This window comes from Leuciscus leuciscus (genome assembly GCF_965113295.1).
Source record: "Leuciscus leuciscus genome assembly, chromosome: 1".
Lineage (NCBI taxonomy): Eukaryota > Metazoa > Chordata > Actinopteri > Cypriniformes > Leuciscidae > Leuciscus > Leuciscus leuciscus.
This window is the reverse complement of record NC_138725.1, coordinates 49,741,566-49,885,744: the sequence shown is the minus strand read 5'-3', so window position 1 is coordinate 49,885,744 and position 144,179 is coordinate 49,741,566. Positions and strand designations below refer to the sequence as shown.

Below are 144,179 nucleotides of genomic sequence, written 5' to 3'. Positions count from 1 at the left end.
ATTCTTTTGCACGCATAATCTTGCTGCAATACGTTTTTATCAAGTAGAATAATACAGCATAATCATGCACATAGTCTCAGCTATGACTTTTTGCTATTTATTTCAGAGGGGAAAAAAATCAACTGTGCAGCCACGAGTGGTTTTACATCAAGTCAGCTCGAGAATTTTCATCGAGAATCCGCCTACTTCATTAACATGTATCTTAATGGTCCAGTGGTAGAACTTTCGCCAAACGTGACAGAGGTCCTGGGTTCGAATCCGCTCTCGCATTGTTTTATTTTTCTCGTATAACGTTAGTTTTTTTTCTTCTCATCAAAACCGATTATGTTAATCAGTGGTTGTATATCAAGCAGGGACACATTTATGTGCATTTTGTTAGAGTATCCACAACGGATTGAAGCGCGCGTCCAAATGAAGACAGTGCGGTGTGTGCTCGAGCCACACGAGAAAACACTCCGCGCCACTGATCGCAGCTGCAACGAGCACTTTGATCACTTGATTTAAACGAAATGAATGCTCTGCTGGTTAACTGGATATGTTTTATTTATTTGTAGAATTGTTACATTCGTGCCGCGAGATGTTTTAAAAAAGTGGTAAAAAAAATAAACTAAAAAAAAACAGCAGGATTGCGAGGCCCCCTATTGGCGCGAGGCCCTGTGCGGTTGCACAGTTCGCACAGTCTATGCGACGGCTCTGCACACACACACACACACACACACACACACACACACACACACACACACACACACACACACACACACACACACACACACACACACACACACACACACACACACACACAAGCACGCACGCACGCACGCACGCACACACACACACACACTCTGGTCCACTATCTTTGTGGGGACTCTCAATAGATGTAATGGTTTATATTGTACAAACTGTATATTCTGTCTCCACACTTACCCGACCCCTAAACTGACCCACACACAGCTTTCTGCATTTTTACATTTAAAAAAAAACACTCATTCTGTATGATTTATAAGCTTGTGTACCTCAATTTAGGTCCCCACAGTGACATGAGTCTCCATGAGTCTGTGTGCATTCTTTAAGTCCCCACCAGGATAGAAAAACATGCACACACACTCACTGCATAGATACTTCATTATTTAATCACACTGGCATCACAGAAGGTTATGTTGGCTGTAGTCAACATGTTTTTTATTTATTTTTTATGTACCAGTGGTCACTCTGCTACATTGTACAGCTGAAAAAAGTGAACATGTTTAACAAGATTTCATCTTTAATATGAATAAGTTTGTCTGAATGTTTCATAGTTTTTTCTTGTATACTTTTTTAATTTGGTGCTTTGTTCAATCTCAAACCATTATTTTATTTTATTATTAAGATGTCTGCGCAAGAGTTAAATGTAATCTGGACACACATTAAACTTTGCTGAAATTAAGCGTCTCGCTTTGGTCTACACTGGAAGTGTTCTGTTTGCTCTAAGCTATAATTACAAAAACTAAAACTGAAACTAAATAAAATAAATACTAAATAGAAACGTGTTTGCAAAATAAAAACTAAACTAAAGCTAATAAAACCATTAATGAAACTAACTAAAACTAAACTGAAATTTAATGCAAAATTGAAAACGATATTAAAATAAAAACTAATTTAAAAAAGCAAAACTATAATAACCTTGTCAAGCACTGGCTTTGTTGTTTTTTCTTTTCTTCCACGTCTAAGTTTCTCTCTCTGTAATTGACATGCATAAATCCTAGGCCTCAAACCGCTGTTGTGCACGCTCATCAGCGCTGACACACGGGCTCTCTGCAGGCAGGGCACTGCTTCATCAGTCACACACCATCTGATCCACTCTTCCACAGGGCACAAGAAAGTCACCGCAGACTCTGCTGAGCAGCTGACCACTGCAGCACTGTGCTTGGTCACTTAATGAAGTGAACTATATTGGATGTGTGTAATGTGTGTTGTGTGTGTGGTGCATGTAGGTAAGTGTCACAGTCCTGTAGCTCCTGGTTTTTGGCAGAGCGCCCAGCTGAAAAATGGAGCGTCTTAATCAGACTCTGCCCGGCATGATCCTCAGCATTGACCTGGTCAATCTGGCATCTCCAACACCAGATGATGTTTACTGAGTGTAATGTTGTAGAGACTGGAAAAATACAAGGTTTGGCTGGTTAACATGGCTATATAATGTTTAATATGTAATTTATTTTAGCCTACTTAGTTTACACTCAAATGACTTAATGACTTAAACCCTGACTTCAAATAATATAAAATAAATAAATGAAAATTATTTATTTAGAAAAAAAAAAGTATTTTATTTTATTAAATGATAATCACTTGCAGAACCAGATGAAATCAATACGGATGTAACAAAACAGAGCAGTTTGGTAGGAGCTATTATTCCTGCAGCAGTCAAGCAACTTCCACTGAGATGAATGGAAATGCTAATAGATGGCTTTTTTTATGGACCTCCTTGGAGATATATTTTTAAAAAGGAAGAAAAAAGAGATGTTTTTCCTCCAGATCGTCCATTTCCCTGTGATGTCAAAGCAGCTGCTAAGACAGACTTGTCATCTGTATATCTCACTTGTGCTCAGTCCCAGCGCTACAATTCATGTTTATTCAGCTTAATTAGCTCCCTATCTCTCCCTCTCACTTGCTTTCTCTCTTTATAATAAGTGGGTCATTGGCAAGGGCTCAGATATTTTTTTTTAGAACAAAACAACAGTTGGCCAAGAGGCACAATTTAGCGTTATGATTTGCAGAGGAATAAAAACATAAAATGAACCAAAAATCTTTAGGAGACATGTTTAAAATCTAAAAATAAAATAATTGGTTAAAGCTAATTCAAACTGAGGGAGCATGTGAACGTGTAAAAATGACTGTATTATATATATATATATATATATATATATATATATATATGTGTGTGTGTGTGTGTTAACAATTACAGAAATCATTCTTAGTAAATAATTATTAGTAAAAGTTGATCATAATATACAGATAATATAACAATATAGAGGTATACTATTATAATATAGTGGACAGATGCAAGTCGGCTACACTGGTGTGTGTGTGTGGTGGTTGGGTGAAGAAAGAGTGTGTGAGAGAGAGAGAGAGAGAGAGTGTGTGTGGACAAAACTGCACCAAGTAGCTTCATTACAGAAGCAGCAGGGTGTTTCTGTGGGATTAACTGTGCAAATAGTATTCATTTAAGAGAGAATTATGCTCTCCTAACCTTATTCTCTATCCTCTATGGCCTAATGGCCCAATTCTGCTGGGAAGAGATCTCCATCATACAGGCTCCAGGGCAGAGTCATTTCTAATTGACCAGCCCTGCACTTCTGTTCAGACAAAATAAACACAATCTTCAGCTGGAGGTTAAGATGTTAGCTTCATCACACTAATAAACCCTGGGTGAAAAAAGGGCCACTCTTTAAGAGTTGCTGCAAATTGAAACACTATTGGTATTTTATTTATTTTTTTTAGCTTAATTTAACCTCTCTTTCATTTTCCTCTGCTCATCTTGTAATCAACTCGCTCAGGGACAGTTAAGTAAGTTTACGCATGCAAAACTCACCGCCCTAAACAAAACACGGTAAAGTGTAGGGGAGGCTGTGCTTTTTAAAGACGAATTATTTATGCCAATGAGGTTTTGCTAATTTAGACTCTGAGTTCTGTGCTGATGGGAGTGTGTAAAGAGCGCTACCACACTGTAATCTTGCAAATATATTTGGCTACAGGTCAAAATCACATCTAACAGTACTAAAATGTGCTAGTTTTTTTTTCATTTAAGTAATTTCCTAAATGAAGATTATAAATAAGAAATGTAATGATTATAGCATCAACATCAAACCATGTGAAAATGTATTCAACAGTTAAATTTGCCTAATTAATTCTGATTAATTACTCTGATATTTCTTATATTATGTTTTTACTGTCCCTTCATGACATAAATTAAAATACATTTCTTTCGTAAATGCATATAATCACTTCAGCATGCTTCAAATTAATCATGAAATTTTGAGAGAAATAATTTTTTTGAAGTTGTTGTTGTTAAAACCCAAATAAAACATATATTGTCGCATATGATGAATTATTTTCACAGACTGTGATGACATATTTTACTGGTCATCAGCATCGTAAATCTTTTTATTTTAATTTTATTTTATGTATGTACATTTATAACACTATACTTATAGATTACATATATTACCTTTGCATCAAATTACAAAAATAGTTAATGCGGCTGTGGTAGTGAAGGTAAAACTGACATCTTTCTCTCTTCTGACCGCTGTTATCAATCTCTCTCTGTTTTTTTTTCCTCTTTTGAAAGTTAAAACTCTATTTTGGAGTTTTTCTTTTGCTATTTGAGCAAATGAGAACACTAAAAATATATTTAATGTAGTCACTCATCCACCACTCTAGAAGTTTACCCAACTATGACCCAAGTTAACTATGAGAAACCCAGGTGTGAAAAGGGTCAATTAACAGAAAAAAGAAAATTCATGTTTCCTTAAAAAATGCTTTTAGCTGTAAAGGTATGAATTGTCTTGTGGTATAACATAATGATACCAAAACATTACAAATTAAAAATAAATACTGAAACTACTTCAAATATCATTATACAGATTGTACTATAATTATTGAATATTTTAACTTAAAAAAAATATTTTTCATTCTGTGAAATGAACTATAGTGAAATCAAACCGTTGATTAATAGTAGTTATAACCGGCTTTTAAAAATTTTGTTTTGTGATTCCCTGTTCCCATCATGTGATCCTGTCATGTGATCTTGTCATGTGGTTCCTTTGGTTCGTTAGGTAGGTGTGTTCCATAGATATCATATATAAAGGCTAGATGTCTCGTGCGCGCTGCTGGCCAATGGAGTTCGACGTCCGCACGTGGCGGCCATCTTGCCACAGCGTGCTCGCTCACTCATTTAATGGTGCATGTACTTTTAAATAACCATAACTTGCTCAATTTTCTACCGATTTTCAAACGGTTTGGTTTGTTATAAACGTCAGAGATGTAGTTATGACACTGCATACATACACTGCATACATATGAATAATTATAACATACATGTCCAAGCATTCGGAATTATAGCCACGTTAATAACGTTTGTAAGAAACCAAACCGTTTGTAAATCCGTCAAGATTTCATTGAGATAAGAGGATTTGTGTGCATGCTGATCACTCACCTTAATTCACAGCTTCACTGTGACAAGATGGCCGAACGGTGATGCCGGAAGTGACGGCGCCATAAGACATCTAGCGTTTATATATGATATCAGAGCCCGTCTACGGAGAGCCTTGGCACTTCCTATTAGCCCCATTGTATCGATCTTGGTTGCAGTTCCATTAGAATTCCACTGGAGGTGATCGCGGGCGAGTGCAGACTGAATGGGAGTCTATGGGGCTAGACGGCTAAATGTGTCTCTTTCACCCGATTGCCGTTGAGAAATCTCAGATTTTATTGTAGGTTTTGCAAGTTCAACATGGGTTATAGGTCGAAAGTTGAATGAACGAGTACTTATTTCTTTTCGATTTCTTACAGTTTGAGTTGTTGTTGCCCATAACACGCTAGCATTCTGCTAATGACGTCAGCATTCTGACGTCATTGACATTTTAAAAGACTTTTTAAACCAAATAAGTGACTCTAAAAAATCTAACACCCAGCAATGTGTAATTTCTTTGCATCTCCTTTCGAATTCAACATTCAAATTACTAGACAAAAAATTATATCCTGAGAAAAGTGGATTTTGAGGGGTTTTCGCCATAGACCTCCATTCATTCTGCACTCGCCTGCGAGCGCCCCCGCATGGACAGAGACGTGTTACTGCAGCCAGTCCAGAAACCGGAAGTAAGCAGAGAGTGCCAATTCTCTTCCTATTAGACATTCTCTGATGATATCTATGGGTGTGTTCGACATCGGCTGCGGCTGGATGTAACCGATCGGCGAGAGTAGCCGCGTGCAGGCAGGGAGGAGCTGCAAACGGACACGTGAAGTCGGACACTTTCTGGTTCCCGTAGTGACTGCTCACGTGGTGTTTGCATACTTTACCACAGCTGAAGTGAAATAAATGCAATATTTGCCAAATAATTCACAGATGTTTCTGAGACATTTTCATTCAATACTTTATGTACTGCTTCATACAGCGTCTGTTTGAACAAGAATAAAGTTCAACATAAGCTCTATGTCTATGTCTATGTCCATAAGTCTGTTTTTTAATCAGTTTTAATTTGACAAACATGACACAATATAACATTGCAACTACATGAAAAGAGTGTTTACTGTTATAAAAAACTGATTTGTAAGCTTTAGAGGAACTAAAGGTGTTCGAATAAACACGAAGCACACGTGATCGTTGTCATGCGGTGAATCCGGCCAATCGTGGAACAGCTGTGTCTTCATCAGAGCTCATGCAGCCGCTCTTGAGAAGCTGCACTGGCTGAGTTCTCCGGCTACTCTCGAATCGCTCTCGCGGTACTTTGATGGCATACGTCACAGTAACGTGGCGTCGGCGCTGTATCAAGTTGGACAAAATTTCTAACCGGAATGCACTGCTTCAAGTCAGCCGCCGTTCGGTCTGCGCAGAGCTGCATGAAGTCGAACAAGCCTATTGTGTCATTAGTTCTGTCTGTTCATTGGATGTTTGTGTCATGGGATCCCCATAGTCTTGTATTTAAAGGTTTTAAATTCCAACTTGTAAAAAGCGTTCAAGTCCTTGTAGAGTTTGTCATTACAACACGTAAACTAGGAATTTTCTGAGAGCTCCTACTTGTACCACGTGACCACTGTACCACCTGACTGCTGCAGATTCATTAAGGTGTTGATAGTGTTGCCATACAATCGCTCTGAGTAGAACGCCACGTGTTATCATCTGGAAATTACGGTAATTATGGCATGAGCGCAGCATAAGCCCTCACGTTACTTTGTCATGTATTGAAGAACTATGCTGTTATTATGCTGTTTCCATGTTCCATGTGCCAGCCCATTGTTTATTGTCGTCTTCATAGTTTACGTTGTTTCACATGATGGATCTTCATTATTGTAAATAAACAAAGACTTGACTTGACAAACAAGTGACTCACTGACAGCAGGTTGACAAAAAGCTAGGCCAGGGGTGTATTCCAGAAAGCAAGATTATTTTATTGTCAATCTCTCTGCTGATTAAACCAAACTTTGCTTTCTTGAGGTATGCTGGCTCCAAAAATGCGTCCAGGAGTAAATTCAACCAACCCAGATTATGTTCACGATTAACATATACACGACATTCTCAACAGAGCGAAGAAATCGACGAGCCACCATAGAAACGGACACGAAGAAAAATCGCACCATACTTCTTTCGTTTAATGGCAATTTACATTCTTAGTACATATCGATGACCCACATGATGGGAACAGGGAATCACAAAACATCCAATATATATATTTTTTTTTTTTCTGCTTTATAACATTGTGAGAAATCTGCCACGCCCACTGGGGTCTCGTCAATAGGTTACACATGCGCTGCTGATAGCTCTGAAGTAAACTAACACTGGAACAGAAGCTGATCTGGAGCTGATCTGGAGCTATAATTATGTTCAGAAAATGTGTTGCTCTGGCTATACTTACCCTGAAACTTATCTCCATTTTTGGAAGTGAACGCTGAGGTTATACACTTACCCGGAACTGCTTTCTGAAATACCCCCCAGAGCCAATGGAAACAAGAGAGCTATAAATAAACACATGGACTATGACTAAACAAAACACACCTGAAAGCATCAAACAATGAACCACATGACAGGATCACATGATGAGGGGAACAGGGAATCATAAAACATGAACATTAAACAAAACATAGAACAGACGTGACATAGCATCTAAAACATTCACTTTCCCATATACCAATATATAAATTTCAACCTAAAATCTTGATATTGAAAAAAGTTCATGTCTTTTTGCCAACACTCCAGCAGACAAAATATGATCATTCAAACACGAGAGAAAAATATGTAAATAATCTCCCACACAATTGAATCTATATTCTCTCTCACCCTGTCCATTTATCATTTTAGCCTGGGATGTGCATCTACTCTGTGTTCTTCTGTCCAGAATGAGAGTTCAGTGTCTGCTGACAGAGGACTGATCTCATTCGAAGCGAGGTTATATTGGCCTGTCACTCCAGTGCCGTTGGAGCTGGAATAGTGTGAGATTGGGGTGGGGGGTGTGGGAGCTGCAGGGCTTCAGGTGTAACAGCAGATACCGCTCCCCAGAGCTCCATTCTGCCTAACAACAGACCCACTTTAACATCTTCTGCTTTTACTGCACATAGACTAACACAACCTGATTATTTATGACACAAAATCACAGGCAGTGAGATTATTCCATCTCTCACAATGAAAATAATGTTGCTGAATTGCAAGATATTGGGCCAAAAGCCGACTAGTTTTGGATGATTTTGAAGTTTGACGTTTATGACACAAAAAAATAAGAAGTGTCTGTGGTTGTAATCTCACTGAAGTTGGAGTCATAATGGCTGTTGAAGTGGTTATTAACATAAAGACCCAAATTCAGTCTCATGTTAGCAGGAATGCGATGATGAGTGGCGAAATACAGGTGAAAACTCACATAGACATCACTGATTGGTGAGTGTGTCTAAGCTATAATGCTCGCCTTTTTTCGTTTTCACAACTACTCTGCAAGTCAAACTGGGGAAAATGCAAGACTTAACTTGATGCAAGTTGGTTTTAATAAATAGCATGTTAATATAACTTGAATTTTATAAAGATTACATTAAAAATTTTATATTAATTTAGTTTAATATATATGAATTAATTCATTCATTTTCCTCCATCACATAAACTTTACCTAGTAAGGAAAATATTAAAAACTACAGTTAAGTTTTACTCCAAATGTGGCCTATATTTGGAGTTATACAATGATTATACAATGCTTTCTGCCTCTGATGCCCTTCATACAGTGAATATTCCCCCGTAGATGAGTGTCTGAGGATGCTCTTGGATTCCCCCTCCACACCAGACAGACTCATGGCCTGGCTCTGCGTTCACCAGAATTAAATCAGCCACTTTTACAGATGGCCCAAGTGAATTATTTATGGTCGCAATAAAGTTATAGCTGCCGCTTATTTGGAGTTTGATGAGGTTATCCTTTAACTGGGGATCCTGGGCAAACATGAAGTATTTATTGTTTTCACAGATCTGATTAGTCCTTCATGGACTCATCTCAGACACAGCCTAGTGACGTGTATCTCTGACGCACAGCACTGAGGCTGCGTATCAGTGGATGTGAGATGAAATAAACTGCAGCCTGAACAAAATCAAATGTTACATGCAGTTATTATAGGCCACATTTTGCTGTTTTCTTCTTTAAACAAAATTTTAATTGACTGTAGATTGACAAGAACTATCAATGCCTAGAAACAGCAGCACTAATGGCTTCCACCATATAAAAGCAGCATGTATTTATGTCTGTTAAAGGTGCTCTAAGCGATGTTGGGTGACATCACTTCTTGTTGAATGCTAGCTCGACCCTCCCTCCTCCTCATCCCGTCCCCTCCCCCTCCATTCCATGCTTCCTGAAACAGTCATGAACGCCAGACTAGATTTACCCACCTGTCCAGCAAAAACAGAGCCACCTGAATGTCGGATTGGAAGCCCTTCCGCCGGCGGAGTTCTAGCCAAATTTCGAAGGCTTTTCCGATATAAATTCGGGACTTTGCGCGTTCTTTCTCCTTTTTCCTCTTCTTTGCTATTTGTTCTTCGGAACGTTGTCTCTTTGGTAGTGTATCGGCCATATCAAAATTCAAGAGAATATAATTCTAACGTTAGTCATTGTCGTTGTCTAGGACATCGGTCCTCTAGCTCAGGGGTTTTCAAACTGGGGGCCGCGGCCCCCTGGGGGGCCGCCAGGGGGCGCCAGGGGGGCCGCAGCAAGTTGAAAAAAAAAGCGGAAAAAAAAAGTTAAAAAACGTCACAAAAAAAAAGGTCTTAATATGAGTATTGTTATGAAATAACATTATAATAATTTGTTGCATAGCCTATCTGAACATTATACTTTTAATGCTAATCTTTTAGAGATGAACTGATTGATCGGCTGGTGACCAGAATTGGCCGATTTTCGGGCGATTTTCAGTCTGACATATGCCGATTCAAATGCACTCGGGCGCCGCATGATTAACATCGCTTAACATCAGCATCACACGTGCACACAGAACGCACATGTAGGAAACCTTGTGAATTACGGCCGTTTCAGACCGCGAGCGGCGCGTGAGCAGCGCAAATTTTTTTTCGCCGTGCATGTTCATTGAGTGCGTTCACACCGCGAGCAGGAGCAGCGCGTGAGCGTCAAGCAGGAGCGTCGCGTGCCGTGAGCAGTATGAAGCGGAGGGTTTCGGCGCTGTCTATTTTTGCTGCGCTGCTCACGCTCAATTAAAGCAAAAGCACACTTTTGATGGACAAAATAAATATGATTTCACACAAAAAGTACCAAAAATGCACATAATTTGCATGTAGGCTATAGTGTGTTTTAACAAGAACTGGAGTAGGCTATGTCAGAAAAGAAAATGAAGACTCAAAAATATTTATAGAAAATGTACCCATTTAAACTTGTTTTTATTAATCAGTTTGGGTAAAAGTGGTGTTTTATAAAAAAATATATTTATAGAAAATAAATATTTGTGTGTGCTGTAAAGTGGTTAGAAAAAATGAAATCAAAATCGGCTAAAATCTGTATCTGCAGGTCAAACTCAATGAAAAATCGGAATCTGTCTTGAAAATTGTAATCGGTTCATCTCTATAATCTTTCTGATTGGCTGGTATCAAACACCATCACATAATCTGATGTTCACCTAGATGTTTTATTTTTTTATTTCTACATTTGCCGCAGTATTGTCGATGGGTTCAATAACACATCCTGCAAAGGGGGGCCTTGGCCAGAACCTAGCAGTATTTGGGGGGCCTTGTCATGGAAAAGTTTGGGAACCCCTGCTCTAGCTAACTTCCCTCCTCATTCTTCTCTCTCCTCCACTCCCCACACCCCCCTTAGTGCACACGCACTAACCCCTCAACCTCCACCCCCAAATCATTCTTGTCGGTTATTGGCTGGAACACTGTTTGTTATGTTTCGTGGTCCAGGCTGGGCCAGTTTGTTTTTGTTGCCGTTTGTGGAGCCTGGGCTGTCTACAGAGACCGCAGGTTTTTTTTTTACAGTGTGTTCAGGGGACAGGCAGCTAGCGGATAGTGAGGAGATGTTTGCTGTATGTGACATCGTTTAGAGCACCTTTAATACCAAAACACACTGTGTGCATTTAAGTGTGCAATTATTAGGGGCATTTCACTTTGTTTCTTTTACTGGGAAATAACAACAGAAATGTTGAATAGCATTTTTGTACCCAAGACCGTGCCTATACAGAAATGTTCTTTAAATATACACCTAATGTAAAAATAAATAAAAAACACATTAATTGGATTCCACCCTACAACAGTAATTATGACAGGGAGAGCATGCATTTAGATGCATTTGAGAAACAAAATATTTTGTTCTCTACTTCTCTGTAAATAATCAAGTTGCTTATATTAATAAATGCAAAATAATTAGCTGAGTGTTATGGGAGCACGAGAAAACTTCTGTTCCTCTAAGACCATCATCGCTTGCCCCCCTGCCCTGAAACCACAACATGCAGAATTTTTATTAGCATTAGCAGGGTACATATTTCCTGTCTTGTCAACAACCCTGCTTGGCCCAAAAAAACACATGGCCCATTTGTGAGTAAACAGAGTGTTAGGGAAGCATTAATATTCATCATTTTCCATCCAGCTTGCTCTGTCTGAGCTCCCTGAGGTATTCACGTCTGATCAGGACAAGCAGTCACCCATGTGAGGAACCTGATGAGTGTAACAGGTTTAATTAATCAAAGCCATCTCTCTTGCTCTGTTATTCATCTCTTTTTCTTCAACTTTCTCTTTCCTTTCCATGTTTAACATCAAAGTGCTGGTGTTGAGGGGAAATGGAGGACGATCTCCCATATCTTTCCTGCGATTAGCATCCTGTTGTTTCTCTGTGAACTCAAGCCGTTTAATCAAACACACAGCAGGCCTGGAACGTAATGACCCCAAAGCATAACCAGCGATGCTGCTCTTAAACAACACTTTGAGCTCCATTAGCTTTGCTTATACAAAGTGAAAAAAGGAGCATATGTCTTGCTATTTATAAGTCTGTAAGTCATTTATGCATTTAGCAGTCAAAACATAGCGAAAACATTCAATATCATGTGATCTGATTTGACTGATATTGCTATTATTTCTGAATTAATTAAAAAAAGTAGGGATGGTGTATTAAATATTTTGCTATTTAATGTTGATACATATTGTTTATTTATGTAGACTACATTTTAAAATGTTGGGGTCAGTAAGATCTTTTTAAAGAAATTTATATTTTTATTCAGCAAGGATGAATTCAATTGATCAAAAGTGAAAGTAAACATTCACAATGTTGCAAAAGATTTCCATTTCTATCGTCAAAGAATTCTGAAAGAAAAATGTATTGTGGTTTTCATAGAAATATGAAGCAGCACAATTAATGATAATAATAAGAAATGTTTCTTAAACAGCAAATCAGCATATTAAATTATTTCAATGTGACACTGAAGACTGGAGTAATGATGCTGAAAATTCAGCTTTGACATCATGGGAATAAATTGCATTTTGAAATATATTTAAAAAAAAGTTTTTACTGTATTTTGATTAAATAAATGCAGCCTTGAGTTCTTTCAAAAATATAAAAAATATTACTGAACCAAACCTTTTAAATGTAGTGCATATAGTTCTGTATTACTTAATCTTTTTATCTTGAAGTTAATGTAAACTTCTAATATGATGTTCTGGTCTCCATTATCTGCACCTGCCAGTGTTAACAAACCAGCATATTCAGGTCTAGACAGAATTTTGAAATTCCAAAAGTAAGAGCGCACTACCAACATCAGTAATGCACATAAGCATGCAAACAACAGAGTGAGTATTTCCCTCTGCTGTTGTAAGTATAGCTGTGGACTGTGCTGAAAATCCTATTACACAGAGAGAAAAATGTCATTACAATAAGAGAGCCGTTTCTGATTCTATTTTCTGTTGCGATGAGGGAAACCCTTGTCAGGGCCGAGTGAAGGGTGTCATCCATCAGATGCTATTGCCTGTCTAGATGATAACTCTTAATCCACTTGTTTCAGCAGTAGATAGATTAGCGGCAGACTAATGCACCGTGAATGAAGCGCTGCCACTTGTAGTCAAACACACAGGTGTCAGGAGCCATCTCATGAGGCAGGCGAGGAAACGGTCACTCTCTGAGCCCAGAGCCAAAGTTAATAACACATAAGGCTATAAAAGCTGATACAGCATTGGGAAAAAAAGTATGTTCAGAGAGAGAGAGAGAGAGAGACAGAGAGACAGAGAGAGAGAGAGAGAGAGAGAGAGAGAGAGAGAGAGAGAGAGAGAGAGAGAGAGAGACAGAGAGACAGAGAGACAGAGAGACAGAGAGACAGAGAGACAGAGAGACAGAGAGACAGAGAGACAGAGAGACAGAGAGAGAGAGAGAGAGAGAGACAGAGAGACAGAGAGAGAGAGAGAGAGAGAGAGAGAGAGAGAGAGAGAGAGAGACAGAGAGACAGAGAGAGAGAGAGAGAGAGAGAGACAGAGAGACAGAGAGACAGAGAGACAGAGAGAGAGAGAGAGAGAGAGAGAGAGAGAGAGAGAGAGAGAGAGAGAGAGAGAGACAGAGAGACAGAGAGACAGAGAGAGAGAGAGAGAGAGAGAGAGAGAGAGAGACAGAGAGACAGAGAGACAGAGAGACAGAGAGACAGAGAGAGAGAGAGAGAGAGAGAGAGAGAGAGACAGAGAGACAGAGAGACAAGAGAGAGAGAGAGAGACAGAGAGAGAGAGAGAGAGGTTTAACAACTATAAATACATTTGTATTCTTATTATAAAACCTCCTTTAAAAACTTTAAAAACATTTAAAACAAACTGATCCTCATATAACATACATAACACTTCATTAACACAATACATCACAAAAAACCCAATAAAGTATGTCAACCTATCATATGCAAATTCAATCTTAAGCCTCCCTGCTATATAAGCCGCTTACACATTTCTTCAGGATCTGTAGTTGCCAATTGTAAACCTTTATTTTTCTGTGTTTTCCACACTACCAGTTTAGCCGTTCGAATCGGGTAATTTAATAAACACATTTTTTTCCTTTTTGAAAATGTATATTTGATTCCTCCAATAAACACCGTATCCGAGAAATTCTCATCAAATTTCCTAAACCAGCTCCCAAGCAATTTAAAAATACCTTTTAATCTCTCACACTTTTTCTCAAAGAGTCTTGTTTTTACTAGAGAGAGAGAGATATTAACCAAAGCATTTGTGATGGAAGTACAAATAGTGTCAGTATGTGCAAAAAGTATTTGGACATGCCACATTTAAAATTTATAAATTTGCATTATATAACAGAATATCCAGTTGCATGTACAGTAATATAGCACAAGTAATAAAATAAAATAAAATAAAATAAAATAAAATAAAATAAAATAAAATAAAATAAAATAAAATAAAATAAAATAAAATAAAATAAAATAAAATAAAATAAAATAAAATAAAATAAAATAAAATAAAATAAAATAAAATAAAATAAAATAAATAAAAAAGCATTCGTGTAGCTCAAACAGCAGAGCATGGAATAATGAAATGGATACCTTCAATGCATTGTATGTTGCTTTGGATGAAAGCTTCTGCCAAATGCATACGTGTAAACGTAAAACAATTTCAAAAATTATTGTTCAGGTTTAAATGATAAAAAAATTGATATATTGTTCAAAATTAAGAAAAAAAAAATACAACATATTTGGACACTTTCAAATGTAAGTGAAACATGTTCATAGTTAATATTATAAAGTTTGCTAAAGATCTGTGTGAACTTAAGGAGAACTAACTTTATTTATTGAGTTAAGTGTCAAGATTGGCTCAGAAGAGTGAAGTTAGTTTACAGATGCCATATTGTTTGACATTTTGCATCTAATGCCATGAAATTCACACATGTGATTTTTACTGTAAGTATCCAAAAGTATCCAATCACATTTTGGGACACTGTATGTAAAGTAGAAAATATCAGAAAATGCTTCATTTTTATTATAGCTTTCAAGCTCCAAAAATTTTTGGTTATAGCGCAAGATAAGGGTATACTATTTTATAGAATTATCCAATGGTTGATCTATTCATCTATTGTTACGCCATCTTCTACAATACCACTCGGATATGGGAAAAAAAACACCCTGAAATATCCAAGAGGGCATTATTAAAAGGTAGAATGGGGGTTGGGCGGAGTTCTGGGCTGCCACGCGTCTTAAATGAAAAATTGCTCTCTGTGTCCCAGGAGCCTGTGAGCGCTGATGCCTTTAGATGCCCAAGCAGGCGAGCGTATAAAACCAGGGACATGCAAAACAAGGGGAGAAAAATGAATATGCGAACAAAGGCGGAGCTCCTATCCCCTGGGGTGTGAGGACGAGGACGGGTGCGGGGAGAACTGAAATCACCTCATCCAGTGAGCTACATCATTTGCATGGTGCATAATCTCCAAGGCTCTGCCATGCAAATGCCTCGTAATGTTGATACGGTAGGCTTTCGAGTGGCTGTCAGGGGTGAATTTATATATGCACTGCCAGCCAATGCAGGGCCCTAAATCACTTTCAATTAGGTGACACTTTCAATATACAGACTCTGATTTAGAGATATAGTTCTCCCTGCTTTGAGGCCTGAATCGAGCCAGCACATTGCCTAATATCAGATTTAATTCAGCATTTTTGGTCCCACCCTTCTCTGCCAAGTCTGTTTCCATTTACTCTGAAGTACATTCATATACAATTTCTGTTTTAGTTAAGGAAAAGCACATTTAGTATGTTTATAACACCCCATAATTTCATAAAAATAAGAAAAAGCAAAAAGATCACTTTTTCTGACTGCTATACCATCTGATAAGCACCAAAAAAATAAAAATAAATGTTTTGTTTGAATTTCCTGATAAAATTGTATTAAAAACATACAAACAAAAAGCCAGAATTCAAGCTTTTGCTTAATCACGTTTCTCCACAAACAGCTTATCCGACTGCTCGTCTGGATGGATGGAAAGGATGTACGCTAACGTATATTCGAGGCAGAGAAAGCACTCTCTACAGCACACGCACACACAGCGGGAAGCTTATTAATAGCTCTAATTTGATAATCAGGCATAGGGATCTGGGGCGATTTGTAGAGGAAGTAATTGTGCCTGTAATTGTGGCTCAGTCCAGCTACGGGCTTTCATTTCCTCTAATGGAGTGGCTGTGGCACAGGACAGAGCAGCTCTGGCTGTCAGAGTACAGTCAAAGGACAGAGCGAAGATTTTATACTTATCCATTCATCATCCCTCCTTCATTTACATTTCCGCACCTGACACTGATGAGGCCTATCAGATAAAGACAGAGATCATATCATACCTCAAGATAATAATCTTATCTGACACTATGATTCACGGTGTACCAGTCTCAGCATAGCCGAGTCAAAATCTGATTAAAATGTCTGCCCCTATCTGAGTCCACTTCACAGCTCATTTAGGGAAAATAATGGCTTAAATAATGGAGTTAAAGTTTTAATTTTAAGGAGAATACGATTATTTCATATCCTGAATGATTTTACCTCCTTCACTGGGGTGCTTTTAGAGATTTTTTTTTTTTTTTTACAGATGTTACCAAGAGACACAGTGTCAGGAAGTTTGCATTGAGCTTAACAGAGACATCAACTGCAGTTAAAAGATCCATATCCTGATTTAAAGGTTCAGTACTTTCCACCACAATTAAACATTTTACACAATGAATAGTACTCTCTATAAATAGGTTTTTAAATAATACACACTCACATGAAGACCTCAGTCTTATCATTAAGCCAAATAAAAGCTGTTTTATTCTATATGGAGAAGGTCGCCTCATGGCAGCCAACATCACATGAGCAGCAAAACACTATTTACTTTAACATGGATGCACCCTTTTTGCTCACAGAATAAATAAGCATTTCTACAAAGGAATCAGAACATTTGAACTGAACATTTTAATTGCGTGTGGTGCTTCATCCACATCATATCAGCTAGTGCAACATTGTACCCAAAAAATCTAACTCTAACCCATAATATAACTGTTTTAATGTGTTTTTGATCAAATAAATTACATGCAGCCTTGGTGAGCATAAGATACCCGTTTCAAAATGAAGACCCCAAACGTTATATATGGGCTCTACTGTAATTAACATTAACATGAGCATGAACATTATGTGTGAAAAAAGCTTATGTCAGAAGGGAAAGATTAGGCTACTCAAGAAAAATAAACACAATTACAGCCCTGTGTTAGATTGATGTGCTCGGTCAAGCATCATCACTGCTATCATGTTCACAATAGAGTCATCATGAGGCAAACAGGAAAGAGACTGACAAAAGGGAACAACAAGATCAAAAAGAGGACAATGAAGATAAAGGAGAGTGGTTAGATAATCAATAATAAAAGAAATCATACTCTGAAAAAATTTATTCTCTTTGTATCTGTCAATATGTGTATACAGACAACCATTTGGCACAATTCAAATTTATTTAGTACATTGCCAGCATCTAAAAATAGTACTGTGGGAATGACAAACCGAGAGGGGAAAAAAGGAATACGAAATACATTAGAAATGTCAAAGGAGTGGAAGTTGCAAAGGAGAGTCCTCCTCTCCTCTCACAATACATATTTTCTGCCTTATTCTTTGTTTACAACGTCTCCCAGTCTATATATTTCCTGTGGCCAACAGAGATTTTGATGAATAGATTTCAGTCAGCACACATCAGTCGCTAATTAAGCATGACTGCGTCTCCATGTTGTTTCATTAAGAGAAAATGTCACTACTGCCTTAACATGTTAGAAGGGAAATCCAACATAAAAACAGTACACTATAAGCATGATGATAAAACAGTAAGGAGAGAAATAAAGCAACCTATTCGCAGTTCAGAGGTCCATAAGCCCTCGTTCACCTTTAATAAACACTGCACTTCTACAGGCAATGGTGTTTCCCTTTATTGTTTAATATCAAGAGGCAAGCAGATTGAAGCTAGCAATTCAGCAATTTCCCCTTTTCCTGCAGGAAAACTCCAGCTGAGAAAAAGAGCTGGGCTGTTCAGAGCCAATCAGAAATTGTATTTAAGGATTTGATTAAGCTGTAAGAAAAAAGAAAGTCAAATATTGGGAGTTAAAAATAATATAAAAAAAGATATAATGAGCAGGGTTACATTGGTTAAAGTGCTGTTCTCACCGATATTACTCTCTAATACCATGAGAGCATATTAATATGGACAAAGAATATGTACAAAATTAAATACATCAAATTGTATGAAAATGTAAATATAACCAAATATGAGGTAATGAAAGTTAACGGCTCACATCATTTTTTTTTATTTTTTTTTATTAAAACTCTTTGCGATTGAGGGAAAAAAAATATTCTAAATATAATCTTTCACTTGGTGTTTTGCCTTGAACTGCTTTTCAGTGGTTGTCTTCAGTGTAATTGCTCCGAAAAGGTGCAACTAATAAGATACACTGATATTATTGTGGAGATATTTTTTACACTAGATCTGACATTTAATAGCTCAAGGTTATAGTATTTATTTTCTATTATTCTATTCCAGGAAAATGTAGCTTTCAGATCTGACGTTGCTAAAAATACACATGAATTTCAAGCATATCTATTTTAATTGATCTCTCCTTATTCACTACCTTCCATGACAATATTTTTCAATGACTCGTGGTCCACTGTGTCTCTGCAGATGCCTGACGGAAACAAGATTAAATATGGAGACTATGCTGTTTATCATCACATTCAAAGCCGAGCAGGTTAAACCCACAAAAATCACCTCATACTGTTAGAGCAGAGGTCCAAAAATGAATATTAAAACTGCCAAAATTAAGTAGCTAGGCTACATGTAAATATTACAATACGCAATATAACACAATGACTTCATGGCTCAGAGTTATATTTGTTGCTGTGAGACTCTGATTTCTTCCTGTAATTCCACACAAATACATAAAGGATTGAAAGCCGGCATGTCTGCCAAGGCCGCTGATGAAAACTAAACATGGCTTGAAGTCGAACTGGCCCCTGGGACCCTTCCAACTCACGCTTGCACGTCTCTGTCTTTGTATTCTTTCCTCCATCTAATTTTCGGCAGGATGCGAGAGCTAGGCGCACTACACTGATTTCCATCAGCGCCCAGGAAGATAACCTCTTTGTTGCCTGGGCAACCTGCATTTGCCTTAGCGGCTTTTTTGCATATTGCTGCAAATTTTTTCCATTAGTGAGCCAGTGGTAAACAGGAGAGGAAGATAAGGCTGGAGGGGGAGGGAGAAGGTTGGCAGCAGAGATGCAAGTGGAGGGGCACTGTGCTGCAAAACCAGCTGGTTTAGGATCAGACTTTCGGGTCGCACCATGGCACAACACCTACAGCACCCAAAAACAATAAGCTATTCATTAACCAATGAGTAGATCTCAGGAAACATGTCCAGGGCTGCGTTTCTCAAAAGCATCGTGAGCTAAGTTGATCGTAGAGATCAACGATCCTCTTAGGCCTATATACTTTTGGGAAAGCAGCCCTGGTCATTTTTCACTATAAAAGAAAGAAAGAAAGAAATTTTTTGCCATTATTTATTATATTTGGCAAATGTATTTTCTCAATTTATTTATTTACGCTTTTAGGGGGTGAATATGACTTGCAGGAATAAATATGTACATTGTGGCCACGACTTAACAATTCGTACACACGACTTTCTAAATCGTTCCCTCGTTTAAATCACGCGCACAATATAATAATTCCTACCCTCGTTTTAGTAAATCGTGTCCACGTCTGTACCAATTTGTTCCCTCGTTTTGATTGGACTAAAAACAAGGGAATTAATTACTACAATGTGGCCACGATTTAGTAAAACGAGGGAACAAATTATTATATCGTGCTCTCGATCTACTTAATACGAGGGAACAAATTAGCAAAACGTGCTGACGTACAGTATTAGTATAAGTTGTGGGAACGAATTTGTTAAAGTGGCCACAATACACATTTTTTCCAGCATATCATGTGCGGGGCTCCTTTGAAAGCCAAAGTTTGACAAGTTTTTGTGACACTCACCCAGATATTGCGGAATAAACACCAGACATAAAATATCACATTATGCATGACAAACTCAGCATCTGTGTGGGTCATTCACACAAAGAACAAACGGTGTTGTGAGTGTATAAACAGGAACAGGAAGGCATTCCAGGATCTTTTGTCACATCAAATATTATACATCTTATGGTGCTATATACAGTAAAGAAAGCTTCATCATCTCTTTAAGTGGTATGAGCATTAAATGAATGCTTCGCTGTTGACCCATGACCTTTTGCAGAGTCAGAGGGAGTTATAGAGGTTGTAGATTAACGCTGGGATTGGGAGTTACTGTGGGCTAACGGGACACAGGTTAACCCGCAGATCTCTCGACTCCCCTTTGCATCCCTGCACGCAGAGTGCAGCCAAGGAGAAAATGAATTCCTTAGTACCTGATTATACTATTAGCCTTAGCTCCGACTTGTCCATCCAATGTCCCACATCAGCACTTTAATGGCCGCAGACGTGACTCCCCGGTCGAATGAAATAGAGACTGGCTCCTGCAATATGCTAGTAAAGGGCAATTTACCTGATGGAAGCCCCTTCAGCCCCTTCTTTACAGCCATAAGACCACTCATCATCTCCTCAGTCACCCCCTCTTCTTTTTATTCATCCGAAACTCATTCTCCAGCCATCCTGCGGTCATGCATCATCTGTCCCACATCGAGTGCACCTGATTGAATACATCAAACAATCTCTCCAAACCCTCCATATTTTACATGGACGGCGCAAAATGAAGAAAAGCAGGAGGGATAGAAAGAGACACAGAAAAGGTGTGGAGGTTAAAGAGGTGCCCTGATTGTGTTATAACGTTCCAAATGTCCACTTGATGTCCAGATGGAATACACTCACGTTCTCCAGCGAGAAAACGAATAACTGGTTTTATGGATCCTTATGTTGGGTAGCTCTTGCAAAGCCAGGATTGGCCAGTTGCTTCTTAAATGTAAAGTTATAAAGCCACCAACAGGCCAGACAGAAGATGATATATGAGAAAAGTGATTCAAAGAGGCCTTCATCTCACCTTGGATGAGATGAAAATAACACTCAAAGTAAATAAAACCTGTGGTGCATGTGACTCAATGCATTAAAGTGTGCATGAACAAATGTTTATTTTACATGTAAATTTATTCTGAATACGAATGCTGAATGTAAAATCACATGGAAATCAAAACAGTTCAGGGGACTGCAAATAGCATGGTGTCACACATACACACACAAATCTACTGATAGGGGGCAGTGCAGCTATAGTCAGGCGCTTGCAGAGTGAATGAGACGATGATAAATGAGTGAGCTGCTCTCATTAATGCAGATAATTAACTCCAATGGAGCAACATCAGGCACATACACAGCACAGCACAACAACATCCTGCCCGAGAAGGAAACAGGCCACTGACTCTACTGATGCAAGATGGAAATATTCTCCTGTGATACCAAATTGATTTTCAGACAAAACACTGACATTTAATTACATCATCTCGAAGTTTGTTTGGGGTCTGTGAGAGCCCTGTTAAAAACTCAAAAATATGTTTGGTTGACACACACACGTATCAGGATTCAGGACATAATAAAAATCATCTGGTCCTTGGCAGGTCTTAAAATTAGGTAAATACAACCTAAGATGAACAACAACTCGACACATTTTGACAACGGACAAAGACAGGATAAGACGAAAGCAGTATAGTGAAAGTGAAAGTGAAAGTGAAAGTGAAAGTGACACGTGACGGCCAAGTATGGTAACCCATACTTGGAATTTGACCTCTGCATTTAACCCATCCAAGTTAATGCACACACATTAGGAGCAGAGTAGTGAGTAGTTAACACACAACACTGCAAACGTGGATACACACCCAGAGCAGCGGGCAGCCTTTGTGTGGCGCCCGGGGAGCGATTAGGGGTTAGGTGCCTTGCTCAAGGGCACCTCAGTCATTTCCCACCGGTTCTGGAATCGAACCAGCAACCTTGGGTTACCAGTCCAACTCCCTAACCACTAGGCTACATGACAAATAGGTTACACTAGCCTTAGCCTAACCACCATTAATCGCAATAAGCTCTGCGTTTTGTTACTTTCAATAAGAAACGTGTCATCTTTCAAATTATGTCCATTTCAAAACGAAATTCAAAAAGAAAATGGGGTTTTGACGCTCTTTAATGTGGCGTGAAAGATCTCATAGGCGCCTCAGTTCAAGCGGCCGCGATCATCTCTTCCTCCTATTTACAGAATAAACATGAATGAACATCTGAAGGTATGTTGAAGGATACAGTAACTTACTGAAACGTATCATCTTGTGTAATCTCTCAATAAATAGTAATTGAATTTAGGCTAATAGTTTGGGCTCTGTTGTTAACCTAGCCTATATTACTATAGTTAAGTGCAAGTAGGGCTCCCTAGTTTACAGTATTAGCAGAGATACATTTTTTATCCTTAAGAAACGTAGTCATAATTGAATTTATTTAAAGACAGAGACACAATTTGTTCAGTAAACCACTGTTACATAATACAAAAAGCAATTTTATGTTTAGTTTTCTCCCCCCTACTTTACTGAACGTGTATCGAATTTTGACTTCAAAACCAAGGTAGCCTACGTACTGAACCGTCTGTTTTGTGTACGTTACACCCCTAAAGGTATATATATTTATTTATTTATTTATATACAAAAATTCATATATATAAATACTATAGGCTACATATATGTATGCAGAGAGACAGACAGACAGCTGCACAAAATATCAAAGCACATGCACTACTATCTGACATCAAACTTGCATTTTGGTGTAGTTTTTTTTTTAAATACACGAGACTACTTGAGTGCAAATAGATCTGCTGTGTTTCCAGTGCTTTTTACACCAGGGTGGCAAAAAAATAAATGAAAAATTAATTTATAAAAGGAACTGCTCGCACTACATCACACTGATCTACAGAAGGTCTTGCCCATAGATGGAGATCAGAGAGCCATCTAGAGGACAAAGCTGAAAATGAAATTGTGGAATGCAGTCAGTTGCAAAAGTAACAGAATGCCTTATAAGACAGGGATGTTCAAAATAATTTGACCATCGCCTATTCTTATGTGGCCTGTGATTGTGACAACTTAGAATTCAGTCTGCGCTATAGTGAAAATGGGTGTTGCTTTAACGTACAGACAAATTTCATAATGCAACATGACTTTCATCTTTAGACCAACGCAAAAGTCTAATTAGAAGATCCCTTGTGAATTTCCTAAGTGTTTTTAGACTGCAGCTTTTCGAATTAAAGCAAATTTAAGTGTGTGGTTAACATTAACTCAAAAAGACTTTCATGTGTTGTAGAACAAATTAGTCATAGGCTCAAACTTGTTTTTGAAGCTGCTGCTGTAAAATATCAAGCACTGGGAGTTTTGATTTAATTGTGAATACATAGATTAGGAAACTTAAATTTGAACACTCATAGGCAGAACCCAAAGTAAGCTAACACTTACTTTACACAAACATTGGGTAAACTATTAATTTTTAATTACACTGAACAATAATAATAATAAAAAAATCAATACTAAGTATTAAATGGAATTTAAGTAGGTCTTTATTTACATGCCATCTTAGACTTTTTACTCTGCTCGACACAGTTCAATCTGGAATTGTCTTTGTGAAGACAGATTGTGTAAAAACTAGCTATGTTAAGGCTGCATAATTTACATTTCACATTTACTCATTTAGTAGATGCTTTTAGCCAAAGTGATGTACAAATGAAGAGATTCATCTTAAAGAGGCAATAAAACAAGCAGCACTAGCAATCCAATGTTTTTCAAACATCATTCCGAATAGTACAAGCTAGAACAGGGAGGGATATAAGAAATGGTGAAAGCATAAAAGTTTTTTATTATTATTATTATTTAGTAGTCTACCTTTATGAACAGCCTTCACGTTGAGAGCAACTATGTTGCCTCCTTAGACAGCTCACTAGTTTTTGGTGCAGAGCCCATGTGCGTTTTATTAAAGAGCGATACCTATCGTTAGGGACCGCACACACATCCACAAATCATCATCAGACAGCCTGAGACTGAGACTCTTAATATGACCGAGGTGTGTAGTAACCCCAGAGACCCTGCCATGAAGAGAGTGAATCAGACACCAACAGCCTAACAAAACCTTCAATGTGTCGCATGCACTCAGCCACCTATTTTGTCTTTTTTCCTTTCTATTGACGTTTCAGTCTTAGACCCAACAAAGCCCCAGACCCCTGAGCAGTCCTACAAGAATGAAATGTCAAAGTTGAAACAACAGCTAAGGAGGATGAAGAAAGATGCTGTCAGGTTGGTACCTTGTACATGTACAGTATTGAACTGGGCTGTAACTGCATAAATGAATGCCACCCCTTTGTGCCTATTTTTCCGACAACACATACACACTAATGAAAGCACACAAACTCATTCAGATTAGTATACTAGCACAACACAAAACCACACCATTGTCTCACTCAATGTTATGGAAGCAAGAACACTGGAAACTGATTTGCGTAATTACTCTCAGCCAGTAGCTTCAGGAAAAACCTTCACATCAAAAGGAAATGAGGGAGGATCCTCTCTTGCTCTCCCTTTATCTCTCTCTCTCTCTCTGCATTTCTCAAAAGTGTGATCTTACGTATATAATAAACCGTTGCACATGCAAAGGGAATGCACCACACTTCATTGATTTCAAATCCAGACACCTGATGTTACAAAAAATGTCTTGTTAAAAATAATAAATAAAATGAAAAAAATAACAGTTTTAAGAAAAAACACATTTCTAATGTAAAATAATAACATGCATGCAATAGAAATACACAGCACGATATCAAAATCTAACACCCGATATCACAAAGTTTTGCTTATTTTCATAAAAAAAGAGAAATAATATGTTACAATAAATAACTTAAATGAAAAGGAAAAAAGATTTAAATAAATAAATTGTTAAAGTTATAAATAATAATAATACATGTAAGAAAGAATGTGTCAAAACCAAAAGCATTACTGGAACAACAACAACTGTAATCTGTTTCTGTAAAAATTTAAATGTCAAAAAGATCACACTTGACTTGACAGAACTCCCCCACCCCCCCACCCAGCACCACCCACACACACACACACACACACACACACACACACACACACACACACACACACACACACACACCAAGTTGAATTGAATTTGCTGCTGCTTCCTAATCAAGGCCAGTATGATCTGCATATGGCTGCATCCACCCCTCTCTTGCATGTCTGAGAGCCTGGCATTGAGCCAGCAGACAGAAAGGAACAGACACATGAAACACAGGGAGAGAGATACGAAGAGAGGCGGTAAGGTAGAGCCAAAACAACAACAGGAAAATGAAGCCATGTAGAAAGGACGAGAAAAACAAATTCGAAACAAATCGCACAGATGCCTGCAGAGACAATCAAGGGGCAAGGTGGAGCATGACGGCAGGTGGCCACAACCATGCCCGCCGCTCTGAGCAGTGATAGAAAACAAAACGGCAGGTAATGTGTCTAATTAAAGTGGGGTCCTTAAAAAAGGAAATAGGCAGTTTTAATTAACACAGTCTTATAGCAGCTAACATATGCAGATTAGAGAGGTGGAGTCAGAACTAGAGCTGTTGACTTTCTGCTAATTACTACGGAGGAGACCTCAAGGACGGCTCGAGCATATGCTGATTATTGTGGGAAAAAATGCAAGAGAGTTGAACAAAGGTTATGCAGACGAGTAGCTACTCTAGATGACGACAACATTACCCACTCCTCTTCTACATATTCTGTACATTTAGTATTTACATGAATACTCACACCATGCTAACATATCAAAGCATTTTGTTTTACAATGCAAATTGAGTGCTGATATTTATTAATGTGGTCCAAACAAATGTTGCCTCCCATTGCTTTCCTCAATGTGAGGAAAAGCTACGTACAGGACTAATGCTTCTTTACGCAGTAGCTATAGTTAATTAAACAAACACATAGACAAAGAATGGAGAAAGTTTATACAACCAGTTGTTCTCAACTGGTTTGGCTTTATGATCTACAGTGGCAAGCCATAATAGCACAGCATTTAAAATTATTTTAGAGTCATCAGACAAATTAATATAGCATTTTATTTGGCCATAACATAAAAATAATTCAGTGTATGTGTATTGTACAGAATTTGAAGTCTTCGACTGCTGGAGCTGGTCAGATGACAACTGTTAGTTGCTAAGCAGATTTATTTTTCCCAAAATAATAAGCGCAGATGAGACAAGACAGCATATAATTAGAGTGACCGCAAATACAAACACGTGCATCAAGCAGAGATCAGGAATTAGTCTTCAGGGGCAAAATAAATATGCCACCTTTAGAGTTTAGTGCCCTGTAACAGTGGGGGCTTTGCCCAGTAATAAGTGCCCTCAAGGGGCTCTCTCATCTTCATGAAGATGGCGTCCACACACAAACTATGCCCATTCAAATGGCAAATTAATTTAATTACAGCAACATGCAAAAGCGCAAATAAAGGGAGGATCAGGAGGGAGGGAGAGCAAACAGACCGTAGTGGGAACAGACGCCCCGCTGTCTCATTCCGTGAGATACGGGAAAGAAGGAATCTGGGAAACAGAGTTCTGTGAGCGGAGAGGCAGAGGTGTAGACATAAGGTGCAAGCAAAGCAGGGCACCATCTGTTTCTGTAAAAGTGAGAAAACGGGGTGCCATTTTAACAGCGATAAGAATGCATCTCCATTTTGAGATGGATGGGGAAGGACATAAATACAGATATGCAACACATCACAATGATAAAGATGATGCAAAAAGAGGACATTATTTTAAATGCATCTTTGGTATTTACAAGTGTATGAGATATTTGCTGGAAATGCCTGGGTGCTTGTTTAAGATCAACTCCAAGCACCTAAATTATCCTAAAAAAGGCCAAAACATAATACATATTTCGATAATTACATTTCAAGGCAATAAAATAAAACTTCAAGAAGTGTGATACGGGACAGGTGCTTCAGGTGTGATTGTGCTCTACTGTAAGATATCTCATTCAAGTAAGCTGTTAAGTCCAAGCATTGACCTAAAACGCTGTACATGGTCCCTGCTGAAAAAGATGAATTACTTGCATCTGGAGTATCAATTCTGTAAAGGCTTCCAGTACATGTAAAGTTAAAAAAGCATCAGATTTTTTGGTCATCTCTATGAGATGTGAGAGCATGTTACACTAAATAAATAAAAAAACCTGTTAAAACACCATATAATCAGTACTGATCCAGATATAAATAAAATTCTCTAAAAGCCAAATAATGTATCTGACATAACGAATATACAATGACCTTGTTAATAAAAGCAAGTAATAGAGAGAGAGGCATTAGAAATAAGCAATTTTCATATACTTGTTGAAGAGCAAATGTCAAATGAATGTCAAAATTATATGGCTTTAATAAAAGCAGGCAATTTAATCTGACGGACAACTTAATTTAGTACCTAGATGGAAAATAATATCATGGAGTGGAAAACAGAACTCATTATTAATCAACAAATCTGTCCCAGGACCACATCATTTGAGCAATGACATTTATAAAAAGAGTCAAACTAATTATTTACCATTTAAATCTTTATTTCCTTAAAATAACAGGATATCAAAGTTATTTGTGTTACTCTGAATACCAATACAAAAATTGTATCACTATGAATAAACAGCACAGTACAAAACAAAGATATTTTCCCAATGACGAGCATTAATAAAGGGGGTTTGCAGACAAGAACAAAGCCTGAGGAACTTTTAAAAGTGGCTCCTCATCAGACGTGGCAGGCAGCTTTAAGGCACACAGACATCTTAGCACTTAAAGTTTCCTCTCCTGTAGGCCCTTTCCTCTAGGCTAAGACAAAAACAAGACACCTAAACTGACAAGATTTCCACATATTCAGCATGACTGGAAGAGAACGAGGCGTTCTGGAAGGTTTAAGATAAATGGCACTGAATATGGCCTGATAAAAACAGTGTACCAGGTGGACAGTATACACACAATTAAATGATTCATTAAAATACATTGAACACACTGTTATTCTCTGTCCAGTTCAGGTCACATTCTGTAATAAATAAGATCGTCTGTATAAATTATGTGACGATCTCATTTAATCCACATAAATACTATTCAATTTGGATAATCTTCCTAACACAACTCCCAAACCTCATCACTATGTTTTTAAATGGTGCTGGGGGTCCAATGAGTCAATATTCCTGTAATTATTTGCACAGATTTGATGAAAAAATTAGCAGAAACAATGGCACAACAGGTTCTCCACAATGCTGTAGGCAACTAGTATTTGCTTTGTATGTATAGACATCAGATATCCTGTAGTTTTATAAAGTGGAATGGAAATTAAAAGGTGCTGCCACTTTAGCTCTGGGTTCAAAAGATGACTTAGCCTTGTCTCTTATCGGTCTCGCTCAAAATTAAGCATAAATATTAAGAGAGCATTCGACGAATCACATAAAATGAGCATTTTCCTGTAAAATAATCATGGCGATATCGAAAAGGAAGAGTGATGCTGCATGTGAAGAGCTTTTTGCACAGCTTGACCAATCAGAAACTGACTCGTAATCAACTTCAGCACGCACAGACCTGAAGCATCAACAGAGTGAGTCAAACGCATGCAGTATATAGAGATGCTCTTTAACGGCTGTGTTTTTGACCTCTTTGCCCCTGCAGTGCCCGTGCAGATGGCTTGAGGGTTTAAGAGCACTGTGCTGGAGTTGCTTGGAGGTAAAGTCATTATGTGCTTCTCTTGATGGACCTCTTCACCTCAGGTCCATGGCTGATTGAAGGGGGCGGAAAGGGGTGTAAGGTGAATGGAGGGTTGGGGATTGGAGAGGAGTGAGGAACAGGAGCGTAGGGGTTGTTTATTTCGGGGCGCTAGATTTCGTGGGAGGCCGGATGGTGGTCGCCGAGGCCGTTTGCCTGAGTGTTATTCTCGTTGAGCCGGCGGACGCGGTACATCTCGTAGTGGATGCTGCTGGTGATGTCTTTAATGTTCTGCATGTGGGTTCTGCAGAACATGAGCCAATCACAGAGTTATGATGATGAAAACAAGCCCAGCACGTCACTAACACTATCAGAATTAAAGTCCACATCAAAATTACAATTATTTAATGACCCTTAAAAAGGTCCAAACCCATTATGGCCTACTTTCATTTGTGGAACACAAAATAAGATATTCTGAAAAATGTCTATTTTTGGACCATCCAACGGAAGTCAAAGGGTGCAAAACAACATTTGGACTTTAATTGTATGGATATGGATATTTTGTTTTCCACAGAAGAATGTCATACAGGTTTGGAACGAGATGAGAGAGTAAATAATAGAAAATGATGATAGAATTTCATTTTTGGATAAACAATCGCAGCTGTACAATTGTGAAAAAGCAGTACACTTTAGCATACTTTTAAAAAGAGTACTTGTTAGAGAAATAATCTGCTTTAAAATATAATATTTTAGAACAAACTATATGTATTGTTTGTGGACACTTAATTGCATGTTAATTGCAATTGAATGAAAATGTATTATGGTTTAAATTTGCAATTAGCTGAACTTTAGAGTGCCTTTTTTGCAATACTTAAGTTCATCTTTATAAGTAATTTCATAATTACATCTATTGTCTTTGAAATATGTTTTAAAGAGCACTTCTGAATGTCCTGATAAGGATTGTATGATAAACTAAAACATACTTAAATGTCATTTTTATTGCAACTTGTATTTCAATACATGTGTAATGATCAAGTTGCAATTTATTACATTTAAAGTTAATATATTTTAAACGAAATATTAGGTAACACACTACAGTTAAAATTATAATCAAGTAATATGTGCTTTAGTATGTTAGTCAACAACTTCTTTGAAGCATGACAAAATATTACAACATGATTTAAAATGTACTTTTAAAAGGTGCACTTTTTTAGTGTACTTAAGTATGTTAAGAAAAAGTAATGAACGTGTACTCTCTTTAATAACACTTAAATGTAATTTTATTTAATTCATATTTTATTTTCTGGAAGTAGTTTAAAAAAATAACTTTTAAGATTTGAAGTGCACTACAAGGGCACATATAACAATTAAGCACAGTTCTACAATACTGTAATACTATTTGTTAAAAAAAACAGGCATAGACTTAATCCACTGACCTTATAAGGAGGTCCCGCAGGTAGGCAAACTCACAGTGGGCAATATTCTCAACTATAGACAACAAAACGCAACAGACAGAGTTAAAAACAGAAGGTAAAGAACACTTATTAGATCTATTAGAAAGTTCTTCCTCTCTAGCCAATTGGAGCAACATAAAAAGCAAAGACACTTGTTCACTAGGTAAAGCGGTGGACAGAGATAGGACAACCCCCCCCCAGTCTATAGTAATTCCATTTAAACCGAAGTCTTCCTGAAAGATTACCATGAGAGCTTGACAAATGCCTGGATGTGAAAAAAATGTTTATGAATTATAGATTATGTCAAACTCCATCAATGAGACAGAAGAAGCCACCATGGAGCAGACATCCAGTACAGGAAATGAAAGGTTTTCAAAGACACTTTAATAAGAGGAGTCAAGCTCTTCAAAAAGATTACAGGATAATTACAGAGTCATTTCACTCTCAAAACAGCTCACCAAAAATGTAAGAGTTTTACTTTGTGAGCAGCTAAGCACATCAACAATAGACCCTTTTCACATTTTTCAGAAGTGGAAGTCATCAAACTTCTCTAGCGATGAATGCGAGATGATAATTTTTATATATTTGTATTTGCTCTAAAAGCAAAAGAGAAAAACTGTGATAGCGTTTCCACAAGTTTCCAAAAGAGGGATTGATTACAGCAGTTAGAAGAGATCAAGATGTCAAATTTGCCATCAGTCCCTCAGCCATTGTATTAGGAAAACTCTCGCAGCAGCATTCATTTTATTATTATTATTTTTTTATAATTTACTGCCAAGATAATACAACAAAGCATAGCGTTATAAATGTGCATAATAATAAAAAAATTACAAAATTGTTAATAGATTTGCAATGTTGATAACTGTAAGTGCTTCATCACAGTCCGTGAAAAAGACAATAATATAATATAATTCATATATTCTACATAAATGCTATTCTTCTGATCTTTCTATTCATCAAAGAATACAGAAGTAATAATGAATGATTATAAGCTGCAGGAACTCGTGATAAAGGCACTTTAACAGTCCAGCAGCTTGCTGACTCACAGTCAAAATGAAGCACTCATAATGGTCTTCTGAGTGGGTCTTCATTAGATAAGGCTTTCTGATGTTTGACTCATAGCCGTGTGTCTGTGGTTAATGAGCTCCCTTGATGTGATTTTGGAACGTTGCTGTCTGCATAGTCCGCTAATCACTTTCTCTCTCTCTCTTCTCTAAAGAGGTTTAGAGACCAAAGAGTCACAATACCTTCAATAGTTCCCCATTTTGTTTTCCTTCCTAAGAGTCTTCTCCCATTGACCTGGTATTCCTGGTCACTTCCTACTACTGCAAAAGGAATCATCTCCTAAGGGAAAAAGGAAGGATACAGATAATATCGCAATGTTTTTAATGAATTACAGTATGGATGCTTTTCTAAGTGTAGTGCAAACTCACTCTTATTTTCTCATTGATTGTTCTGTCCTCCGCATCCTCGTCGAACTCTTTCTGTGGATAGACGTCAATCCCGTTGGCTCGAAGCTCTTCCCTGATCTACACAAAATGAAAACAGTTAAGTGCTTCAGGAGAAAAGTATATACAAAATGGATAAAGAAAATCCATGTAGTCTTTAGAAACATTGCTAATATCAAAAAATCTTTAATACGTCAATATTGTGACATTCGAATTTTTTCCATGAAAGTTGAACTAAGAGACGTTTTTGGAATCTTTCAGGAGATTTCTCCAAAACAGAGAAAGATCCATGTCTGTGTTCCAAACAGCATGTGTTCTTCCTGTAAGAGGCACGCCAGCAAAAGCACAAGGAGCCGTTGAGGTTGGCGAGCGCTTCCTTACTGCTATGTGAAACGCTACTAACAACCCCAGAACAGATGTTTCTTACCTACACTTCATCATACCATGTGTCATCTCAGCTTCAATCCACTGCTCTAAAACTGCATAAACTAGTCCACTGTGGCTTTGTTTCAGAATAATCAAAAAGTTTAGGACTTCCAAGACAGTCCTTGTTTGTTTGTTTTGCCATGCATATTAAGTAATCCACCATCCCGTCATAAATAAAACTGCATTAGTAATTTCACAGGGAAGCAGTGTTTCTGTAGAAGCTTTAGAGACGCCAACTGCAATTTGGGAAATCTCCTAGGGAAGAAAAAGACTCAGTTTGCCAACTACAGCTAGAGTAACAACATGACAGCCTTTACCAGTTCTTTCACACATCAATGCATCGACTTGTGGCATTCATATTATCCTACCAGGGCTCACTGCACAAAGATGCACATTGTATTTTGTCTGTTATTGTCCCTTCATAACCATGAGCTCTACTCAGATGTAAATATTAAGGATGGCATCAATTTCAAACCAATTCAAGCCAGATTCAGACTTAAGAATGTTAACAATCAAGACAGAGGACTGTGCAGAACGGATTTCATTCACGGACTTTGCAATCACAGATTTCACAGGACGTTTCAGTGTGGTATGTTTTTATTTATTTATTTATTTTTATTAGGACTGCATTGTACTCTCTTTAGTTCTAGAAGCTGCTCTCCGTAAAATGTGCAGCTCACAGATAAACGTTGGGGTTATAATGTTCAGGAACAATGTTTAAAATACATTTGAACCACTCTTAAGTTCGTCAGCCTTAGGAAGGTCAAACAAATGAGTTTTGGAAACAGGGTGGACAAAACAGCATCTCACTGACATCGCGACAACACTGTCTTCTATAATGCAGCTCAGCCAGGCCTCGTCCCCCTTTTTTGCGTATTCCGTGGGCGGGGGTTATTTAAATGAGGAACAGTTTGACTTCATAAGATCCGGAAAAAACGTGTTGTAGTCCAAACGAGCCTTTTGTTGTAGTTTTTGGAAAGTGAGTTCTGTTAAATAAAATATCTCCATTTGGAGTGGACTTGAGCTTTGTAACCTTGCAGATCTTTTTCATGCTCAAACAGCAACATTACAGAATAACTAAAGTCAAAAAAGTATTATAGGACCACTTTAAGGTTTTCTTTTCAATAATTTAATTTGTTTTCTTTATAATGATATTAGGACAGGGCCATCCTGACATTTTAATTCTAAAAAGACTTAGCAAACACTGGTTTGCCACTTTATGTATGAACGGAATTTTTGAATAAATTAATAAATCTGACAAAAAGTAAATCTTAAAAAAGTCATGTCGTTTTAACAATGACCAGCAGTACAACATGGCAGTCAGTCGAAATAACGGCTTGTTCTACAGTTAATAGTTTGTCACATTAGAAAAATAAGTAAAGTGGCACGATTTTTCACTTTATAAACAAGAGAGCAACAACATTAAGCATTCATCTGTCTGTCAAATTTGAGCTCACCTTCTTTTTGAAGAAATCCCTCTCTTCCAGAGTCAGGGTGTCAGCCTTAGCAATGACAGGAACAATATTCACCACCTTGCTGAGACGTCTCATAAACTCCACATCCAAAGGCCTAAGACTGAGAAAATGACAGGAAAAATAGATGTACAGGACCGTAACTTAACCACCAGAGGGCGAAAAACACCCAAAATGCACATGCTCTAAGATATGACATGCTCTAAAGATGCTTGTGGATGGAAAGATTATTCAAACAGAAGGTGAACGGAGACCTTTGAATGTGAAATGAAAAAAGTTCAAAATAAAAGGCACACAGATCTCCTGCCAGAGTGACTGTTCGACTCTAATTAGCCAAGTTGTTCAAAGCCAGAATGCAGCTTCTGGGAGGTGACATCTGCAGTGTTTGACGGACATGAAACAGTCAGACATTCACAGAGGGCCACAGAAAGGCCTCTAGCACACACTCTGGGGGAATCAGGACACAACAAATAAATCCATGAGTGTGTGGTTGGCATGTGCGTTCAGAGTCCTTAGATCTTTTTCAAAATAAGTTGAATGGATGAATGAATACATGGTCTTTTGTCTCAGAGGTTTTGGTGACATGGACTCTTAAGAGGAACTCAAACAGCTTTGTTCATGTGCATAAATATATGTGCCAAGAAAATGCATGGAATATATATACATATACACACTACCGTTCAAAAGCTTCGGGTCACTAAGATTTTTGTTTAAAATAAATAAATTATTTTATTCAGCAAGGATGCATTAAATTGATCAAAAGTGACAGTAATGACATTTATAATGTTACAAAAGATTTCTCTCTCAAATAAATGATGTTGAACTTCCTGTTCATCATATAATTCTGAAAGATGTATCAAGCTTAAATACTAAGCAAAGCTGTTTAAACATTGAAAACAGCATATTCAGCATATTTCTGAAGGATCATGTGACACTGAAGACTGGAGTAATGATGCTGAAAATTCAGCTTTGCCATCACAGGAATAAATCACATTTTAAAATATATTCAAATAGATATTTTTAATAATTGTAATAATATTTCACAATATCACTCTTTTACTGTATTTTAATCAAAGAAATGCAGCCTTGAGCATAAAGTGACTGCTTTTAAAAAGTGTGTATATATTTACTATATTTTATTTGATAAATTTCAAGGGAATTTCAGAAATGGTTGGCAACATTATTATTATTATTTATTCCCAGCGCAGATCGATATTTTGGTCTAAACTGTATTTAGGTGGTCTGATTCAGGCTCTTAATATTTATTCTGCATTATCAGATGTCGGTCAGACAGAAAGCATCCCAGCATTTGTCAGGATAACTGTGCAGACTGTATACACATTTAACACATACATTCAATATACACATTTTATTTTGAAGGTTGCTACAAATTCTCCTGTAGTAAATGAGAAATAATTAAAAATATCTGGAGAGACTCATGCTGTCCAACAACAGCTATAAAAACACAAGCCTACACAATGATTCTCCATCAGAGACAAACAACAGAACAGACCACCCACTTAATTTGGCACAAAGATGTTATTAGATGTAAAAAGGAAATCTGCTAATGGTAAATAGTGACTACAAATCCCTGATGTAAACAGTAGCTGCTCAGGAGGGCAAACAATATTTAATTCTATAAAATGTTTTAATATCCCAAAGAACCATGTACTGAAATTAAGTTTAAAAATGCTGTTTGGATTGCTAAATGTTTCTGTAAGAGTCACATTGTTTAAAACCTGCCCTTCCAGCCAGAGGCCAGGCAGTAATGTGTTATACAAGGTCTTGTAAAAATAAGAAGTGTGGTGACTCCACTCAACATCAATTTTACAAGCATAACTTGACGATACTTTAACGTTTTGTTCTACAATGTAACTGCACACACACGAAGCGAAAACGTGAATTTGAAGCTGTAATTTATTCTTTTTGTCACTAAGTAACTAGATAAGACAGTATTGGTGTGAGTGTGTGCAGTTTAAGTTGTACAACAAAATGTCAAAGTATCGACAAGATGTGTACCACAGGCTTTATTTTACTCAAAAATGTAAAAACCCCATTATAAAAATGGGTCCTGACGTCATACTTGCACCACTCTATATGCTGATTTGGTGCTCAAGAAACATCTACTGTTAATATCAATGATGAAAACAATTGTAACTATTGAACATCACTTGGAACAGTACTGCCCTCTGGAGGCCCTGACTTTCTTAACCATCCTTTTCCACCAGTTTTCCCCCTTACTGAACATAAACATTAGCCTAGAAATCTAGACGCACCCTAGCGGCAGCACAATTTATTTTGCAGCCAGTGTGGTCTAGCAACTCTCCGTTGACTTTCGAGCTGGAAAAAACAAACTCAGGTCAGGCCAATCACATGGTGTATAGAGTAGGCGGGGCGGGCTTAACATAATGACGACAGAGTTGCGACGGTTCCCTGCTTCTTGAAAACAAAGAATGGCTGCTGCTGGTGAACAGCGGTCTTTCGAATCGGCTTTGGCCGACTCTTGGCCGACTCTTCGACTCTGGAAGACTTGGAGTTAAGCTTTTATTTGAGAAAAGAGCAAAGAACGACACTTAAGTCATTTTTAAAAAAGGAAGATGTGTTCGGAGTTTTGCCGACTGTATACGGCAAAAGTTTAATATACCAACTAGCCTTCTTCGTTGCTCTGATTGGTTGTAGCGCTATCCTATTGCGTGCAGAGGGATTTTGAGAGACAACCGTTTATCCCGCCCCTCGGATTGAGCCGTGCCAATGGTTTGCCAGGCTACATAAACATCATTAGGCAGGCAACATTTAAATAAATGCACACATGTACAAACACAACATGCACAACTGATATTAGTTACTAGACACTTTTTTTGAGTAGTTACTAGACTAGTTACTTTTTTTGAGTATTCAAACACACAACATGACATGCAAATGCATATCCAGTGTTTAGGTAAATCTGTTTCAAGTTCATAATGCCACTTCTAAAAAGTACATAGATGTATGTTTACTAACCAGTGTCCTGTGGGTGGTATGAAGTATATGCAGCAGTGCACTCGTGAGTCTGGGATCCTCTTCTTCCTGTCAATATTGATCTCTTCCTGCAAGTACTGCTCATACTGGTCATTGATAAATTTCATTATGGGCTGCCAACTGTTGAAAAGAGAGAGAGAGAGTAATGTAATGACACTTTTCCCCTCAAGTGTCTCTAAGGGCATTTTCACACCTGGCTTGTTTGGAGCATTTGTTTCAGAACCTGGTGGTTGGGTCACCATCACTTTGATGGTTGGAGATGTTTTATTTTTGGGAGTTTGAATGCTGTTCTGCATCCAAGCATGGCTCAATAAATGGAGCGTGCCCAGAACAAAACTATACCGCCAACACTAACAGAACTGCTTTAGACTGTCATTTATATTTCACAGAAGAGATGCTGACTAAACTGAGTGAATTTTACAGCATATTAAAACTAAGGTCACAAACACACAAAACGGTCTTTACCAATTCTCATTATTGATCTGGTCGCCAAACCCTGGTGTGTCTATGACTGTCAGCTTCATTCGAACTCCTTTCTCCTCGACATCTGAAACGAAATTAATATATTTTATTGCATTCCAGTGGCAGATTACATGCTTTGAACTCAAGATCAAAATGGTTGAATGGCTATACATAAATGATTCATACATAATTATGAATGACACGCTAATGGACAATCATAGAAAATCTAGCTGTGCAGCCTTACCATGACTGATGGACTTGATCTCTATGGTTTTAGGGATCTTTTCCTCAGCCGTGCCCAGGAAAGACTTACGGCTCACCTTTGACTTGAAGAGCGTGTTCATCAGTGTGGACTTCCCTAAACCACTCTGACCTGTACACATGCAGAACAATACACATTACCAACCCATTAACTAAAGGCTGCAATACACTACACTCATTTTGCCCTCAGTTGAATTCTGGATGAGTTAACGCTGGCTGCCAAAAGTCAGAGCCATTTTGCTGATTTTGGGCAGTCAGAGTTGACAGATTTTACCCATAGGGCAATTCCACGCAAAACTGTCACATCCATAACGCCAACACAATGCCATGGTATTCAGTTGGAGTTATGGATGTGACTGTTTTGCGTGGAATTGCCCCATAGTGTGATTCCATCCAGTCTGAGGGGTTTGATATATTGAGCCAATTTAATAACACACTGTTTTCATTTGTCATGCATCTCATTGCAATGAGGCACATGTTTCTTCATGAGTTTGTTGTGTTAAGAATGACTTGAAAGTCTGTTAGTGTGTGATTCCAAGTCATTTAGTGTGTGATGGGCAGGTTTTTTTTTTTTTCTGTAAGTTTCAAAGTTCACAAGTGTATAATGCCTAGTATTTTAAAATCTAAAATTTAAATTTCAAAAGCTGTCTACGCAGGATTGCAAGAGAGCACAGACTACAAGAAACAGAGATACAATAATATACACTTCAGTGATTTCAAAACGGCACTAAACACTTGACTAATTACTTCTCTTTAATGTAAAAATGTAAATAGATCTATACAAAATATCTCAAATAAACAATCATCAAATCAATCATTTAGAAATAGAAATATCACGGCACAACTGTAAATCTTTCTAGAGTATGAGAGTATGAGTCAACGAGACTTGAGAATTCAGCTTGCTTCACAGTGACTGAAAAAGCTTCACAGTTTGATGGGAGGGTGGTGAAGAGAAAGCCACTGTTCAAAAATGTCACATGGCATCTCGGCTGCATTGTGCCATAAGGCATGTGGGAGACTCTGCATCCAGCTGGAAGAAGCTTCAATGGTTTCATGAGACCAAAATTGAGCCATTTTTTGGCCGTCAGACCAAACCACATTTAGAGCAAGCCAAACGCTGCCTATCATCACAAACACACCGTCCCAACTGTAAAGTGTGGTGGTGGCAGTATCATCCTGTGGGGATGAAATAAGTTGCTTGCACATCAACACAAAGCTACATAACAATGGCTTCAAGCCATAAGAGTCAATAATATTCAATGATATTCATAGTAAACAATGTCAAGTTTTAATTATAATCTATATTAGTACACAAGCTAGAGAAAAGGTGAAATGCAGAAAGAGGAAATTATTTTATTTTATTTTTAAAGACCCCCTGTGGTGAAAATCAAGTAGCCTATTTAAAGGAATACTCCACCGTTTTTTGAAATAGGGCTTATTCACCTTCTTTCCTACGTTTAGATAGGTGGGCAAATGCAATTTTGTCTCAGTGCATGCATTGTTTTAGTTTGACAGGGTCAGCGCGAGCTTAGCTTAGCTTAATGAATGGAATCCTTTGTTGCCAGCTAGCATGTCCTGAGTAAAAGTGATATAAAAAAAAAAAAACCACCTAATTACTTCTTGTGGCCTGCGTATTCACAAAGAGTACATATAGCGATGCAGATTAACACTAGGCGATTTCCTAGGCAGATATTGACTTGGGACTATATTAGGGGGAAGCACAGGCGAAGCACTGCTACTTGGGCGCAGAGATATCACGCAACACATGAAATCCCACGACTTCAGTCAACATACCGGCGTGAACAGTAGATTTTTCCTACAGTACATGAATGGTGATGAACATGGCTGATTTTGTGAGAGACGAAGAGGGTGACTTCTCAGACAGTCAAGATCCAGAACCATACCTCTATAACCAGAGTTTTCAGAAGATGAGCTGCGTGCTTTGGAAATAGAACGACAGGAGGAGATTGCGATCGCTCAACAGCCTGAGGACGTGAGGATTTCATGTGTTGCGTGATATCTCTGCGCCCAAGTAGCAGTGCTTCGCCTGTGCTTCCCCCTAATATGTGACCCGTCACGGAAACCAGGGACACAAGTCGGCAGCACAACTTTCGAGCAAAATGAGAAAGAAGCGTTTTTTTTTCAAAATTGGTGATTTTCGTTTTTTTGCAGAATCTGTTAGTTGAGATCACGAAGAAGCCTCTCCATGTTTGAGATAGCAGTATTGGTATATTTAAAAGCGTACATTTTGATGTTGAAATCGGCTTGTTTTTCGGAGATTCTAGCACGCAGTAGGGGCGTGTCATTCTCGGTGTGTATTTCCATACTGAATAAGCCGTGGCTACTTATTATGCAGCGCTCTGGCCGGCTCTATCTGATTTCAAAATTCAATGAACATGGACGCCAATAACATTACGATGTCCAGCAATCGATTTAAATAGTAGGTTACATGGGGTTTCATTTGTCGTTTAATGAGATGTAGCCTAATACATGTTGTCAGTGCCAATACATAGATCCGCCCATTTAATTAACGTGTATATGAATGGTACAGTGGTAGAGCTTTCGCCAGCTGTGTCAGAGGTTGAGAGTTCGAATCCGCCCTTGTATGGATTTTTATTTATTTTTCTTCTCGCATAGTTTTTTTTCTCTCATCAAAACGATTATGTTCATCAGTGGTTGTATATCAAGCAGGGACACGCAAACGTTTGAATTATTTTGTTATTTCAACAGAACGAATAGAGAGTATCCGCAACGCAACGGATTGAAGCGCGCGTCGAGTGAAGACAATGCAGTGCGTGCGCGAGCCACACGAGTAAACACTGTAGCCTATCTGCGCCACTGATCGCAGCGGCAACAAGCACTTTGATCACTTGATTTAAAAAAAAAAAAAACACACTTCAGCGCTATTATCTTATTTAAAAAACGAACGAAATGAATGCTCTGCCAGTTAACTGGAGATGTTTTATTTAGAGAATTTGTAGAATTGGTACATTCAGGGGGAGGGGGAGACTTTACAGGGGGTATGACTTATCTAAATGAGATGTAAATGAGCCCTATTGTCATTCCCAGAAGGGCGAGAACTTGCCAATCTTTAGAAGCAGATTTCTACCATTTCAGTTTTTTTTGAGTGCCTACCTTCAAATGGCCACAACTTCTCCAAATATTATCAGATTTACATGTGTTACACATCGTTGGAAAGCTTGAATACTACACTTTCAGAATATGTGAATAACTCAAAATGCCCCAGAACCGTGACTGGTCACATATAGTCCCAATTCAATATCTGCCTAGGAAATCGCCTAGTGTTAATCTACATCGCTATTTGTACTCGTTGTGAATACGCAGGCCACAAGAAGCAATTAGGTTTTTTTTATTTTTTTTTTTATCACTTTTACTCAGGACATGCTAGCTGGCAACAAAGGATTCCATTCATTAAGCTAAGCTAAGCTAGCGCCGACCTTGTCAAACTAAAACAATGCATGCACTGAGACAAAAATGCATTTGCCCACCTATCTAAACGTAGGAAAGAAGGTGAATAAGCCCTATTTCAAAAAACAGTGGAGTATTCCTTTAATGTTGTTTATATGTCTACGTGGTGTTTTTTAATATGCTTCAAGACAAACCATGTGCAAATTCATAAGTCAACAATATTGCTGAGTATTTTCTCCTTAAAACTGCAGTGAACCAAAGACAGTCTCAAAAACACGGTTAGAAATCGCTGGTGTTTCTGACGTCACAAACTACCTTGTAACCAATCAGTGTTTCCCATACATTTATTTGTTTGTGGTGGCCCGCCACAAAATCAACATTGACCGCCACAAATATATTTCAGTGCTTCCCATTCATTAATTAGACTGTGACGGCACCAAAATATATTTCAACTCCTTATAACAGGGGTCACCAAACTTTTTTCTCTGGGGGCCACATTATCGTTCCTGACTGTGATGGGGGGCCGGGGCCGGGTCAGCTATATAACATAGAATTGTATGACCCAGACCAAAATGACCACCAGCAGGCCTCATCGTGTAGTAGAGATTACTAGCCTGGCACAGCCATCCCCACTACTATATCCACACTACTATATCAACACTTGATTCCTGGCACATATTTGTTTATCTTTACTAGTGGTTTGCAAAAGTAGTAATTGAGTCTTCACACTTTGTTTTAATTAAAGTTATTCTTCACTTTAAAAATAATCGTTGGTCCACTGTTCTTTGAAAACTCTGCTCTCTCTATTAGGGGTGGAACGGTACACAGAAGTCATGGTTCGGTTCATACCTCGGTTCAGATATCACAGTTCGGTATGAGTTCGGTACAATGGAGGGAAAAGCAAAAAAAAATGCAGAAGGCTTGTGCATGTCTCAGGCTGGACCACCAAAGGAAAATAAATGTCTTAAGCCTTGTATTTTTTTAAATAAGTTTTATTAATAAAGTAAAGGCATAGAACCAGTGTATTTGTAGTGCACTGACAATAGTTTTATATAATATAAAATATAATTAAATTAATAAAAAGACAAAAAGACCTTGAGATATGTTTGGTAATTGTACCTGAATGAATTCAAAATTAATTTGCTACATTTCAGATTAATATATTTGTTTTTCTTAAAATTGTAATTAACAGTAACTTAAAGGTATAGCGGAGGATGTTTTACTTCCTGGTGGGTAGTCTAAACTATTGGTCCTCCTAATTGTCAATCATTCTGGTGAATCAATCAAACTTTTCAAAAAGTGGAGAGGGCGGGTCTTATCTAAAATTTGGAAAGATCCTCCGCTATACCTTTAAACACTTTGCAGTTTATATTTTATTTCAAACTTTGCGATTTTTTCCGATCGCGCCCACACCTCTCTCTCAACATGTTCCAGCATTGCAATCTTTACATCGCAGCCTGCTTCAGAGCTAAGGCGGAGCTACAGATTAGGTGTCCCTAAAGAACCCGCGTATCTAACAGTAGTTCCGCATTGCATTAATTAAGTTGCACCCGAGTTTTATTTATATTTATATAATAGGCCATGACGACTTGTCTTTTGGGGTTTGCCTCATAGGGCCGGTTCAAGTAGTGGAGGGCAGAGGGGCTGGGGGGCCAGTCAAAAGGGGGTGGCGGGCCTGAGTCGACCCGCGGGCCTTAGTTTGGTGACCCATGCCTTATAACAACATAAAAAGGTCTTTAATGTCGTGTTTTGCGCCATTGCTGTCAAACAAACTAAAAATTGAAAGAGCGATAAGGCTGTTTGTGCTGCGCAAAGAAGTGCACACTTCGCCCACGTGATCAGCACTTGATCAACTCCACAGGTTCGATTCTCAATACTGATTCACAGTGAATGAATGCAGTGAACTCCATTCTGTGCATGTGCTGAGTTTAGTGTGCATTTGGAAACGCAGTTACGCGTTATTTTCACATTTGCATGGTTGACGATTACAGTGTTTCACTACATTTGTAATGATATGTGTTTGTAAACTGGGTTTTTTTGGGCAAAATAAAAGCTTGACTGCAGTTTCCATCAAAATAAAAGCTCACATGTTTAACTCTTGCATGTATAGAAATTAGGACAAAACTAATTATAAAAGTTTAATTTATTTTTCAGTGCATTTGTTTTACAATATATGTCCATTACTATCATAGTAATAATATTATAACAATATTATTGCTATTATTGCCACCCACCACAGTTTCACAAAATCCCGTGGGAAAACACTGAACAACTTGTGGGCAGGCTTTAGCATTTTTTAATGTCATCTTAGTGATCAAAGATTAGTTTTAAGGGATACAATTATTGACTACAGGGGGACTTTAAATATATAATTGCATTTGCAGTGCATTATTCTTTTGATAATTGTCACTGTCAAGTAAAATAATTATAAATAAATTCAACGTAAAACATTAAATCCCGAAAACTTCAGAGGAAGTTTATATTGTTTATATACCCGGTAGGTCTTATTCATTCACAGATCACAAGTGATGCTTCCACTCAGGCTGTCCTGTGGTTTGAATGAAACTATCATTCCTTTGGCTTTTGCTAACAGGAGCTTATGCTTAGCTGTGGTTTTCTTTACCCCTCTGCTAGCCCACATCCGTCAGCCTTGGGTTCATCACACTAGTAATGAGGGCCTGTTCCTTTCTGCACGGGGCAGGGCTGCACATTTTCTCTCTCTAAACACCCTGTCATCCAATCCCACCGCTAGGGGTGGGCAATATGGCCAAAAAAATGATCACTATAGATTTTTTTGCTGACATTGGATCAGATGTGCTTTCCTACCCCTGTATACTGCCTACAAAGGTAGCACTTTTCAGGTTTCAGACACCTTCTTCAGGAACATGTGGTGGAATAAGAGACAGGAGTCAGAATAAATGGGCTGCAGCTGGGAACGGCAATGCTGATCCCGAGGGTTGGCTCTCTCTGCTCTGACTGGGTTAAGTCAACAGCAGGTTTGGCCACATTGACCCAAAGAGCCACATGTGAGAACCCAGCTGCAGCCTTGCGCAAATACAGGTTCATTTTGCTATCTTAGACAGAGCTTGTAATCACTTCCTCTTGTAAACTCCATATAAATCATCAGAATTTTAATAGAGGAACGGAGTCTTCTGGGACGCTAATGCTGAAACAGAAAAATACCACCAGGTGATGCCCTAAACACATTACTCAATACACGTCTTTCCCTAATTTACATTCTTATTTCCTCATTTCAGACTTTACCGGTTATATTAACCCATTAACCTATTTTCATAAGCAAACTGTAAGACTTCAGCAACGTCATGTTTGCTCTGTGATCAAAAGCAAAACAACAGTATAGTTTTGACTCTAAAATCTCATTGGATGAGCCACATCCATAATGCATGATTGCACGTCAGTTGTATATTATTAATATTATTGCACCAAGTTGCTATGTTGCTTGGCAACCATAAGCAATTTACAGTTAGGTTAAAGAACTGCAATACCAAACGCAAGAATTGTTTATTGTGAACTTTAATAAATGTAATCTTAATTGAACATTGGTTGGTTCTCATATTGCTGCAGAATTACTGCACAAATTGTGTGGCCTCTTGTGGCTTATTGCTAATAAGTTATGTTTGTAATGTAAACATCACTATGAGCTCATACTTAAATAGCTCAATTGCTTCATGTTGAACTTGATTTGACTGATTTGATGAACAATAAATAAGGGTGAAAATAATCACACAGACTAATCTAGGGACTAGAGTATCAGTGTTGGGCTGTTCTTACTTGGCTCAAATAGAAACACTATAGCAATCACCCAGAACAACTGAGCTATGTTGTAGCAATGTGCTAAAAACCCTAAGACCACCTCAGAAACAGCATAGCAACACCCTGGCAACCATTACAGTTGCGGCAACTTCTACACAGGTAAGCATTTCTCAGTTTCTTGTGGAAATGTGAAGATTGAATCATAAGCAGAAGAAGAAAGTTCAGCAGAAGAAATACATTTATACAGGTTTGGAACAACTTGGGGGTGAGTAAATGATGACAGAATCTTAATTTTTGGGTGAATTATCCCTTTCAGCGCAAACTTGCCAACACAACACTGAAACAAATACTAACCCCTAACCTAAAGTCTACAATTAACCTAGTATATCACTGCTTACACATCCTGATGAACAGCATTACCGTTTTTCACTATCAGATCCAACTGTTTTATCTGAACTCTGAGCGGAACATTTCTTGACAGGTGACTTGCGCTTAACTGGTTTGGGGTATATTATAGTCTCCTAAAATATATGGCCTGTCAAGTATTGTTAACCATTACTTTTTCTCTTAACGTAAGCTAACAACAAATAACACATTAAGAGCACTATAGAAGAACAATCAGTGAATCAGTTCATGAGTGTCAGTTTAATTTCAGTAGATGTTATTCTTTCACTTTTGTAGATGTGAATCTAATAAATCTCATTATCATTAACACTGCATCTAATGGACTAAAATACAAACATTGATACGCTGCAATGAGCCATAAGAAAAAACATGAACAAATGCATACAGGCAAAAAATAAACTAACATGTAAGAATGAACATAAAAATGCACGTGGAATAACACAATCTGACTTTTGGCATTTAATGTGGCCATTTGTTGGAAGACGAAAATGAACTGCCTAGAGTCCAGCATCACATTACAGTCCAACTATTTAATTTAAATGTAGCTGACTTGTATGTTCTAGATCAACGCTGGAAATGCTGACTCACCCACTACCATGATGTTGAGCTCAAAGCCCTGTTTCATGGCCTTCCTCCTCATCTGCTCCAGGATGGCATCGATGCCCACGTAGCTAAAGTCCACGCTGGGTTTCTCCAGGCACATGGCCGGGGGCATCTCTTGTATAACAGACTCTGCCATGATGCTACTGCTACTGCTGCTGTAGCTGGAAATGACCTCTGACCCTGAAGACATGAAGAGAAGATACAATGAGGAGCTGTATATCATGGGGTATTTTGATTTATTTTGATTTACATTCACCCTACAAGGTATTTTATAAGCTGAGTCTGACACATACACTCTTGGAGAGAATGTGCTTCTACACAGCTGGACTATAGAAATAATAAACAGGGAACTCATCTACGGCCTGCAGCCAGCTAGCACATTTTTTACTTCACGATTTATACAAATATCCATTTATTTGAGGCTTATTATTGGGCCAAAAATGTTCTCATCTCTCTTCAAATGCATCCATCATGTGAAAGAGCCCCTTTCTCCACATTATCTACTGACATTATTTAGAGTACAACAATTGTATGACCCCTCGGTGATCGGATCAGGTTACTGTTAGACTTAGACTACAACAGAAGCCAAGGAACGTTGTTTATGGATTATGATCAGATCGCTGAAACCACATTTGATCTGGGACATATTTTGACTACATTTAAATAAAGATGTAAATGCAAATGCATTTTTATGAAGTGCATTCAGCTATGCAAGTCATATGTAATACGGTTGCGCTGATAAATCACACGTCACCACAAGAAATGTGAATGCCTGAGGAGTTGTATTGACAGGAAATGGCAGAAAGAATTTTGAATGCATTCTTTCAATGTTTTTAAGTTCAGTAAATTACAGACATTGTTCGATTAACACAACCAGCATAAGTATAGCCAGTATGATCGGATCTCCATCCAATCGTGCTGCAGACACATTGGAAAGAAGTTGTAAAAAAAAAAGAAGAAAAAACGATCAGGACAGGAAACGCATGCCAATTCCAGGTGAAAGGGAAAATTGAGTAACATCGGACATTCACAAGAATTAGATAAGAAATACCTGATGTCTAAAACAAAACTCCCACCAGACTCCTTCATGGTAAAAATACATGAACCACTTCCTTTGTGTGAGAAATATCCATATTCAGTTATAAGAAACTCATGTGGTGATCAAAACATCATGCTAGCAGTGAAAGACAACAACACATGATGTTTGTACGACTTTTCTTTTAAATAGAAGGTGCAACAACAATTCCACAGAAGTCAATGGAGCCCCAGAGTGTACCTCTTCAGCGGGCCCCATAGCGAGCCCCATGGATCAGCGAGTCCTTCCAGCAGACAAAGCAGTTACAATTTCTTCCAGTCAGTAACTTGATCCACTGGCAGCTTCTCAGGGTTCGGTACAGTTATTCAGAAAGCCTGTCGGCTCCTCTCCACCCTGTCAGGGCGTCAAGCCAACAGACCCACAGCCACTGGATTCCTCGCTTCACAAAAGACCCGCTCTTCCCCAGAGACTCTCCAATGTTACAATACATTACAGGTATGCTAGGGCAAACAGCAGCACAGAAACTTGTTTTGAAAAGTAACTGAAACATTTAGAAGGTGTTCACAGTTCACAGGATATCAAACATACTCACTGGTTCAGTCTAAGGGCTCTGACAGAGTCAACGCGAGCAACGTGAGCGACGTGCTCCCTTTCATAGTCTACACGTCGGACGCAAGCAACTTGCAGTATCGCCCCCACCAACAACGCATAGTATTGCATGCAACGGTGCGTCGCGTATCAAAAACTGGGACGACACATTTTGCTACGCATAGACGCATAATGGCGGCCGAAGCGTAGCGATGCGTAGCCTTGCAGGCACGTATGCGTAACGAATGCGTTGACTCTGTAAGAGCCCTAATGTCTCACCTTGACTGTGATGAGGTGATGAAAGAGAAGAGAATCCATCTCTTTCAACACAGAGAATAGACAACCAAGTTATTCGAGTTATTTACATAAAGTACGTGCATTAAAACCATAATTGATTCAATGATATTGATGGACAGATTTTAAAATTCGATACTATTTTGTCTAAATAAATAAACAATTAAAATAAATTATGAAGAAATAAATCACTAAAAACTCAAATTTAGATGCACAGATATTACAAATCTTTCAAATAACCATTTCTGGCATTTCTGTCTGTAAATAAATGCCTAAATAAAACCTACATAAATTGTAGATATGTAAATAAATAGTTATAAAGAAGTTCGTTTTGAGATTTGTCAAATATCATATTTAACAGTGTTAAATTTGTGTTAAATTTAAATTTCAGTGTGTGTTACATGATGGCAAAGGTAATATCTACATGTAAAAATGGAGAACAAGTACAAATATATATCCAATATGACATTGATAAATAAAAATCTCTAACACGAGGCAATAACTGATGGTACTGAAAAATCGTTTCATCCAGTGTCTTCAGTCAAATATCTCAATGTACAAATATGCTGACTGGATTGCACTCTTGAGCTTCCTTTTGACAGAATAGACTGGAAAAACAAACCGAACAAGCCAAGATGAACAACTAAAACACCCTTTCAGCATGGAAAGAGGCTAAATGGAGCTCCATGCACCTCTTAACAACACTCTCGCTCTCACCTGAATGAGGAGTGTGTTCAAACAGCTGAATTAGCTCTCTCTGCTCTGATTAAGCATTCTGAGAACAGATGGCAGGCATGTGGCAACAACACTTTTCCAATGAAGAAGGCTGTCTGAATAGAGAGTCATATTTCCCTGTTCATACTGCTGTTGCACTGCACCCGGTGAGGACACACACAAAGCCTCCACCTCTAATGGCACACAGACTACATCCTCGGTTCATTTAAAACTGTTTGCGTCCCCTCCTTCTTTCCATTTAGCCAGGTCAAGGCAAGAATCACCTTCACATTCCACTCTGCTTGGTATCCACCCCAACATCCTCCTCATGGTTAAATACACATAGATGAATGCAGAGAGGGAAAGAGTCATCAAGCTCCTATTTTGCCATAATGTCAACAGAGGTTAAAGTGATACAAAGGAGCATCAAAATGGCCCATGCTAACTTAAGACAAGGCCACTATTTAAAAACTTACTCAAAGGGAACAGAAGACAAACAGTTAGCAGAACAGTATTTCTATTAGGCCTACTCCTGATTCAAAGGAAATTATAATGTACATTACAACAGGCCTTAAAAAAAAAGCAACCATTATGGCAGATGCCTCTCTAAAGTTGTCCATGTGTAGTGATTGTTGGCTGAACGTCTGATACATAAAAGGCACACAAAATGGGAAACACTTCAGGTAGGGCTGGGCAAATTCTTTAATATTTTTTTTATTAAAATGTTGTCTATTCAATATCAATTCTCAAAAGCCACGAATCGATCTTTTTTCTTTTCTGTCCACAAAAATTGAAGATAATGTCGGATTGACGTTAATCTTATTACTAGTCTTCTCCACTAGATGTCATCCTCTTATTTACCTTGTACGATGTTACAGCGGGGACCCTGGCTGTGTCCAAAATCACACCCTAAACCCTTAAATACAGCACTATTTGATGGGACAGCCATTTGTAGTGGTGTCTGAAACCACAGTGGACATTGTCGAGTGCGCTCATTCAATCCCATAATGAACCGCAAAAACGACTAGAGAATACCCATATTGTACTGTAAGGGTCGTGCCAAATTAACTCTTGCATCTGACCAGAATATGGTGCCCGCAGAGGAATCATCTATCCATCCATTTTCCAAACCGCTGGTCCAATGTGGCTACAGCGTAATATCATACAGGTATAAATTCATTTTTAACAGATTTTTATAAACTGTTTAATAAAGGTTTATGCTTGTTTCCATGACAGAGTTCAAGATAAATATTTTCATCTTACTACTGGAGCTAAATTAAAATAATTATTAAACAGCAAGCACAAATTACGCAAAAGCCCTTCCGGCGCACTCAGTGTCCTAATTCGCTCACTCGTTTTCATTCACTCCTTCAAGAGGACTATATTAGTGGACTAATGTAGGGAATAGTGAATAAGGGTATAGGAGGCGATTCTGAACACAGCCTCTGTCATTAATTACATGCTTTACATGGCAGATGCAGCTTGAAAGACGTTCCCAGACAGTTAAAGGAACTGTAACTGTCCCAATCAGGCCAGTGCTGCATAGTCTCGAAAGTTTATCATTTGCACACGTTTTTAAGCATTGCCAATTTAAACATTCACAAGCTGTGTGAGAAGTTTTGTGTGTGCACACGTCCGAGGCGCACACACAGAAAGTTGTGCATCTCAGACAGCATACAAACAATAAAATAACTTCTCTTTCACGTCTTCTAGCGCTTGAACGGACAAGTTCACACAAAATTCTCTCAAAATGCCTGTCTTGGCTAGTATCCTAGTCGGTTACAGCTTAAGTGAACGTAAACAGTAGAGAAAGACAATGCATGTGTATCAGTATATTTGATCTGTGCATTCTGTCTTAGACAGCAGGTTTATTGGGCTGCTGTTACTGTGTATTTTAATGTTAATCAAACATCAAAAGAAAGAAAGATTTTCTCTGTGGTGTCGAAAATGGAATGGAGAATTGTGAAATTTCACTAGTATCTACAATTTTGGTGTCATAACCTTATTTATTACAATACAAGGAAAAAAAACAACTATTTTATTCATTTATTTTTTTTGAGTGGTAAGACTAGTGAAACTTATTAATTGAATCAATCGAAAATCGGGAATCGAATTGAATTGAGATCTTGTAAATCGGATTCTCATCGGGACATCTGATTTGATACCAAGCCCTAAATTTGGGAGTTTTGGAGTCGTCATTGATGAATTGTACAGGATTCCTGGAAGACGTGCGTTGTGTTCTTTAACAGTCCACCTGAAAACGAAACGCTGGATTTTCAAAAGTATGTGCAGTTCAGTTCACCATTGTTGCAGTAAACTTGCACAAAGTTCTCTAATTAATAATTTATTAGATGCACACCAGTCTGTTATTGTAGAGACTCTGATTGGTTGCTTTACATGTTGGCCAGACATCCTCTTGGGAAGTCCTTGGCCAATGAAAGCTGCGATGGAGTCCAGACCTTCTGCCGTTAGACTAGTCCATGTAAAATTTCTAAAATTTTCATCAGTTCTGTGGCAGAGAAATTTACTCCACATCGGCTCTTAAAACCTCAAACCAGGAAGCATGAACATTCAATGTCATGTCCTTACATGTCATATTGCTTATATGGCATTTAAAATTATTGCTTTTACAAATATCAAATGTGAGTAGTACTGACTGCTAAGAATTGTATTTGTTTTACACTACCGTTCAAAAGTTTGGGGTCAGTAGATAGGAAGTCCCCCTATGCGGTTCTAGAAAAGAACATTCACTTGCTGCCTTTAGGGGAATATGGAGGAGATCCTCTTTGGCTCACAGTAATGTCCGGCATCTTAATTCCCTCAATCAAGGAGAGCACTTTACAATAGCTGGAGGTCGCTAAAAACCCCACCTGTATTGACGAAGGAATCTACAAACTTCACAAAGACTGATCAAACACAAACATTGGGTTTTACTTGACTAAATACACATAAGAAAAACCATTTAAAATATTTTCCCCCTACTTTAAAGGAATTGTGTTTCAGAGAACTCGCCATGCCAGTTTGTTGAGTTTATCAAGAGCGGATTTCTTGGCAATCCACTATACATACAACTTCTTATGAACTGTGTTTTGTAGAATGTTTGCATATGACACATTTTTGTACCATCGGTTCTTGGTTCAGCTTCAGCCTCTAATGGAACATAAACCCATTAGCCATCACTTCGAAACATATTTAAAGCATCTAAACTCCCTGACAACAGGCAGAGTCACAACAGAAGAAACAAGCTGACCTACGAATCTATGATTTCCCTTCATACAGGACCACGTGTGACGTCTTTCCTGAGTGATATTGTGCAGCTCAGAAAAGTAAACTGACCCCATGGCCTGTCATAGAGAATGGAAATATATGCCAGTAAAAGGAGCTGTGAACACAGGTGCCTGCGCACAATCAGAGTGACCCCATAAATCTCCAATACCATTAGCCCGGCCGTTACAACCTTGCCAAATAAGCAAAACAGCTGGAAGACATTAAAATCACATTATAAGAGAACAGAAAAAAAAACTAAATAAAGGCTAATGTGTAATATTACGGCTTGCTTGTGTAGATTATGCCCAGACAGAAATGTATTAGTCAAATTGACCTTCAGTGCCTGGTTGCAACAAACTATTTATTTTGTGTTTTACAGTAGAAAAAAAATTATGGATTAGGAACAACATGACAGCAATGGGGTCTTTTTTAATTTCCGGATGAAGAAGGGAACCTTAAAGTGAGATCAAAGGCCGTAGTGAAAATGCATGCAATTCTCTCTCATTCCTGCGAGTCATCACTCAGTGAACTGCTGTGACAGACAGAGTGTCGACTGACAGGTTTAGGGAGCCTCCGCCGCTAACAGACTCCATGCCTGAGGAGATAACAGTTAGACGGGCCAAGTGAACACTGAAACACCCGCAGAGAAAAACAACATAAGGGTGAGAGGAGAGGTGAACACACAGTCCTGCGGCTGATGATTAGCTGTTTCCTGAATCGGGGAATGTTGGAACCCCGAGACTTGTTTTTAACCAACATGGGATCTATACAAATAGCGAATCTGTTTCCAAGCCATCATTAGAAAAACATTTGACGTAATGAGAACCAAATCACAGTTCCTGACATTATAAACACCACAAGCAGCTATTACCATCATCAGTGAGAATTCAACTACATTGTACCTGATATTTTTTAAATGAGCTTTTTGCATATCACAGTGGTTAGTTAAAAACCATCCAACAAGACCCGAAGATATTACACAGTCTCAGTGGACAAAAACAAAACTTTCCATCTGATACTGAAGAGTTGGACGGTATTAGTCCACTCTCTGTTTTCAATTACAGGCAAAAAACATCTTCCATCTATTGCTGTCTCCAAGTCTCCAAGCATTCAATAACTTTGTAAATAAATGCCAGCGACTCTGCAGTAAAAAGAGTAAGAAGAGAGGAAGTCACGCTGAACGACTGATTTATTCCTCTCAGCCTGAGGTAAAGGTTGCAAATCACAGAATGTGTCCGAGGTGTGACACTTGTAAAGTGGACCCAGAGGATTTGCAAGAGTGTAAGGAGGAAGAAACGGTCTCATCCCAATCTAAGGGGAGTCCATAGGGCTCAGGTCAGACCACACTGAAAAATTCAGCAACTTCCTGTTTGTGCCATTGCAAAAATGCCATCTTGAGCGGCCCTCTGACTATCGAGACAAACAGATTATATTTAGTCAAAATAGCTGTATGGAGAAGATTAATACTGTTTAGTAGGGGTGCATCGATATTAAAATTCTGATGAGCTGATCATTATTTTTGTTATGTCCAGAAAAATAAATAGCTGAATTTATTTTACACCATTTATACTACTTGTCAAAATAAATTAAAAATAAAATTAAACATTTCAAATGTCATAAGTGAATGTAGACATTACACTATAAATGTAATATATTTATGTTTTTACAAATATAAAAATTCTAAAGATTTTAATTATTATTGTTGTAAATAATAAAAAGACAAAAGTATGGGTATACATGGAAAGTATAAAAAAATTTTTTAAATGAATACTTTGACACAATAAATTAATCAAAAGTGACAGTAAAATACATTACAAAATTATTTTATTTCAAATAAATATATTGTTTTTTTCTATTAATCAAATAGTCCTGAAAAACAATATCAAAATATCAAAAAAACAGCACAACTGTCTTCAACATTGATAAAAAAAAGAAATGCTTTTTGAGCAGCAAATCAGCATAATGATTTCTGAAAGATCATGTGACACTGATGACTGGAGTAATGATGCTGAAAACTTAGCTTTGATCACAGGAATAAATTGCATTTTAAAATATATTAAAATCGAAAAGAGTTATTATAATCTGTCATATTTAGCAATATTACTGTTTTTTCTATATTTTTGAGCCAATGTAACCTTGGTGAGCACAAGAGACTTCTTTCAAAAACATTTTAAAAAATCTATCTGACGCCAAATTATTAAGCGGTAGTGTACATCCGATATTGGCCCATACAGATCAATTCAAACAACATCTAATATACTGTAAGTTGATAATCATTATGGTGCAAATATATGGTGCATCTCTAGCCATTATATTCTCAACTGTACCTGTAACAATCAAGCAGCCACTTGAACATTATCATTCCATTCCTGGAGAGGAACCCCAGATGACCAGACATATAACAAACACATACATTTAAAATATATCTTTTTAACATCACCTGATATGACATTTCCTGTGAGCTCTGGAAAAATGGTTACAAACTCTTTCAATATGTCTGCTCTTCTCTACACATTCCCCAACATGGGGATGGGGACAACAAAAATGGGAATGTGATTAATTTATCATGTCTTCTAGACAAGATAAATCCAGTCAAAAGGTACCATTAACGTTTCAAAGATTGAGAAAATATAGGCAGTACTCAGGGGAGCCATCACTTTGCTACAACCTTTCTTTCTCAGAAATGACTCCAGAAAAAGAAAAAAAAATTACTAAGCATAGAATAAGCCTGAGGATATGCATTATGTGAGAACATGCATACAATTATATAAGATTACGATTAAGCTCCGGCAAACTACAAAAGACACCCAGAGGCAAGACCCAGCCATGTAGAAAGTTAGGGAACGACTCTAGCAAGGTCAGACCAGGAAGATCAACAACTCGACGCACAAGAGAGAGGGAGAAAGACAAAAGGAGAGAGGGAATAAGCAAACTTCTGGCCTCCTGCAGAGAGTGGATCAATGCAGAAGGGAAATTGATGTTAACTCTACACAAACACAGAGTGTTAGACTCATAGTATTTGTGTGGGTGTGATGACCGCTCGTTCAGCGCTTCGCTGGGCCGGAGAGGGTGACCTCCGAAGCTTGGGGTTGTAAAAGCAGATGGTGTCATGCACACAATGGAAAAACATCTGGAAGTGAGGGATATCGTACTCCCAAACTGGCAAAGGACAGCAGAAGTGTAAGTGAGTGATAAGGATGGTGTGAAAAACAATATGGAAGAGGAAACATTGCGAAATTTTCTGCTCATTGAGTTTTGTGTTTAAAAAAACTGAAATGAAAATAAAAATGTGACTTGGCTAACCAGCTCACCAACTCCTAATGTTGTTTTAGTATGTACTGCAAACGTTCCTGATTGCCAAAACATTAAATGCGCAAAGAGGAAATGTTCTGCCAATAAGCTTTTAGTTGAAATGTCATTCGCAACCCATTCTTCTAGCTTTGAACTAGATATGAGCAATCTGTACTGCATAGCTGGGACGATAGAGCCTTTGGAAATATGGCCCTGGCATTCTTAACAAATGATCCAACAGTAGTCCAGAGAGGTTGAAGTGTATCTTTGAAACGACCGGAATGACCTTTGGAAGATTCTTGGATCTGACCTCACGGTGAAAGCGACAACCAGAAAATCTGGGAATCGAGACAAAGCTGATACTGCACGGTGACATCACTTCTACAATGCGGAAAATCAGTTAAAATCACATGAGAGATCAGATGAGAGATAGAAAGCAAGTGATTGTGGGCGCTTTCCCCCAGCATGCTTCATCTCTCAGGCGAACATAAATTCTAGTATCAAAGAGGCCTTTTACATTCAGTATCAGTTCTTCAGAACCAGGCTCAATGGAGATTCCTGTACACTATCTGTATTGAGATAAATGAACACACTCACATAGTTGAGCGCTTAAATGAGTCGTATTATTGTCCAAATATGCTTCGAAACCATCTTGATTTGAGTTGTTGATCCTTGAAATGTGATCATGAACAGACCGAACATGAACATGAACAGACTGGAAAGGCAAGCTATGAAAAATTAATGTTTACTTATGTTTACATAAATAGCCTGAGGTGATATTTAAAGTTAGTCCTGAAAGCTCTTTGAATAATTCACACTCATAATGATGGTAAACAGGATTCAGTTGTTCACATGAACAATAATTATTATTCAAAGAGTCTTAAAAAGACAATTAATTATAGTTTATGAAAGTCACAGGCATGAATTCCATACCATCTGTTAAACCCAGACGCTCCGCAATACTTTGCATTGCAAATCAATACCGGTTATACATGTGTGATGACAGACACTAGCAGTGCCTCAAATATGAGAGCATAAAAGTGTTAACCTCATGTGCCCGGCAGGTGTTTATGACACTATAAAGCCGCCGCTCACCCTCACTACAGAAAGGACGAATCAGAGGTCTAGGTCTAACCATGCTCCATTACTGCCAAAGACCAAAGAGTTCAGTGCTAGTAGACATATACAGGAAAGTAGAAACATTCACACCATGAATATTCCCAACAAACCCAATTATGGAAAACATTTCCATCCCACAAGAATCCTTCTAAAGGTTCTGTGTTTTCAGTGGAAGTGGGCTGAAACCCTCAGAGGCCTGCTGCCCTGGGTTTGGGAGAGTATGTTGACTGTATAAATAGAGAAAGGCCAGCGAGGAGTTTGAAATGACTCATCAAAACTTAGGAACAAAACGTGGTGTAGGAAAGAGGGAGGAAGTGGTTTCACTTTGTTAGCAGTGAAAATCTCTGGCTTTCAACAGATCTAATAGCCTTTTGACATGCTATAAAAGACCACCTGAGACATACAGACTGTGCTAATGATACTTGGCCTAAACTATTTCTTTTTTAGTTTTGGTGACTTCATTTCTACGCTGGATGTCAATCCTGTTGACAACAGGATCAAACGTTGACTTTGCTGTTACTACAGATAGCTCTTCACATGTTTTTAACACCTCAAAGAACAGTGACAAGTCTGTGATAGTGGGTGGCAACTGAAATGGACTGAAGGAAACGGATGAGAAAAACATGTGTGTTTTTTTTCTTATATATTATGAACAAATGGATAATGACATGGACATGACCAGGATAGAGAGGAAGAGAGTTGTGTGGCTTTCTTCCTGGTCCCCTGCAGGATGTGGGCAGACACATAAATGACACGTTGAGAAAGTCACTGTTGTAAGTTCAATAGCAATAAAAAAATTAAACAAAGGTCAGATCATTGCTTGAGGGTGAATCTCAAGAAAATATGTAAATACAATATCCACTTTTTTTTATTAAAGAAAATTAGGTATATTTTTCTCATACTTCTTTTGCATTGCTTTTGTACTGTAAGTTTAACAAGTATTTCTATAAAAAAAAGAATATATACCCTGTTTTATTACAGAATTTTTGACTACTGTGATAGCAAAATACAATCACTCATAAACATACAATGCAAATAAATTCCTTTATAAATTCCTAAATAGAAAAACTATAGGAAAAGTTTGGAAAGGAGGCTTTGATGAGGTGAAATTACACAGGACTAGAGTGTCTGGGTCTCATGCAACCCTGTAACCTGCACACTTTTAATTACAAGGCCAAGAGAGAAGGCGCAGACAGGGAGTAAATGATGAAAAGGGAGAGCGGAACAGGCAAACACGCCCCCTATGCAAACTTACAGATGCTTTAAGAGACCTAATAAATCTTCCCTGCTCAGAACTTTCCAGTTTAAACATCCGTGAAGCTCTAACATGGAAAACAGGCCGAGTCTCTGCTGTGAACATGGAAAAATCATACTTACAGACATGTATTTACAGACTCACCTACATGCACACACAAAAGTCCAACTGGCTCTGAACTAAACATTCCTACATTGTTAGTTAACGCTTGTAAAGAAGCAAATTGCCAGCAGGCAGCAATAGACAACCAGAACGGGAGAGATTGAGTGAAGGAAAAGGAAAAAGAGAGGAAGAAAGAGTGGAAGTGTGTTGACCTACCCTCCTGCTCGTCCCTGCTCAGGCTCAAACCTCCAGTGTGAGCCTCAGCTGGAGTCTCTGGGCTTCTCTCTGACTCCACCCACATAGTGTCATGTGACACTAACTCACCACACCCCTCTCCAACTCCAGAGAAAACAGTGAAAAGAGATGGCCAGAGGAAAAAGAGAGAGAGAAAGAAAGCAGGAGGTCTATCTGCCTGACAAAGCACACACGCACAAAGCTTAGCGGCTGACTGGCTGGCTATGCCTCTTCAGTCCTGAATTGAGAGAAAACAGAGCAAGCTCAGAGTTTGGACTGTCCAGCACCAATGATTTATGAGCTCTGAATTACCTGAGCCCAACTTTTGTTCTTCCAACTCGAGGATTTTGAGAGATCTCTATTTAGTGAGAATGTGTTATGTTGCATTAATTATTAGTTTTGAGACACCCTGATTTAAAAGAAACTACTCTGATCTTGTATTTGTTTATTAAAAAAATTAAGTAATGATATATGTGATTACTAATTAAATAAATCCTAAAACTTTATGTCAGTGGTTGCCCTATTTGAGATCACTAATCAAATGTCTTGCTTCCAATTAAGCACAAAATCCCAATCCCAGTATAATTTGTCATAAATAAATAGTACAATAAAATAAATAAATGCACAATAAAAGCATTTTCACTATAGTGGTCTCAGAAGACTTTTGGCCCCCACGGTTTCTTTTTCAGTTTAGACTCAATCCAAACCAAAAAGAAAAGAGAGAGAAAAAACACATGCTTTCAATCGCAAAGAACGATCAGTGTCCCTAAATCAAAAGCAGATTCCACATCATTTCTCACAGAGAGTTTAGCTGAAAAACTGCACCTTAACTTTCACAGAAAACATCATCAGTACAGAGAGGATTAGATTTCAATCCTTTATCAATAAGTCCATCTGTCCGCTTTTCATTCACCTATACGTCTGAAATACTGCTGTGCATGCGCTTCAAGTCTAGTCTCTGCTGCAAATAAGAGTTGTATTTTCAAGGGAAATGAGTAAGACTAATAATATTGTTTACATTATTGAATTAGACGTGCCAGATAATTGCGGTCACTGAACAGGCAGCACTCATGGCAACTCCTGATGTAGGGTGTCATAAATCGCAGGCCGTGGCCCTTGACAATAAGCCACTTCCCTTCTTTCACACGCCAGAGGGGGGGCTCGAGTTTCAACATCAGCTTTTATTAACACGGAGCAAAAATAAACCCTTCCGATGTTTGGCTGGGTTTACAACAATTCTAAGAGCCAGCGTTCCTGTTCTCCGAGGACAAATCCTTCACACTTTGCATCTCTGCACTTTTCCAGGAGGCCGGCTTTCTGCTTTTGCTGAAATGCTTGTGAAAGTAGCGAACTCTGTGTAATCCACTCAAACCTGTGGTCAGAACAGTGCAGACATTTGCTTAATTGGTTGAACATTTCCCCAAAATATAAAGAAATCTACGATTTCAAGTTAAAAGATGCCAAAGTTTTCCCACAATGCTTTTCGTACGAACCCTCTAAGATCTGTTCCTCTCCTCCAACACAAGCCTGCAGGAGATCTTACTGACATAATGTACTCACCACATGATAACTATTCAAGCTCAACATGCACTCATCTCCAATGTTTCTGTCAGATGAACAGCATCTACTGACTTTCTCTGACTGCGTTCCAAATTCAGTTTCTGGAAATGCAGATGTAAGAAGGAGAGAAATAAGTTGGACGGGAGAGCAATAGACATTTGTTCCCTTGCTAGGAGGTCTTACAGCAGATAAACAATGGAGCTGCGCCATCTTTGTTCCCCAGTGCTGAGAAAGAAGGGATGATTTATTCCTCTGTAAGACTAATGCAAACCATTTGTATCAAGGATTCACTTTTACAATGTCATAATGCCCAGCTTACGTGGTTGTGAGTGTGTAATACAAGAGAGGATCAGATGTTTTGTTATGAGCAAAACACCTTATACAGCAAATAGAGGAGCAACTTTTAATAGGCTATAAAGAAGCTGAATTCTAGCCAGTGACAAAGATGTCAATAAGGAAATTTCAAGCTCTCTATTTTGGGGTTTTAATTTGTAATTCAGAAAACATGATCACTCTTGAGCTGCTAGTTTGCCTCATTGGAACGTTGTTAACTAGCTTTAATGAACTACATCCATCTGCTCAAATGTTATTCATTTGCATCTTCGTTGCAGAAGGAAACTAAAACCAAAGTCTGTATGAAACAAACAAGATTTTGGAATCAGATCATTATTAGATCATGATTTGGCACCAATTACTTGCATCAGGATCCCAGTGGTTAATTTAGATTTCTTCCTACTTAAACCACAAGAGTAAACAGAGCGAGCTATTACTTTATATAAAGTCAAACAGTCTTAGAGAACCATAAACCACTCTGCATTAGATAACTGGGTCTGCTGGGAGCTGTGCAGAGAAAGGAGTTCATATGCATTACTATAGGAAAGGTATGGATTTTTACCACAAGGTTTGGTTACTGAAATCTTTGAAAGATTTTTAATGTTTTGTCACTCAGTAGCACGTAAACTAGATGTCCAAAGAACTGAACTGTGTTTTCTTTCAATTTGCTTCCACGATTTGTCTGTGAAACAATCAACTTTTGTTTTTTTATTTTTTGACAGATGTATTCTGCGTATGTATTTCTGACAATTTCTTTTGTGTTTTCTGTACAGTGTTTGAAAGTAACACTTTTTCCCAGCTAAATGGCACATAAAAACAAAAACTGTGGTTTAGTCAGATGGCTATTCTGGTCTAAATTGCCAGATCTTGGCCAAAATAAGAGGCAAACTGAACCAAATGGAAGTTTTTAATAATATTTAGGCTATATTTTATTTAAGCTTCATTTCAATTAATGAATTTTTTTTTAAAGTTTCAGTAAAAAATAATTAAGTTAACACAAGTTGTGATGCCTAAATAGTTATAGCATTTATAGCAATGGCAAGGAATTTTAATATCAGACATTTATCAGTTATAGTAAAATAATCATCATCGTATTTGCCAGAATTGTTATATTACCTCCAGTCACAAGTCTGTCTGCATTTGTCTAACAGAAGAAAAAAGACTGAGTGGCAGTCTAGCACGTATAATGACCATATAATGACGTATGCAGAAACAGCTATATCAGATGACTGATCACTCAACATTCTTCACAACAAACAACAAGAGTATCACTTTACAACCTCTTGTCTCCTCAACGCTCTGACTGCACAATGACCCCCATCCTCTGATCCAGCACTAATTTGTCTGATCAACAGCTTGGCCCGCACTGCTGGGATTGGGTTTATCCCCTGAAGAACATGCAGATAGACAGAGAGGAACAGATATCATTATTTAGATATCTCTTGGATGCCAAGAGACATGATATGCCCACAAGCTGTTGTCACAAGCAGTGCCAGCTTGTCCATCTGGCCCTTGGTGTGGAGAGGATTAGGGTGAGGGGTACAGCTGGCACAGAGGGTCTCTGACCCTGACACAAGAGCAGGGAAGACAGCTGTATTTGCTTATCCCCAGTCAAAACCACAAGGCCAAGTGGAGAAAGAGGAAGCCTGGGGTTTGTAAAAGGATAAGAGCTGCACAAATCACACACTCACAGTTGTGGCAGCCCCCTTCACACCGCGGCCCCAGAGAGTCAGGGCCAACAGCCAGAGATAATGACAGTGAGATGACAGAGACTCCGTAGACTTCATACTGAGCCTATGAGTTTGTTTGATGCCTTTGATAAAAGTTTTTCTTCACACACTCCCGTTCTGCCACTGGTCATTTCATATGTAATTGATGTTTTGTCAAAATTAGAATCCATCAGGTGAAATTGGTTCAATTATTTTAAATGATTGCCTAATTTTGATTATATTTAAAGTGGTCACAGTATTTTTCAAATGTATTATTATTGCATAAATATTACAATTATTTGTTGTAAAATGTTTTTTACGTTTCAGAGTGTTATGGTTTTTTGTTGTTGTAATTTTCTCATAGATACGATGTTATTCACTATTTAATCATTTGTCAGAAAACTATGGTAATACAAACAGTAATCGATCACAAAAGAGACACACAGAAAAACATTGAGGTTATAATCTTCAGGAACAGTGTTAAAGATACATTTCAACCTCTCTAAGTTCATCAGCCGAATAGGACAAACTTTTTCTGGGATGGAAAAAAACTGTGACAACACTCTTCATCTTCTAGCGCAGTTCAGCCAGGCCTCGACAACTTGTTTGCGTATTCCGTGGACGGGGGTTATTTAAATAAGGAACATTATGACTTCATTAGATCCGGAAAAAGTGCGTTGTAGTTCAAACAAGCTGTTTGTTGTAGTTCTTGAAAAGTGGATTCTGTTAAATAAAATATATCCCTTTGGAGTGGACTTGAGCTTTGTAACCTTGCAGATCTTTTTTATGCTCAAATAGCAACATTACAGAATAACTAAAGTCGAAAAAGTAAAAAAAAAGTAAAAAACATAATAGGACCCCTTTAATTTTTTCCAGGAAAAAACATTTTATTGACTACAGGGGGACTCCAAAGAAATTGTGTAGTTAAAAATATTAATAAAAAAAAGACCACAGACATGGTTTACATGGCCATAGAGAGAAAGAGTTGCGACACTCCCATAGACCTCCGTTGGTTAAAAGCGCCGCCATTTTTTTCCATTTCGGTGGTGGAAATCTATTAGCTACTACGGGTATATTCACACCTGCCTTGTTTGGTTCGATTGAATCGAACTCTAGTTCGTTTCCACCCTTGGTGCGGACCTTTTGGGCAGGTGTGAATACAGTAATCGAACTCGGGTGCGGACCAAACAATCGAACCGAGACCCAGCTGAAGAGGTAGTCTCGGTACCGTTTCAAACGAACTCTGGTACGGTTAGTTTACGATGTGAACATGAACTGACCCAATTGCAAGAAAGCACTGCGCCTTACGTTCATTTAATTATTTGACTGCTCTTATGCTCTTATGAGGATACTTAACACAACGGACATTTTGACATAATGGTTTGTGTTATTGTTCGTTCAAGTGCGAAAGAGAATTCCATTCCGGCGCGCTGTCTGGCCACACGATACTGTTGCGCGTCTTTCTGCGCGTTGTGTGTGCATCATTGGAATGGAATGAATGAATGAGTGTGTGCATCAGGACATTCACATACAGAGCATTCTCTTTAGTCTAATCGTGCATAAATGCTTGATGGAACCGTCTTGCAGCACATTGACGTCTTCTCAATCCGAATTACAACATCGTATAGAATGATGACATTGTATCATATGATACTCATTAGTTTCTTCATATTGCGTTTGTAGATCATAACACAAAATCAGTAAAAGAACAAATATTGCAGTACGAAATATCTCCATGCTGAGCCTTTTTTTTGCACTTCCTGATTTCCCTAGTTGAGAATCCTTGTCCAATGAATGGACGACCTTAGCACACGTGTGGTTTTGTTTACAAATTTTGGTTCACTTGCAAAAAGAGCAGTGTGAAAGCGAACCGTACCAAACCCAAAAAAATTTAAAATGTATTTGGTCCGGACCAAAGCAAGTGAACTATCGGACTTTCCTGGTGTGAATACACCCTAAAACTTCTTTGTCGTTATGGAGAGTGCAGTGCATGGTTGCATAGCAACGACAGACGCGACGGGAAAATCGGACCGAATTTTACTATTAATAAAAAAAAAAAAAGCTAATGTGCATTATATTTGTAAATGTCAGTAGTTTATCTTTTTTTGCTTACATGGAGGGGTCACTGATGATGATGGGTTAACACTGTACTTTTAGGCTTTAATATGTCATTGTGTTGGCTTTCTGTCAGGCACATATCGTTGTTTCAATGTTTCTGTCTCCCTGCAGCATGGCTGCATTTAATATTTAATTTAACATTCATCAATCCTACCTTGTAACTGTTACCTTCATGGTACTGTTATTTTTGGCCAGAGATCTGTTGAAGGTTTGGCTGAATTTTGGAGAATTTTGAATGTGCTTTTCTGAATATATTAACAGTTTAAATAAAAAAGCTGAATTGTGAGTTTGTGTAACTGAAATTTTAAAGGTCAATACTGCTTAGAAGTGAAAAGAAAACAAGCAAATCCGAAAAATCCGAAAGGGCTAAAAATAAATCCAAAAAAAAACGGAATTTGAGAAAAAATAAAACGAATTTCTAGGACCCTATAAATGTTTATTGAAAATGTATTGTATTTTTTTCCCATAAAGCTAACAGAACCTACCAGCTGCCTCGCTGTCTTGCTGCCGTGTGGTTTATGTCTGTAAGCAGCTTCGCATAGCTTTCCGTTTTGAATCTCTATTTACTATCATCATACGGAATGGATTTTTTCTTACCGCGGTTGAAAAGCAAGAAATTTCCGCAGTATAGGGGTAAACCGCTTTAAATTTCTCCCACTCAGTGAAACACCGACTGTGAATCTTGTTGAATGTGCCCTAGTTATTGGCGATTCTATTACGGAACGTGAAAAAAGAGACACCAGCCACCATAGTCACATGTTTGCCGGGAGCCAGAGTGCCTGACATCAAAGCAAATTTAAATGTGCTGGCTAATGTTAATCATAAATTCTCTTAGATTATTATTCACATCGGCACTAATGATGTTCGACTTCGCCAGTCGGAGATCACTAAAATTAACATTAAAGAGGTGTGTGAACTTGCAAGTACGATGTCAGGCACTGTAATTTGCTCTCGCCCCCTTCCTGTTCGCAGGAGTGATGAGATACTTAGTAGACTGTCCTCACTCAATGGCTGGCTGTCTAAATGATGTCCGCAAAATAATATAGGGTTCATAGACAATTGGAAAAGTTTTTGGGGAAGACCTGACCTGTTGAAAAGAGATGGTATTCATCCCTCCTGGGGTGGTGCTGCTCTTCTCTCTAGTAATATGGCACATAGTCTTAGAGGTCAAACATGAACTTGGGCTCAGGTCAGGTCAGGAAGCAGACAGACTGGCTAAACCCACCGTCTGCTAGCTGTCTCACGTCACTGAGGTCGGATAAATCCCATCACATAGAGACTCTTTCACCTAGATATCATCACATAGAGACTGTGTCTGTTCCCCGAAATAAGAAATACAAAAAACTCCCAAACCCATTTAAGGTAAACATTTGATTGATGTTCAACAAATAAAAAACAAATATAATGCAGATGAATGATAAAGCTTGGGTTGCTAAATATTCGATCCCTTTCTTCAAAAGCACTTATTGTTAATTACATGATTACAGACCATAACCTAGATGTGCCGTGTTTGACAGAAGTGTTGCTGGAAGAAAACAAAATTAGAAGTTTTCCGCATTTCGTGGAGAGAGAGCACGATTGCGTACAGAAAGGCCTTAAAAACTGCTAGATCTGCTTATTTTTCAACACTTTTAGAAGAAAACACAACCCTAGGTATTTATTCGAAACAGTGGCTAAATTAACGAAAAATAAAGCTTCAACACCGGACGCTTCCAAGCAGCACAGCAGTAATGATTTTATGAACTTCTTTACTTACAAGATTGATAATATAAGAGAGAAAATAACTAAAGAAAGAGGAAGAACTGTCTAAACTTGTTAAATCATCTAAATCAACAACATGTATGTTAGACCTATACCGTCACTAAGCTATTGAAAGAGATGCTTCCAGAGGTCATAGATCCTCTTCTTAATAGCATTAATTCATCTTTGTCACTAGGATATACTACAGAAAACTTGGCTATTATTAAACCTCTTATTAAAAGAGAGAATTAGTCAATTACAGGCCGATCTCGAATCTACCTAGTTTTCTGTTAAAACTAATAGAAAAGGCAGTATCCTCACAACCATGTTTCTTTCTAGAAAGAAATGGTATCTGTGAGAATTTCCAGTCAGGATTTAGACCGTACCATAGTACTGAGACTGCTCTAGAGTCACAAATGATTTGCTCTTATCATCCGATCATGGTTGTATCTCTCTATTTGTGTTACTCGATCTTAGTGCTGCATTTGACACTATTGACCACAACATTCTTTTGAATAGACTCGAAAATTATGTTGGCATTAGTGGAATTGCACTAGCATGGTTCAAATATTACTTATCTGACCGTTATCAGTTTGTAGCAGTAAATGAAGAGATGTCATATCGATCAAAAGTTCAGCATGGAGTACCACAAGGCTCAGTTATAGGACCGTTGCTGTTCACCCTGTACATGCTACCCTTAGGAGATATCATTAGGAAGCATGCAATTAGTTTTCACTGTTATGCTGATGATACTTCTTCGCGCCCCGACGAAACGCACCAATTCACAAAATTAACGGAATGCATAGCTGATACAATAATTTGGATGTTCGTTCGTTGGCCAGAGGAGAACTGGCCTCGACTGAGCCTGGTTTCTCCCAAGTTTTTTTTCTCCATTCTGTCACCTTGATGGAGTTTTGGTTCCTTGCCACTGTTGCCTTGGCTTTTGGCTTGCTTAGTTGGGGACATTCAACAATATTATTGATCTGCCTTACTGATCTGGTATTGATCTGGACAATGACGCAATTTCCTTCTAGAAACCAACTTTGTTGTATTATTTTCATGTTATCAATGTGAAGCTGCTTTGATGCAATCTGTATTGTAAAAAGCGCTATATAAATAAAGATGACTTGACTTCACTAGAATAGATCTCTGATCCGAGGGAGACGTTTAGAAAAAGCGGTCTAGATGCAGCAGTTTTACTACTAAGTCATCTTCCAACAAGGGTCTGACATACAATCTGAGAGTTACATACCAACATGCTAAACTACAATATCAGAGCAAGAAAAAAAAAAAAGAAAAAAAAACTCCAAACCGAATTTATAACATAATTTTTTTTAACCTTTTACATGGGAAACAGCTGATAGAGCAGTAAACCTCAGTGGGCAGCTGCCGCCCTTTTTCCAGAGCTGTACAGGGAATGTAGAGTCATGGTGAGGAGGCTGTTAGAGAAAACAGAGTTAGATGCAGTCAAAGGCCTGTTTGTCACCATGTGTCCAGAATTGCTGCATGCTTCATGCAGTCGAGAAACCACCACTCACTTCCGCACCACACAACAGCTCTTTTGTTCTCTCCAGCACAGAGAGCCTGAGGAGGAGACATGTGAACCCTTGTTGGAAGATGGCTTAGTAGGAAAACTGCTGCATCTAGACCGCTTTCCATTTCTAAACGTCTCCTTTGGATCAGAGATCTATTCTAGGCCATTGGTAGGTTCTGTTGGCTTTATGGAAAAAAAGAAAAAAGAAAAAAACTTTATGATTAGTAAGCGTGTTGGATCATTTCTTAATTGTTACTGAAAAAAACCCAGTTGAAAACCACTGATCGGCCAAGCCAAAAACTACTGACAAACAAACCTCAGGATCAACTCTTTCTGTGGGAAAAGAGAAATAAAGTGAAGCTTCAAATCAAAGAGTTAATATAGAACCGCTGACCGAAGAGAAAACATCCACACACACATACGCAGAGATTCAGCATGTATCAAAACTATGTAAACTCCTACTGTTTTATGTGAATCGAGGGGGAGGTGACCAAAGAGAAATAAACTCTTGCTATTAGCATTTCAAAGCCGCCACAGTAAAGTCCATTTCAAATGAAGCATGCAGGCATCTCACGGGGCGGTGTGTGTGTGACGTGGTCCTGAGGGAAGCACATGTGGGGGGAGTTAAAGGGTTATTTCAAAATCTAAATTTCTACCACAATAAGTCTACCACAGAGGTTTCTCTATGATTTTTGTGATTTAAAAGACCACAGACCTCACTCACAGGCTACTCCCTCTGCAATGCACCTATTATTTTTCTTAAACCAACCTGAAACTAAGCGCTGCAAACATTTTAAGTCTCCCATAAGTATCCGTAACAGTATATCAGTATCAATAACCAGTATCAATGTATAATTGAGTTCAGCTGAATATTCCATAAATTAACACTAAATGTGCAGGGGATTTAATTAAACATGAGCAAACTGCATGTTTTCATCTTGATCTCACAGATAACCCCTCAACAAGAACTATCCAACTTGCTCATCTACCCTTTAAATGCATTAGCCTATGTATCTCTATATCAGTGGTTCTCAACCAGGGGGACCAAGGCCCACTAGGGGCCTCAGAAAATTTCCAAAGGGCCCAAAAGATGACTTAAAATTAGACAAAACAAGCATTAAAATGGATATTTCTCATGTGAATTCATCCCCTCAACTGTATTTTTTCCAACAGTTCCAACAGCCTTGAAAAAACTAGATATGAGGTGGCCTCATTTTTAAAAGTGTGATTTCTAGATCTGAAAATTCACATTAATTATTAAAATGGGTATGAGCATTTTTATAATGAAAATATTTTTTTCTTATTATGCCAACTTGCCAAGCTCTAAAATAATGTGTGAAATAGAAATTGAGTAAAAACTTATTTTTTTTGTATCCTCATCCTTAGTTGATGGGGGCACAACCACTGCTAGAGACACCAAACCTGAACCTATTTGTGAGTACAGAGTGAAGGAATCACATTGAACAAGACATCTGCTCACTCTCTCAACAAAAGAGCTCCTGAAACCACATTTGGCCAAATATTGCTTTATTGGCAGTAAAATTCCAGGTCTTATCAATATCCAACTCCACAACAAAAATGAGGCCACATGATAGCACAGCATCACACAGTAATATTGTCATGGATGTCTACAACAGAAAAAGCTGCTTTAAGTAGTTCAGTGTGGATAAATACCAGGTCCGCGGTGAATCATATATTACAGAGATCTGATCTCAAAAACAGGTTTGTTGAACTGCCATGACGGAAATGTGGCCTAATATCTTCACCTGATGGAAAAAGGTAAGACTCGTGTAGAACAGTGACTCCTACTGGCACTTAAAGCAGCTGCAGAGTAAGAGAAAAAGAGCAAGTGAGAGGTCCTTTGATAGCGTAGCTTGCAACTAATAGGAATTCAACCTGAAACGACTTATGAGGAAATGTAACCAAGCACAATAGCCATCAAAACCACATCCTGTATTTCTCTTACTCTCACAGGCATGTAGTTCTTGATATCCACTTTTTCCTTCACTTATTCTTTATATTCTGAATACAGTCTGAGCCTAAAGTTGGTCTAAATGAAATTGATACTGATGTAGCTGGAAAATATTGCCAGCACCTTTTCAGAGACAAACAAAATATGATCGAGGGAGGGGACTATTCACAGGAATAGTTCTGGACTGAGTAATAACTACCAACCAAAGCCAACTCAGCCATCCAAAACTGTGTGTGAATCACTAAAGGAAAAGTTTGCTGATGTGGTGAAGCCTCAAATGAGATCAATACAAATGTTTCAAGAATCTGAACATATACTTTTCATTTTCAGGCTGCTTGCCTCCGACCAGACAGCTGAAGGGAACAAGCTGAAAATGTGACACACAGAGGCCTGAAGGCACAGATTTGGTCAGGTACTGTGATCGCTTGGCAAACTGTGACATTAACCGCTGCATCAATGAGTAGTGCTAACCTCCAGATCACCCTCTCTCGCTCTCTTTTGTTTCTCGGTCTCCTCGGTAACTTCTCACCCAAGAAAAAAAGAAAACAAAAAAGCTGGAAACTTCTAGATCATCCCATTGCTGACATTCGCAGGGCTCTCTGGGGAGAAAGTGTGTGCCAAACACAGTGAAATTACATTCGCTCCTTGCATTCCACTCCTCTCAGGAACTCACTCCTTTAAGCCCTCTAGAAAAGATGCATGGTCATCTAGTGCACATAAAGGTGAAGTAGTGGACGATGGTCTGCAATAAACAATTTTTCAGACAATAAAGGTGATGTATGTCATTTTTCGAAGTTAAAATACTTGCTATCCAAGTTTAATTTGCAGAGACAATTAAAAGTAAAACATTGGAAGGTTGATTCTCCCAAAACATATAAACGCTGTGATGCTATCAAAACATTGCTCTGAGAATCCAGACCTTCATGGTGTGAGTTTGGCAAGGGACAATCGGTTTTAGCGACCAATGACAGAAGCAAGGAGGTTCAGGAAACCTGTTTGAAACTGTAGACCGTAATTTTCATTGGAACAACGTGCTTGTGGTGGTGGTGACATATCTGCAAAATGATATCGCATTGCTTCTTGCATATTTTGCAACACTTTCAAAGTGAAATGTCCAGTGAGTGGTGCTAATAGCCTGTTCAGCTTGGAAATGAAATATTTGGCGAGTGCCGCTAAAAGATTAATGCTCTATCGCACTTGAAAATGGGACTTCATGGGACTTGTACCCAAATGCGCCACATCACAACTGGAATGCTGTACTAGGAGAGCTACTGAGCAAGTTTATTACATTAGAAATGCTATACCTGGTGAGCACTATGGCCTGCAAAGTTTATTTCCAACCCCCTTCAGCACACCTTAGCTGCTTTTCCACTGTCGGGTCAAACCGTTCTCTTTGCTTAACTGTTCCATTCCGCACGGAAGAGAGCCAGCTGGAACGGATATGTATTGAGGACAAGTATTGTGCAAGGAACTGCACAAAGATAAGTCTTTATTAATTGACCATTTGCCCAAGTAATCATAATTAGTGTGAAAAGGAATAAAAGTTGTTGGCGTTATACTGCCTCAAAATGTTAATTTCAGCTGGAACCTGCAGTGGATTGTATGTGTAGGTGTGTTTTTGGGGTACTGAAAAAAAAAAAAGTAGACAGAGGCGCATATTTTCCAGTGAGCCAAGGATGATATTTTTCTATTCTGTCAGTATAGAAAAAACAGGATTGATTTTGAATCTGTATTCTCTTAAATCATAGCACATTGAAAACAGAATATCAAAGTCTTCTGAGTTAATACTACCCGCAACCCTATTTTTGGCTTTTGATGGTTCTTTGATGCGTCATGAAGACACAATTTTACGGTACTATATTTTCCAACAGTTGTGTACTGGCTTAGAAGTACATACTTCATTGTCCTTTGTGAAATATGCACTTCCCATATTTAGAAGTAAACAATTTTCTGACCAAAACACAAAAAATAAGTAATTTAACTGACATTGTCAATCAAGTGCCAAGGACAATTATTACCACAATTAGGATCTTAGTAACCTTCAAATTATGGTCTTGTCTTTGGAATCAAAACCCACTTAAAAGGTTCAGAGTCAATGGTTTCAGACAGAGTAAGCAGGTCTCTAATACTTAGATGGGTCAGCAGATTTATGGATACATACAGATCAGTTCCACAGACGAAAGTCGTACAGGTTTGCAAATAACGAAGAATTTTCATTTTTGGGTGAACTATCCCTTTAAGTGCATATCTCTAAAACATTTCAGACTATTAGCAAGGGCTTTGGCCTTATAAAACACATGGATGTGTGCAGACTACTTCCTGAAGTCAGGGTGGAGGTCACTTTTAAGTAAAACAGGAGGTATACGTGTCTGAACAATGTCTGAATCACTAAAGTAATTCTTTCCCCATTCATCTCAGCCTTGGGCAAAGAGCAGACTGACAGTGATGACCTAAATGTGACACATTATCTGATCACATTGTTTCTGTCCCAAGCTCCTTAGAAACGATGGTCATAGTTTCAACAGGCCCATGAACACACTTAAAAGGCTCCTGCAAATGCTGGGAGCAGTTCTACGCCGTTTACCATGTTGAGTCCAAAGGAAACAGAGCAAGGTCACCCAGTCACAGCTGATGGCTCAAGGAAGGAAGCTTGTGTGAATGTGCGCATGAGTGTTTGTGTAAGAATATGAACTCCACTTTAGATCACTTCCTGATGAAGCCAACAAAGCTAAGCAAGAGCTTTTCTTTAATATTTCCAACAAATATGTGTGCGTTTTCAACTACACACAATTTTTCAGAGGAAAATACATATTAAATCTAAAACATACATATGAGAAATTTGGAGAAAACCAAATCTAAATCAACGCAATGTAAGTACCACATGTGATCAATATTTTAACATTTTAATAATTTCCAGTCCAGATGTAACTGTCAAGTTATGCATAGTCCTGTAAAGTTATGCACAGTTAAAAAATTTTAAATGTAATTTACACCATATGCACAATATGCAAGTTTCAGGAAAATTACAAAAATTACAGTTGGACTTTTTAGGGGGCAAGTAATATATCATAAACTACTCAAAAACTCTTTTTAAACACACTTTTCACAGTCTAGGTTCACAGGGCCAAAGAAGCGGATTTTTGAAGAAACACCCGCATATGAAATGAATAGACATAAAAATGTCTATTATCCCCAGTAAAAAATGTGCAGGTTGCAGACAACCTAAATCTACACCATAACAATATTTCTTAATGCCATAACATTCCTTGCAATATGCAAATCCAATTTCCAAATGCTTGCTGATGGCCCTGTGTATCAGCAGAACAAATTCAAGAGGTCTGTTAGGCTGGCTGGGGTCTAATCAGAGGTCACACCTCATTTAAGAGAAAATTGGCATGACAAGAGTCAGTCCCTGCAGGGATATAACTTTCCATTAGCCTCAGGGTTGAGGGAGAAGGGAATACACACACAACGGACTGCAGGTCACTGAAGGTCTTCCCACCAATTTCTGTGACTAGTCAAAAAGGCATGCTATCTCTGACTAATATGTGACCCTGGATCACAAAACCAGTCATAAGTCGCATGGGTAATATTTGTGGCAATAGCCAACAAAACATTGTATGGGTCAAAATTATCGATTTTTCTTTTATGCCAAAAATCATTAGGATATTAAGTAAAGATCATGTTCCATGAAGATATTTTGTGAATTTCTTACCGTAAATATATAAAACATTTATTTTTGTGAGTGAATGCAGCACAATCGCGAACATAAATGTACAACTTTAAAGGCGATTTTCTTACTGTTTCGATTTTTTTGCACCCTCAGATTCCAGATTTATCTCGGCCAAATATTGTCATATCCTAACGAACCATACATCAATGGAAAGCTTATTCATTCATAAAATGTACCCATGTGACTGGTTTTGTGGTCCAGCATAACATATATATAAATTCTCTGAAAAAGCCACACAGTATGATAAAAAATAGAGAAAAAAGATACTCGCAATAAGTTAGAGGACCTCACAGTGCACAATTCCCATAGCAGAATATTCACTAATCACTACGCATCAAATTTTTCCTTTTAGACATATTTCGACGATCATCATTGAGATGGGAAAATATTTTTGGAATGTAAATCATTGTACATTTTACAATCAAAAGACACTTTCAATGACAAAACTATAGCTTTCTGACAGAACTTCTTTTTGGCTGATCTGAATCAAAAGGAATTTTCCCACAAACATTCACAGGGGGAATTCAGACGGCAGGATGGCAGGATGGCAGAAACAGACGAACGGTCACTTGGTAAATGTGTCATTCTATTCAGCTCATTGTGAAAGCTCATCTCCCTCTCATCCCTACGAGTCACAATCAAGTCATCCAGCAGTCACTGTTCAAGTCATGAATGCTCAAATTGTTCATGAGTAACACAGATTTAAAACACAAACTAGTGAGCAAGCCCTCTTCATCATCTCTTAAAGGTCATGTATCAGAAGCAAAAAGTAAAGCTTTCTTTCTCAAACTCATGAAGAGTGTGACCTGGACTAACTTTTGCAATATCAGAGGCATGACACCAGCCTCTGGTATTAATAAATAAATCAAGACAACACATACCCCTAGATGACTGCTGAAATGAAACTGGATTCAGTGGACAAAAAATTCAATGTCTATGTTATCGGTGATTAATATCTTTTTTTAATAAAAAAATTAAAAATTATTAAAGCATTCCGTTGGTTTTAAAGATATTAAAACAAAATAATCGGTAAGTGCACAATAAGTTGAACAATATGACACAATACACTATATATTAAATAATATAACAAAGAAACATACTGTAACATATACACTATTGTTCAAAAGTTAGGGGTCGGTAAGATTTTTTGAAAGAGGTCTCTTATGTTCACAGAGGCTGCATGATTAAAAATACAGTAAAACTGTACTATTGTGAAATATATTAAAGGTACAATATGTAAGAATTTTGTAATAAAATATCCAGAAATCACTTGCACAGTGTGATATATTTCCTGCAGTTGTGTACTTAAAATATCCCAAAAGTTCCCAAAGATTTTTAATTTCAGAGAAAATTCCCGGAAAACCTGTTCACTTGTCGCCTGTCACTGACGTAATATCCGCGTTATCCCTGGTTTCCGCTCAAGTACTGCCATAGTAACCATGGCGACAGACGTGGACTTCTGTGCATAATGAGTGTAGTGCGTAACCTCTGTCTGCACGCTGTTGTTGTTTCGTTCAAACATTATGGACCATGGCAAGCAGACTTTGGGAAAAAAGGAGAACTAAAACGAGGATCAATATCAGCGACTAACTTGGACTTGACAGCGCTTCACGAGTCACGACTTCACAGAGACGCAGCTCTTGTATGTACTTTATTAGACAGGTGAGCAAATGTACATAAAACTAATCAATGTTTTATAGCTCAACATGATGAAATGTTAGAATATGATCAGTATGTTATTCTAATGTTGATCTAGCTCACTGCTAGTCTCATACAGACAAACTAACACATAGAATAACATTATAACTTTAACACACTCAAATGCAGTTTAGTGTGATAGTGTAGAACAAGTGAAACAGCGCTGCGTTACCTCACAAGTTTCATTCGTCTAATACACTGACCTGTGTGAGCACTAATACAGCACTTGCGTTTGGTAGAATGAAATCTCCATTCCTTTATATCCGTGGGACTCGCGTGTGGCGCTGATATCATGATAAAAACATCAGTGTATTCACTCATCCATAAACATTATTAGATCCATCGGCTTGACGACAAGTTCCATAATTCCGCAGGAAATTTTGCGTCATCAACTTACGCCTTTGTTATTGTAAGAGGTTAGCGACCCCTAGCGGCGAATTTTTTTTACATATTGTACCTTTAATATAGAATTTTTTATAATATTTTTGTGTACATTTTCAGCATCATTACTCCAGTCTTCAGTGTCACACGATCCTTCAGAAATCATTTTAATATGATCATTTGGTGCTCAACAAACAATTATTTATATTATCAATATTGAAAACAGTTGTGCTATTTAATAATTTTGTGGAAACATACTTTTTTCTCAAGATACTTTGATGAATAGAAAGTAAAAAAAACAGCAACTTTTTGAAACAGAAATCTTTTGTAACATTATAAATGTCTTTACTGTCACTTTTGATCAATTTATTCCTTCTTTGCTGGATATTTATTTAAAAAAAAAACTTTTGAACAATACATTTCATCCTTATAAAATTCAACCAACAATAGGTTCAATATAGTCTACTGCAGTCTTTTTGATGGTTCTTCTCTTAATATTTGCACACAAATGTGATTATACTAGAGCCAAGTTAATTAAATACCAACAAGAGTAAATGCTAAATTTAGCCTTAGCTTCTGCTAAACATCCCCCACCTGGAATGTAAATTACAAAATGTAAATGGTCAAATTAAGTGAAAGTGTTACATTAAAAAAATTAAAAAAATTAATCAATGCATGCTGTTTTACGACTCATATCACAACGATCATAATTGCACCATAAATTAACTGCATCAAATCAATGAACTGCAGCATATTGCATATTGATATCATATCGCTTAAAGGGACTATGTGTAGCTTTTTAGGTATTTTATTATCTAAAATCAATATTTTTATTCATAAATATGCCCTCAATGGTGTACAAATACCTATGCCAATGATCAGACTAATCCTCGTAAACGAAGAATTTATTATCTTTATATACATAGGACGGGTAGGTCCACGGAGGCTTCCATGTAGTTCCGCCATCTTGAAAAACTATAATAGCAGAGAGGGACAAAAAGTACTAAGCCAAGGCGTTTCCACAACGCGTTTTCGTTCAGAACCAGCGTCACGTGACTGAAGCCAGCAGAAGCGGAGGAGCAGAGCAGTGAGAGGCGCTTGTCACTGCCGCGGAAAGTTTAAAAGGATGCACACTGCACGATTATTTATACACCGTTCATTCATACATATGCTGAGTCACAGGATAAGGAGTCCTTGTCGTCGAAAAAGTCCAAAATAGACCGTAAAAGGAAACGTGACCGGAGATTACAAAAACAAGGGTTAATGTCGGGAAAGCTAATGCAGGAAAAAGCTTTCAAAAGAGACCCTGAAGTTGCCTGCTTTCTTCTCGACAGGTAAGTCAATGTTACGGCCTTAATTACAAGCTTTTTTTCATTGCTTGGTTGTGTACTTTATTATATAGACAGTCGAACATTTATAGTTAAAAGTTAAACAGGCTCTTTGATGAATAGCAGCTATTGAGTAAAGTAACGTTAGAGAAGGCTCTGATGATGATGATGATATCTAACAATGCACGTACTTCAAAAAAATATAACGAGTAAAGGCGGCATTACTACTAATTACCATAGTTAATGTTTTTCACAGTCAGTAATTGATAACTGTAACATTATTTTTTTCGTTGTTTCAAGTTTCAGTTTGTTTTAAATAACAAACCTGTTCACCCGATGAAAAACTCGAAGTGCTATTATAAGACATCCTGTCATAGCTTTTTGGTACATAACGGCAACCGTAGATGCAACGCGCATTTGAAAAAGCGAGGTGCTGGAGAGCATTATTCGTTTGAATGCAAAATACAATTTCACCACTAGATGGGAGAAATTCCTACACACAGTCCCTTTAAATTTTTTAAATACTGGATTATATATATTTTTTTACATCTGTTAAAAAAAAACCTACTCAGAGGTCAGTTCGTTTTCACTCTTTTTCCCCCTCATCTAGACACTTTACAGTGACTCATTTGGCCTGCCTGGCACATAGTGCTTTATCTCTCTCTGCCTCTCCTTATCTGGGCTGTGTCAGCAGGGCTCTGCTTGCTACATCCACGCTGAGGCTGTGCAGGAACACTAATTAAACCCAAATGTGCCGCATGCTTCCTGGATCACATTCTGAAAAGGTTTTCCATCTCTTTCAGTGTTTCAGTGAAAAGACACTAACACCCAAAAAAAACCCCAGCAAAATAGAAAAAAACATTGTGTCTAAAGCACACGCTTGCTTTTCAATGCAGTCAATTGAGCATTTCAAAGAAAACAAATCAGATGAAACAAACGAGTCATGTTGTCTCCAATGTTTACGATGTCTTCTGTATACAGTGTAAAAGTTTAAACAGTGTCTATTTTTATGCAGCACATTTTATGAACTCCAGATCTGGACAGACACACCCACCAGCTGCATGCATGCGTCTCAAACCAACAGGCCCCTTAGCTAGAGTGCAAGGCTGTGTTCTCACAATCTCACCCACAACAATTGTGCCAGATGGGAGAGGAAAGCCATGAGAGACTATAAATCTTTCATATGCAAATATGAAATCTGATGGGGGGACAACTTAGACCAATAACACCAATAAGAAACAGATGAATTTACAATGGAAGTGCTTGGTAACAGACAGAAAAGCAAGATATAGTTCACCCAAAAATGAAAATTCTGTTATCATGTAGGAAAAAATGTCAAATTTTAAAGTTAAATTCATCAATCTGGTGCAGTTCAAAGAGCTCCACCTGTGCATTGACTTATACCTGAACTTCAAAGGAGACTCAAACTTCCCTTTAGTTGTGATATTGTCTCAGTCTGCATTACACTATTAGTATTATTTTTATTAGTAGTATTATGTAATGTTATAATATTATTCCTATGACAGTAATAGCCATTATATTCTAAAACAAATGCACTGAAAAATAAATAAAACTTTCATAATTAGTTCTGTCCTAATTTATATGCGTGAGCTTCTATTTTGACGAAAACTGCAGTCGAGCTTATATTTTGGCAGAAAACAAGTTTACAAACTTTCTCATTACAAATCTAGTGAAATGCTGTAATCGTCAACTATGCAAATGTGAAAATAATGCGAAACCAGTGCCCGCTACATGCACATGCACAGATAGAGTTCACTGCATTCATTCACACACTGTGAACTGAGCTGATCGCGTGAGCGAAGTGCACACTTCACTTTGCGAATCACAAACAGACAATCCTTTGATAAGGACACAAAGCCATATCGCACTTTGGATTTTAGTTTGTTTACCAGCAATGAAGCAAAACACAACATTAAAGACCTTTGTTATTATGAGAAGTTTAAGTATATTTTCAGGCTGCCACAGTCTAGTTAATAAATGGGAAGCCCTGAAATCTATTTGTGGCTGTCAGTGTTGATGCCGTGGCGGGCCACCACAAATAAATCAATGTATAGGAAACACTGTGTAGTGTACTACTCATCCTCATGACGTTCCAAACCTATAAGACTTTAACGTGTCTTTGTAAAACCTGAGAGATTTTTGTCCATCCACTGAAAGTCCATTCCACCAAAACTTTGACGTTTCAAAAACAAAAGGTCAATCTTGCTTGCTTGACGTGAAAGAACCAGCAAGGTCTGTTCTTCCATGTCATCCATGTACGGTTGATACTGCATTCCATTGATTGTATTTGATGTAGGCTATTTTATACATGAATAAAGCCTAAATGAAATCTGTCCATCATATGAAGTCTCTTGAGCCCCTTTCACACAGCGCTTTGAACCCGGGAAATTGCCGGCAAATTGCCAGAGCGCCTTCTGTGTGAACGCAAACACGACCCGGGATTGATGCCGGGATCGATGCCGGGTCGGGACCTAGTAACATTGCCGTGTTCAGTCCCGGAACGCGCGCTGTGTGAACAAAAGCCGTAATAATGCCGTGTCGTAGTGATGACGCTGAAGCGCCGCCAGCTGTGAAACGGTGATGCGCAAGTTTATGATCTAATCAGAGAAAAAAATGCGCAACCGTGGTTTCTCGAGAGAGAAATCGGAGCTCATAAGCAAACTTAAGACGCTGCTGAGACATTACAAGTCACATCGATGTCACGTGTCTTTACGGGATTTTTACGGGTTGTGTGTGAACCTCTGATTCCGGAAAATCACTGGCAGTGTGAATGAACCAAAATCAAACGAACCCGGGTCAAATCCCGGGTCACTTTATCCGTGTATTTTCCGGAATCTCTGTGTGAAAGGGGCTTTGGATTAAGCTACCGTTTCAAAGATGAACAAACGTTAGGGTGAGTAATTGATGACAGAATTTTCATAGCTGTCTTTAACTTTGAGAGAAATATAGAAAGGTAATGACAATTAGCACAAGGTTAAGAAAAACTATTGTTTCTGTGTTCAAGATTTACATAAATGCTTCTTTATTTGGTGCTTTAAAGCTTCACTAACCTTTTCCTAGATTGGCTCAATGCACAGTCTTTAGTCATGACTTTGGAATATGGTTTCTAAGCCAGTGTTGCACTCAGAATAACTAATACTGACCCCCAAAAACAGGCCTTTCCAGTACAATGAGTGCAAAAATAGCCATTGCTTGGGTTACGTTCAACTTTGAAACAGCAACACCAAATTTTGGAAAGTTTTCATATTTCTTCTTTACTGCCTAAAAGGAATCTCGATAATCTTAGTGTTGATCCAGTACTAAAACAATGCATCAGATCTGTTGATCTCACTAAATGATACAGTTCCAACATTCTTTCCTATGAGGAGTTTCTGTTTTTCTCATTACCATAGGCTGGGATTCTGTGTGATTTGATCACTACTCAACCTGAAGAGTGCTTAGGAAGAAGACGTTCTCATGGGCCCCAGCTTCTCAAAACACTAATCTTTGGCACACCTCGATTCCATTAGAACTGACTGTGGGGTTCAAAAGTCTGGGTGGATGATCTGGGATTTAAAATTTAATTAAAACATGAAAATAGGGGTGGATCCCTTCGCAAAAACCAACAAAAACTGCGTAAAGATGACACATACATTTCATAAGGAAAGGAAAAAATAAATAAAATAAAAATCACCTTATAAAAGCTAAAAATCCCCCTAAAGATAAACTTAATAGAAAAGTAACTTCCTGTATCTACTTTGAACAAACCAACGCACAGAATATGAAGAATATGAAAAGCTGTCCAACCCTAAACCAACCAAGGTAACAACACAAATCTAATTAGGTCTACTTATCATTTTCAACAAAATACCAAAACATATTGCGATTAATTGCACTACTTTAGTGCACTAATTTAACTGCACAAATTTAGTGCTGCAAATTTGTGGCAAGTGCAACCATGTGCAAGTGTGGGTATCTGCAGGCCGGAGTAATGGGCATGCCGAAAGGTATAGGGCTTGCTGAAAGGTCTTTACAATTGGTCATGAAAGCATGAAGGTTAGGGGTTATGCTGCCTTCACGTGCTATCCGAATAATTTCCTACTTAAAAATTGGACATGGTGGGTGCCAACAGCCTCATGGGCAGCGCACCGACAACAGCTTCATTACCTTAACTTTATATTTTTACATTTTTGAATAATCATTTGAAGCATTTTGTATACTTCATACACAGCAAACATAGCCTGCATTTAACCGAAAATCCAGAATCGTCAGCAAGCTGACTATCTAGATTGCGTGGTGAATGTTTGTTAATGAATGAGATGCTAAATATAATTTTCCAAATAAATAAGCAAGAATAAACCTGGTGTCCTCCACGATTCCTGTTCTTTCTGACAACAAGGCACTTGAATGCGACAAGCTCGTAATCGCGACTTTTTCCGATAGCAAGTACCCGTCTCACCATGTGAACTACTTTTTACAGACAGTCGATGCTCTTGCTTAAATGTAAGCACAATATGCTCTTCGAAAAATAGTGCTGAAATTTCACTTTACACTCAACTTGCTATGCTGATTATATAATACGGAAACTTAGCTAGATGCAGATCATGTAGGCATCTAGCCAGACAGCAATTCAGAAATGAAAAAGCACATGTGACTTACTCTCTAGAGGCCTTGCAGGGGCTTCATGTACTGATGGAGGGGTTTTGTATTCATTGAAGGTAGGAGTGATGCTGGATGCCGAGGTGAAGCTGTTCTCTGACTCCCTTGCAGGAGTCGGTGTGTCCAGCTGTCTGTTAATGTGCATCTCAGCCCGTCTAGATGGAGCTGAGATCTCAAGAGGGCTTGGAGGCTCTGCTCGCCTCTGGGACAGCTCTGGGATCCGGGATGTAGAAACTGGCGGGTCAGCTCTCCTAGGGGGTGTTGGAGGTTCTTGGGGTCTGCTGTGGTTACCCTCAGCCCTTCTGTGAACTGGCGCATCTGTGGTTTTATTCTGGAGCGAGACCTCAGGTCTCTTTAAGCCGAAGCGGGCAATACCGGGACTGGGTGAACTGTCCACCTGCTTCGAGGAGATGTCGATGGAGAGCTCTGTCCTGCGTGACCCAGTGTCTTGGATGCGGCCCCCAGATAACTCCATGCGCCGCAGGCTGGACTTTGGAGAGCGCTGGTTGGAGGAGGAATCTGAAGCATGCCTGGAGGTGGATTCGGAGTTGAGGGATCTCGCGTCGTAGAAGCGGCTGCTTGTAGAAGAGGTGGAGGAACGTAGAGGGTTGGTTGTTCTACGGGAAATAGGAGAAGGGTTTGTGGATGTGTCCTCCTCCACTTCAAATGACCTCTTTAGTGCTGTGAACAACAAAAATGTGCATAAAAACCAGGCAACTTTCAAAACTCAAAACAGAAAAACTACTTAAAATAGATAACTAACTAAATACATTTATTTATACTTAAAATAATTATTTTTAGTTATGTTTAGGTAGGATTTATACTAACTAAACCTACAACTAAATCATATTTTAAACAGGAACACAGTTGCCTTACTAAAATAAATATAGCCTATAGGCCTAAATAAAAATAAAAGAAGAAAGACTGATATAATCATCAGTCCATCATTTTTGAGTTGACTGGTAGAAAAGGCGTAAAATGTAAAACCCTTTTTCAATGGTTTAAAAATGTAAACAAAGTTCGCACAGTCGCAATAAACTCTGTAACAAATGTAACAAGACGCCGAAACAAACGTTTATTTTACGCTGGGAAATAAGCTTAAAGAGTAGGCTATTGTCTGGTTGAAAAAGGGAAATACTTTCTGTATTTTAAAATACCTGATTTCACACGTTTCAAATGTTTCGTAAACATAGCTGCAGTTTGAGAGAGCTCGCGCCTTCCTCACCAAATCGTGCTTTTGAATCAATGAGTCGGCTCACAAACAGTTCTTCATTGAATCGGTCCGAGTGGGAACCAAAAACCGAGTCATTAAACCGAGAACTGCTGTATGCATGTAGTAGGTACAATAAAGGTACACTCTTATTGATTACATTTAACGGAAGAAAAACATAAAACCTAATAAACAGCGATATATGGCCTACATACAGCCTGTTTATGCACTTTATTTGAGCGTTCAGGATCCACATGATGGGAATTAGGCCAACGCGATGACGTAAAATAATCACTGAATCCATTTTTCTTTGTCGAGTCATAGTTCTTAAACTATGAAATATTTTCGTGGCCAGGCATCTTGTTCTTAATATAAACAGTGGGCTTTCTTTCCTTATCTTCTTGTATTACTTGTGCACTTAGCAAACAGTAGGAGTGTTAGAACATTATTTTATTATTATGATTTTCTCGATACATATATTTATATTAATATATATATATTTATTTTTACAATTATGAGGTAATTGTAGGTCACTATGGTGTCTGATGGAGTAGAAAAACCTATCCAAACTCAAATAATAATACAATATAATCAAAGAAATGTCTGGTTCATAGAAAGCTAAATATATAAATATGATATATATATAATTGATAGAAAACAGTATAATTCACCGTATATGTATTGCCATTACATATTTTTGCATCAGTTTTGTCCTAAGCCCTGGTTAATTTCTGACACTACAGAGAGATTTTTGACATTGCATCAAGACAAAAAGTTTTCCTCTATAGCTAAGAGTGCAAACATTGATGAGTTTCTGAAACTGGAGCTGGAGAGCCTTAAGATTGGATTTTTCAATTATCTGCAATGTGGTGCTTGACAGAAACAGACACACAATGGCATGCTTGGTCGCTCAGTACATATGTCTGTACTAATCCCCAGAAAATTTCTAGACACTCGAGTCATGCACAGACACAGCAGTATAGTAATGACCAACAGCAGCGCTACGCCTAGTAAGTAAGTGGTTGCTATCCCATCCAGTTGGTCTGTACAAACATTAACCCACATATCCCTCCGTCTCTTTTGTAGAATGGCATGGCTGCTTGGCACTGCTCTTAATAGCATCTCATTTTTACACATGGTTTTGAAGCTCAGCGACTATTTCATGACTGAAGCAGCAGTTTGGTAAAATAAACAGTATAATCTACTTACTGTAACCTTTTGTTGGCATCTCTCTGAACTGAAGCTACTCTAAAATCATAGTTTAGCAAGTTTAGTTTTTCTGTAGTCAGTGCTGGATGGATGCAAAAGGGCCTTTGCGATTCTTGCTTTTTGCGTTATACAAACTTCAAGGCATCAAATTCATAGCTGGATCTAAGTTAAGTGTGGGAGAGGATCAGTGTTTGAAGTTCTATTTGGCAGCCATATTCATGAGAAATAAACGATAGCTGTTTGTGCACGATCAGATATGCAGCCAGCTGTGGGGAAAAAAAATATGAAAATCAAGAGTATACCTGCATATCCTATTCTATGGCTAATTCTATTCTTAAACCATCTTGAAAACTTGAACATGCAACAGACTTAGGCTCAGGATGCTCTTAATTCACAGCAGTGTTGTTATTGTTAACTAAAACAATTACAAATAATTGTCATTCATTTAAATTAATCTTAAATAAAATAAAATATAAATATGATATGAATTTTGAACTTAATTTTTTTTATTATTCAGGTGAATTATAAAGCATTTTACGTCATGCTTTTTGGTGGCATGCTTATCATAACACAAAATGACTTGTTGAACCCAATGGACATGGATCCAGTTTCTTCCAACACACAGGAAAAAAAACCTCCGGTCAGCAGGACAGGATGGAAGCTGATGGTCCTGTTTTACAGTATCCCTTGCACTTTGATGGAAATGAGGCCTGCCAGGCATTTGATTCATTTGTGAAAGTTTTTTCATTTTTTTCTTACACCACTGGTGTTTTGATTGGATATGTGATACGGTACATTCAAGCTCATAACATACAGTTGTTTTGAACTGGTTTACTTTTTCTCATGAGTCAGAGGACAGAATGACCATTTTCTCATGTCTCATCTTCAGAGGGGGCTTTCTTTAAAGCTATGACCTAATGATGTCATTTCCTGTCATCAAAGTGAGCCTGAATTAAAATGGTGCCAGATACAAACAACACAACTTTAGTAGCAGTCCACACACACACACACACACACACACACACACACACACACACACACACAAACAAACAAAAAACAAATTCCCTGGGGCAGGATAATGATTCAGTGTATGATTGTGAATGGGTGTTAAACAGGAAGAGATATTGTCAGTCTTGTTCCTTTTAGTCCAGGCAGTAATATGCTTGGCATAGCATGCTATATAGAAGTATACACATATGAATCATTATAGTTTGATATACAACAGGATTAATCGATCTTACGTTCTGTCCTCAAACAACCTTTTCATGCACAGGCAGGAAGTGAATGATTACAGACAGATGTTATTGTGTAGTCCATTATCATCGCTCTGCACTTTTAGACTGTATAAAGTACAGTATAAAAAACATACAGTGCACTACAGCCAAACCAAGCACATGATCTCTTACATAAGAATCCTCTTCTCAATGTGGTGCATGTGTATTTTTGACAGGGTAAGCTGGCTAGACATGTTTGATGAGAGCTCCAATGGTGTCTGACATTGAAAAATAAACCTCAGTCTATCTGTGGTTTCAGAAACTATTTAGAGCATCCAAAAGATCCAAATCACAAAACGCACTGAAATGCCTGCATCAAATACATTTACGAAAAATCCATTCCTGTAAAAGGTGAACAGATTTTTACATTTTCTGAAGATTTTCATATACACTTTCTGTGCTTGTCTGTGCAATACTCATTCCCTTGTGTAATATAAACAGTGGTCTTTCTTTCCTTATCGTCTTGATGGTTGCTATATGCAGTTGTTCTAAACCAGGGGTGCCCAATCCTGCTCCTGCCGATCAACTGTCCTGCACAGTTCATTTCCAACCCTAATCAAACACAGGGCACCCCTGTTCTAAACCATCATTAGTGCATATCTATACAATTGCTAAGATGTTCTAAGTAGCAAGTTCGGTCCTAAAGAGCCACTGTCTTGCAGAGTTTAGCTCCAACCCTGAAAAAACCCCTCACCTGCCTGTAGCCTTAGTAATCCTGAAGACACTGATTAGCTTGTTCAGGTGTGTTTGATTAGGGTTGGAGCTAAACTCTGCAGGACAGCGGCTCTTTAGGACCGAACTTGCCTAACCCTGATTTAGCCCATTGCTATCCAGTTGCTAGGAAGATGCTAGTATGTTATGGGTTAAAGGTGGTTGTTTAGCCTACTGTTTTAGTACAAGTTTTAATACAAATCTTTATGTTATGTAGGGTTAGGGTTTATGGCTTGTTCACATGGGTGATAACTGTAATGATAAAGTTAAAGATATAAACTTTTAAATTTAGAAGAACAGCAGTCCATTTTATGCATTTGGCAGACACTTTTATCCAAAGCGACTTACATTGCATTTCAAGGTACACATTTAGATTCTTATCAGTTCTTGCTTTTCCTGAGAATCGAACCTATGACCTTGGCGTTGCAAGCACCAGTGCTCTACTGTTTGAGCTACAGGAAAGCTGTGGACAGGAAAGTCCACACCACAACTGTACTGATAGCAGCACAAAGGAACAGTATCATTGGATTTTTTTTTAGCTGATGAACAATAAAAACATTGACAGCCCATCAGAATCCATCCTGCTTTAAAAAGCTTGAGCATTTTTAAATCTCTGATATGTTTGTCCATTTTAATATTTAGCAGACAAAAATCATAAGTCTGATCAAAAAGCAAGAGCCTGTGTCTCCTCAAGTTTCGCTCCAAAGTATGAGCAATTGCAATAGTGAAGCGGCACTAACTAAAATGAAAGTTGGTAATTTGATAGCTATATTTGGTCCAGAAATTAGTACAGTTCAACTATAATCTAAAGAACAATCTGTCATAATTAGCACAGTCCCATCTTCCCAACCAGAAAAAAAGACTTAGCAGCTCAACCCCATACTGCCAGAGAATCAGAGGTGTTTGAGATATGTGCCGACAAAAACAAAAGGATACAAACAGATAGTGTAATTCTTCTGTAATGATATGTTTGGCCTTGCTGATCTGCGAGAGTTGGGAGCTGTGTGACGCAGCCTCGGGCTGTGGTGGGAAATGGGCAGCACAAAAACACATAAGAGCCCTCTCTCTCTCTCCCACAGTACACACAGCTGCAGCTTTGAGTAAACAAGTACATACAAACGCACACAGATGCGATTGCTCCCTATGCTCAAACATATGCACATCTATGGAAGCAAGAGTTTGTGTTTGGTTGTACTGTATGTATCATCAATTATTTGTCCAGAAAATAGCCAACTATTTACAGGTTGAGGTTCAACAGTCTTTTCTGTTTCTGGCAAGTCCAATGCTCTGTTAACAGAGATGATGCAGGTGGGAAACAAACGTCTCCGTATCTCCATTGCCAGATTCAACATGGTGCAAAAGACAATCGTGTCCCACTCGATAACGGTTTCAAGCCTCCTGGTAACAGTTTTAGGGTGGCTTGCAAGAAATTTTGGCTTCTAACATTCAAAATGATCTTCATCTTAAATGTCTGCAGCACCAGTGTGGTTTGCTTATAATGTGATGCTCTTTTCACTTTTCACTTAATTCCAGGTTACAGGTACCTGTGCAAAACTATAGCAATGCAGCTACAGTGTGACATAGAGTTGATGGAGATGTAGAACTGAAGTCATGTGAAGCAACTCAAGTCATGTGATTCACGACTAGTTGATTACCCAATTGGAAAGTTCACCCAAATATGTTGTCATGTCCTTCTGTGCATATAAGAAAGTATTTTGATAAATGTCTCAGTGTTGATGTCCATACAATAAAAGTCAACGGGCACCAAAACCTAATTAACATTCTTCAAAATATTTATTTTCCACAGAATAAAGAAAGTCATAAAGGTTTTGGAATGACAGGAGGGTGAGTAACTGAAACATTTTTAGGTGAACTATCCCTTTATAACAACCAAGCTTATTTAGAACATTATGACTGGTTAATCAGCTATTGACCAGTTTAGACCAGCTAAAACCAGCAACAAAATTTTACTTTTTATTCCAACTGGATAATCAGCAAGTTGATAAATTGACTAATGCAACACCTAGGCCTGATTTCACAGACATGGCTTAGATTAAGCCAGGATTATGCCTTAGTTCAATTGGGACATTTAAGTAGCTTTAATAAACATGCCCTGGAAAAAACATTACTGGTGTGCATCTTGAGACAAAACAATGGCAGAGACATATTTTAAGATATGTCAATGCAAGTTGCTTCCAAAACAGCTCAAACATTAATTTTAGTCTGGGATGAGGCTTAAGCCTTGTCTGTGAAACCAGGGGCAAATAAAGTAGTGTTGGTCAGTGTGATTGTGGCATTGTGTTTATATAATTGACAGATTTTGCATGAAAATACAGCTCTTTATAGTTCATTCATTTAAAAAAAATAATCCAGACAGATGACGGTAGCCAGTGACTCCCATAATAGGCTGTCTGGTTACCAACATTCTTTAAAATAACTAATTTGTGTTCAACATAAGAAAAAAACTCATACATGTATAAAACAATTTTAAGGGTGAGTAAGTAAAGACAATTTTTTGGGGGGTGAACTATAATGTTTTATAAATGAGAACTTTTAATATCCTCTCAGTTACAGAGAGCCATAAAATTCAGTCATGTGACTGCTCACCATAACACATGCACATAGCACGCTTCCAGGGAGTATATCAATATGTTTTCACTTCAAAAGTAGAGCTATGAATTTCATAAGTTATGAGCTTCATTTATTAAGCCCATTTCCATGTGCGGATGCCAGCACTGAATAAAGGGAAGTCATTTATTGCTTCGTTCCCAACCTCAGTCAGGCCTTCTCTGAAAGAGTGAAAACAGCATTAGGCTGTAAGTGATGTGATGTCATTAGCAGGAGACACTGCTAGCAGATAGCATCTCATTGAATTGCTCTGGGAGCCGCTAACCCGCTAAGAAGACTAGCATATGCAGTGCACAGGTTTCCAACTAGGATTCTTAGCTAGCAAGACATTTTTAGTGAGCTATTTTTAACATTAAATTCTTCTTCTTAAGAAGAACATGTTGGTTGACAAGTGTGTCACCGGCTAGGTTTAGAAAACGATATGCTAGTTCATCAGCTAGACCGGCCAGGAAATTCATGCTGGTTTTTTAACAATACTGAACAGATTTCCCTATCTTCACTTGAAGGTTACCATAGAATTGAAAAGCATTTGCTTGTTTATTCACTAGTCACTAACTGAAGCTAATGGTCTTTGTTAATATAGCAGCGAGACACTTTTCCAACCCTGAAGTAATGTTGCACAGAACCACACTATAAAGTGCATACTTCTCTTTATACTGTGGTCAGTTCTGCCTTTACATTCTTCAAATAGCCACGCCTGATGATGAATTTAGATACAACATTTAGCTTTACATGCAACAACATGAAAGTGGTTTGGTCGCAGTATAATGTGAGTGCTTTTCCTGTGCTGATGTCTAACTTGTTAGCAATGTAACGAGTCCCAGTCTGAAATAGCTGTCATGTGTCACTAAAATGACCAAAAGCTGCCAATTTAGGTCATCCAGAGCACTCTGCAATCCGGCAGGATTCATTTAGAGACACATAAATACTTGGGCTGGTCTAGAATTGTCGTAGTCTGGGAACAAACAAATGAACAAATATGTTTCTATCAATCATCCAAGCACTCTCGCTCCAGTGTTTACTTATGAATGACACTGAATTGAATGAATGTGTCTGAATTGGTTTAGTCTCAGCTCAGAGTCCGCTGACAGTCTGTTGCATACCACACACAAAACAGGAAAATACTTTCTAGTTTTATAAACCTCTAATCCAGTTTGCTGGCTTAGAAGCAATTTTTACTTTTTTTTTTCTTAGTAGCAAATTTGTATCTTTTTTTTACATTTGTTTTTTACTTGTTTCTATTCCAATTTTTTCTGTAAAACGAAAAAACGTCTTACCATTTTCTAAGACAGCTGCACTTTATTTAAATTATTTTTTTCATACCAGTCTATTCAAGATAACTCCGCCCCTTAACGGCACATAAAAACAAAATAAACTGTGTTTGGTCGCTTTACATATTATTAGAGATTCACAATATATAAGTACCAATGTTAACTTGTTTTTAAACTTATCATACTATTCTAAATAGTATTTAACTGTTCATGCTCACTATTTGTACATTTAGATTACCTTTGCCGTCATCTAACACTCTCTTTTAAATTAATCTTTAAAAACACTAATTATTTATTAACTGTTAAATTTAATATTTAGCAAATCTCAAAATGAATATCGTATTGTACAGTATAAAACAATGTTTTGGACTAGAAGTAGTAGTAAGAGTAGTTTAGTTAGGACTAGAAGTGAGGAGATGGGGTGGTGGAGGGATGCTGTTAAGGTAAGTCTGCTGTATATATACCTCTTATTTGGCAATTGGTTGATTAATTGCTTTTGTGTTAATTTCGGTTTATTATCTGAATGTGCTCCTCCCGAACTTTGTTAATAAAACATAATTTATTGTTATCAGCCATAACATGAAAATATTGAATGGCTTATTAGAATCACCCAGAATATTCCCTGTCTTACACGGTTCTAGGCCACAATAATCTGCAATGTGGACCAGACCTTTTTCAGGTTAGTCAAATGTCTGGCTTTGTCAAAAACACACAAGGTTCGTAAACATGCATCTAAATTGAGAACTCGATGTCTGGCAAACCCTCCATTTTCGGCACCCGCAGAATTCAGCGCTTTCTGTGAGTCTGTAAGTTTTAGCTCAAAGCCAGAGCACACTGTCTGCCTCTTTTTCTGTCAGCCTCTCATCCATTCACTCTGTTGGACAAAAGCATCTCTTTTTGTCTGAGACAAAGTGGTATATCCATGAAGCAGCAGCCAGGTGCACAGCTAAAGCCTCTCATCCGGGTGACCCAGGTCATCAGCTTACTTATGAAGACCACCCTGCCCTCACCCGCATGCCATTCCTCGTCCTCTAACCTCCCGATGTTTGTCTCAAAACGCATTCCGTGACTCAATAAGTGATGACGCTGAAAAAGCCAGACAAGTGGGAATACGTCTTGTCTATTAGAGGCGTGTGCGTTTGTCAGGGTCTCTCGCAGCTGGATGAGAGGTGTTGAGAGAGGAAAAGCGAGAGGAAAGGGGGAATGGGGGATGACAGAGCAAATCAATGCCAGGAGCACAGCGATGGAAAAAATGAAAGACAGAGACGTGAATCTCAAGGAGGTGTCCAGGACGAACGGACGGCAGCCAGGTGTGATCCTCATAGTCGCAGTCAGTGATGGTTAGTGTTGCTTTCGTGTTAGTGCAGTGAGGACGTTTCCTGTCATGCATGACTGTTTGTGTGTACAGCACACAGAAAAGAGTGAATAGCACATACTGTGTATGACAAATACACACAGAGCTGTAGACGGCCACATGACCTGTGTGACACATCCACGGCACACTCAGCTATAGACAACAGAGAGACTCCAGCACAAGGAAGATATAGAAACAGAAGATTTGTACTTTAAAACTCAACGTTTTCTTTTTAAAATGTGAGAGAATCCTATAAAAAAAATGAACACAAACCTTCAAAGTCTGAGATTATTCCCTCCAAATGCGGATTGACAGTGGAATCAGACATTTTGAAGCTGAATCTGCTGGATCAAAGCAACCTTTCCCAGTAAGGCGAAACTCTCACAGACTTTGTGCTCTCCAGCTCCCAAACAAATCCCAAATTAGGAGGTAACGGGGGGAGGAAAAAAGAGAAAGCAGTCAGAGCGGTCCCCAGATCCAAGCCCACGACTTTCTTAAAGGACCAACTAAGTTTTTCCCACTTCCTCCAGCTCTCTGAACGCAGCAGACCTCAGAATGAGAAACTGATGACAACCCCCCACCCCCTCTCGCTCTCTTTCACTCTCTCATTCCTGCCCTCTCTCCTCCCTCTCTCACTCTGACCGAGTTGCTTGGCTTCTAACGTGAGTTATTTGAGTGAATGCTCAAATTGAACTTTCCAACACGCCCCCGTACACCCTGAAACGAGGCTCTTTTGAAATCGTAAAAGAGATACCGTGAGTATTTTTATTTTAAACTCATTCAGATTGTGTGTAACGTTGGAAGAGCACGGTACGTGCGAGAAGTGGAGGGCAGCAGCGGTACATATTTCATCAGAATCCCTGAGGAGAGCACGTCTGCGCTTGCGGCTTCCCCAGTAGTTTCCTGAATTTGAGCACACATCTATTGCCAGAGGCCACCAGCGCTCCTCATATAACAGAGAGGAGGACCAGTTGAGGCCACAGGGTGTCATAAATCAGTGACCTCATCTTTAATTCGGACTCCATCAGGGCTGCATTTCTGCCCACACCTTCTTCTGAACCACCGGCACACTTTTTCATTTCATCCAGAAATCAACGGCTCTGTTTGTTCAATGGCTACCGAGTTGAAGAGCTGGTTTTGTTTACAGATTCGATCTGCTAACTGCAGATATGGCGCTGTATGACTGGTTTGTTGGGTTTTTTACGTCTCCCAGAAGTAAATCTCTCTGGCTGATGGTAAACACTAGATGGTGGTTGCATGATGTTGCACTGAGGCCTAAAGTGTCATGGGCCAGAGCCTACAAAAACAGGAAAGTCAAGCTGTATGTGACTAATCATACAGCAGATTTCACAGCTCTTCAGGCATGTCTAATGCAAACACCAGGCCTTCTGTATACAGACTTGCAAACACACCATATACACACCACACACAAATCCATTAGGGGAAAAGATGACGAGATCCTGTTAAATGTATAGAAACAATCTGAAAAGTTTCAGGGGGAACATGGTATTAACCTTGTCAGCCTGACTCATGAATATTCATTTAATGAAGTACTTTTACACCCATAAGTCCTAGCTCATTTGCTTATTATTCAGAAAGACTACTCAGAAGTGAGCATAATTCATTTTCTCCTAAAGTCTGAAATTATATTTCGGATTTAACAATTTCACTTCTGTAATCATTCATTTATTTCCTTTTTGTAGCTAAATAATAAGTATTTTTTTATATCAGTAAGTCATCTGTGACATACACAACTCTATACAACATTCACACACCATCATACACTCAAAAATTCCCAGAATTGGTCTTTCATAAAATTAAAAAGAGCAGTATAACCACTAGATATCGCTATAACACACAAAATATGAATTCTGAATTCTAGCACCTCTTGCATGCAAAAACTGAAATGAAATAATTAACACCCCTGTGATTTCTTTCTCAGATGGTGAGATCTCACTTGTTATATTATGGAGAGCTGTACCAGGCTGAGAGAGGCTTCTGTAAACACGTTCTGTCTGAAGCCATAACTCATTTCACATACCACAGAGAGAGATATCCCTGACACTGGAAAATGTAAACAATCACTTCAGTATTAGCTTCCATTTAGGTGGGACCTGTAAGTGGCATGTGATGTTGCATCTCTGTTGCTAATTCTCCTGATGTGTAGGCCTATAAATTATCTGTTGAACTCTGATTTTAGAAGCAAAGTAGAGCTTCGGTGTCCTTTTCCTCCTCCCTGAGCCTCTGCATGTTTACACACTGCCTTTAGATTACCAGTCAGGCTATCTGCACTGCCGTCGTCTCCCAGGACCCCATAACACCCTTCAGCAGCAGCAGAACTTCAGGAGAGGGTCTCTTACCCAGACCGTAAGGGAGTTCACAGGAGCGGCTGGTCAATAGAGGGCGCTAGTGCGGGTTTCTCTTTTGGCGTAAATCGATGAGTACGGCCGTCTGCCGGAAGCGAGTTATTTTAGACGATAAAGTTTTAATATGGATCATTTTCTTACACTAACGCATCGCTTCACTTCAGAAGGCCTTTATTGACCCCCGCAGAGCCGTGTAGAGCACTTTAATCAGGGATGGATGCGCTTTGATGGACTTCCAAAGACATACACCCATTCACTCCCATTATAAAGCTTGGAAGAAGCCAGGACATTTTTTGATATGACTCTGATTGTATTCGTCTGAAAGAAGAATGTCATATACACCTAGGATGGCTTCAGGGTAAGTAAATCATGGGCTAATTTTCATTTTTGGGTGAACTATCCCTTTAATACTATGTTTGCTGTTTACTGTAGGCTACATGTTGTGGAATATTTGCTTGAAAAATCACTCAAAATTGTTGCAGGTACTGTAATACTTTTTTTTTTAATCAGCTAATTAATTAATCACTTATATTATATCACTATATATATATATATGTATAATTAGATTTATATATATATAATTAGATTTATATAATTTGATGTCACTGTCCAGTTCTTGCATTGCCTTTTGTGCTCAACATGTCCACCACAAGGGGAACTGGTGTAGATAAATAAGTAAATTGTTTAAGCTCAATTTCAAATGCAAATGGAAAGTTTGTGCAATATGTTTGTTTTTGTGTAAGAATGCTTCAACCTTTTAATATTGGCATTAAATAATTACTTTTTCACAGAGTACTGGTGTCCTGCCGTTTGTGTTAAATTGTGTTTGGGTGGTTATTAATTATAATACGAATTTTTATTTATATAGCCTTTCCAACACCCAAGGTCACTTTACAAAGATAGGTTAAGTAATTGAACAAAATAAACCTCAAAATCAAAGATAGAAATACCAAGGGCAGAAAGTAATATACAGAAGTCACTTACAAAGTTAGGTTAAAGATTCAAACAAATAACATATCCATAACAAGGTAGAGTTTAAAGACTGTGAGCTGAAGAGTAATATTCAGATAAAAAAATGTGTTTTTAAGAGGTCTTTGAAGGAGAGAAGGGTGGATGCTTGACGGATGTCTAGAGGAAGAGCATTCCACAACCTGGGAGCCACAACGCTAAAAGACCTGGCTCCCATAGTTACCAGACTATTGAAACTGACTGAATATGGCACAGCCCCACCTAAGATATTTTTCATCAGCCGCCGCTGCTCAGATGTACTCTTTCAGCTTTGTCAGGTGAGTGTAGAAATGTAGGAGCAGTAGAATGTGCCTGTAAAATTGGTCCTCGAAAGGCACTGGAATCTGTCCAGAAGCATCATGCCAGGTACCTCCTCAGATTTTTGAAACAAAAGTGAATTTAGACGTTTACAAGTTGTTTAAAAAAAAAAGCTGTGTGTGTGTGTGTGTGTGTGTGTGTGTGTGTGTGTGTGTGTGTGTGTGTGTGTGTGTGTGTGTGTGTGTGTGTGTGTGTGTGTGTGTGTGTGTGTGTGTGTGTGTGTGTGTGTGTGTGTGTGTGTGTGTGTGTGTGTGTGTGTGTGTGTGTGTGTGTGTGTGTGTGTGTGTGTATGTATGGGTGTATATGTGAGAGCTTTGGTTAGGGCTGACTGAAATGCAACTTTTTGCACAAATGCTAGCCTGCATGGAGAGGTTCTTGAGACTCCAGAGACACCAGCGGCTTCAAATAACGGTTTGACACGAGTTACCTACCCAGGAATCATTGCGAACGCCCAATCAGATAAATGAGGAGAGGAGTTTCGTGACTGTTTGACTTTCGGTGGCATGATGTCATCAAGCCTGTCCCAAAATACACTTTCGCATGCCCTCGTGGACTCGAGGCCAGCGCCCATTAGGTCTGCACTTCCTTACGTCACCAAGTGTAAACTAGAAGGAGGTCCACAAGGCCGGAGTGTGCCATTTGGGATCCAGCCATAGACTGTTGGGAAGAGTGCGTATCGAGGGCGCATATCGACCGCAAAGGGGGCGCTCACAAGCAGCCTTCTGAAACCTAAAATAACAAATGGGACACCCTACAGTCTCATGGACTTAACGGACACGCGCATGCGGCAGCCATTGTAACTCCACAAGACCTGAAGTACATATGAAGTGTGCCATTTGGGACAGGGCCTTCCTCTGTGCTCTAAATCACTCACAAATCTTTTGACAGTTCAACAATCTCTATTCAGTTTTCGTAAAAATATTAGTTGTTTTCATGCCTTTTGCAAGACATTGCACAATTTCATGCTTTTTATCTTCAGAAAGATCTTTCTTCCTCCTCATATTGCATGAAAACTGTGACTTATGTCTTGTCCAAATACCCACACTTGCGGTCTTGGCAACTTGAGAGCACTTGCACGCGACAGGAAGTAAGTGCGGAAAACTGTCCCATGTCTTAAAAATGCCAAAGTGCAGTGCCCTTAATGCACACTAAACCCACACTATCTAAGTGTGGCTAAGCGTATCCCATCATGCATTATGTTCGGGATACCGAAATCGCGAGATGTGGAGGAAAACATTCCACTGTAATTTAAATTAATTAGACAGCTACATATAATTATGTAGTAAAAACATAAAGTATTGCACATTTTATTGGTGCAAATATGGTATGTGTAGGCCTATTTTGTACAACATTTGCAACTGTTTTTATCACTTAATTAGAAGCACCACAACTTTTAATGTGTGTCTTCTGTTAGATACATAGCGACTACTGAACAGACATGTAGAAGTTTATTTTAAAATGCAAAGTATTGAAAATATAATAAATAAAAGCTCTGTAAACACTTTAACACTATAGTAAAGACTATAAGTGTGTCCCATCGAGTAATCAAAAGTTCTACACACACTTGCGCCTACTTGAACACTTGGGCCAAATAGAGGAAATACGTTATGCAAGTAGACAAGTGGTCAAGTGCAAGGCATTACTTAATAATGTGGAACAACCTCGTAACCTCGTAACCTCAGGTTTTCCATTGACCTAAGAAAACCTGTCTGAGATTGATAGCCTACCAGTTATCTAAAAAGATATGTGAAATAAAACAAACAAGTGAGTGTCCGTGTGTGTGTGTGTGTGTGTGTGTGTGTGTGTGTGTGTGTGTGTGTGTGTGTGTGTGTGTGTGTGTGTGTGTGTGTGTGTGTGTTGTACTGTATATGTGGTTTATGAGGACACAAATGTGTATAATGACATGGGTATGACAACATAAACATGTCCTGTGTTCCACACTTCCTGTGTCCTCATAAACCAAATGGCTTTTAAAAACATACTAAAAGGTGTTTATTGAAATTCACAAAATGCAGAAATTTTTCTGTGATGGGTAGGTTTGGGGGTAAGGTTAGTGTAAGGAGATAGAATATACAGTTTGTACAGAATAAACCATTATGCCTATATGGAGAGTTGCCGTAAACCACGTGTGTGTGCTGCATGTATAAAAAAAGTATTTAAATACTATTTTACCATTTACTAAAAATGTAGTTATTATAATAATAATACTAATGGTATTAATACCAGGTACTAAACACGACCAACAAAAAAAAACTGTTAGCACTTGAGTTTAACAGCTCACTTCACTTCACACCCCAAAGCTTTTATGTCCTACCTTCACAAGATATTGTTTGCATGTAAACAGGAAGGCTGTTTCCGCTTTAAACATTCACACACCAAAGGGGTCCTGCTGAAGGGTCTTTTTGCTTTCATTTACAAGTTTCACTGTCTCATCTTGTTTTGGCCTTTTGTGAAGGAGTTTTATAAAGTACATGATGTTTTATACATCTGAGGCCCTGGTGACAACTCTGCTCTTTTAGCTGATGTTGACAGACAAGAGACGCTGTTGGTATAAACACCCTTGGTATATTTAGATTCATTATAAAATAAATAATAAGATTAAAGGATATTATATATTGATGTAGTAATATATAATCTGCAATATGCTATTCAAATTCAGGGTCAGCACCTGACTGTACCAAGTGCGATGTGTTTATCTTAAAGGTGCGGTAATGCACTATAGCCCAACGAATATGGGCAACAGGATATGATGTCCTCCTTTAGGGCAGGGGATCTGAATTTAATAAATAATAAAAATATTCAAACTTAAAAATATGGAAGCCCATTTCAGCTGCATAAGGGGAAAAAATCATACCTTGGCAAATCCTAATTATGACATAAAAAGTCAAAATTATCAAATAGAAAGACATTCAGATTTTTTTTATCTCAATTATAATTATGACCATGTCCTAATTTCGACTATCTTAATTTTGACTGTCATAATTATGACGAACGAATCGGAATTTCGACTTTGTCATAATTATGATTAAAAAAAGATGATTTTGTTTTATGTGGTGGAAATGGGCTTCCATACAAAATGAGCGGAAGAGCACCCACTCCACATAATTCACAAAAGTCCCTCAAGGACCATCTCTGGGCAGGCGTCAGTGGAACACACAGAGGGAGCGGTCAGGTTAGTGAGTAAAGCACGGCAGGCCCAGAAAATCCCTTGTGTGGTCCATGAGGGAACGCTCCTCTTGCTCCAGGAGGAGGAGGCGTTCTGCTGGTAAATCTATAAATGGTAAATGGTAGACATCAGAGCCAGCGGCAAAGATCAGAAGGACTAACTAAGGTAAGGCTGTTCCAGGCGGGGTACATGAGCGCCGAGTGCCCGGAGATCGACTGGATCTCACAACTCCGAAAACGGCAGATCAAATTTTGAAATAGGCGCTATATTTCAAAAGTAAACCACAGATTTGAGCTTTAAACAACTACATTCTCGCCTGAAAAACTCTTAAAACTACATTTCTTGACACAGTAACAGTATTTTTTTCTCCTCCTCTATATATATAGGGAGTTGACAAACTTAAGAGTCACAGAGAACATGTTTAGTGAGTCTAAATACAGCAAGAGTTACAGTTTCTGGACAAGACTAGACCTGATACCATCCCTCAAAAGGATCAATCACATCATCATATTTCATTGTTTGTATGACTTATGAATGACTTATGAACCGTGCCATTCTGAATTGTCCAATGCCTTTTGTTTTCTATTCTCATTCTATCATTTCTTTTATCTTTCATGAGTAAAATATAAAAGAGAGGAAGCCATAAAGCTTAGCTGAATGAAGCATGATGAAGTTAAAATTTGTAAAACAGTGGGTTGAAGACTTTTTTTTTTTTTTTTTTATTTGAGGAAGTGGCTCGAGTTTGGACATGTTTTTAAGGAATTTTTTACTGTTAAATTCTGTGAGAACACTGCATTATGGTTAATCGGACAGTTGTAAATATATTATATTATAGTCCTTTCCATCTTTCCATCATCACAAGTCATGGTCAGTGTAGACATCTTATTTCATTTGACACAAATGAAAATGAGACTAACAGTAACAGAATATAGCCTGGGAAATATGTAGTGGGTACTGTGTCAATCATTCACCAAAAATTCCAGTGGACAAAAACATGGGTTGTGAAATTTTGATATGACCGAAGACCCTAAGACAGTGTGACCTATTACACATACTGCACATTTACCCCTTCCTGTTTTTCATCACTCTTAGTCTCTCTCTCTCTCTCTCTCTCTCTCTCTGTCTCTCCATCTACACCTCCCTGATTCTATGTTCTTAATTCTTTTTTTCATTCAGCTCTGCTTACACCACTTACTAGCTTTCCACTAACAAAAAGTACCATAGGATTACCACAACTTGACAACAAAATATAATATGCAGATAAATGTATAGTCACTATCATTTTAGTCACAATATTATATAAATTTACTCAAGTATGGTTTCTGTAAACTCAGGATAGAAAAATTACATTAATGATGATTTTATGGTGTGTTAGTCATTTTTAGCAGTAAATCTCAAAAGACAAAACAAAAGGCAAACAAGATAAAATTATTGTTAAGACACTTCTATTTGATATTTTAAAGTTTAGGCTTGGGTATAGTGACAGAATCTTTTGAAAAGAGTTTAATCCTTCAAAAAGTGATGCAGTTAAACATATTTAATCTCATTGATCAAATCTCAAATCGACCTACAGCATTAAACCCATTAAACCCAAGTTCCTTCACAACAAGTCATTAAGTTGCTCTCCAAAACCTTCACCCTCTCTGTTCCCCTCTGGTGCAATGATCTGCCAACCTCTGTCTGATCAGCACAACTTTCAAAAAGCAGCTTAAGACACATTTCATTCGCAAGCACTAACTATTTAACTATAACTACTTTACTAACTATAATCTTGCATTTCACCTCTGACCTTTCTTCTAGTCTAGCTTTCTAAAAAAAACCTGGCATTGTACACTATGAATATTGTTACCTCTGTGACTAATTGCTTAGTTCCTCTTTTGTATATCACTTCAGATATAAGCATCTGCTAAAATGCATAAATGTAAAAGGCATATGTTTTTGATGCTGTTAATACATTATGAATGTACATTTCTATGTCTATGCAAACATACGATGTGTGCTAGAACTACAATTCACATACAAATATCCACATTAAGATCATGCCGATTTGTGGCTTTTCTCTTTCCCAGTTTCTGCCAAATCCATTATAGACCCACCTGGACTGATGTCTAACTATCTCAGAAGTGATCTGGGACTTGCGCTGTGAGATCACTGAGATCATAAGGGTCATTCCTCATATATTTATCCTGGCTCTGGCTCTCACTCGGGGCACCAGGTGTGTCAACTTAGATAAAGGATAAAGGCCGGTATTATATACTATATTAACTTTTGTGTGTGCTGCACAGTGCTGTTTTTTTTGTTTTTTTCTTCCCACCAGAACCTCTCTTAGAGTCCTTGGCACATTTACAAAAAGCCTGTGTGCTGACAGTGCAGAGCACACCACAGCACTGATACAGAGAGTTTCATCCACACACACAGCTCTCTTTATTGGCTGTTGTCACAGCCTGATGAGCGGGTTCCCTCTTCCAGTCAAAGCCTATGGAAAATCCAGCCCTGTCAATGGAAAATCTTACAAACGCACATTGCTCTGCAGCACCAACGCCTCCAGGGACAAAAGTGGTAGCGTAAATGCTATATCTGGTAAAAAAAAATAAAGAAAAAAAAAAAGCGAGATGAATCCAATTTTAACTACAAAATGTGTGAAGAAGCAAAGTCTCCATAAGTGACAGATCCCAGCTAAAGCAACAAACTTTGACCACTGCCATAAAAATCTTACAGAGCAATGGAAAAGAGCGGAAAACAGACTTCAGCATGTGAGAATCTCTTTGGGTCGTGTCCCAAAGGTGGCGTGCCGGTCTCTTACCTGCAATTTTGTCCCCCTCCATGGCTAAACGCACACCCTCCTCTGCCACATGTAGCCTGTCTCTCCTCCAACCTTTTTTTGTTGGACTTCCTGTTTCTCTCCCAGCGCACCAACACTTTCTCCTCCTTGTTTGCTTTCCCTCGCTCTCTTTTGGCTTTTCCCTCCCTCTCTCTCTCTCCTCCTCTCTCTTTAACTCTACTCCAATCTTCTTGGTTTAATGTCTTCCGTGTGCCGTAATAATGAGCGGATGCAGAATTACGGCATGCCCATGTGCTGATCATATGGAGCGTTCTTGCTTTTTTGCTTTTACTGTCCTCCCTTATGTGTCCGTCTCTCTCTCTCTGAGTCCTCTGACACTGAGGCAGCATTGTGTACAAGATGGAAACCCAAGGCCATGTGATATGAGTATTTCGTCCCAAAATATCTTCTCTCAGCGGCTTGAGGAATCCTGGACTGCCCTCTGATTTTCCTCAGGGCTCTGGTGAGTCACGAGAGAAAGGTCGAGGAGATAGACGTGACCAACATCACACCCCTGTGATCGAAAACAAACATCTGAACACTGACTCAGACCGTAGACAAACAGTTTCATGCACTGCCTGCCGCTCCTAATTTCAAGTACAGCCAAGACACACAACGCAGATTCCTTCGTTTTTCTTTGTGTTGCTCAACGAGAGCAAATGCAGACCTCTGTTTGAAAGCATTTGGAGTCAGGATGATGTGTCTTTGTTCAGGAAGTGGGAATGACCTTTGGCTTTCCTTTCTGGGGGGTTGCAGGGTCATCTGGCAAAGCAAGCAGCTGGGAGACGAGCCTAAATACTTGTGAAGAAATACACCAGCCAAGATCAGGTTCCCTTGACTCATAGCATAAATACATAGATAGTGTACTCTAATTAAATGACCTATTTATCAATAATATTCATACTGATGCATATAATAAAGAAAAGATAGAAAACGCAAAAATAATATTGATTAACAAATGCCAATATGTTATAAGTTGACAGATGTCTTGCGCTTGTAGCCTGGTACTTTGTAAAATAGTGATTTGTAAAGCATTCTCCCTGAAGGCCTCTTAACACAGGAACAATACTGCCTCTATGAGAGTATTCAGATCTACACCCACTGCCAGACTCACAGCCTTAAATTCCCAAACACATGACATTTCAGCCCTCAAAGAGAGGTTGTGTCATAGTATTACCATAGCAACAGGCTTTGCTAGCAACATACAACACACTCCAGTCCACTCAGAAGAGCTAACAGATCGATAAGGCTGTTTAAAATACTCCGAAATGTGGCCAAAAGTGATTACTGGGCTTGATTAGTAAATAACTGACGGTAATAGTTATGAATAATTATGTTTTTATATGGATTTCCGTAATTTCCGAACTGAGAAGTATGACCCATGTGAATCATGAAAGGGCCTTTAAAAAAATACTAAACAAACTGCAAAATGCTGTCTTTTCAGATATTTCATTCATGGATTGCATCTGACAGCACTTCAAGAGTTAGCGACACTGTGTGCAGGACACCCATCTCAGCCAGGGTCCTAAATGAACGCTTGTCAAGCGCCAAATGCAAGTAAAATTTGGCGATGGCTATATGAAACAGTTTTACTTGCCATTTGGTGTGATTATCAAATTGCAAAGGCTATGATTTAATTATATATAGTCACGCCAATCTGGGGAGGAATAATTTTTTAATGGATGCCAGTGGATGAGAGGTGTTCGTACACTTTAGTGGTTTTTGTACGTCTTTCCACCAAAATATAAGCTATTATTATTAGTAGTATTATTATTAAGAACTCAATACGGTCAAAGATGTTTAGCACAGTGTGTGCTTTAAATACAGTTTCAAGGACTTCTGGCATCTTATACACACACATCAGTAGCCAAACGTCTCCTGTTTTAAGTAGACATTCAGACTCGGTGACGCCAGGATATACTTTCTAATCAACAACATGTCATGTTTGTTAAGTGCAAAGCATGAAGACAAAACATGTTGACATTTTCCACAGCAAGTCAGTGACCAAAAGTCAATACTTCTAGGCTATATATTTTAACTTTATTGTATATTCTCAATTACATATACACACACACACACACACATATATATAAGAAGCGTTACAACTTCACACTTACATAAATAGGAAAAAAGTAAACTTGACACTACATTAAAATAACAAAAACTTATAACTTAAATAAGACTGAATTTGTTTATTAGTATTACATTTATCTTTATGCTTCTCTAAAAAGTTATTTTTTATGTTTTCTGATGGCTGACACACATTAGCACACCAAAAAAAAAAAAAAACCCACATGCACATACCTGTAACCACACATACACAGTTTGAAGAAATCTGTTTTAAGTTTTATGTAAGAGTAAAACAGGTTTGAAATTTGTGACTGCCTGGACAGCATACAAACAGAATTTGCTTTAATTAGCATTCTTTCTCTTGTGTGCGTCATTCATGAGCATGTGTTTATGTGTATGTTTTGTTCGTGAAGTCTGTCAGGCAGATCTCTGGATCTTCAACCAGCCCCCATATGCAGACGTGCTGACATTGCAAAAGCAGTCTGCGTTTCCCGCAGAGAGAGGATGCTTCAGTGGTGAGATAACACATACACACACAGGCGAGAGAACGCTTCCTGAGACATGGCAATAGATGCACAACAACAGTGCTCTTTGTGGTTTTCTCCCTCTCTAAATATATATATATATAACCTTCTTACAAAGAAAACAAACCAAATAGACAGCTGCTTTAACCACTGCGCCCCAAACACGGGCACACACATTTAAAAACTCAATTACACTTTACAAAAACACATTTAGGTATTTTTATCATTAATTTCGATCAGTAGCCTATGACTCTAAAACACTGATTCTCTACTGGTTTTTGCTTCAAGATCCATATTACACTGGACATCAATTTGAAATCCACCATGGTTCCAAAAATTGCTTATCGTTCAATCACTGGTGGCTTTCAAATGAGAACTTAAAAGACACAAACAGAACAACCAAGTATATATCAACATAGACAGACAACTAGACAGGACTAAACACAGGGCTTAAGTACACCACAAACAGAGGAACTAATGAGACTAGCAAACAAGACACCTGAACTAAGGACTCTAATCAAATCTGTAACCGAGGAGACACACAGGCACGGAATGGAGAACTAATTAACACACCGACAGCAAAAAACGCTAGAACAGAACTACACACATGAATCGGAAAACACATGAACACGTGACACAAACTAAATGCCTTACAGGTCATGACAGATTTCCATTAACTGTAGTCTATCTCTGAGCACTCCACGAACAGCTGTGTTTTTAAGTTACAAGCATTGTAAATCATAATTCAAATCCTAATGTCCAATGCAGTGGATCCTTTTACCAACGCATACATACAGTATACACTTTATTTTTGTGTGCAGTAATAATAATAAAACTAATACAAAAATAAAAAAGATTATTATTAGTATTAATATCTATTATCTAATATATTTTATTTTGAATGAATAACTAACATAATATGAACAAATTGGCTTTCAAACATCTTTTACATTTTAATAGTTTTAAAGATGTTCATCAGCCGATAATTCACCACTTTAAACAAACTGTGATCAGCATAATGCGTAAACCATATTTATTCTTGCTGCAAACCCATATCAAATGTAGTCTGGATCGCATTTTTTTCTTGGATAGGTTTGTCCATGGTCCAATGTACTCTACAGTTTAATTGGACGCACAGCATTTGACATCATCAACAACAGAGGTTCCTCCTCCTTTTAAAAGCTAACAAATTTTACTATACATAATTGTATAGTTGCATTTTATTATTTGCATTTAACAGGTTTTTTTCCTCCTGTCCACAGATCAGATCAGATCTGTGGCCCATTTTTTGGTGAAACTACTTAGTGTATCATCACTATAATCAACAACAGCAAACCCATGTGTGAATGTGAACACTTACCAGTACCAGTACCAGTACCAGTACCAGTACCAGTACCAGTAGGACTTGTTGCCTCTCCTCTCTCTGGCCTCCTCAGCCTGCCACTGGTGGACCTCGCAATGCCTGTCAGCACAGAAGACATAATGGAAACATGTATCAGAATGACCTGCTTAGGAGGAAGGATATAGTGTTTTGGGAAAAGACATCAGAGCATTGAAGCTCGGCCCACTCAATAAAGGGCATGTGTCTGTAAAATAAAGTCAGATGGGTCACAAACACAGAGACGGATTTTGAACAGATTTTTTGCTGTCTTTTGAAATCTAGGCTGGCAATAGAACCCTTCGGCAGGATTAAAGTCAGCATGAAACGGAAGTTGCAATAGTCTTGTCCTCTCTATTATGACTGATATTCAAGTGAAACAGCTTCTCGAACAAGAAAAAACGTAGATTATGGACTTGATTTTGTCCATCAGAATTAATTGGATGGTTGTGGTTTGCAATTGCCGTGATGTGATGTGATGTCATGTGAGTGACAGGTTGTCCCGCCATCACGCCAGTAAATCATCAGAGAAGAGAAGAGATGTTGCTGCAAGAGGCAGGGGAAGTTATTTTCATGAAATATTATGAGGGCACATGAATTACAATACATGATGTCCACGGATAAATCATTTACAGTAAATTTTGCAATATCCCATAAAAAAAAAATAGAATTGTCCATTTTGATTTCATGGTGACGTATCAGACATGGTGAAGTATCAGACATCTTACAAAAAATGTTTTCAATATGGAGTTTTGCAATGTGACAGTGTTTATAACTCACGCCAGTGAGATACAGAGATGACTCAAAAGGTCAAACTGTAAAGGCCAAATTCGTTTGCACAGGTTTGAACTGTAATGTAGGTCATGCTGTACGTCTGAGATGTGAAATGCTACTGGTAAATGTGATCATGCCTTTCTATAAGTGGGCCAACACGTCCAGATGATATTTAACCTCAAAATCAAAATAAATAATGAAATAAAACTTGTTTACTCTCATGATAAGTACATTTTAACTCCTAATTCTTATAATCGTAATGCATAAGAGTATTGTTTTCATTACTGTAATTGTGGTAGCATTTGTTACAATCACTTTAATTTATGATGGCTGTAATAAAACGCATAATGTTACAGTAATTTTAATGAGAACTATGCAAAAAAATTTAAATAAAACCAGTAAAAAACACAGGTCTTTAGTTAGGTTAAAAAAAAGTTTAACTTCAAAAAAACTGTTTTCGTAAAGGGTTGAAAGGGTTTGACGCAACTGGCTATTTCCTATGAATGTATCACTGAGAGATACCACAATCTATATCTGTGTGAATATAAGTTCCTACAGGTCAGATTTTTTTTGCTGATTCCAAGAAGTTTGTGACAAAAAAAAGCTAAGACGTATTGAATGTGTGAATTTCCTGTGTGCCGCTAACATAGGAAACAATGAAACCACTCTACGCCAGTCCCTACAAGCATACCAATTATTCTGTTTAACAGGTGACAAGGCGTTCATTTGTTTCCTTTCAGATGTGCAGGTTTATTTATCGTTTCACGCAAATCCCCAGAGACTCTGATGAGTCTCTGAGTCAGTTTGCTCTTCCTGCAGATGAATCTGTCTATTGGCACTGTGGTTGAATGTTCTGGCACCAATAAAAAATCAACAGGCATGTCTGTTAAAGACTGATGTGAAATCTCTTAACAGTTGTTAGCGGCATGCGTCACAGATATAACAAAATGCAAAAGTAGAGATAGGGTCATTAGCTTTAATAACACATCACTCTTATGCAAGTCTAACAGATAAAAATAGACTTCTTCAGAAAAAAAGTGCCCTCATACTATTACCCACCACTACGTCGCTGGTTCAGACTAAATCAGTCAAGCCCAGAAACAGACATTCAGTGCTTTGGTTTCCCAATGCATCACCTGATCTTTTGGTTATTTGTGCATTATAAACTCAAGCTGTCTGTGCTTTTATTTATTTTTAGATACTGTAATGATTTAGTAATTAGAATGCTAAAATGCAAAAAAAAAAAAATAAAAAAAATGCTATACAAATAGATGTTTATTACAAATTAGTAAAAAATATATTTTTTACTAAATTTAGTACAAATTATTATTACAATTGTTTTTCCCATCAAGCCCTCTGAGACCCTACTCAGCAAGTCTAAAGATAAAAGCATAATGGTGTTGAAATGCAATAGGCCACAAAGTACAGGAAATATTCAAACAATCTAGGTAAAAAGGCTGGGTGACAGGAATTATGTACCAGGTACAACGTATATCATGTAACACTGAATATATTAAATTCTGTCAGAGTGAGGTCTGTGAAAAGCTGGCAAAATTCAAATGTTATGAAGTGGCTGAAAATTTCCACAGTTTAATTGACACACTACAGAGATAAGAAAGGGTGAGATCATTTGGGTTGTTTTCTGTGTAAATATGAGGGGTCCCTTCGCATAACATTGCATGGGACATGACTAAACAGGCCAGCATTGCCACATACATATGCTCAAATGTGGGCTATGTTACATGCATTATGGCCTACAACTACAACTATAATTTATATAATATGTGTGTATATATATATATTGCTGCCATTCAAAAAAAAAAAAAAAAAAAAAAAATGGGTAAAACCCTATATAAAGGTAAATAATAGTTTAATTTTGAAATTACTATCATTATGATTACATGTTTCAAACATTGCACATGTTTAGACATCCTGTATCACAACCATAAAGAATATGGAAGAAAACATAACCACTTCAAGTTTAAAAACAAGCTAAAACAAAACCATGCCTTTTATTTTCCTCTGTAGACCAGTATTGACCAGACACATCAAGAAAGAACAGGATGAAATTGCTATAAATACAATGTGAGCAGCTTAGAGATGTTTAATCTAAGCTTTAAAGCTTAAAGTCGGCATGAAGCGGAAGTTGCAATTGCATTTTCTTCCCTATTGTGAGGAAATGGTGAAATGGTTGGATTGATGGATGGTTGTGGTTTTGCTATTGCTGTGATGTCATGTGAGTGACAGGTTGTCCCGCCCTCGTGCCAGTAAACACGTCATCAGAGAAGAGAAGAGATGTTGCTGGAAGAGGGAGGGGAAGTTATTTTGATTAAAGATTACAAGGGTACATGAATTAAAAAAAATGTTTTACATGGATAAGTCATTCATAATAATTGCGTCAATACTCCATAAAAAATAGGAGTTGTCAATTTTGATTTCACAGTGACTTTAAGTGTGTAATATTTTTCTGTTAAAAAAATTCATCCATCCCACAACTATTGTATAAGTAAAAAAAAAAAAAAAAAAAAACTGTAGGTTGATTCCCCTGAAAATTGTAATCACTGTAAATCGGTGGTGCTATCAAAACATCACTCTGTTTTTCACTCTGACCAGCCTGACGTAGCAACACCGGCTCAACCAATGTTGTGAGTTTGGGGCGGTTTTATGTCTTTGACTGACCAGTGACAGACAGGGGGAGTTTAGTTTGGATACAATCATTATTTTTTGCAGTTCTATATACTAGCAGAAATCCGTAGCCTTGCAGGACATGTGACAGTGACTGTCTCTAGGTAATCTTTAACTCTGCTCTCCTGATTCTTAGCCATACACACCCTGCAAGATGAAGTGGCCATTATCAATCCACGACATTCCTGTGTCTGCATTCAATCACTAAGCTAACAGTCTTGAGTGACAGAGACAGAAGCAGTGAGACATGGAGGAGGTAGGAAAAGACCAAACCATCTGTCAGTTTCAGTGTCAAGTCAAGTGCTGTCAAAAGAAACATTCTAGCACATGTGAAATGTGTGACATGGTCCTGAAAATGACTGTGATCAACCTTCCAAGTCGACATGCCTCTGAATTTCAAAGCCTGGGTTAATTTTACGGGAGATTCGTGTTGCCGCTGACTCACCTGTCAGCTCGACTGTGATGACAGGGCAGGTCAGGAAAGGGGAGGGAGGCAGTGAAGGAAAAGGAGCCAGAAACGGATAAAAATATGTGCTATAGTGCAGAGTCTCTATTGCCTCAGTAATCTCTGTTGGGCAATGATCCAAAATAAAGGATTAACAAAGAGATTCATTCATCCGCTCAAAATTATTCACTTCCAGATGAGACATGGGAGACATTTTTAAGCATGAAACCTTACAGAATTCCACATGGAATTATTGCATTCAGTCCAACATGTAGAAATTCAGTTTTTGCCGATGATCTTCACACTTAACCGTGTCCATTAAACAAAATGGAGATACATAATGACTCACAACAAGAATCATAAGTTCATCCAAGCATTAAACTGTTGCAGGAAGAGCTGACAGTGTGTCATAATTAATAAATGATCTGTGTGATTTACGCCCTGCCCTGTATGCGTGAACATGTCTAGTGGAGTCTTATGTTAGTGTTTGATTACTTTTCATTGTGAGTTACTGATTTACCTCAAGTGCTTAGGGTGTGTTACATGTGCACACTCAATACTAAGTGTTTCATAATCTTTGAAATATGTTAATCAATAAAAACAAACTTGAAGTGCTTATGACTTTTAAGTGATATTTCAGCCAAAAGAATTATACTCATTATTTGTCATTATTTACTCCCTCTCATGTTGTTCCATGTTGTTGTTGTTTGACAGCATTATGATTCCTTCAGTGGGCAAAAGCAGTTGAAACATTCTTTTAAATAAAAAAAGTCATACAGGTTAGAAACAACAAGAGGGTGAGTAAATGATGACAGAATTTTTATTTTGGGGTGAACTATCATTGTTCTTGGAGTGGGGGCCAAAGCTGTACCTGAGGGATATTCTCTGAATGAGATCACATACACTGTGTGCTGCCAGAGAAATAAGGAGAAAAAGGACTGACTGATTACATGATCCAACATGTGTGTGCTAGGAGTTGGGTGTGCAGTGACAATGACTTTGGCAGGCCTGAGGAAACACTACATTCCTGCCAAATCATTGTGTACACAGAGAGTTCGGCTTATGAGTTTGTCAAGATTATAGGGAAGAAACATGCGGCTGTTCTCAATGGAAGAGCTCTATGTAGAGCCGCAGGCTCCGTTACACAACGAAGGGGAAATGGTGAAGTTAAAACTCTTGGAACAAGCAATGAATGTTTGCACACTGGCACTGTAATACAGGGAATCTAGCATGTCCAGTAAATATGGTCACACAAATGAGTTGATGTGATGATCTCCCTTAGGCCTGGGACACTAGACGATTTTAAAACAGACATAAGGGCAGTTTCATCCGATTTTAAGCATTTTAATCCTCCAAATGCACACGCTAGAAGATTCGTCCGGGCCGCAAGATCACTCATCTGTCGATTTTAGATTGAGAAGAGATCTCATGGAGACTTGCGAGATCAAACGTGACTTAAGAAGAAAAACAAATGGAGGACAATCGACATCGTCAACAGGTTATCATGGCATGAGTTTTGTTTTTACTGGATGAAAAACAAAGGAGAAAAAAATTATATGGGTGATCTTCTTTGTCAATACTCCACTTTTGTGGAAAATTTGTGGCTGCCAAGTTTCAGCTATAGAAGCAGGCAACATCCGGTCATTGAAGCTTGCTCGTTCTCATTGGCTCAAGAGTCCTAAAAATCGAACATGTTTGATATTTACGATATGGGATTGTGCGGGCCCCGGGAACAGTAAAATAATCGTAATGAAAATTTTTTGGACAAAATGTTGGTTGCAAGAAGCCTCGAACCAGCCTTAATAGCCGCGTTTCCACTGTCAGGGCAAAAGCGGGCATGCTAGTGCGTGCCAGGGCCAGTCGTGTTTCCAATGTCACTTCCGGGGCTTGATCGGCCTAGCTTTTAGCATTAAAGACTTCTAAAATCATTTTAGCTCAAAACTCACTTTCAGCCAACGGCAAGTGTTTGTGATAACTTCTTTTAAGAAGTTCATGTTAATCCATGTTAAGCTCTGCATATGTCATAAAATAAAGTAACTCCGGTTTTTCGGGAGCTTCCTTTGACTGAAAATATAACTGTATTGGGACTGTCACTGGAGAGAGTGCTAAAGCTCCTCAGGTTGTATTTTTGGTGGAAATTTTTTAGAAATGATCATTCTTTCTGTTTCTAATTGTGATTTCAAGGCGTGTAAGCACGTGTGTCCTCTCTCTTTTGTAAAATAACGGTAAATACCACTTGATTTCTGTGACTAATGTGTAATCTTGACACAAATGAATTCATTATGATCAGTTAAGTAAACAACAAAAATGCACACAAACGGCCACTTTTATCATGTTTGTTTTGCGATCTCGCTACCCTGATAGCACACATCACAGAGACACGGATTTGATGTGCAGAGTGTTTCGCGCATCTGCAATACCTCATAGGACACTTCCTGTCAGATGTCAAATAGTCATCTACGTTAGAAAATAGACGTGGACGTTAGAAAATGTCTTTAAGATGTTTATGATTTAGAATTTATGTAAAACTGACATCTTAAAGACGTCTATCATATGTTAGTAAACAGTAGATGCTTTCCAGATGAAGTGATCTTTAACAGACGTCTTGCAGACGTACATGTGCTATCTAGTTTCCAGTGATTTCTTTCTGATTAGTTTTCTGATAAAACTTCCATTTCTTGGTGAAATTCTTCTGATCGACCCGACAGTGGAAACGCAGGGTGGTTTTGGGCTCTGTGCTACAGGTCCGTGCCTATTAGGCCAGCCTGGCCCGTTGAAAGCCCTGGCTCGCACACTGGCCCGACAGTGGAAATGCAGCTAATGTGCTTTCTATGGGGTTGTAAGGGACTTTAGGGTCACTTTATAAAAGTAGACTACTAAAAATCACTCACATTATAAATACATCTCTTTATGTACAAGAAAAAATATAAAATGCTTTAAGAAAACAAAAAACAAAACTAATTTAGGGTGAAAATATGGTGGATTTGGAGGTGTCAGACAACCCCCAAAGATGGGGTTAGACAGTCTTCTTTTTTTCTTCAAAGGGTTTTTCAAATGTTTCATCATAAAATCCGGTTAGCAACATGTTAGTCAACATGTTAGTCAGTGTGCTATTTCACTCGAATGTTTCACTTGCCTAACAGAAGTTGCGTTCATTAGAGGTGGTAACCATACCAACAACAGCATGATGCTTGCGTTTATAATTGCGATCAGTGTGGGCGGTACACGTAGCCTACATTGACACTGACAAATGAATTGAAATGATTATGTAGGCCCATAATTTTATTATAAATTTGCATATCACAAAAATTTAATAATTAGCCTATAATAATTACATTTGGCTAACTGCGTTAAATTTGGCTAACTTAATTAATTTTCACACAAAGCAAAACGTACGACATTCTCAAGGAAAGAGACTGGGTACTGGAGATGTTTATCTAAAAAAGTATAAATTCAGTAGCCTAATAATAATCTAACTAACCCTGAAGAAAGATGCACAGCACGTGAGAGAAAACTTAGTTAATTGAAATGATGGGAGATCATTTTTCAGTTAATCTGCTAATTGTGCCTACGAATTAGCCTACTATGCCTATTTTAAAATTGTTTATAAAATCATAAGATAAGTTTAGATGTTAGCCTACATTGAATTTTAATAAGTTGCATACATGTTGTGTAAGTAAATCGATTGTTTAACATATAAAAAAGAAGATATCACAGCACAAATGAACTTTTCAAGTTTGCTTTCACTTTTACATAAAGTGGTCTCTAGATTAAATGCTATTTTATGAGAGCAGATATAACATCGGTTGTCAGTTGACACGCAACTTTCGGTGGTCCTGTACTCACCAGAATATGTTTTCTTCATGTTCATCGGGTCCCTTTCCTGAGAATTTCAACTTTAGTCTAGGTCCTTATCTGAGATTGCAACATCTGAAATATGTTCGATCGTTGGGTAGAATGTCTCTCTGGTACTCCGCAAAGCACATGAATCACGATCAAAATGTGTATTTAATTCGTCCTTTCACTAAACCAACTAAATCGGTTAGAACTAAACTTCTATACACCTCCAGCTTTACCTGTCCACACACACGCGCGCGCACACCTGTGGATAACTCCGCCTTAGGGATAGAGATAGGACACCTGAAGGTTTGACGCTGGAATTGTTTGTTAGGCTTCTTGACAAATAACGTGCTGTTTTTTCGCAGCTATTTCCACATACTTTTAAAACGGTTAAATAAGCGGTAACAGCAAAGTCATAAAAACAGTAAACAATAATGATAAACAATTCAGGAAACGGCAAAAATCTAAAAGGTATCTTACAAAAATATCATATATATTGGGCCAGAACATAGGCTATAGCCTACTAAATTGTATTGATTTTTAAGATTTAAAACAACTTTCCCCATGACATTTACAAGAAGTAACACAGTTCAAACCTTTGGTTTAGAATCTACATTCAGTATAGTTTAGTCTGAATGTATTTCAGTGTAAAAAATATAATATTGAAATTTTAGTTCGAAGGACTAGTAGGTGTTTGAAACAACATACAAAACAATTGCTATCAAAAACACATTTGTTTCAAAACTAGCCTACTAATAGCCCATGTGAGAGGCTGTGAGACCTATTAGCACTATAGGAACATGCAACTGCTGTAAAATTGAGAATTTATCTTTAAAGTTTTGTAAAATGGTTTGAAATGCTATGGTTTAGGATTTCAGTTAATGGGTTTTAGTAAACAATTGAGAAAGGCTGTGTACCACATCACACCAGATCTTGTTTCCTATAGATGAATATCAGATGATGTCACCAACGTCTCCTCACTGACATCACTCACTTCTAAAACTTGTCTGCCGCCATCTTGAGTACCTGATTCACGTCAGTCGCAAAGGAACTAGCTAGCTATGCCTTCAATATATTGTGCGGTGGGGTGCAACAACAAAAAAGGAGACCCCAATTTTTCAATGTCATATTTTATCTGAACCGTATTTTTTCTAGCCCACTGCCTTCCTGCGTGCGCTGACATCTGTGTTTTCAATCATTTATATCAGACAAAGGTGCAAATTCATAAAACCTTTTTAAATAGAGTATTTACCAAAACATAAGATTGAGTGTTGTTGATTTAAATTGAGTGCGTTTAGGTTGTAAAATTAGTCTAGCTATCTTAGCTAGTTTGGTAACTGCTAACTGGTACGTTACTTAGCAACTGCTAACTACATACATTTCTAAGAAGCTAGCCATTTGTTAAATATTCACGTTTATTAATTAATGTTAGCCTAGCTAGTGTGCTTGAGTTGTTAATGTATTCTCCTTTGACAAATCAGCAGACACTTTCTTCTCAACTGTCCTCAGAGGCTTCAGAAACAGCACTGAAGGAAGAACTGCTGCTGACTTTTGATTCATGTGAGGCAAACAAGGCAGAAAAGGTGTGTTTTAGCAACATACTTAAAAACTTACATTATAGAAGGTAAGATATGTAATGTAACCCTAATAAAGCTGTTGATGTGAAAAACAAAACTTGGTTTAATGATTTATAATTTGTTTAAAATGTATTTATAATAAGTAAACAACAAAATATAAACTGGAAAGTTTGAGTTTAGTCCATTTGCCTTTTAATTTACCTTTACTTAAACATTTAAGTTAATTCAATGAGAAGACCACATTAGGTCAACTTAATTAAGTTTTAATTTTCCCATTATTCAAAAAAAACTTTCCTCAAATCATTTGAGTAGTCTCAACTTATTAGGGTTTACAGTATGGTTAGATGTTTCCAGTCACAAGTACACATTACAGCAAATGATAGACTTATTTTTTCCAAAACAAAATCTTATTTTCAAGAAAATACTTTTTGAAAAATAGTTTTGATGATGGCATACATGACATTTCCCTTGCAGGTACAGTGTTAAACTCAATAACAGGACTGCAATTGATCTGACAAACACTTTTAAACCCACACATTTTCTCACACATCCTCTTGTTTCTGGTAAGACTATCATAACAGTTTTTCCCCAAATGTATTTTTTCACTCTGAGGTTTCAAACACCACTCAGATCTGAATAAAGATGATGTACAGAGATGTACATATAGACTGACTAAAGTAAGAGTAGAGGTGACATTCTTTGAAGCCCTGGCAGTTTTCCGCTAGAGGGGTCTTGACACGAATGTGTTCCACCACATGAGGAAGTTGTGCAGACTTCTGCAGGTCCCCAAGATAGACCAAGATCACAAGTCAAATAAAAGCACAGACTGAAACAAAGGGGACATTTTCAGATCCTGTTTTCTGTGGTTTGTCAGAATGACATACATTCGTTGTTATTTTTCCTGGTCTGTGGCGGAATTGTTTTCTGAAACTACAAAATAGCATCAGGGAACGCAAGTTCATTCCCTAATTTACCGACGTGCGTCTGTGGAGGGAAAAGTCCGGTGTGCGTCGGGTGCAAAATAGGAATGATACATGTGTCGGTGTACAAAGTCAATTGCGCTGAGTGCAAGATAGGGCCCTTAGTGTGTATTACTGAAGCTATACATTGAGGTTATCAAAAATATTTACATCAGGTGATTAAGAACAACATCCACAGTGGATTACATTACACACAAGGCACAAGTTACAAATATATGTTTATTTAGAACCCATAGATTACAACTAAAGTAAAAGAGAATCAAAACAGGAACTGCCCAAACTGAATCGCTCATTTAATGCTAAAGTATTTGAACTATCATGTAAAACTGTAGATTTACACATAATAACTCTTATTTACAGAGAATAGAAGACTGAGAATTAAAAAATAAAGACATTTAGAAGAGAGGAGCTAATTTCTCAGAATCTTTGAATGTTATATTTCAACAAATACGTCAGAAAGCCAACCTCAAATCAGACTGAACTCAAAAGTAGTTCAGTGGGACTAAATGAGTTACAGCAACGTTCAAAACAGTACAATATCACACTGAATATATATTGTGTGTACTGAATGTGGAACTATATTTACTAAGCAACAGCAAATTATGTGGTTGTCCACTTTGTTATTTATGTGGATGTAAAGTCTTTCCTTCGGGGAATGGTCATGACCTCGTACACTTCATTGCCAGACCTTTTCTCTTCTTCTCTCTGACCTCTGATCAGTTTCTTCATCTGGAACAAAAGAGAGGAACAATCAAACTTGCTTATTACACATTTGCTGAAAAATGCCTCTCAAAATTAAGGTTAAAGTATTGGTCATAGACAATAAGTGTGTAAAGATATGGCTGGAGATAACCGAGAATACACACACAGACAAATCTGAAATCAGCACTTTCCAGTTTGTGTGCAATGCATTTACAAAGTTTCTGATGACCTTCAGATTTACAAACAGGTGTATGACATTCACCTTGGGCACCATCCACACTCCAAGCACAAGGAGTAACAGCAAGAGCACACTGCCAGCTGTCAAAGCCGTCACTGGGATCAGTAAATCATTCATGCCATTGGACTTTGGACTTTTGGAAGAGGCCGGAATGATCTCTGGCGGGTCTATAAAGAAAAATATAAATAACTTCACTCAAGGTACAAAAGTTGTCACTGTGGTGGTACCTTTTCAAAAGGTACACCTTTGTAGGCTACCTAAAGAGTGCATATTAGTCCCTCAAAAGGTACATATTGGTACAAAAAGTACATATTAGAACCCTTTTGAAGGGTACTGTCTGAGAGTGTTCAGTACGGACAGATTTGTGTATCACTTGCTTCAAAACGAACCATGTTTTGCATTAAAACCTTTTACACTGAAAGTCAAACTAAGTTTGTGTACTGAATTTGGCAAGTAAGAAAAGCCTTTTTGACAGGAAACATGCATTTGTTTATTTTCATTTTCTTTGATTCTCACTTGCTGCCTTTAGGACAGGGGAAACAAATAAAGAAAATAAATACTACTGTTCAAATGCTTGGGGTTGGTAAGATTTTGATGCTTGTGAAAGAAGTCTCTTTTGCTCAACCAAGGCTGGGTTTATTTGATAAAAATATAGTAAAAACAGTAATATTGTGAAATATTATTACAATATAAAATTACCGTTTTCTTTTTTTAATGCTGATTTGCTGTTCAAGAAAAAATATTATTATCAATGAACACTGCTGCATAATGTTTTTGTGAAAACCATGATAAGTTTTTCCAAGTTATCTTTAATGTCACTTTTGATCAACATAAAGCGTAATTATCGAATCATTTTCTTTTAAAATTACTGACCCTAAACTTTTGAACGGTAATGTATATCTTAAATAATACTTACCATTACAGGTATTGTGAATTCTAAATTGCCTGTAATTACATGCTGAAAATTAAATCTCAATAAAAAAAATAAAAAAACAGAAATGTGTGCTCACCTTGAACCAAAAGAAAAACACCTAAATCATCCATTTTACATATCTCATTAATTGCCACGCAGGTGCACCAGTAAGCCCCAGTGTCTTTCAGTCCTAGATTAAAGATGTTTATAGTTAGGGTCTTCTTGTCAATTTTGACTTCCACACGTCCTTCGTAGTCTTTATGGACTGGAGTGAATTGGTCCGTTTTGAAATGGTAGTAGAAGATTTCACGTCTGACCGAACGCCGGCTGTACAGATTCACACCCAGCGCGTCTTCCTGAGGTGCAGGACACTTCATAGTGTAATTGTCACCTCTATATTTACTCACATCTAAAAATGATTCAAAGAAACAGCCTGGATCAGTTCACAGCATCCATCAAAACAGAAGTCGAGGGAACATTGAAGAATCAGGTGTTTTTGGCACTAAATGAGACACCAAGACCAACACCTGGACAGTGTAGATGAATGTACCTTCTGCAGTATGTCACCTATTTTCTTATCATTATGAGTAATATTGCTTATTCCTCATCATTATAAGTTGAGTGCTACATCTGATGTTTCATAAATTTGAAATTTATGTTGTTCCTTGTGTCATCTTAAGAACTTTCTTGTGTGGAACTTAAAAGAAGATATTTTGAAGAATGTTCCAAAACAAACTATTTTGGTGGTCTTTGCCTTATTTTGTCCAATATACACTGAGACATTCTTCAAAATATCTTCTTTTATGTTCCTGTCATACAAGATTGGAATGATATGAGGGTGAGTGAATGATGACAGCATTTTACATTTTTAGGTAAAAATAAATAAAAAACTCTTGTAATCCACATTTACAATTATAACGTTTTTAAACCGTCAAGAGGCATTTTTGATGCACTCATAAATATGAAGTGAAAAAATAAAATGTATCGCTGTCTAAAGAAAGTAGGTCAACTAATAACACTTTGTAACACAAATTACTAAAACGTATAATAGTGAAAACACAAAGCACTAACCTGCACTTGCAACAAGGTTGCAGAGACAAAGAACAACCAACAACAATAAGATGATTTGCAGAGACCTCATTGTTATTGTCATAAGTGTATCTTAATCAGTGTCCTCCATCTAAACACAGAAAACTAAAACTGAACGTCAGACTGCAATGCACGTATATATAGGCCTATGTGTGCTCCAGCCCACAACCACTGAAACTGCCTCTTAGTCAGTAACGTCAAACGAGTCATACCAAAACATTTCCAAGAGTTCTTCTTATAAATAAGAAAACACAATCATTCGATTAATTCATTTATCAATTGAGGTGATGAGCTAGAATTTATAAGAAAAGTCCAAAAGCAAGCAGGCCATTTTGCAGCAAGACTAACTGCAACATCCTGTTGCATATTACACTGAAAATGCTATACATGGGCCATATTAAAGGGATAGTTCAGCCAAATTTGAAAAATCTGTCTGTATTTATTCACCTCATGTTGTTCCAAACCTTCCTTCTGTTAAACATAAAATAAGATATTCTGAAGAATGTTGGTAACCAAACAGTTTTGGTGCTCAATGACTTCCATATGAGAAAAAAAAAGAAGAAAAAAAAAAACAGACTCTCCTCAAAATATCTTCTTTTATGATCCACAGAAGAAAGTTATACAGGTTTGAAATGACAAGAGGGTGAGCAAATTAAACAACTATTCCTTTAAGTCTTAGAAAAAATCAGAAATCATACACCTACCACAACTTAAGGTAGACTAAGTAACTTTTTGCCCTCTAGAGGTAAAAAAAAAAAAAAAAAAAAAAACTGCATGCATTTTGCTTTAGAGATAAAATGGAAAGGATCTCAAGGCAAGCTGACTAGCTGAAGACTTTACTGTAGCTATAACCATTAACAGACATGGACGGTACTTCCATGAAAAGTAGTTTCAGCACAGCGCTACAACAACCATAATGAAATGACCCTTTACAATGCTCTACAATGAACTCTGTTATAGCTACAAATGGCAGTTTATCAGTTCAATAAAATGCCTTACTTAAATACTTAGTAATAAAAACATCATCTCCACGTTTTCATTTCAAAACCCTCAGTACCCGCCATCTCCGAAAAGCCAAGCCAATGTTGAGCTGTCGCATTCTCTTTTTGCCAACAGACTCTGCTCTGTTCAACGTTATAAGATGGGTGATTCCGAGGATGTTCGAGATTTAGCTGCTCCATTTCAACCTCACTCGTGACAACTAACCAATGCCACTAACACACCATACACGCCTCAAAGTAGCCAGAGTAACTTTTCTCTATTTACGGATATGACGCATGTATGCAATTTCCCATTAAATCCATCCCACCCAGACTAAAATATAAATGCTTTTAATAAGCTTACCATTGAGAATCAGGGTAAGACAAAAACACATTTTGGAAGAAGGATTGAAGAAGGGTAATCCAAAGGCGTAATCCAGAAAACAGGCAAGAGGTCATGAACTAGTGATGTTACGTGTTGTTGTTGATGTTACGTATGACACTGAATCTTCGACGTGCGTATCACACACGCGACGTGAAGCCTCGTATCGGGGGGTGTATTGGTTTACTAGAGTCATGTGATCAACGACAAATGAAGCCTCACTTTCTGTCCAATCACGTGCACGTTTCGCTTTGGGTGTCAGAAGGCTTGAACCCCAGATCATTAACGAGTCATTGTTGGCTCAGTCTGGTTGATGGGTTTGTGAGAAGAGAAAATGAATTTATTTAATGAACAAATAAAACAAACATGTAAGGCTTTTATTTGTACACATAACATTGAAACTATGGAGTGTGTTGTGGTTGCTTCATCTGCCAGAGCATAGATATCCATAATAAAGGCTAGATGTCTCGTGCGCGCTGCTGGCCAATGGAGGTCGACGTCTGCACACAACGGCCATCTTGCCACAGGGAGCTCGCTCACTCGTAACATTGTGTTATATGGTGCATGTACTTTTTAAATAACCATAACTTGCTCAATTTTCTACCGATTTTCAAACGGTTTGGTTTGTTATAGACGTCAGAGATGTAGTTATGACCCTGCATACCTATGAATAATTATAACAATGGACTTCCATATGAAAATATCCTTGAACATAACCAGATAGGTGCAATGAATATTACACACACAAAGTATTTACGTTAAATCAATATATAGGCTACTAAAACTAAGTGTACAGAATGGCAACATGATATATATATATATATATATATATATATATACCCATACACTTTTGTAATATGAATATTACTATTATAATAAAATAATTTGAATTATTACATGTTTTTTCTTTCTGCCGGATAACAAACATCTCTGAACTGACCATATTTCAGCCCTCTAGGTCACTTGATATGACTTAAACACAACTGAGCCCTAGCACCAGGTCTTGTGAAGCTGTGTGCAAAAGCAGATCAATATAGAATGAAAATGAGTACTTTAGACCATTTTTTGCCAAGGTATAGTCATGTGATCTCTGCCTTGATAACTTCCGCAAGTAGCCGTAATACACAACTATGCTGCACGATTAAGTCGCTTTTCAAAAAGAAAATCTGCCATTTCAACATGTTCCAGCATTTAGAATTATAGCCACGTTAATAACGTTTGTAAGAAACCAACTCGTTTGTAAATCCGTCAATATTTCAGCGAGATAAGAGGATTTGTGTTCGTGCTGATCACTCACCTTACTATAGATACCACAGAACTCACCAGAAAGCTTCCCTGTGGGAAGATGGCCGCCGGTGATGCCGGAAGTGACTCCGCCTTAAGACATCTAGCCTTTATTATGGATATCTATGTGCCAGAGCTTCTAACATAGGCTTCTAACTGCTTTATTTTAAATAAGCACCAGATGGCGCTGTTCTCGACACTCTCAAAGCTTTGAATCTTTTCCCAGAACAGTCAGGGGAAAGCCTCAGTGATTCTTGAGGCTTCATTTCCCCATCCCTATCATAAACACCGGGTAATCAGTCCAAACAAACAAAAAGGCAGGGGACACAGGCAAAAAGGGGAGTCCAAGATATAGGCAAAGATCAACCAAGAGCCAAGAACACGGGATCAACAGAGAGAATACTCGGAATTGCAGTACAAACACTAAACAAGACTGCACAGGGAATGAAGGTGTAAACCAGGCTTATATGGGGTGAGCTAAACAAGGTAAAGACATACAGGTGAATGTGATCATGGCTGATTAGTATGGGCAAAGGATTATGGGGAATGGAGTCCGTGGATGTGTGGTGATTGTCCGGGTTGGAGTGCCCTCTGATAGTAATTATGCAGCAGAACATGATGCAAAACTTTAATCATCAAAAAGATTCAAGTTCATGTATAGGGCCACCACAAATTCAAATCAGGGTCTATTTAACAGCACATCCTTGTCAAGCACTTGCCATCTGGCCTGTACAATAGCACTTTGGGTTGTTTTGGATCTTTCAATGAATCTTCATCCCAACCACAAGGCTACCCTACAAAAGACTGGCCCACAAACCTTGACAGAACTAGCTCAATCACAGTTCTGTCATGAAAACTCTTGGAGTGTTTGGTACAGTATGTAATGGTATGACAATGTTGATATGTTTGGTCTTAGGATAATAAATCTGCTACGCTGCTGCTGCAAAGCAAGTGCGGGACTTCCTTCTGCCAATACTGTACATACAAGACATGCTGCTGCTGCTGCACAATATGGCATACATGAATTACCCGTAGCAGATACAGATGGAGCTGGGGAAGGTGGAGTTTTTTTTAAAGTGCAGCAACTGCTACAGGAAATGCTGAGCAAGTATTTGAAGGTTGAGCAGCGAGCTCATTGGCTACTGATAAATTAGCTGTGCCCAATAGAGAATGATGTGATTGCAAGCAGATTGAGTTAAGGACCTATCAGCCTGAGCCATCTAGTTTCATGACAGAACTTTGTATTTGTCTTAAAGGCACAGTTCACCCAAACATGAAAATTCTGTCACGAATTGCTCACCCTCATGTTATTCCAAACCCAAGCATTACAAGCTCAATCGTACTTCCTCGACACGCAAGAACAAACCTTCTTGTGGAATCTCAAACATCCATGCATGAAGTTGACAGGTGAGGTTTGTTCTCACAAATCAAACTATTGATGCTCTCTATGTCCGCGCGTTGTTTATTGTGAATAAAAGCATAAATTATATCTGTTCTTCAGATAAATCGATTGTGTCTTCAGAAGACTTGAATTAAACCACTCGATTCTAATGGATTATGTTTATAATGTCATTATTAACTTTTTTATCTGTCAAAATTTTGGTTCCATGGACTTGGAGGGACTGAAATCTCTCAGGTTTCATTAAAAATATGTTTATTTGTGTTTCAAAGATGAACGCAAGTTATTTGGATTTGGAACGACATGAGGGTGAGTAATGACAATTTTCATTTTGGGTGAACTATCCCTATAATTCTTGTTTCTTGAGTGTAAAATACAAATAAATAAATAAATAAATAAATAAATAAATAAATAAATAAATAAAGGGAAATAAATGCATATTATAGGTTAATTTTGCTCATTCAAAACATTCCCATTATGTCTTTATTAACATACTGAACACAGCAAACATTATAGGGATAAATTAAAGTATTTAATTTGTTAAACACGGCACTGTACAAATATATCTACACAGTGTTTGAATATTTTGCGTGACAGATTAACAGATTAAATTGATCTGCTTCAGTCACATGACTTTTTCCACTCTAAAAAAGATGAATACATTTGCTTTGTACATAATCTTCGTACATATATTTGTACACAAAGCAAAACATTTCATTTAAAAAAAATGTGTTTGTTAAGATTAACTGCATCAAATGTGGAGTCACATAGTTAGCGCCAAAATGAGGAACTTTAATGAGGAAGTGAAATAACCCATTAATTCTGATGAACAATTCTGATGAATTCTGATGTTGGTCCTCACAATCTAGGAATTAAATTCAAAGAGATAAATAAATGTTAATTGCAAAATCATTGCACTAATAACAAGTACCCTGCGATATTAGTGAGGATTACTCGCATGATAACTCATCTCTGTCACCATAAGCATTTCCTGAATGTCTGCAAGAACTGTTGAGAGCAACGTCTCTCTCTTCTGTGTGCCAACCAGAAACACTGTATAAAGTGCAAAGACTTTCAGCCACACAATTTACCACAATAAACTTATTGAGCATTAACATATTATAGTACCTATGTCATCTACCGTTTCTTCCATCGCTTTTCTGTTTTTCAGGTACATGGGCCAAACATACCCATCAAAGTAGCCTGGTGGATCTGGAGGTACATAGACTCTTGAGCTATTGATTAGAAAGATATGAAGTTGACAGATGAGTTTGATGAACATTGTTTCGACTGAGACTAACAGGAGTCTTGTTCCTACCTTCTTCTCTCTTTGCATGTTTCATAAGGGATCTGCAGGAAGTACTTCTTGCTGAACAAGCTATTAAGAGGCCTGTAAGTACAACATACATGCATGAAAACACATTAAACTGTTCAATCACGAGAAATACAGCATATTTTTGTGTTGGTGCTATCTATACCCAAACTGAACTGAATTGGCCCACTGACAGGAGAAGTGAATAATATTGATTATATCATTACTGTGCTTGACAGCTGGTATGACGTGTTTTTGCTGATATGTTGTGTTTGGTATTGGTTAATATCTTGTGGTTTGTTCAGATGAACTTTGCAAACCTAAGCCATCATGTACGTCATGAACTTTCTTACTGTAACCTTGTACTGTCATGAATTTTAACATTTAACATGATAACTGAGGCCTGTAGAGTCTGAGTTTGTTTGCAGTTTCTCTGAGCACTTTATGGTCTAATCTTGGGGTGAATTTGCTGGGACGTCCACTCCTGGAAAGATTGGCAACTGTCTTGAATGTTTCCACTTGTGAATAATCTTCCTCACTGTAGAATGATGGAATTAAATTAGTTTTGAAATGGCCTTGTAATCCTTCCTAGATTGATGGGCAGCAGCAATCGCTTCTCTAATATTATTGCTGATGTCTCTCCTCCTTGGTATTTGTGTTAACACACACCTGAATGCTCTAGACTAGCAAACTGCCCATGTTGCTGTAATTTATAGTAATATCTTCAGAATTACTAAGAAGTCTAGATTCAAATATAATTATTTTGAAGTGTTGGTGCTTAATGTAACACTATCTAGTGTAAATGATAAATCACGTTTGAGATCTGTGCTGGCTACTGTATACAGGGCACCATGCAGACTTTATCAAAGAATTTGCTGACTTTCTATCGGAGTTAGTAGCCTACTGGCTGCAGATAAAGTCCTAATTGTTGGTGATTTTAATATCCATGTAGATAATGAAAAAGACGCATTGGGATTGCCATTTAAAGACATTCTGAACTCTATTGGAGTTATACTACACGTGTCAGGACCTACTCATACACTAGATCTAATATTATCACATGGAATCAATGCTGATGCTGTTGAAATTCTGCAGCAGAGCGATAACATCTCAGATCTAGCTCTAGATTTAGCCAAAGCTGCAAAGCCAACTCTGTGTTACAAATATGTTAGACCTACCATTTCTGCTACTAAAGATTGCTTTATTAATAATCTCCCTGATCAGTTTCATCATTTCAGCATTCATCATCAACGTTTCAAGCCCAGATGTTTCCAAGCAACACAGCAGTAATGACTTTATGAACTTCTTTACATACAAGATTGATAATATCAGGGAGAAAATTATAACTATGCAACCGTCTACTACAGTATCGCATCAGGCAGTGCATTGTAGTCTCGAGGAAAATGTTGATTCATTCATTGCTATAGGAGAGGAAGAATTTACTAAACTCGTTAAATCATCTAAATCGACAACATGTATGTTAGACCCTATACCGACTAAGCTATTGAAAGAGATGCTTCCAGAGGTCATAGATCATCTTCTTAATATCATTAATTCATCTTTGTCGCTAGGATATGTACCGAAAACTTTTAAGCTGGCTATATATAAAAATGAACTAAATTGATAACTTTTTTACAACAAAAATGAAACATCACTGAACTTACTTAAGCTGGACTGTGACGCTATTTTCTTCTGGTAACAAACTTTGTTGCATTATTTCCCCGTTATCTCTGTAAAGCTGCTTTGAAACAATCTGTATTGTAAAACGCGCTATATAAATAAATGCGACTTGACTTGTGGCTGATCAGTGTAATTGTATGTAATTCTATCGAATAATGACTGTATATAATGTAATTAAATGTACATATTTATCATAAATACATTTAATTAAAAATATGTGCCAAGCACGTATGGTTGAGCTTCTAATTTTCATATTTGATGTGCTTTATGCCTGTGGTTGATCAGGGTTTATGTGTGAACACAAGCCTAAAATAAATCCATTTTAATAATTTCTCTTCATAGAAGACTGACTCCTCGATTCATAGATTGCGTTACTGTCTTTTTGAAAAAGTGTCAAAGCATTGGTTTTATAGACTTACAATGGAGGGACAGAAATCTCTCAGGTTTCATTAAAAATATTTTCATTTGTGTTTCGAAGATGAAAAGTGTAACAACATGAGTTATTTATGACAAAATTTAATTTTTAGGTGAATTTAATTTAATTGTAGGGCCCTATCATACACCCGGTGCAATGCAGCGCCAAGCGCGACGCAAGTGTTTCTTGCTAGTTTCAGCTTGAGGCAGTTATCTTTTTCACATCCCGCGCCATGTTGTTAAAATAGCAAATGCATTTGCGCCCATGCTGGTCTGAAAACGTTCTGGCGCATTGTTGGCACTTTGCTATTTTGAGGCAACTGAAATAGACTGTGCCATTAACCAACAAACACCTTGTCTAAAGTCAATGGTGCAATATTTCTTTATTTTTTGTTATTTAAAGAGCGTGTTAGTAATATGAGCCTGTAGGCAGGTCCACAACGCGCGTACATTCTGCTTATTACACACACAGGGACGCGCAGCAAACAAACATGCCAAATATTAAAAATGAAAGGATTACAATGTAAAAGATTAATATTGTGTACATGAAGATATGGTGGAATCCGGCTTATCCCGTAGATCAGGTGTTCCCAAACCTGTCCTGGAGTACCCCCAACACGGCACATTTTCTTTGTCTCCCTAATCAAGCACACTTGATTCAACTCATCAGCTCATTATCACATGGGTTAATGAGCTGATGAGTTGAATCAGGTGTGTTGAAATGCACCGACCATTTTTCCTGTCATTAAACTACCAAAAGTGGATTCAGACACGCCCTAAGTGCACCTGCACTTTAGACCATGCGCTTAGATCGTTAAAATAGGGCCTTTTTTTTTTTACTTTCTATTAATATGAATAAATCTCTTAATGAGAAAGTTAATTTCTTCCACTGAGACTGACCAATTCTGTCCAATCTTGCATTCCAGACTGTACAAAAACTTAATTCAGTATGACTGTCTTTATCTCACATAAAAGGTAGTCTGTTGAACTAAAATCTAAATAAAACAATTAAAAAGAAAAAATTACTTATGATTAAAAATGAGGAATCCCTCCACTATAAGAACAAACACATTGGGTGACTCTGATGCTGTGGATTTCAATGCACAACCACGAGATGTCATGAAGCACTCAGGATCCTCCTGCCACAAGCCAATGTCTCCCATCATCCTGTCCATATGCAGGGCATCCAAACCTGCAGAGGAGTTTTGTTAAAATATATAATTCTATTATATATATATATATAAAAATACTGAAACACTGACCAATATAGTGTTGGAGGTTTCACACCTATACACTGTTCAAGATGATTATGCAAGTGACATATCAGGAGGATTTTAGTACAATAAACATTCAGATTTTAGTTTTTCAAGAAAGTTTGTTTGTTTTATTTCTCATATCTTTTTAGATAACTGGTATCAATCTCAAGACAGGTTTGTTAAATATTTAACTGTCAAAAGATTTGTGAGTGATTTAAAACAGAGAAGAGCGCACTCAGATAAAGACTTGTGGAAAGTTTTTGTCAAACAAATTAACTATTAAAAGGGCAGCTATTAAAAAAAAGCCAGCGTTGAGCAGCAAAAAGGTGTTTGAAGCTTCTGGTGTCTCTGGAGTCTCAAGAACCTTTTCATGCAGGCTGGCATTTGTGTATACAGTTGCATTTAAGCCATTTAAACATTTAAAGTGGGTTTAGAAATACATGAAGGCTCATTTTTAAATGGATTGATTTGAATGTTTATTGTACTGAAATCCTACTGATATGTCACTTGCATAATAATTTGGAACAACAAATCTTTACTGATTTTACACTCCATCAGTAAGAGCAGAGTGTGAAGATTGAATTAGCAGAGCAATAGCACAGTTGTATATAAAATATTGCAATCCACACAACATAAAGTGGAGACACAGAGTTCAAAAGAGGACAAATTGTTGGTGCACAACTTGCTGGCTCATCTGTGACCAGGACAGCAAGTCTTTGTGGTGTATAGAGAGCTACTGCAGGAGTAACTGTCAACGCAAGAGGAAGCTGTCTGAAAGGGATGACCAGGTACTAACACAGATTGTATCCAAATAAAAAACATGAATCCACAGCAGCCCAACTCACTGCAGAATTAGATGTGCATCTTTTCCACCTAAACTGTTTGTGGGGAGCTCCACAGAGTCAATATTCATGGTCGGGCAGCTATAGCCAAAACTTTGGTCACTCGTTCCGAGGCCAAATGTTGGTTTCATTGGTGGCAACAGTGCAAATCCTGGACTGTGGACAATGTGAAACATGTATGGTTTACTAATGAGTCCACCTTCACTGTCTTTCCCAGATCCATGGGAGTTACGGTGTGGAGAAGACCCAAAGAGTCTTAACACCCAGACTGTTGCTGCCCAGAGTGAAGCATGGGGTGATGGTTTGCTTAATGGGCCAAAAACTACAGAACCATTCTGGAGGACCATGTAAACCTAAAGGTTCAAACATTTGTACCCTGAAGTAGTTTCAGTTTCATTGTCCAACCCCTGTCTGTGTGAGTGTGTGTGTCACATACCCAGTCAAAATTTTGGAAACATTAAGGTTTTTTTAATGCTTTTGAAAGTAGTCTTTTAATCTTGCAAAGGCTGCATGTATTTTTATACACGCATACATACATATATATATTTATTTATGTGTGTGTATATATGTATATGTATGTATATATATATATATATATATATATATATATATATATATATATATGAAGAGTTCAGATGCAAAAGCCTCTAAGTGCCATCTGAAAATTTCTTCTAGAATGATCATTTTTATCAAGCTCGTATATTTAAGTTCAGTAATTTCACTTAAATGGCAATGAAAGTTACCTATTAGTTGTCATTTAAGTGAAATTACTGAACTTAAATATACAAGCTTGATAAAAATGGTCATTTTAGAAGAAAATCTTCAAGTCTCATCAGATCTTCATACACACACACACACACACACAAATATATATATATATTTATATGTGTGTGTGTGATTGTATGTATGTGTGTGTGCTGTGGTCAAAAGCAAATCTGATAAGTAAATAACAGAACTGTTCTTACTGTCATATTGCTTAAAGCCATTGATATCAGTAGGGACCAGTGAATCATCCTGAGAAATAGACACATTAATTAGGATTTGTCAGCTACATGCTTATACCTACTTAAATAAAGATAAAATAAAAATGTATTAAGATATAAAGCAGGTGTGGTACCTTGAAAAAGTTGTCTTGAGAAATAACACAGCTATTACACAGAAGCTCCTGAAGGCTTTTACTCAGAGTGGTCTTTCCTCCATTTGTCATCCTGTGTCACAATCACATCATTTCATAATTCATAATTATGGGACTGGAAAAGGGAAAATATAAAAACCTTGTAGCGTTTGGTTTACTCACCCACCAATTCCTATGATTACTTTTTTCATTTTAAATCAATGCCGATTGTAAACGTATGTTTGACTTTTCAACTTTTGTTAAGAAGCCAGCTGCATGCATTTACTAAGACTGGTACAGTTCATCACAACTAACGGGTTGCTATCAGAAATATTCTACTTTCCATTTATGAAGTGGTGATTACGAGCTCATCGCATTCAAATTTTGACTTGAGAGGGCGTTCATGTCCAAATTTTAGGAAACTAGTAAATACGATAATTCCGATAGCACATTGAAGCATAAGAAACTCGTGTATCTTGCAGCTCTTCTTCTTTGTTCCCTTAAAGGGACAAAACTGCTCAATAGCGCCACCTGAAGCGCTGGGTCGTCACTACTGGTATCACAACCAGTCTCAGTACTATTTAAAGGGATAGTTCATCCAAAAATGACAATTGTATCATTTACTCACCCTGATGTTGCTCAATACCAGTATTACTTTTTCTTCTTTGGAACATGAAAGAAAATACTTTGATCGTACAGTGTTTTTTGTCCATACAACGGAAGTCAATAGAGTGCGGGATCGTGGCGTCAGCGGATCACAGTAACGCAAGGCATTGTGGGATTTTAGGACACGGAGGTTACGGGAGAAACGTAGAGTAGCAGTAATATTAGTATTTGTGGTAGTATATTGGTATATTTTAGAAGTAGGCTAATTCAGTTTAGAAAAACGACAGAATGGTGAACGCATGTTGCATTGTAAACTGTCATAATCGTTCTCACGATCGGCGTGGAAAACGTACAACAAATGGAGTACGATTTCCCGCTTGGAAAAAAAACTGCCTCTTGGTGTTACAACAGCCGTGTCCTAAAAGATGGCCGCCGCTACCCAGAATGCACTGTGTCGTGACGCAGTTGCCCATTCTCTATGGGCACCAAAACTGTTCAGTTTTCAAACTAACTTCTTTTGTGTTCCAAAGAAAAAAAAGCGCATGATGACAAACATTTTTAGTGAACTATCCTTGTTTTAGGCTTTGATATATCTAATTAGCATATAGTAAATAAACCATATAATGTGGTTATTGTAAAATTCATCTGTTGTTCTGTAAAATTCCCACCACTAAAATTCACAGTCTGTCTGTAACACACGAAAACACAGACAAGCAAAGAGATACAAACAGTGAAACTTTTCAATATCAATCTTGAAACGCCAATCAAATTCGAGAGCTGTAACTAACTATAACATGAAAGGGGAAAAACAAGGACATGAAGGGCAATATATTGCTTTTTTTACTGTTTTAAAAATAATTTTATTTCTTTATCATATTTGTACAAGGCAACAGTGCAAACTTGCTTTACTTACAGTCTATGTACATGGAAAAAACATGAGGTCATGTAAACTTGACAAAACTTTTAGTTTCTTTACTTGGAAAAAATCTGATCCTGCAAGCAGTGGACCTGAAAAATAGGGTTTAAATAAATATGGTCACAAATGATACCCAATCAAACAAAAGAATCCCATTTCATTTGTAATCAGGTCTCTTACCGAAGTTTCTGACACAGCTCCTAGATTGTTGGCTTCAGTGGTTGGAATAACAAAAGAACTCAAGCGAATATCAGTAGCACTGTACTATAGAGACCAAACAAAAACAAACACAAGAATAAGTAAACCAAACGGCCAAGAGAGTCAATTTACAGTACAGTACAGTACAAATCAAGAAAATGACAGCATGTAAACTGTGAGTGACATGGTGGCTTACAGGCAGTTCTCTGGGTGATGAGGAGAATGGCGGGTCACTGGCATACATGCGGGTGAAGGGTTTGTCTTTGGTAGTGGGGTGATTCGTGCAGCAGAGGCGCAGAGTGGCAGCAGGGAGGTGGATGTGCCAGATGCTGCTGTGTTTCTTTACCAGCTCATCCAGCATCCTAAAATACACAATAAGTAATGCTTGACATGTAGAAACAATATATTTTTTACAGTACAGCTTTTTCCCACCATTATAAAAAAATGATTGATCAAATGCCATTTCTGTTAAAAAGCTAATATTAGTGTTAAATCAAGTCACATCACATATTGGATACATTTAAAATAATTCACAAGTGATATTGGCAGTTAAATGTCTGAAGATGTTGTACTCATTAAGAAGTGATTCGGTGACCAAGTCCATGTAACCAGTTTGACGGTGGTGTATCACCAAGGCATTTGCATTCAATCTCAGCCGTTTCTTCAACTCACGGTTAATCTGACAGAAAGAAGGAAAATGATGACCATTAATCAATTATATGAAACTGAACAGTTTTTTCCAAAACAAATGACTGAAAAAGGAATTCGAAGATTCACACTACTAATCAAACATTGGGGTTAAGATTTTTCTTTTTAATGTTTCTAAAAGAAGTCTCTTAAGTTCAACAAAGCTGCATTTTTAAAAAATAAAAAATAAAAAAAGTTAAAAAAAGTACTATTGTGAAATATTATTAATTTATTTTAATTCAAAAGTGCAGCATTTATTTTAAATAGATTTTTCGGTCACACTTTAGTTTAGGGTCCAATTCTCAATTTCTCACTATTAACTAAATATTAACTACGACTTTTGCCTCAAACTCCTAATTACTGCTTATTAATAGTTAGTAAGGTAGTTGTTAAGTTTAGATATTGGGTAGGATTAAGGGATGTACAATATGGTTGTAACGAGGTTAGTTGTTCAGGGAAGAAGGAGGTGGGAACCGGCGAACATCTCACAACTTAAATCAATAAATAACCACAAAATGAAATTAAAAGACACATAAAACAAAACATAACGTAAAATAGTCCAGGCCTGGTCCTCTCTCGTCCTTCACTGTCGTCACTCCTCCTTTTATGCTTCCGAAGCTCCTCTGTGAGAAACAACTAGAGACCTGTGCGGAGCGCATCAGTCACACCACCGGCCTCAATTGCCATACAGAATAAGGCATTAATATGTGCTTTATAAGTACTAATAAACAGCCAATAACCTAGTAATATGCATGCTAATAAGCAACTAGTTAATAGTGTAAGAAATTGTAGTCTGCCTCGACCCAGATTCCACTCCAAAATATTTTTTAGAATGAGCTCATCCCCAAAATGATCACATCCTGAACAAATGGTAGTCAATTGTAGAATGGGACTGGGTGTGGAACACAGAGAACTTTCTCAGACAATGGGGTGTCACAACTTCATTAACATACAGACTACAGTTGTTGCAACAAGAGCAACTTGATTTACATTAAGAACAGGATAAAAGGTTTAAGATTTGGATGTTCTAGGTTCATTCTGACGCCGGTGAACCCAAGGTGCTTTGTGTACCTTGCCACTGCTATGCTGTAATAAACTTCATTTTTGAGGTCTTTGACATCCACATTTCCACTTTTTATTACAATAGTGAGAATTGGACCCTAAAAAAAAAAGTGTTTAACGATTTTTCTTGTAACAATGTAAAAGTCTTTACCGTCACTTTTGATCAATTTAATGTGTTCTTGCTTAAGAAAAAAGTATTGATCTCTTCTCTTTTTTAAATCTTACTGAGCCCAAACTTTTGAAAGAAAGGTAGTCTATGTATCTCTTACTTCCAAGAGGATCCGCCTAGGAAGCCGGGAGAGAATTCCGAGAGGGTATCCCTGCTGACTGAAGACTTCGGCAAGACACTGGGCCACATCCTGGCTGAGTTTCTGAGTCAAAGGAAAAGCTTCCACCCATTTGGAATGATAGTCAGTCAGGGTCATGATGTGCGTGTGCTTGTCTACTGTTGGAGAGAACGGGCCTCTAACATCCAGCCCAAGCCATTCCCACCTCTCTTTAACCTGAGAGAAAGGTCAAAAAAGTTCTTATTCTGCTCTATTATCTACATTTACGCATTTGGCAGACGCTTTTATCCAAAGCGACTTACATTGCATTATCCTATACATTTATACATAGGTATGTGCAATCCCCTGGGATCGAACACACAACCTTGCGTTGTTAACGCAATGCTCCTACCACTGAGCTACAAGAAAGCTTATAAAGGCCTAAACACACAAAAAAGTAACTATACTATATTGGCATCCACACCAAGGGGTGATATGCTGCAGTTATGTTGTCTGCTGCTTTAAATGGATTTTGATATCAATGTTTTTCCTTTTTCCAAAAATAATTTCCAATGATATCATTCCTCAGTGTCGTTATCGTTATGGTTGTTCTCATAAAATCAGAACGATTATTAAAACACTCAAATTATGAAAATAGGATCATGTCGAAAGTTATGCTGCAGTAAGTGCTATTTTTACCCCCCAAAAAATTCATTTAATCTAGTTGTCATTCTCACTATGTACAGCACAGCATCATGCAAGACAGGATCTGATAGGTTAACTTCTTTTTCTAACATCATCTTTTGTAAAAATGCAATTCTCCAGAGACGTACCCAAAAATAAATCTTTCTGATGAAACCTTAGCCAATAGCACACACCCATTTATAATAAAGAAAACAGCTGCATTCCAGTTCTGATGTAAATGGCCTTACCTCAATTATATGGGGTTTTGTTTGTCCTAGAACACCATAAGCCACATGAGGCATCTGATTAAGAAATAACACGAAATGTATAATTAAGATTTTCTTGATATGTATTCAACAGTACCACATGATTACTTACAATATTTAATTCATTGTCTCCAGTCCAGCGAATTTTCTGAAGAAAAAACAACAGACAAATGTTAATGAGTTGAACCAAATTTTTGTACTTAGGAATGTAAAAATAATATTACAATGTCTTTACACACATTTTATATGAAAAACAAATGTAAAAATGTCCATTACATTGGGCAAACAGTATCCACTGTGAAAGAAACTCGGTATAGTCATGCTTCTGTCCAGACCTTCATCACCCAGGATGGTCCATGGCGGGCTGAACAAACAAATGAAACGAATAACAATTAAAACAGAATAACATCAACACACAGTTGCGTGCATCTGATGAGAAGCTGCAGACCTTTTTTCAGTTTCAGTCAGCTGCTGTGTGGTAACGCTCTGTGGGTAAGCTCTCTGGCTGGAACGGTTTTCTGTTTTGTTCAGATGTAAACTCTTCTCTGTAGTTCTGTGCTGAGGGTTTTCTGAGTAAGACGTCTGTGAGGTTTCTGCTGTCATAGATGCTGCTTGAAGAGAGGAGTTTGAGTCACCTACACTTCCCTAAAATTGCAAATGACAGGGAAGAGGAAAATTTGGTCACCAATCACCATTAATAAACAAGGCAGTTAAAAGGCATCTGTACTACTGATGGATGTGTTTGAAACACTGCTTTGTAAGATTCAAAACTTTTTTGCTTTGAACCAGTGATTTGGAGTCACATGATTTGAAGGCTTCATTAGGTCATAACTGTTTCAAATGACTTCAATCTCAGTGAACCAATGTCTACATGGCTTTATAATGTAAGCGTTTTGATGGCACATTTGTATAATAAAAAAGGTCTAGTAGTCTTATGTAGGAATGATTAGATCAAGCCCTCCACAAAACAAGTCCTACAAATACATTTTAAACAAACATTATACAAACATTTCATATTTAACAGTATTTGAGGATTTTTAGATTGCAATATATTTCACTTTCAAGAAAACTGTAAAACTGTTCAATTGTAAAATATGTCTTTCTGCGGGTTCTTTTTTGTTGTTGCAATTACACAGTTTTGACCAGCAGGTGGCGCCATTGTGTGGAGTTTTGTGCGGTACAAAACAGTGAAACATTTAGCTAAATTCAAAAAGCTCAGTTTCTCCCATCACAAATCTATACGCAGGTGAGTTAAGGTTGCTCTAAGCCGCCTCAAAATTTGGTGTATAGATGCAAAGCTGAATAAAAGTAATTCTAAAATATGCAGCTCTGACCCACTTCAGCACCTGGTATCATATTGACGCTGCTTTGGTTTAGTATAAATGATGCAGCATCAGTGCAACCTTAAACTGTCATATATTTTATCACTTATGGTGTCGTATTTTTTATGTATAATTTCACATTAAAATATTAATTTCATAAAATTCTTTCTAAAATTGTATTTTCTCTGTAAATGCATTTGGGTGTAAATACACCCTTTCCTGTGTAATTCAAAGAAATATTTCATAATGCAAAATGCAAATAAAGAACGCTGTGTAACTCACCAAAGCTCTTCTGCTTCTAGGGTTGATTTTAACCTGTAGGGTAGAATCCGGAAAGTAAATACAATTAAAATGTAACATAAAAAGATTACATTTGAATGGGTAGTTGACGTGAAATTACAAGCCAGTTTCCTGTGCTGGCGTAACACTATAATTACACAAAAACTATTCGCACCTGCTTGACTTTAAACTTTAATTATCCTAACATTTTATAATTATTCAAAACACATTGTTAAAGAATTACTTTTATTATTTGAGTTACAGTACATGAAATATTTATACGAATTAATTTACGAAATAAACTGGTGGAAAAACCTAAAAATGAGTGACCAGTGACATGAAAGACACTGTACAACCTTAAAAACACATATGTCCCTGTTATGCTTAAAAATAGTTTCACGCACTTTTCTTTCTGGATAACGGCTTGGGAATGAAAAGATGGTCGGCACAGCCCATGGATGAAGTCTTGTTCTCTCTCCATCTTCAATAAGACACTTCTTTTCAAAGTGGATAGAGCAAATTTTACTATTTGGAGTAGGTTTCCAGTCTTTCCATCTTAATTTTTGAAGCCACTTTTTTAGCAAGTTGGAGTCCTTCAGCGGGAATCTGAAATAAAAACAAATACGGGAGCATTAACATAATTCCATACCGAAAATGACCAATAATGTTTAAACCATTTAAAGTGAAAGCTTTGCGCTTACTTGTGGAATGAGACGGTCTTGTTCCTCACATCAGTGTTTCTACAGTTATATGCACAACATTTGACCATCGTGTTTGAGGGATCAACATTCAATCTACCGATTGAATACTTTACTAATGGCTATTGTTAAAGAGATTGTTTTTATCGTATCGTTAATGCTGTGTTGAATAATATATTTCAAAAAGACGTTTTATTAACGAAAAAACAGACTGTGAACTGCCTATTTACCAAAAACCAAAACAGACATCTAACAGCCAATCATTCACAGCTCCGTCTACATCTGTGGTGTGTAGCTACGAGAAGCGGAAACACAGATATCGCCCCCTACCGGCCAAAATGAGACTTGAGCTCAGATTAACTGCCGTTTGTGTAGGTTGGCTAAAAGTTCTCTATTAGTATTCTTCAATTTCTTTTTTTTTAGCTGTTCTTTTTTAACTCAGGAAAACTTATATATTTGGGACATAGATTTAGGTTTTACATTTTAAAGGATATCTTGCACCACAGTTATGCCAGTGCATTTAGGCAGAACCTATGGTTGTTTTGTACAGAAAAGAGCCTGAAGAATTCTGAAGAGTTCTGCAGTACTATATACTTACAGACCTATAGTAATTTATTGTAATATGCATATATGTGTTTTTGTTCACTGCTTTGATCATTTTGATATCAGCCAGCCTCCTGAAATGATGTCTGTCCATTCCTCTATCATCCTGTGAGATCCAGCACAATTGAATCGGTGTTCCCAGCACTTGCCTGAGGAGGGTGTCAGGTAGGCTATCTCTCAGCAGGGATTGTGTTTGCTGTATCACTGATTGCATCTTAGTTTTGTCAATATATTTTTATGACACAGCACTACAACTATGATCACTTCCAGATGAAGGGTATTGAACAGCAGCATTAACCAACAGCTACAAAGTGTGGTCATATGAGCAGATAATGTAGGCCTATTGCATGAGAAATGCTTTCTCTTCCCCAGGCAATGATGTTTGGTATGGTTAAAAAAGCTTTATATATTAAAAATTAATTGCAATTTTTAAAAAATACTTTAAACATAATTAAAGCTGTTCTTTTTTTATGTTTTCTGCATCAACTACGTACCTATAACAGAATAGCTCATACATATTTAATATTACATTCATTAATGCTTGCTTTTGGATATATTAATTCAAATGAAATCACTACAATGGCTGGCACTAATGATAATTATATTTTTAAAGACCCTTTTGCATTATTTCAAATGCAAATATTGCCTTTTCTCTAAAAGCCTCAAATTTCATGACAACAGCCAAATATAAAGTTCTGTCATGAAACTCTAGATGGCTCAGGCTGAAAGGTCCTTAACTCAATCTGATTGCAATTATATAATTCTCTATAGGGCACAGCTGATTGGTCTCTGCCGTATCAGTAGCCAATGAGCTCGCAGCTCTTCAAATACTCGGTCAGCATTTGCTTTAGCAGTTGCAACGCTTTCAGAAACCCTCCACCTTCCCCAGCTAAGACTGGTACAGTTCATCACAACTAACGGGTTGCTATCAGAAATATTCTACTTTCCATTTATGAAGTGGTGATTACGAGCTCATCGCATTCAAATTTTGACTTGAGAGGGCGTTCATGTCCAAATTTTAGGAAACTAGTAAATACGATAATTCCGATAGCACATTGAAGCATAAGAAACTCGTGTATCTTGCAGCTCTTCTTCTTTGTTCCCTTAAAGGGACAAAACTGCTCAATAGCGCCACCTGAAGCGCTGGGTCGTCACTACTGGTATCACAACCAGTCTCAGTACTATTTAAAGGGATAGTTCATCCAAAAATGACAATTGTATCATTTACTCACCCTGATGTTGCTCAATACCAGTATTACTTTTTCTTCTTTGGAACATGAAAGAAAATACTTTGATCGTACAGTGTTTTTTGTCCATACAACGGAAGTCAATAGAGTGCGGGATCGTGGCGTCAGCGGATCACAGTAACGCAAGGCATTGTGGGATTTTAGGACACGGAGGTTACGGGAGAAACGTAGAGTAGCAGTAATATTAGTATTTGTGGTAGTATATTGGTATATTTTAGAAGTAGGCTAATTCAGTTTAGAAAAACGACAGAATGGTGAACGCATGTTGCATTGTAAACTGTCATAATCGTTCTCACGATCGGCGTGGAAAACGTACAACAAATGGAGTACGATTTCCCGCTTGGAAAAAAAACTGCCTCTTGGTGTTACAACAGCCGTGTCCTAAAAGATGGCCGCCGCTACCCAGAATGCACTGTGTCGTGACGCAGTTGCCCATTCTCTATGGGCACCAAAACTGTTCAGTTTTCAAACTAACTTCTTTTGTGTTCCAAAGAAAAAAAAGCGCATGATGACAAACATTTTTAGTGAACTATCCTTGTTTTAGGCTTTGATATATCTAATTAGCATATAGTAAATAAACCATATAATGTGGTTATTGTAAAATTCATCTGTTGTTCTGTAAAATTCCCACCACTAAAATTCACAGTCTGTCTGTAACACACGAAAACACAGACAAGCAAAGAGATACAAACAGTGAAACTTTTCAATATCAATCTTGAAACGCCAATCAAATTCGAGAGCTGTAACTAACTATAACATGAAAGGGGAAAAACAAGGACATGAAGGGCAATATATTGCTTTTTTTACTGTTTTAAAAATAATTTTATTTCTTTATCATATTTGTACAAGGCAACAGTGCAAACTTGCTTTACTTACAGTCTATGTACATGGAAAAAACATGAGGTCATGTAAACTTGACAAAACTTTTAGTTTCTTTACTTGGAAAAAATCTGATCCTGCAAGCAGTGGACCTGAAAAATAGGGTTTAAATAAATATGGTCACAAATGATACCCAATCAAACAAAAGAATCCCATTTCATTTGTAATCAGGTCTCTTACCGAAGTTTCTGACACAGCTCCTAGATTGTTGGCTTCAGTGGTTGGAATAACAAAAGAACTCAAGCGAATATCAGTAGCACTGTACTATAGAGACCAAACAAAAACAAACACAAGAATAAGTAAACCAAACGGCCAAGAGAGTCAATTTACAGTACAGTACAGTACAAATCAAGAAAATGACAGCATGTAAACTGTGAGTGACATGGTGGCTTACAGGCAGTTCTCTGGGTGATGAGGAGAATGGCGGGTCACTGGCATACATGCGGGTGAAGGGTTTGTCTTTGGTAGTGGGGTGATTCGTGCAGCAGAGGCGCAGAGTGGCAGCAGGGAGGTGGATGTGCCAGATGCTGCTGTGTTTCTTTACCAGCTCATCCAGCATCCTAAAATACACAATAAGTAATGCTTGACATGTAGAAACAATATATTTTTTACAGTACAGCTTTTTCCCACCATTATAAAAAAATGATTGATCAAATGCCATTTCTGTTAAAAAGCTAATATTAGTGTTAAATCAAGTCACATCACATATTGGATACATTTAAAATAATTCACAAGTGATATTGGCAGTTAAATGTCTGAAGATGTTGTACTCATTAAGAAGTGATTCGGTGACCAAGTCCATGTAACCAGTTTGACGGTGGTGTATCACCAAGGCATTTGCATTCAATCTCAGCCGTTTCTTCAACTCACGGTTAATCTGACAGAAAGAAGGAAAATGATGACCATTAATCAATTATATGAAACTGAACAGTTTTTTCCAAAACAAATGACTGAAAAAGGAATTCGAAGATTCACACTACTAATCAAACATTGGGGTTAAGATTTTTCTTTTTAATGTTTCTAAAAGAAGTCTCTTAAGTTCAACAAAGCTGCATTTTTAAAAAATAAAAAATAAAAAAAGTTAAAAAAAGTACTATTGTGAAATATTATTAATTTATTTTAATTCAAAAGTGCAGCATTTATTTTAAATAGATTTTTCGGTCACACTTTAGTTTAGGGTCCAATTCTCAATTTCTCACTATTAACTAAATATTAACTACGACTTTTGCCTCAAACTCCTAATTACTGCTTATTAATAGTTAGTAAGGTAGTTGTTAAGTTTAGATATTGGGTAGGATTAAGGGATGTACAATATGGTTGTAACGAGGTTAGTTGTTCAGGGAAGAAGGAGGTGGGAACCGGCGAACATCTCACAACTTAAATCAATAAATAACCACAAAATGAAATTAAAAGACACATAAAACAAAACATAACGTAAAATAGTCCAGGCCTGGTCCTCTCTCGTCCTTCACTGTCGTCACTCCTCCTTTTATGCTTCCGAAGCTCCTCTGTGAGAAACAACTAGAGACCTGTGCGGAGCGCATCAGTCACACCACCGGCCTCAATTGCCATACAGAATAAGGCATTAATATGTGCTTTATAAGTACTAATAAACAGCCAATAACCTAGTAATATGCATGCTAATAAGCAACTAGTTAATAGTGTAAGAAATTGTAGTCTGCCTCGACCCAGATTCCACTCCAAAATATTTTTTAGAATGAGCTCATCCCCAAAATGATCACATCCTGAACAAATGGTAGTCAATTGTAGAATGGGACTGGGTGTGGAACACAGAGAACTTTCTCAGACAATGGGGTGTCACAACTTCATTAACATACAGACTACAGTTGTTGCAACAAGAGCAACTTGATTTACATTAAGAACAGGATAAAAGGTTTAAGATTTGGATGTTCTAGGTTCATTCTGACGCCGGTGAACCCAAGGTGCTTTGTGTACCTTGCCACTGCTATGCTGTAATAAACTTCATTTTTGAGGTCTTTGACATCCACATTTCCACTTTTTATTACAATAGTGAGAATTGGACCCTAAAAAAAAAAGTGTTTAACGATTTTTCTTGTAACAATGTAAAAGTCTTTACCGTCACTTTTGATCAATTTAATGTGTTCTTGCTTAAGAAAAAAGTATTGATCTCTTCTCTTTTTTAAATCTTACTGAGCCCAAACTTTTGAAAGAAAGGTAGTCTATGTATCTCTTACTTCCAAGAGGATCCGCCTAGGAAGCCGGGAGAGAATTCCGAGAGGGTATCCCTGCTGACTGAAGACTTCGGCAAGACACTGGGCCACATCCTGGCTGAGTTTCTGAGTCAAAGGAAAAGCTTCCACCCATTTGGAATGATAGTCAGTCAGGGTCATGATGTGCGTGTGCTTGTCTACTGTTGGAGAGAACGGGCCTCTAACATCCAGCCCAAGCCATTCCCACCTCTCTTTAACCTGAGAGAAAGGTCAAAAAAGTTCTTATTCTGCTCTATTATCTACATTTACGCATTTGGCAGACGCTTTTATCCAAAGCGACTTACATTGCATTATCCTATACATTTATACATAGGTATGTGCAATCCCCTGGGATCGAACACACAACCTTGCGTTGTTAACGCAATGCTCCTACCACTGAGCTACAAGAAAGCTTATAAAGGCCTAAACACACAAAAAAGTAACTATACTATATTGGCATCCACACCAAGGGGTGATATGCTGCAGTTATGTTGTCTGCTGCTTTAAATGGATTTTGATATCAATGTTTTTCCTTTTTCCAAAAATAATTTCCAATGATATCATTCCTCAGTGTCGTTATCGTTATGGTTGTTCTCATAAAATCAGAACGATTATTAAAACACTCAAATTATGAAAATAGGATCATGTCGAAAGTTATGCTGCAGTAAGTGCTATTTTTACCCCCCAAAAAATTCATTTAATCTAGTTGTCATTCTCACTATGTACAGCACAGCATCATGCAAGACAGGATCTGATAGGTTAACTTCTTTTTCTAACATCATCTTTTGTAAAAATGCAATTCTCCAGAGACGTACCCAAAAATAAATCTTTCTGATGAAACCTTAGCCAATAGCACACACCCATTTATAATAAAGAAAACAGCTGCATTCCAGTTCTGATGTAAATGGCCTTACCTCAATTATATGGGGTTTTGTTTGTCCTAGAACACCATAAGCCACATGAGGCATCTGATTAAGAAATAACACGAAATGTATAATTAAGATTTTCTTGATATGTATTCAACAGTACCACATGATTACTTACAATATTTAATTCATTGTCTCCAGTCCAGCGAATTTTCTGAAGAAAAAACAACAGACAAATGTTAATGAGTTGAACCAAATTTTTGTACTTAGGAATGTAAAAATAATATTACAATGTCTTTACACACATTTTATATGAAAAACAAATGTAAAAATGTCCATTACATTGGGCAAACAGTATCCACTGTGAAAGAAACTCGGTATAGTCATGCTTCTGTCCAGACCTTCATCACCCAGGATGGTCCATGGCGGGCTGAACAAACAAATGAAACGAATAACAATTAAAACAGAATAACATCAACACACAGTTGCGTGCATCTGATGAGAAGCTGCAGACCTTTTTTCAGTTTCAGTCAGCTGCTGTGTGGTAACGCTCTGTGGGTAAGCTCTCTGGCTGGAACGGTTTTCTGTTTTGTTCAGATGTAAACTCTTCTCTGTAGTTCTGTGCTGAGGGTTTTCTGAGTAAGACGTCTGTGAGGTTTCTGCTGTCATAGATGCTGCTTGAAGAGAGGAGTTTGAGTCACCTACACTTCCCTAAAATTGCAAATGACAGGGAAGAGGAAAATTTGGTCACCAATCACCATTAATAAACAAGGCAGTTAAAAGGCATCTGTACTACTGATGGATGTGTTTGAAACACTGCTTTGTAAGATTCAAAACTTTTTTGCTTTGAACCAGTGATATGGAGTCACATGATTTCAGTAAAGGCTTCATTAGGTCATAACTGTTTCAAATGGCTTCAATCTCAGTGAACCAATGTCTACATGGCTTTATAATGTAAGCGTTTTGATGGCACATTTGTATAATAAAAAAGGTCTAGTAGTCTTATGTAGGAATGATTAAACATAAAAAAGTCCTACAAATACATTTTAAACAAACATTATACAAACATTTCATATTTAACATTATTTGAGGATTTTTAGATTGCAATATATTTCACTTTCAAGAAAACTGTAAAACTGTTAAATTGTAAAATATGTCTTTCTGCGGGTTCTTTTTTGTTGTTGCAATTACACGGTTTTGACCAGCAGGTGGCGCCATTGTGTGAAGTTTTGTGCGGTACAAAACAGTGAAACATTTAGCTAAATTCAAAAAGCTCAGTTTCTCCCATCACAAATCTATACGCAGGTGAGTTAAGGTAGCTCTAAGCCGCCTCAAAATTTGGTGTATAGATGCAAAGCTGAATAAAAGTCATTCTAAAATATGCAGTTCTGACCCACTTCAGCACCTGGTATTGGTTTAGTATAAATGATGCAGCATCAGTGCAACCTTAAACTGTCATATATTTTATCACTTATGGTGTCGTATTTTTTATGTATAATTTCACATTAAAATATTAATTTCATAAAATTCTTTCTAAAATTGTATTTTCTCTGTAAATGCATTTGGGTGTAAATACACCCTTTCCTGAGTAATTCAAAGAAATATTTCATAATGCAAAATGCAAATAAAGAACGCTGTGCAACTCACCAAAGCTCTTCTGCTTCTAGGGTTGATTTTAACCTGTATGGTAGAATCCGGAAAGTAAATACAATTAAAATGTAACATAAAAAGATTACATTTGAATGGGTAGTTGACGTGAAATTACAAGCCAGTTTCCTGTGCTGGCGTAACACTATAATTACACGAAAACTATTCGCACCTGCTTGACTTTAAACTTTAATTATCCTAACATTTTATAATTATTCAAAACACATTGTTAAAGAATTACTTTTATTATTTGAGTTACAGTACATGAAATATTTATACGAATTAATTTACGAAATAAACTGGTGGAAAAAACTAAAAATGAGTGACCAGTGACATGAAAGACACTGTACAACCTTAAAAACACATATGTCCCTGTTATGCTTAAAAATAGTTTCACGCACTTTTCTTTCTGGATAACGGCTTGGGAATGAAAAGATGGTCGGCACAGCCCATGGATGAAGTCTTGTTCTCTCTCCATCTTCAATAAGACACTTCTTTTCAAAGTGGATAGAGCAAATTTTACTATTTGGAGTAGGTTTCCAGTCTTTCCATCTTAATTTTTGAAGCCACTTTTTTAGCAAGTTGGAGTCCTTCAGCGGGAATCTGAAATAAAAACAAATACGGGAGCATTAACATAATTCCATACCGAAATTGACCAATAATGTTTAAACCATTTAAAGTGAAAGCTTTGCGCTTACTTGTGGAATGAGACGGTCTTGTTCCTCACATCAGTGTTTCTACAGTTATATGCACAACATTTGACCATCGTGTTTGAGGGATCAACATTCAATCTACCGATTGAATACTTTACTAATGGCTATTGTTAAATAGATTGTTTTTATCGTATCGTTAATGCTGTGTTGAATAATATATTTCAAAAAGACGTTTTATTAACGAAAAAACAGACTGTGAACTGCCTATTTACCAAAAACCAAAACAGACATCTAACAGCCAATCATTCACAGCTCCGTCTACACCTGTGGTGTGTAGCTACGAGAAGCGGAAACACAGATATCGCCCCCTACCGGCCAAAATGAGACATGAGCTCAGATTAACTGCCGTTTGGTTTGAGTAGTTTGGCTGCAAGTTTTCTATTAGTATTCTTCAAATTATTTTGTTAGCTGTCCTTTTTAACTCAGGAAAACTTATATATTTGGAACATAGATTTAGGTTTTACATTTTAAAGGATATCTAGCACCACAGTTATGCCAGTGCATTTAGGCAGAACCTATGGTTGTTTTGTACAGAAAAGAGCCTGAAGAATCCTGAAGAGTTCTGCAGTACTATATACTTACAGACCTATAGTAATTTATTGTAATATGCATATATGTGTTTTTGTTCACTGCTTTGATCATTTTGATATCAGCCAGCCTCCTGAAATGATGTCTGTCCATTCCTCTATCATCCTGTGAGATCCAGCACAATTGAATCGGTGTTCCCAGCACTTGCCTGAGGAGGGTGTCAGGTAGGCTATCTCTCAGCAGGGATTGTGTTTGCTGTATCACTGATTGCATCTTAGTTTTGTCAATATATTTTTATGACACAGCACTACAACTATGATCACTCCCAGATGAAGGGTATTGAACAGCAGCATTAACCAACAGCTACAAAGTGTGGTCATATGAGCAGATAATGTAGGCCTATTGCATGAGAAATGTTTTCTCTTCCCCAGGCAATGATGTTTGGTATGGTTAAAAAAGCTTTATATATAAAAAATTAATTGCAATTTTTTAAAAATACTTTAAACATAATTAAAGCTGTTCTTTTTTTATGTTTTCTGCATCAACTACGTACCTATAACAGAATAGCTCATACATATTTAATATTACATTCATTAATGCTTGCTTTTGGAAGTAATATATTAATTCAAATGAAATCACTACAATGGCTGGCACTAATGATAATTATATTTTTAAAGACCCTTTTGCATAATTTCAAATGCAAATATTGCCTTTTCTCTAAAAGCCTCAGATTTCATGACAACAGCCAAATATAAAGTTCTGTCATGAAACTCTAGATGGCTCAGGCTGAAAGGTCCTTAACTCAATCTGATTGCAATTATATAATTCTCTATAGGGCACAGCTGATTGGTCTCTGCCGTATCAGTAGCCAATGAGCTCGCAGCTCTTCAAATACTCGGTCAGCATTTGC

The 144,179-nt window shown here is 37.7% G+C and overlaps 5 protein-coding genes and 3 long non-coding RNA genes across 19 annotated transcripts; 2 read left to right on the top strand and 6 right to left on the bottom strand.

The window, feature by feature from the left end:
- Positions 1 to 27,790: 27,790 nt before the first annotated feature.
- septin9a (septin 9a) lies at positions 27,791 to 111,708 on the bottom strand. 7 transcript variants are annotated; one of them, XM_082180388.1, is made up of 12 exons: positions 111,416 to 111,708; positions 103,648 to 103,749; positions 80,358 to 81,038; positions 45,678 to 45,872; positions 37,465 to 37,593; positions 37,224 to 37,305; positions 36,741 to 36,878; positions 33,726 to 33,843; positions 31,828 to 31,923; positions 31,642 to 31,738; positions 30,377 to 30,428; positions 27,791 to 29,244 (listed from the first exon to the last, which is right to left on the bottom strand). In XM_082180388.1, the coding sequence occupies exons 1-12, from the start codon at positions 111,438 to 111,440 to the stop codon at positions 29,112 to 29,114; spliced, it is 1,848 nt and encodes a 615-aa protein (XP_082036514.1). In that variant the 5' UTR covers positions 111,441 to 111,708; the 3' UTR covers positions 27,791 to 29,111. The 7 variants fall into 7 exon arrangements, with proteins under 7 accessions (XP_082036514.1, XP_082036515.1, XP_082036516.1 ...); XM_082180389.1 differs by having other exon boundaries at positions 103,654 to 103,749; positions 111,416 to 111,707; XM_082180390.1 differs by having other exon boundaries at positions 103,660 to 103,749; positions 111,416 to 111,707.
- On the bottom strand, positions 39,105 to 41,931 carry LOC309507171. The gene is made up of 2 exons (XR_014209066.1): positions 40,745 to 41,931; positions 39,105 to 39,528 (listed from the first exon to the last, which is right to left on the bottom strand). It is a non-coding gene; the product is annotated as an uncharacterized lncRNA (long non-coding RNA).
- LOC309510514 lies at positions 92,997 to 95,181 on the top strand. Its single transcript, XR_014210378.1, has 2 exons — positions 92,997 to 93,851; positions 94,017 to 95,181. It is a non-coding gene; the product is annotated as an uncharacterized lncRNA (long non-coding RNA).
- Positions 111,709 to 114,167: 2,459 nt separating the features above from the next.
- Positions 114,168 to 117,049, bottom strand: LOC309507036 (uncharacterized protein). The gene is made up of 4 exons (XM_082181119.1): positions 116,891 to 117,049; positions 115,917 to 116,228; positions 114,931 to 115,073; positions 114,168 to 114,695 (listed from the first exon to the last, which is right to left on the bottom strand). Exons 1-4 carry the CDS (start codon positions 116,970 to 116,972, stop codon positions 114,591 to 114,593), a joined length of 642 nt encoding a protein of 213 aa, XP_082037245.1. The 5' UTR covers positions 116,973 to 117,049; the 3' UTR covers positions 114,168 to 114,590.
- Positions 117,050 to 119,120: 2,071 nt separating this feature from the next.
- On the top strand, positions 119,121 to 127,416 carry LOC309481756. Its single transcript, XR_014200099.1, has 4 exons — positions 119,121 to 120,961; positions 121,226 to 121,262; positions 122,300 to 122,345; positions 126,675 to 127,416. It is a non-coding gene; the product is annotated as an uncharacterized lncRNA (long non-coding RNA).
- On the bottom strand, positions 121,362 to 128,869 carry nmrk1 (nicotinamide riboside kinase 1). Of its 6 annotated transcripts, none has more exons than XM_082146766.1 (8): positions 127,755 to 128,869; positions 127,575 to 127,665; positions 127,423 to 127,471; positions 125,386 to 125,551; positions 122,272 to 122,343; positions 122,082 to 122,188; positions 121,912 to 122,006; positions 121,362 to 121,818 (listed from the first exon to the last, which is right to left on the bottom strand). In XM_082146766.1, the coding sequence occupies exons 1-8, from the start codon at positions 127,781 to 127,783 to the stop codon at positions 121,717 to 121,719; spliced, it is 711 nt and encodes a 236-aa protein (XP_082002892.1). In that variant the 5' UTR covers positions 127,784 to 128,869; the 3' UTR covers positions 121,362 to 121,716. The 6 variants fall into 6 exon arrangements, with proteins under 6 accessions (XP_082002892.1, XP_082002893.1, XP_082002897.1 ...); XM_082146767.1 differs by having other exon boundaries at positions 127,759 to 128,869; XM_082146769.1 differs by having other exon boundaries at positions 121,712 to 121,818; positions 122,095 to 122,188.
- A 143-nt stretch (positions 128,870 to 129,012) lies between these two features.
- On the bottom strand, positions 129,013 to 134,844 carry LOC309481727 (uncharacterized protein). The gene is made up of 12 exons (XM_082146749.1): positions 134,559 to 134,844; positions 134,262 to 134,463; positions 133,861 to 133,893; positions 132,705 to 132,901; positions 132,533 to 132,620; positions 132,369 to 132,404; positions 132,239 to 132,292; positions 131,310 to 131,543; positions 129,864 to 129,970; positions 129,488 to 129,653; positions 129,274 to 129,357; positions 129,013 to 129,185 (listed from the first exon to the last, which is right to left on the bottom strand). The coding sequence occupies exons 1-12, from the start codon at positions 134,624 to 134,626 to the stop codon at positions 129,150 to 129,152; spliced, it is 1,305 nt and encodes a 434-aa protein (XP_082002875.1). The 5' UTR covers positions 134,627 to 134,844; the 3' UTR covers positions 129,013 to 129,149.
- Positions 134,845 to 137,203: 2,359 nt separating this feature from the next.
- LOC309504908 (uncharacterized protein) lies at positions 137,204 to 142,984 on the bottom strand. Its single transcript, XM_082178203.1, has 12 exons — positions 142,727 to 142,984; positions 142,430 to 142,631; positions 142,029 to 142,061; positions 140,896 to 141,092; positions 140,724 to 140,811; positions 140,560 to 140,595; positions 140,430 to 140,483; positions 139,501 to 139,734; positions 138,055 to 138,161; positions 137,679 to 137,844; positions 137,465 to 137,548; positions 137,204 to 137,376 (listed from the first exon to the last, which is right to left on the bottom strand). Exons 1-12 carry the CDS (start codon positions 142,792 to 142,794, stop codon positions 137,341 to 137,343), a joined length of 1,305 nt encoding a protein of 434 aa, XP_082034329.1. The 5' UTR covers positions 142,795 to 142,984; the 3' UTR covers positions 137,204 to 137,340.
- Positions 142,985 to 144,179: the final 1,195 nt, after the last annotated feature.

Excerpts from the sequence above, each read along its gene's own strand:
- septin9a (XM_082180388.1), bottom strand. The coding sequence starts at position 111,440 with ATGAACATGAAGAAAACATATTCTG. Across the intron at positions 36,879-37,223 it reads CAGATCAATAATGAGAATTG|TTGGCAGCCCATAATGAAAT; the intron begins GTAAAGACCGTT and ends TCTTTTCAACAG. Across the intron at positions 30,429-31,641 it reads AAAATGGGGAACTATTGAAG|TTGAGAATATTGCCCACTGT; the intron begins GTATTGTGACTC and ends TGTTGTCTATAG.
- LOC309507036 (XM_082181119.1), bottom strand. The coding sequence starts at position 116,972 with ATGACAATAACAATGAGGTCTCTGCAAATCATCTTATTGTTGTTGGTT. Across the intron at positions 116,229-116,890 it reads CAACCTTGTTGCAAGTGCAG|ATGTGAGTAAATATAGAGGT; the intron begins GTTAGTGCTTTG and ends AATCATTTTTAG. Across the intron at positions 115,074-115,916 it reads TGTTTTTCTTTTGGTTCAAG|ACCCGCCAGAGATCATTCCG; the intron begins GTGAGCACACAT and ends TTTTCTTTATAG.
- nmrk1 (XM_082146766.1), bottom strand. The coding sequence starts at position 127,783 with ATGAAAAAAGTAATCATAGGAATTGGTGG. Across the intron at positions 127,472-127,574 it reads CTCAAGACAACTTTTTCAAG|GATGATTCACTGGTCCCTAC; the intron begins GTACCACACCTG and ends TCTATTTCTCAG. Across the intron at positions 122,189-122,271 it reads ACATGCAAAGAGAGAAGAAG|CTCAAGAGTCTATGTACCTC; the intron begins GTAGGAACAAGA and ends TCTAATCAATAG.
- LOC309481727 (XM_082146749.1), bottom strand. The coding sequence starts at position 134,626 with ATGGTCAAATGTTGTGCATATAACTGTAGAAACACTGATGTGAGGAAC. Across the intron at positions 129,971-131,309 it reads CTAGGCGGATCCTCTTGGAA|ATTAACCGTGAGTTGAAGAA; the intron begins GTAAGAGATACA and ends TCTTTCTGTCAG. Across the intron at positions 129,358-129,487 it reads CATCACCCAGAGAACTGCCT|TACAGTGCTACTGATATTCG; the intron begins GTAAGCCACCAT and ends TGGTCTCTATAG.
- LOC309504908 (XM_082178203.1), bottom strand. The coding sequence starts at position 142,794 with ATGGTCAAATGTTGTGCATATAACTGTAGAAACACTGATGTGAGGAAC. Across the intron at positions 142,062-142,429 it reads GCCGTTATCCAGAAAGAAAA|GTTAAAATCAACCCTAGAAG; the intron begins GTGCGTGAAACT and ends TCTACCATACAG. Across the intron at positions 139,735-140,429 it reads CAAAACCCCATATAATTGAG|GTTAAAGAGAGGTGGGAATG; the intron begins GTAAGGCCATTT and ends CCTTTCTCTCAG.